The sequence below is a fragment of the Dipodomys spectabilis genome, unplaced genomic scaffold (assembly GCF_019054845.1).
Source record: "Dipodomys spectabilis isolate Male_0828 unplaced genomic scaffold, ASM1905484v1 ptg000085l, whole genome shotgun sequence".
In the NCBI taxonomy this organism is placed as follows: Eukaryota; Metazoa; Chordata; class Mammalia; order Rodentia; family Heteromyidae; genus Dipodomys; species Dipodomys spectabilis.
This window is the reverse complement of record NW_024870762.1, coordinates 3,109,344-3,249,832: the sequence shown is the minus strand read 5'-3', so window position 1 is coordinate 3,249,832 and position 140,489 is coordinate 3,109,344. Positions and strand designations below refer to the sequence as shown.

The 140,489-nt window shown below is 49.7% G+C and overlaps 4 protein-coding genes across 8 annotated transcripts in view; all 4 read left to right on the top strand.

Annotated features, from left to right (window-relative positions):
- Positions 1-33,909: 33,909 nt before the first annotated feature.
- On the top strand, positions 33,910-67,577 carry Scube3 (signal peptide, CUB domain and EGF like domain containing 3). Of its 2 annotated transcripts, XM_042684159.1 has the most exons (23): positions 33,910-33,994; positions 44,519-44,641; positions 46,159-46,284; positions 49,194-49,328; positions 50,343-50,468; positions 50,665-50,781; positions 53,009-53,056; positions 54,943-55,059; positions 56,856-56,978; positions 57,410-57,526; positions 58,637-58,762; positions 59,051-59,167; positions 59,299-59,403; positions 59,653-59,769; positions 60,176-60,334; positions 60,777-60,992; positions 61,339-61,500; positions 61,708-61,875; positions 62,984-63,145; positions 63,560-63,757; positions 64,223-64,375; positions 64,483-64,562; positions 67,251-67,577. In XM_042684159.1, exons 1-23 carry the CDS (start codon positions 33,910-33,912, stop codon positions 67,398-67,400), a joined length of 3,030 nt encoding a protein of 1,009 aa, XP_042540093.1. In that variant the 3' UTR covers positions 67,401-67,577. The 2 variants fall into 2 exon arrangements, with proteins under 2 accessions (XP_042540093.1, XP_042540094.1); XM_042684160.1 differs by lacking the exon at positions 53,009-53,056.
- Positions 67,578-74,368: 6,791 nt separating this feature from the next.
- Positions 74,369-110,551, top strand: Znf76 (zinc finger protein 76). Of its 3 annotated transcripts, none has more exons than XM_042684283.1 (14): positions 74,369-74,674; positions 94,361-94,528; positions 97,855-97,935; positions 98,048-98,125; positions 100,228-100,343; positions 103,234-103,350; positions 103,601-103,676; positions 104,160-104,285; positions 104,400-104,579; positions 105,297-105,530; positions 105,613-105,776; positions 106,375-106,539; positions 108,885-108,998; positions 109,722-110,551. In XM_042684283.1, the coding sequence occupies exons 2-14, from the start codon at positions 94,456-94,458 to the stop codon at positions 109,824-109,826; spliced, it is 1,629 nt and encodes a 542-aa protein (XP_042540217.1). In that variant the 5' UTR covers positions 74,369-74,674; positions 94,361-94,455; the 3' UTR covers positions 109,827-110,551. The 3 variants fall into 3 exon arrangements, with proteins under 3 accessions (XP_042540217.1, XP_042540216.1, XP_042540215.1); XM_042684282.1 differs by having other exon boundaries at positions 100,228-100,397; XM_042684281.1 differs by having other exon boundaries at positions 100,228-100,427.
- Positions 110,552-112,117: 1,566 nt separating this feature from the next.
- On the top strand, positions 112,118-135,128 carry Def6 (DEF6 guanine nucleotide exchange factor). The gene is made up of 11 exons (XM_042684264.1): positions 112,118-112,272; positions 122,935-123,075; positions 123,562-123,747; positions 125,482-125,718; positions 125,793-125,939; positions 129,281-129,389; positions 129,543-129,841; positions 131,127-131,293; positions 131,410-131,608; positions 134,260-134,350; positions 134,535-135,128. The coding sequence occupies exons 1-11, from the start codon at positions 112,177-112,179 to the stop codon at positions 134,756-134,758; spliced, it is 1,896 nt and encodes a 631-aa protein (XP_042540198.1). The 5' UTR covers positions 112,118-112,176; the 3' UTR covers positions 134,759-135,128.
- A 5,269-nt stretch (positions 135,129-140,397) lies between these two features.
- The window catches only part of Ppard (peroxisome proliferator activated receptor delta), a 58,645-nt gene continuing 58,553 nt past the window's right edge, over positions 140,398-140,489 (top strand). For both annotated transcript variants that reach the window (XM_042684305.1, XM_042684304.1), the window contains exon 1: positions 140,398-140,489. This exon is cut by the window's right edge and continues 35 nt beyond it. The gene's annotated coding sequence lies outside the window, so the exon portion shown is untranslated.

Here is a 140,489-nt window from a genome sequence, read left to right as displayed (position 1 = left end):
ACGTCGGTAGCTTTGCCCTCTAACTCCCCATTCTCTGCACGTATATACTATGGAAGCAAGCATGCAGGGAGGAAGAATCAGCTCCGAGAATTTTCCAAAAGGGAATATACCCAGATTCATAGCACCTAGGTTGGGGAACAGAATGTGTCCCTCGAACCCCCAGTGCCTTTGCAATAGTGTCACCAGCCGCCCGCGCCCGGCCATGACTGCAGGAGTTGGCCTGTCAGAACCGGACAGCCCATAACTGGACTCGTGGGAAGTCTTCCTCTGCGTCTGACTCCTTTCACTCCGTAGCAGGTCTGTTGCACGTGTCTGGCTGTTGTTTTCTCACTCCTGGAGCTATTCTAGATGACATGGGCACTGCCATTCTGCTCTAGGACTGTAGGGGTTCTCCTTCTTGTTGGCAGTTAGCACAAGAACGCTGCAAAGAATGAACTCCTCTCTCCTCACCCCCCACCCCCCATATTCATGTTCTACAGCCTCCCCCTCCCCCCCAGTGCTAGGGCTTGAACTCAGGGCCTGGGCGCTGCCCCTGAGCTTCTTTTGCTCAAGGCTAGCACTTTGCCACTTGAGCCACAGCGCCACTTCCAGCTTCTGTTTATGTGGTACCAGGGCTTCCTGCATGCTAAGCAAGCACTGTACGGCTAAGCCACATCCCCAGCCCCCTCAGCCTTCTTTCTGGGGGAAAAATATTGTGGAAATGCATATAGAGCATATAAAATATGCCATTTTAACTGTGTGTGTGTGTGTGTGTGTGTGTGTCTTTTTCAGTCACTGCTGGTGCTCTATGCCTTAGCCACACCTCCACTTGTGACTTTTTTTCCCCCATCCGTTGTGGGGCCTGAACTCTGGGCCTGGACGCTGTCCCTCAGCTCTTCAGCTCAAGGCTAGCGCTCTACCACTTGAAGTACAGCACCATTTCTGGTTCTTGTGGTTTATTGGAGATAAGAGTTTCATGGACTTTCTTGCCGGGGCTGGCTTTGGACTGCGATCCTCAGATCTCAGCCTCCTGAGCAGCTAGGATTACAGGCATGAGCCACAGAGCCTAGCTCCATGAGACTTTTATCTCCAATAAACCACCAGAAAACTGGAAGTGGCGCTGTGGCTCAAATGATAGAGCGCTAGCTTTGAGCTGAGGGATAGCGCCCGGGCCCAGAATTCAGGACCCATGACTGACAGAAGAAGAAGAAGAGGAGGAGGAGGAGGAGGAGGAGGAGGAGGAAGAAGCAGCAGCAGCAGCAGCTGAGGCCATGGCCCAAATGGTGACCTTTTGACCCCAATCAGGTTTTCTTTCCATCCCTGCTGCATTTGGGCGCAGCTATGGTCACCTGGCAAGTCTGATTTTGGTTTATGACCTAGTTCTTGCTTTTCGTTCCAGGTAGAAAAATCTTTCCCTTGGAGCTACTAACCCCGGACTTAGACTTTCTAGAATCGCATATTTTTTTTCTCTCTTTCCTGGCAAACAGCCCAGGACTAGGGAACAAGAACGCCTTCTCCACCCCCTCACTTAACCTTGAAACTTCGTGCATGGTTCAGGAGGGCGCTTCATTCTGTTTTAAGCCAGAAGTTCTGGCGCACATCTGCCCCACCTGCCACCCGGTCTCTTGCGCGGCTCAAGGCCCGACAACATTTCTGTTTCCCTTTTAGTACAAATATCAGAAACTCGTTTGGTACAAAAGCCAGAAACTCCCCCAAGCACCAGTAATCCTAACCACAGGGAAGCGGAGATAGGGGGATCACAGTTCAAAGCCAGCCAACCCGGGCAGAAAACTCTGTGAGACTCCTATCTCCAATTAAGCCACCCAAAAGCCAGACGTGGAGCTGTGGCTCAAGTGGTAGAGCGCTATCTTTAGCTCAAGGACAGCACCCAAACCCTGTGTTCAAGCCCCAGGTATGGCATAAGGAAAAAAAACAACGTTCAAGGGAGAGAATTACTAGATGCCCTAACCATAAGCTGCAAGCAGATCATTTGTTTTAGATCGCTCTACACCCAGGCTGGTTCCTGAGGGAGGAAACTCAGAACAGGGTCCCGTGTGCACTCATGTGTGCCTGTGGACCGGTATTCACGACTGTTTGCACAAGTTCCTAAAAGCATGCATGAAAATACAGAAGGGCTCATTCCCCGGGCACGCCGCGTGGGGCGCTGTGGAACGGTGGGAAGGAACAAGGAGAAAAAGAAAAGAATGCTAAAAGTGTGTGTTGGGACCAAACGCATCCATGTGTGCGGCTTCCAGAAAACGTGTGGGCAGGGCTAGGATGGGCATTTGCCAGGGGGCGGCGGCGGCAGCCATGGCAGGACTGAACCACCCACAGGCCAGGTCTGAGGCCTCCAGGCAGAGTCTGAGTCCTCGCCTGCGGGAGGGACTTGGAGCCTCCTCAAAGGCGTATTGTGGGCCCAGGAGGCTGGTGCCGCCCCACAGGGGACCAGAAGCTGCGTGGCTGATGTCTGCGGGTGCTGGGGACTCAAGGCCTATGAGCAGATCCTGGCACTTGGTGCTCGTGGCTGCCTTCCTGGCCTAGCCCGGTGCCTGGCTGGCACGTTGCAGGGTAGGGGTTGTAGCGCTCCGTTCAGCACACACATGGTAGGTGCCTTTCACTACAATTTCTATGGCAAGACAGACAAAGAGGACATTTGGGGCCTTTTCTCTATGTCCCCAAATAAAAACTAAATGAGGTTCTGGGGTGTGTGTGTGTGTGTGTGTGTGTGCACGCGCGCGCACATGTGCGTGCACCAGTCCTGAGGCTTGAACTTGGGGCCTGGGCGCTGTCCTTGTGCTCTATCTAGCTCAAGGTTAGTGCTCTACCTCTTTGAGCCACAGCTCCACTTCTTGTTTTTGGGTGGTTCATTGGCGATAAGGAAAAGTCTGACTTTTTCTTCCCAGGCTGGCCTTGAACTGTCATCTCCCCATCTCTGCTTCCCCAATAGCTAAGATTACAGGCGTGAGCCGTCGGTGTTGGGCTCAGAGAGAACTTTATTTTGTTATAAACAAAAGTGTGATGAAGTCCTTGACTGCATGGTCACCCCTCTCTACAATGCCTTAATAAATAACAATGAAATTCTATTTTTAAAAAAATCTTTGGGCTGGGAAGGTGGCTCAGTGGTAGAGTGCTTGCCTAGCATGCATGAAGCCCTAGGTTCAATTCCTCAGTACCACATAAACAGAAAAAGCCAGAAGTGGCACTGTGGCTCAAGTGGTAGAGTGCTAGCCTTGAACAACAAAAAAATCTCAGGGACAGTGCCACACCCTGAGTTCAAGCCCCAAGACTGGCAAAAAAAATCCTTGACACACATGTACCCATGCTTAGAAGTTGGGTTTCTGGACAAAACTATCCTAGGCTAAGTATTAGAAGTTACTGCTGATTGTTTGGGGGTTTTTCCCCCCCTCTTTGTCAGTATTGGGGATTGAACTCAGGGCCTGGGCACTGTCCCTGAGCTTTTTCTTGCTCAAGGCTGGTGCTCTACCTCTTGAGCCACACCTCCACTTCCGGCTTGAGGCTGACTAATTGGCAATTTGTCTCCCCAGCAGATCCCAGGCTCCTGAAGAGTTGGCAATGCAGGCGTGAGCCACCAGCACTCACCGTGTTTGCAGGCCCCACCGTCCGCCTCTCCCCACGGTGAGTGAGGCTGCCTTTCTCCATGGGATTTTTGCCCTGGGCTGACGCAGCCCCGCCCCAAGTCTTCGTCTTGCTTCCAGCGGCCCTTCTCTGACCCCTTAATGAGCGTGCGCTTAGCTGCGTCCACTTCGTGCCTTTCTGGCTTTGGTGTTCCAGGAACCACATCCCCTCCGGACACACGCTTCCGTGCTTTAAGCGCAGAAATTCCTGTCCTTATGAAGACTGGAGAAGGAGGTTCCTGGAGGTGATGGGTTGGTGGAGTTCGTGGAGAATTCCCTCATGTGTCACAGTCAATGAGCTTCACACGCTGTGACCATTCGCAGATAGGTGGCATGATCAAACCGCAACAACTAGGAGAATCGCGTGGAGTGAGGGCAGGGCGTGACTTGGGGGCTGCTCCCAGCTGTGTGCTGTGGGGTAAATTACCTAACCCTGCTGGGCCTTTTGGTGCTGCTGGTGAAACAGGAAGAATGGATTGGGCTGATTCCGGAGTCGCTGAGAAGCTTGTTGTGGTTTCTGGAGAGGCGGGGGGTGGGGGGTGGGGTGCAGTAGGTGATCAGTTAAATGGTATCACTTGTGACATGGATGGTTTGGGCCTTGCTGCCACGGGCCTCGGGGTTTCAGAGGCCCGAGGGTGGCTTGATCTCCCTCCACGCTGCAGCGATGGGGAGGAAGTTAAGTGTTTAAATGTGCTTTGTCGCCGTGCTGACACTGACAGAGACCAGGATTTCACCACCTCCACACAAGTCATATTTTGGACCAATAGTTGTTCGCTAAGTTGTGCTAGAACATTGTCATCAACCTCTACCACTGAATATCACACACACACACACACACACACACACACACACACGCATTATAACAAGAACATCTCCACACCTGTCCACTGTGAGGACCACTGATTGATATGAAGCCTCTGGAAAAATTTCCTGTGGACTTACACAGGCAGGAGCGGCTCCTGAGCCCCTACTCCCTCTCCAAGGAGCACCCCCATTCCTCAGTTCGCAGGATTCCCAGGCAGGGCCTAAAGGGCAGCCAGAGGGAGGAGGGGAGAAAGAAGATAGATGTCTGCAGCACAGACCAAAGGCCCTCAGTGGCCCCTCAAGGTGGGCGGGGCCAGGCCGCTGTCAGAGGTGCGGGAGGGAGGGAGTGATAGAAGGAGGGAGGGAGTGATAGAAGGAGGATCGCGGTCCTGCTTTTTTTTCCCTACCCGCCGCTGTTCTTCCCTTTGCCCACCAGCCGCAGTGGTCTCTCCCAAGTCTTGGTTTTCACTCAGCCTCTCTGTGCCTGGCTGGAGAATCTGAATGTCTAGCCCTGCCTCCCCTGTTGGTTTACAGCATGCTCAAGCGCCTTACTTGGCTCCCTGTCTTTCTTTCTGATTTCATTCAGCAAAGAGGGGCGATGTTAACAAGACTTGCTAGTTGCTTTCCAGTGTCCATCAAGAGCTGGGAAGGTGCTCAGCTAAGAATCTCCACTCTCAGGTCTGCCTGGCAGCTTGGTGGAGCCACGCCATTACATTTTGGCTAAGGAGACACAAAGAGAAAAGTGATGGAGGATTGCTAGGAGGAGTTGTGGGTCTTTTTTGTCCTTTTGTCATTCCGTCTCTCTTCCTGGAATTCAGATGTAATGGGTGGAACTTCAGTTGCTGTTTTAGGGAATGAGGAGCATTTGGAGATGCTACAGCAGAAAGATGAGAAGGATTCAAATGGCATTGAAGCCCTGTCACTAGCCCTGAAAGCTACAGACTTTACTAAAGCCACTGGATTAGGCCTTGTTTTTAGCAAATACCATTCTTACTTTATTTTTTTGGTGGCCCTGGGGTTTGAACTCACGGCCTCACGTTTTCTCGACTTGCTTGCTTCTTGCTCACTCAGCTGGCATTCTACCACTTAAGCCTTGCCTCCAGGCTAGCTTTTTGCTTACAGGTTATTTTGAAAGTCTCATAAACCTCCCCACCCAGGATGGCCTCAAACTTCAATCCTCCAGATCTCAGCCTCCTAAGTAGCTAGGAATTCAGGGGTAAGCCACTAGCACCCAGCACAAACCCAATTCCTAAGGTGAGGTGGTCAGCCTCCTGCCCTCTCCCAAACCCATTTGTGTGCCAGGCTCTACTGTCCCCCTAATACTTTTGAAGTGTCCTTGCTGTATCTCTCACCGTGTTTCCCGTCAGCCTACCACCTCCCGCATTAAGTAGCTCACCCACGCACCTGTCTTTTCCTCTGTGTCATTCATTCTCCGTATGGTACGTAACCTGAGGACGCGCAGATTCGGGAGACGTGTGGAGATGCCCAGCCAGACGGGCGACACTGCTGGGGAAAGCCCAGGAGGCTTTTACTGGTTTTACTGGTTAAGACATTTAGCTTGAGTGTCTGTGCCTGACAAATAATAAGCCCTCACAATATACCTGCGAATACCAGGTACAGTGATGCTTGCCTATAATCCCAGCACTCCAGAAACTGAAGCAGGAGGATGCGATTATAAGTTGGAAGCCTGGACTGAGTTCCTGTCTCAAAGAAACAGAAAACAAACAAAAAAATGTAAGGGGAGTAATTAACTGATTGACTGACTAATGTCACATGTGCACACACACACACACACACACACACACACACACACACACACACACACACACACACACATGATGTCCAAGCTCTGGGCACTGGGGCTCACGCCTATAATCCCAGCTACTCAGGAGGCTGAGATCTGAGGATCATGGCTCAAAGCAGGCCTAAGCAGGAAAGTCTGAGACTCTTTATCTCCAATAAACTACCCCTCATCCCCCCCCCCCAAAAAAAGCTGGAAGTGGAGCGCTAGCCTTGAGCAGAAAAACGCAGGGACAGCACCCAGGTCCTGAGTTCAAGCCCCATGACCAGACCAGACTAGCGTGCGTGCACACACACACACACACACCCCAAAAAAAGACATCTGTGTTCACTAGCCCCTCCTCGGAGCCCGGCCCTGCAGGAGACGCAGGCTACAAAGCAAACCCTCAAGAGCTTGCTGTTGACTCGAGCCGTGTCACTTAGAAGAAGGACAAAATACGCCTGTGGTCAGCCCCCTCCCAGGCTGGCCACGGGAATGAACTGCGCCCTTGTTCACCTGCACGGAGCCGCAGGCCGGGGCGCACGGAGGTGGGAAAATGCCTGCGATCTGACACCACCTAGGCAAACAGAATGACGAGCGAGCGGCAGCCCCAGGAGCCGGGAATTAATAGCCCTGCCGAGGCTCCGGGGCTCCGGAGACAAGTTATTTTAAGCCCAGAAATGTCATTTCCACCCACAGAGGTTGCCCTGGCTGCGTGCTCTGGACCCTCTTCAACCCCGGTGTTCTGGCAGCTTCCCTGGCCTGACCTCCCAGCGGTGGACCACGGGCTGCAGCCAACCTGTCGTCACTGCTCCAGGGCAGGGGCGGCCCAGCCTCTCCCAGATCCTCACCTCTGCTCAGGCATGGACAGGCTGGCTGGATGCAGCAGCCCACACAGAGGTGCCAGCACCAGCACCACCCCACCCCAGCAGGGCAGGGCTGAGGGTGGAGGGGAGAAGGGAAGATCAGGGTCTGGTCCACCAGAAATGGTTCTGCTGTGTGACCTCAGAGCATGTGCTTGCCCTCTCGGGGCTCCCACTTCCTTTCCTGGGAAATGAGATCATCTTCTTCTTGCTCAGTGCCTGACACAGGAGACCAGAGAAAGGAATGTCTTTCGAATCCTTTGGAAGAAAGGCAACTTAGAAATCCAGGCATTGAGCCGGGCAGCAGTGGCTCATACCTGTAATCCTAGCTACTCAGGAGGCTGAGATCGGAGGATCGTGGTTCAAAACCAGCCTGGGTAGGAAAGTCCATGAGACTCTTATCTCCAATGAGCCACCAGGAAACCGGAATTGGTGCTGTGGCTCCAAGTGGTACAGCATTAGTCTTGAGCAAAAGAGCTCTGGGACAGCCTCCAGGCCCTGAGTTCAAGCTTCTTGAAGTTGAGGCCCAGCCAGGGGAGAGCACAGGGCTGCTGAGGGAGTTTTTTGGTTTTTTGTTTTTTTCTTTTTTTTTTGGGTCCGGTTGTGGGGCCTGAACTCTGGGCCTGGGCGTTGTCCCTCAGCTCTTCAGCTCAAGACTAGTGCTCTACCACTTGAGCCACAGTGCCACTTGCGGCTTTTTTCTTATGTGGTGCTGAGGAATCGAACCCAGGGCCTCGAGCATGCAAGGCAAGTGCTCTACCACTGAGCCACCTTCCCAGCCCTACTGAGGGAGTTTTTAAGAGAGGGCATCATGAAATATAGGAGAACCCCCAGCCTGAAGACCCCCAAGACCTCACTATTCAACCCATCCACTGCCCCCACCAAGGGGTAAAGGGAGCAAGCAAGGGTCTGGAAATGGAGCCTCGCAGGCCTTGGACTCTCCCAAGCTTTTGCCCTTGTCATGTCTTAAGAACTTGCTAGAAAGTCATGAGGAATTTTCCTCATTTCGTTTTATTTATTTATTTATTTTGAGACAGTGTCACTATGTAACCCTGACTGCCCTTGAACTCCTAATCCTCTTGCTTTCCTTTCCTGAGTGCTGGAATTACAAGCATGCGCTACACTATCTGGCTTCATTTGGTTTACTTTTTTTTTTAATTGAAGTTTTCCAGGCACACCAAAAAGCATGTGTCAGTCAGAATAGTCTAGATTATTCTGCAAGAACAAACAAATCCAGTGTCTCAATAGCTTAACACACACACATACACACACACACACACACACACACACACACACCTGCTCTTGCTGCTTCTTCTGCTTCTGCTTCTTCTTTTTGTCAGTTGTTGGGATTGAACTCGGGCCTGGGCACTGTCTCTGAGCCTCTTTGTGCTCAAGGCTAGAACTCTACCACTTGAGCCACAGAGCCACTTCCAGTTTTTGAGTGGTTAATTGGAGATAAGTCTCATGGGGGGGCTGGGAAGGTGGCTCAGTGGTAGAGGCATACATGAGGCCCTGGGTTTGATTCCTCAGCACCAATGTAAGCAGAAAAAGCCGGATGTGGAGCTGTGGCTCAAGTAGTAGAACACTTGCTTTCAGCTGAAGAGCTGAAGAGGCCCAGGCCCAGAGTTCAGGCCCCATGACTGACCCAAAAAAAAGCCCGAAAATCTCAGGGGGACTTTTCTGCCTGGGCTGTCTTCAAACGGTGATCCTCAGATCTCAGCCTCCTGAGTTGCTAGGATCACAGGCGTGTGTCACCGGCGCCTGGCTCAGTTCTTGCTTCTTGCTGCTTCCTTGCTTCCCTTAGACATCAGCCACCATCCTGAACAGAGTCACAAGCAAAAGAGAGACATAGAGGATCTCGAAGATGCAAGTGAAGGCTTCAGCTCACAACTCATAGACTTGAACTCATTACACACACACACACACACACACACTCACACACACACACACTCAACCAGGAAGTACTATGTTACTGTGTACTTAGGCAGGGAAGGCCTCGCGGAGTGCTTGGTGAGAAACAATGAGGCATTCCAGCCCCACCACCAATGTGCTATTTATCACCCCTGTGTTTCTCTTTGCCCTACGACCTGTCCACCTCCATTTCCCATGAATATCGTTGTGCGAGTGTTAAAGATGCCATGGGCGGCAGCGTGCTGCGTACAGTCACCTGCAAGATTTGGGTTTACTATGTTTTGGACAGCCATCCATGTCAAGACCCAGCTCCAGCACACAAAACATAAAACAATAAGAATGATAACAATAGGAAAAGACCCATGAAGGCATGGTTGTATGATGTCACATTCCACCATCTCTGGATCAACTTCCTAATTAGTCTACATCGTCAGCTTCCCTTGCTCTGTGTCATTGAGTGGGGGACATCTCTCCCAGGGCCAATGAAGAAAATTAGGCATCAGGTGTGGTGGCTCAAACCTGTATTCCCAGTTACTTGGGAAATAAAGAAGGAGGATCATGGTTCAAGCCCAACTAGGGCAAAAAGAAATTCAAAAGGCTCCATCTCAACCAATGGCTGGTGCTTGCAGTAGCATGTGCTTGTCTTGGCGCTGGGGAGCAAGCCCATTGGCTGGGTGTGGCAGTGGTGTACGCCCACCAGGGTCATCTGCAGGAGGAGCTTGTGGGAGGAGGGTAGCACAAGCCAGGCATAAAGCAAGAATGTAAGCAGTGGGAAAGGGGGCTGGAGGTGTGGCTTGACTGGCAGATTCCCTGCCTGGCAAGTGCAAGGCCCTGAGTTCAATTCCCACTACTACAAAAAAAAATGACAAAAGGGAATCAAGTAACATTTATGGAAGCCCAGCTACACCAGGCACACAACCAGAAGCTAAGATATTGATGAGGGTTAGAATTTTGTCCAAAAAAAAAAAAAAAGAATTTTGTCCAAATCCCAAATTCCCCCACAGGTTACCGCTACCAGTTCATGCCAAGACAAAGAAGGCAGAGGCAAACTTGGCTATGGTTAGGGCCAGGACCCAAGGTCTGAAGCAGGAAGCCTGCGTGGCAGGGTGCATTGACTCGTAGCTTCTAGAAGACTCAGAGCAGCAGCGGAGTCACAGCAGAGTGCGCAGCCCTCTGGTGCAGAGTCAGGTGCCCTGAGCCACTGAACAGAACGAGCAAGTTGGGTACAGGGCCAGGGATCTGAGACTTCTATACCAATGTCATTGCTTAAGGAGACAGGACAAGCCATCAGCGCATGCCTGTAGCTCCTGATACAGCTTTACCCTGTAACTTAATCCACAAGAGCACATGGAAGCCAGGAATCGGCAGGACAGGGCTTTGGACTCTACTAGTGGGATTATTTTTGTTTTGTTTTATTTTGGGATAGGTTGTCGTTATCATAGTCTGAGCTGGCCTCAAGTCCACAATCCTCCTGCCCCCGCTCCTCCCAGAGCGCTGGGATTACAGGCAGGCACCATCTAAAAACTTTTTAGAAACAAGTCAAGGTACAATTCATATGTAATAAATGCAGCCATTTCAATTATCGTTTGGTGAGTTCAGTAAATGCACACACTTGTGTAAACACCCCCACAATCAACATCGCGGATGTGAATAGCAGTACTCTTTGTGTGTGTGGGATCCCAGGGCCCTGGCCCCTGCAAAGTGAGCGCGGATCCTAACACAGCGTGGGGCTGGAGCACCCCGTCAGCCACAGAGGGCCAGAGAGAGGCAGGCCAGGCCAGGCCCAGAAAGATCTGCTTGTCCCAAAATACTTCACCAGCCTAAAATGCCACTGTGAGTCACTCCTTTGGTTTAAAACATGAGCTGTTCCCTCCAGAATAGCCTTATTAAAATGCGCAGAAATGACTAAGAGACAACCTTTGAGGTACGCGGTGAGCCAGCTCCCGCATGGATGTGCTGCCTGCAGGATCGGTGATTCACAGAGGACAGAGCTGATCCCAGAGCGAGAACCAGAAATAGACTCCGCCACTGCCTGTGTCCTCCCTTTCTCCTTCCCCCTGCTCAGAGTGATTCCCTTCCTTAAGGACATCTTGACTTTCAAGTGCCAAGGCCCCCTCCATCTCTGAGGCTCTTTTACTTGTTGAGAATTCCGTGACCAGCCCCAAACAAGACCCAGAACCAATAGCTATTAATTGAACAACTGCTTGTACAAGACATGATGAAGGCTGGTGCATGCAACAAAAGCCAGGGCCTCTGTCCTTGTCTAGCTGGGTCAGCTAATGGTGTCAGAATGTGCCTGAAATCCCAGGAGAAACAGAAAACACACACTCAGAATCAAAAGCAACAGATCCTACCAAGGGCTACAGCAATCCAAGGGAACTCCCAGGAGGTTAGGTAGGACAGAAACACACCCTGAGAGGTATGCTGAAACTCAAGCTGGGAGAAAGGTATGGTTAAAGTCCCGGGAGGTAGGAAAAGACAGTGTGCTAACCTAACAGGAGGAATGATGTAAGAAGGAATAAAAAGAGATGATGTAGGCTGAGCGCCAGTGGTTCACCTCTGTAATCCTGGCTACTGAGGAGGCTGAAATCTGAGGATCACGGTTCAAAGCCAGCCTGGGCAGGAAAGTCCATGAGATTCTTTTTTTTTTTTTGGAGGGGGGTGGTCTTGGGCTTGAACTTTGGGCCTGGGCACTGTCCATCAGCTCTTCAGCTCAAGGCTAGCACTCTACTACTTAAGCCACAATGCCACTTCTGGTTTTCTGGTGGTTAATTGGAGACAAGAGTCTCACAGACTTTCCTGTCCAGTCTGGCTTTGAACCGTGATCCTCAGATCTCAGCCTCCTGAGTAGTTTAGGATTATAGGCGTGAGCCACTGGCACCCCGAAATGAGATTCTCAACTCCAATAAACTACTCAGAAAAAGCCAGAAGTGGCGCTGTGGTTCAAATGGTAGAGTGCTAGCCTTGAGCAAATTAGCTCAAGGCCAGCACCCAGACCCTGAGTTCATGTCCCACCACCAACCAAAAACCCCCCAAAAACAACAAAAATTGGATGATGTTGGAGAGCTCTCCATGGAGACTGGGGAGAGGCAAAGGAGACACAGCAGTAGGAAGGGCAGAGGGGCCTCGGGGGTTGCCTGGGCCCTAGAGGTCGACTAGATATGCAGAGGGTATTGGAGGTGCAGATTTCTCTCCCACTGCCAGAGTGTGCTTCAAACCACCAGGCCCAGGGCCCCAAGAATGCTCCTTCCCCGCCCCCCCCACCGCCTCCATCCCCTCAGGCGCTATGCACTGGAGAAAGACGGGAAAACCCACAAAAATCTTCCAAATAAGACAAATATGTTGCAGAGACAAAAGCCGGGCTGGGTGGGATGAGGTTTCCGCTGCTCCCCGATGGGGCAGAACCATCAAAAGTGGCTTGTGGCTGCAGAAAAATGCACCATGATGTCTCAGCTGCTCCCCAAAAGACAGTCCAGGCTTGGGGGTTCCCATGAAAATGGAGTTGGGGAGCCAGGGGGAGGGGTGCTGTCACTGACCACTGGCTTCTGGGAACAGGGGTGCCTCTTTGGGGTATTGAGGGGCTTACAAGGAGGGGGGTGGGCAGCATGGGTGGGAGGGAGGTGCTCTGCAGCCGCTCTGAACCCCACAAGAGCCATGGGGATCCAGTGGTTTCTCCAATGGAAGGGGTGGTAGGAGGTCCAGAGGAGGACTTCTCCCCAGCTGGGTCCCCCAGTATCCCTGCTTCAGCTCCTCCAGCCCCCCAGCCCCCTGGGGTTCTCATTCAATTTCTGCTCCAGTTCCACGCCTGTTAACGGCCATTGTTCCGCAGAGAGAGACAGAAATGTTTTCAGTTTAGCATCCATTGTCTCGGACTTTCTCTCCGTGGGCCCAGGGCTGGGGATGCGAGGCCTCCCTTCTCAGGGCAGCCCCGGGCTGGGAGAGCTCACACTTGGCCTGGATGAGGGGATGGGAGAGTCTGTCCATCTGTCCATCTGTCTGTCTGTGAGGGCCATACACAGGGATGGCTCCCTGCTCCCACCTGAGGCCAGCGCTGGAAGAAGACTGCACTGCCAGCCCTGTGCGGGCCCATCTGCCTCCTGCCCCCTCTCCCCTGCCCCAGCCCCTCCCCTTTGCACGCCAGCTTCCCCTGCTGCAGGTGAGTGCGTAGATTCCTCTCTCCGGCCTCAGTTGCCTCCTCTGGGAAATTAAAGAGTTCCCAGACTGCTGTGGTTTGGAGGTTCCCTCCAGGGTGACAGCAAGAATGGGGGGGGGGGACTTTCACAGGGGTACCGGGCCACCAGGGCTCCATCTTCATACCCGGTCAGTGCCACTATGGCCAGGAAATGGACTCCTGCAGGAAGGGCGCCTTCAGCCCCACTAGGCTGTCTCTGCTCCTCACTGACACAAACCTCTGCGGGACCTTCGCCAGCCCGCGGCGTTCTCCAGAGCAGCAGAAAATGGCTCTTCTTGACTCCAGACCTACAGCCAAACAGCTTAGTCACACCCGCAGCCTTTTCGCCCCGCCAAGACACAGGACTGGCCTAGAGTAAAAGGTGGGCAGAGGTGATCTGAGCAAAAGGTGCCGCCCCTCACATCCGGACTTCCTTCTCGCTTATTTGTGGCCTATTATCATTACTAAGTCACTCAGAGTCTGTTTCAAAAGCCATCCACCTAGCCGGGCACCGGTGGCTCACGTCCATAATCCTAGCTACCCTGACGCTGAGATCTGAGGATGGAGGTTCATAGCCAGCCCAGGCAGGAGAGTCATGAGATTCTTATCTCCAATTAACCACCAAAAAAGCTGCAAGTGGGAGTGTGTGGTGCAAATGGTACAACACTGGCCTTGAGCAATAAAAGCTAAGCCTGTGCAAGCCCCTACACACACACACACACACACACACACACACACACACACACACACACAGAGCCATCCACAATAAACAGAAGGGCAATGGTTCACACGCATGGAGAGCTGCTTGTGAAATCACATTGTGATCCGGGAGCTCCTTCGGGGAGGTGACAGGCCAGGCATGGTTGGTCATTGGTAGGCTGAGACCTGGGCGGCCTCACCTAAGATAAGACCCTGGACACAGATGACCTCCTTCCAGGAATTACCTGCATTTAGAAATGCCTCAGTGGTGGCAGGAATTCCAAGCACTGGGACCCCAGGTGGCGGGAGAGGCACCACCCCCAAGTGACCAAGTGTGCGCCTCCAGTCCAGCAAGGCCCCTACAGTGCGCATCAAGTGGGTGGCCAGCCCTCAGGAGTCCCCTGGGTGATGAGGGACAGAGGTGGGTGAACAGGTGCCTGCGCTCATAGAATGACCCTAGGAAGTCCATAATGACATAGAAGACAGAAAAAGAAAGTGTAGGAGTTGGAGGCGTGGCTCCGTTGGTAGAGTTTTAGCCAGTAAGCAAAAGTGTCAGGCACTGAGTTCAAGTCCCGATCTCAGATCTAAAAAAGAGAAAGAGTATAATTGGTGAGGTGGGACCAGGGACTAAGCGAGGCTTGGAACAGGAGGACAGCTGCTGTGGAATATGGACAGTGAGGACAGGTAGGACAGGAATGGGAGAGTGACAGTCTTCTACCTAGAGGCCGCTCAGGCAGAACAGTTCATGGCTCAGGGGACTGAATAGAGGCACGGGACACTGGCCTGTCATAGTTGGAGGCCAACCCTGAACCAGAGCCAATGTCTACAATATGATAGAAATATGCTTTGCGGTGCCAGTGGCTCACACCTATAATCCTAGCTATGCAGGAGACTGAGACCTGAGGATCGATGTTGAAAGCTAGCCAGGACAGGCAAGTCTGGGAGAACCTTATGTCCAATTAACCAACCAAAAAGCCAGGAGTGGAGATGTGGCTCAAATGGTAGAGCACCGGCTCTTAGCAAAGAAGCTAAGGGATAACACCTAGGCCTGGAGTTTGCACTTGTGCATGTTCATGCGTGCACATGCGCACGCACACAGACACACACACACACACATAACTATGCTTTATGAGGACTTCTAGGCCTTAGGTATTTTCTGTGCATTCTATTGTTTGAGCTTCAAACAATCCCAGAGGCAGATTTTGTTACCTACAGTTTATTGTCAGCCAAGTTGAGCACGGAACCTGCGTAAGAAAGTGGCTGGTACCAAGCCAGCCTCGTAGCAATTCTGCAAGGTGACAGCCCCACATCCTCTTCCTCCCGAGGAGAACTCTGCAAGCACCAAAGAGCATCCTTGTGATGTCCTGCCCAGGCAGTTTCTCTGTGGCTTGTCAGTGTTCAGGCAGCAAGGGAGAAGGCTGTTCCCTCCAGCCCCAGCTTGCTTATGTCAAGAGGAGGAAAGACTTCCAGCTTCTTCACAACAGCCAAGTTTTTCTATTAGTTCCCTTATGACTTTTGCTTTTATTTTATTTATTTATTTTTGGTGATGGTGGGGCCTGAACTCAGGGCCTGGGCACTGTCCCTGAGCCTCTTTGTGCTCAAGGCTAGCACTCTAGCACTTGGGCCACAGCGCCACTTCCAGTTTTTGAGTGGCTAATTGCACATAAAAGTCTCCTGCTTGGGCTGGCTTTGAACTGTGATCCTCAGATCTTAGCCTTCTCAGTAGCTAGGATGACAGGTGTGAGCCACCAGTACCCAGCTTTATTCTCTTTTTTGAGATAGGGTATGTAGCCTATTTGCTATGTAGCCCAGGCTGGCCTTGAACTGAAGATTGCCCTGCCTCAGCCTCCTGAATATTGGGACTACAGGGTGCACACATCAGGCTCAACATGACTTCTATCCACTTGTCCTATCGACTTATGAGGTATGTCTGTCACAGCGTTTACCCACAGACATAGAATCGTTCATTTCTCTTTGATTTCTATTTGTGTTTTCTTTGTGTATTTTGAAGCCAGGTTGTTAGGTACATAAAGGATCATAGAAATTATTTCTCTTTGGGGGCTGGGAAGGTGGCTCAGTGGCAGAGTGCTTGCCTTGCATGCATGAGGTCCTGGGTTCGATTCCTCAGCACCACATAAGCAGAAAAAGCTGGAAGTGGCACTGTGGCTCAAGTGGTAGAGCGCTAGCCTTGAGCTGAAGAGCTGAGGGACAGCGCCTAGGTCCAGAGTTCAGATCCCACGTTCATCAAAAAAAAAAAGAAAAAGAAAAAAAGAAATTATTTCTCTTTGGAAGATTGTAATTCTGGCTAGTATTTCTCCTCCTTTGTTTCTTTAAATGTATTTTGCCTTTAAAGGATTCCATCTCATTTTGTCTAATAGTAATAGATCTGCCTTATTTTTGATATCATTTGCTTGGTACATTTCCCCATCAATTAATATTTAAGATGTTGTTCTTCCATTTCAGTACATCTGTATAAACAATTTATAGCAGCTAAAGTTCCCTTTAATAAGGAATTGTTTTTTCTTTTCTCATGGGTTTTTCCCCTCCAACATAAAAATTTTGTAGCAAACTCAAAGAACAGCATAGCAATACTATCTAAATGACTATAACATGTTAAATTAATCATTTTAAATTTGAAAAAAAAGATTGGCAGTACTGGGGTTGAACTCAAGACCTATGCTTGATAGACAGGTGCTCTACTGCTTGAACCACATTGCCAGCCCTTTTATTGGTTGGGGGGAATCAAACTCAGGACCTTGTACATGTGTGGCAAGCATCCTACCACCGAGCCACAGCCCAGTCCCTTTCTTTTTATGTGTTAGCCTTATTTTCTGTGTCCTCTTCAGGTTGTTTTCTACTTCCTCTCTCTTTCTGCTTCTTGTTAGAGTAAGTTTTCTCTGCCCACCAGGCCTTCCTTTTAAATTCACTCTAAGGATCTGCATGTTGATTTTTCACTTCCCCACCTATTGTCATATAGAAAATCATATTTAGAGTGAGAGAGAGACAGGGTCTCACTACACAGCCAAAGATAACCTCAAAGTTCATATTTTCCTATCTCCCACCTCAAAAGTGCTGCGTTACCTGGCTTGACGTGTGACTCTTTAACCTGTGATTTAGAGATAGCCCGGAACATTGTCTTCCTTAGCAAGCATTAACTTCCCTTCTCCTCCCCCTACTTCTGAGATCATCTGGGTAGCTTATGGTTCCAAATTGTTGCTTTTCAAATGTTTACATTATGCTTCAATCATTATTAAGAACTCACTGGAAGTTTTACTGGTTTCTTTGTTCCCCCACAGTTTTGGCATCCCACGTCTTCCTCTTTCTTGAATTCACTATTATTTCATCGAAGTTTCTCCTCTAGGAATTCTCTTAAGCACTGAGGGTGGCAAACTTTCTCTTTGTGAAACCAAAAAATGTCTTGATTTTTCCCCTCCCACTTGAATATTTCATTTCCCATCAGGACTTTGGAGATAATGTTCCATTGTCCTTTAACATCTAATCTGATGCCAGTTTACTATTATTTTATTGATGACTTGCCTTTTGTTTTTCCTCTCCGGAAACTTCTAGGCTTTTCCACCCCTCCATCCCCTCTCAACCGCTTTATCTTTGTTCTGAAATGTTATTATCGAATGTGTAGGTTCCTGGAATGGCCAATCTAATGATTAATTAGATTAATTAATTAGATTAATTAGATTAATTAATTAAAAAGATTAATTAATTAATCTTTCTTCAGTAAACTAGGAACTTTTCTTTTGTTATTTCTTTCTTTATTTCCTTTTTCCCCTATGCTTTGAAGTTCTATCCTTCTGTAACGCCTGTGCCACAAATGTCTCTTCATTTCTATTTTCTTTTTCAATTTCTTATCTTCTTATTCTCTTTACTGTGTTTCGGAGGCTGCCTCATAACCAGATCAACAAATCCATCTCAGGTCATCAACTGAATTCAAAACTCAAATTTCTAGAACCTTGGGTTGTTTCTTTGGGGTTGATTTCATTTTTTATGTATCTTGGAAATAATCATTATACTCCACCTAAACTGCTTTTGTTGCCATCTATATATTATACTTATTTCTTTGAGTATTGATTCCTCAGTGCCATAGTTTATAGTTATGCTATCCAATAGAGTAACAACTGGCTAATTAAATATAAATTCATTATTATAATGTAAAACGGGTGCCAAGGGCTCACACCTGTAATCCTAGCTACTCAGGAAGTGGAGCTTCAAGGATCCAGGTTCGAAGCTAGCCAAGGCAGATAAGTCCAAGAGACTTTCATCTTCAATAAAGCAGCAAAAAGCCAGAAGTGGAGCTGTGGCTTAAGTGGTAGAGTGCCAGCCTTGAATTAAAAAGCTAAGCAAGAGCAAGAGGCCTTGAGCTGAAACCCCAGTACCAGCACACACACAAAACATCTTTGCAATGCAATGAAATTAAATTAAAAGTTTAGTTGTAATAGCCACATTTCTAGTGCTCACTAGCCATACAAGCTGTGTATTCAAACACAGAACGTCATCATAGAATGAATGTCCTGTAGATTCGTGTTAGCTTAGCAGCTCTTCCTATTGTGTTTTTTTTTCCTTTTTTTTTTTTTTAATCAGTCATGGGGCTTGGACTCTGGATGGACCCTATCCCTCAGCTCTTCAGCTCAAGGCGTGCACTCTACCACTTGAGCCACAGCACCACTTCTGGTTTTCTAGTGATTTATTTGGAGATAACAGTCTCATGGACTTTCCTACCTGGGCTGGCTTTGAACCACAATCCTCAGATCTCAGCCTCCTGGGATTACAGGCATAAGCCACCTGTGTCCATCTTTTTTCCAGTGACATTTGATTCTGCTCATCCTCATTGCAGTGTTCTGTGTCTCTGGTGATGGAGAATGGGGAGGGCCGAGCTGCTCCCCTGGCTGGCTCCCCAGCCCCCCTCTTGGAATGCCTGTAGCTTAGGAGTATTGCTCAGTTCTAGCTCCAACACCTCCAGGCATGTCATGGTGGCCAGCTGCTGAGAACATGTGTTGGGATACCCCCCAAAGCCCCCCACAGGAAGGGAGCATCTCCAATGTGTTTGAGTCTGTGGTTTCAGCCGTGGAAACCCCAAACCATTTCCCCTCCACAGCCATCTTCTCCTTCACCTGCACTTTCCCACTTGTGCTTCTTTAGAGCTGTGATGCTGTTTCATCTTAACCTCTCAGGCAGCCAGGTGCAGATGGTTCACCATTGTCCTCTCATACCATAGCTGATTATTCCCATCAATTCTCTGTCATGTTGTGGTCTGAGGCAGGAGAAAGGGTCTCCTGCCAGCTTGACCCCACAGCTTCAGCAATGCCTCTGTGAAAAGCATCACTTAGTTCCAGGTAGACACATTTCACAACCAATGATGAAACACTTGCTGAATACTCAAAGCCGGACTGGTGTTGGGGCTGGCTGAGGTACCATTTCCCTAGGCTCACCTGAGAGCCCATGGTTCCCAGTCTTGGGGGCTTTGGATGCACAGCACAGCTTAGGGACCAGCCTACGAAATGGGAGGAGTGGGAGAGACTCAAGTATTCAAGATGGCAGGCTTGTTTGTAGCCAAGGCCCAAATCCCCAGGGTTTCTAAGGGCCGGGTCATTCTGTGAATGACCAGGGTGCTGGCTGGCTGTGGAGATGGGAGTGGGGAAGTATCTGAGGGACTTTTTTAGGATTGAAGGAAGATGAGAAATTGCAAAATCCACTGGGGACAAGAAAGATACAATGAGTGCCATTGAATGGCGCTGTAAGATGGCCAGAGGCCTCTCCCTCCCACAGCAATATCAATTCTGCAAACGCCAGAGATCAAAATGGAGCCAGAAAAATTCCCCCACCTAGAGGTTGTTGGATTCTTTTTTTTTTTTTTTAACTTTTAATTGCTATCCTTCTGAGGGGGCCCCACTTGAGCTTTGAGGAGATATATTTACTGGTTAGATTCGCAGTAATGATTATTATTGTTTCTGTGCAGAAGAATGCACTCATTGTCTCCTGTGAGCTCAGAGTGCTGCATAAACATAACCTCATTTCTCCTCAGATTGGGCAGGTATTGTTAACTCTGTTTTTTCAAAGAAGGACGCGGAGGTTCATTGCGGTCCAGCGCCTTGAGCAAGGCCACACATCGAGAGAGGAAGGCAGGGTGGAGCAGACCTCATGCCTCATCCATTTGAGTCCCAGGACTCTTTTGCACTGGTCTTGGCTCCTGTGTTTGTCTGGTCAGTGCCTTCACTTCCCTGGTAGTCACAGAGTTGATTCAAGGCACCCAAGGAGATCAGAGCAGTCAAAGTAACCAACCGAAGACACCAGGGAGCTGGGCACCCAGGGCTCATGCCTGTAATCCCTGCTACTCAGGCAGCTGAGAGCTGAGGATCTCAGTTGGAAGCCAGCCCAGGCAGACAAATCAAAGAGATTCTTATCTCCAATTATCCAAGCAAAAAGCTAGAAGTCGATGTGTGGCTCAGGTGATAGAGCCACAACCCTGAACAAAAACGTCAAATGAGAGTACAAGGCCCTCAGTTCAAGCCCTAGTGCCAACACACACACATGCACACACACACACACACACACACACACACTCACACACACACACACACACACACACACACACACACACACACACACACAATCAGAGGAGGAATTGGTTCTGGTTCTAGGAGTGTCCATCTGTCTTCCTTTCTACTGCTTCTACAATTTGGGAGACTCTGGCACTTTCCCCCTAATTCTACCCAGACCGAACAGCATATACATGCCAGCCTGCTCCTTCTGCCCCCCACAGTGTGTGCTACTTGTTCAGCACAGCACTTTTTAGCCATGGTGTCATTCTTTTGGCCTTTGCTTTGGCCATTCCCTTAACCTTGTCCCCAAACACTTCTTTTTTTGGGAGGGGGGGTCCGGTCGTGGGGCCTAAACTCTGGGCCTGGGCGCTGTCCCTCAGCTCTTCAGCTCTAGGCTAGAGCTCTACCACTTGAGCCACAGCGCCACTTTTGGCTTTTTTTCTTTTTTGCTTTGAAGAATCGAACCCAGGGCCTCATGCATGCAAGGCAAGCGCTCTACCACTGAGCCACCTTCCCAGCCCCCCAAACACTTCTTGTCCTCCACTCCATCTCCCCAAGAAATCTGCTCTTGACTTTGCAGAGCTGCCCTCTCCCTTCCTGGCCCTCCCAGCTCTGACCAGCCCACCCATCGCTGCTCATCCACAGGGAAATCTGGGGACACAAAGGGAAGCCGGCTAGACATGCCCCTGGCTCCCATGCGTTTGCATTCTAAAGTAAATCATCATTCAGCAAATCAAATATTTACAAGTTGTCCTGAGAGCTTGAAAAGGCCTCCAATAAGTGCCAAAGAAACCAAGCCTTCTCCGGCAGATCCTCCATTCTGTATGTGGGAGACAGAGCTCAGTGGTAGAATACATGCCTAGCGTGCACAAGGCCTCGGGTTCAATGCCCAGCATTCACAAGAAAATAAAACAACAGGGCTGGGAAGGTGGCTCAGTGGTAGAGCGCTTGCCTCGCATGCATGAGGCCCTGGGTTTGATTCCTCAGCACCACATAAGCAGAAAAAGGCAGAAGTGGTGCTGTGGCTCAAGTGGTAGAGTGCTAGCCTTGAGCTGAAGAGCTGAGGGACAGCGCCCAGGCCCAGAGATCAGGCCCCATGACCAACCAGAAAGAAAGAAAGGAAAGGAAAAGAAAAGAAAAGAAAAAGAAAACAACACATAATCAGAGTACAGACCCTCAATCTACCCATACCTGCACCTTCTTCCACAACATGGCTGGGTAGTGAAAGCGAGGCTGGTGAACAAGAACAGACAGGCACAGGATCGCGCTAGCGAAGGAGACAGTACATCTCGCAGGGCCTTGAAGGCCACATCTAGCGGATATGGCAAGCTCAGAGCAATGGGAAGGACTTCTTTGCTGGGGAGCGGGGTGCATGGGGGGGAGGAGGCAGTACTGGCACTGGAACTCGGGGCTGTGTACTTGCTGGGAAGCGCTCTATCACTTGAGCCACACCTCCAGCTACATTGTCAGGTTTTAACCAGAAAGTGACACACAATCTGACTTATACTTCACCACCTAGATTCTCCACAGGGCTTAATGGGGAAGAGATGGGGGTATAATGTTGCTTTCTCCTTCCCTGGGGACATTCGGCAGTGCCTGGTGACGTTTCTAGTGGTCACAACCGAATGGCGGGGGTCGGGGTGGAGTGGGGTGTCCTCTCTTGAGAACAGGAATGCTGTTATACACTCTAAACACACATGGCAGCTCCCAAACAAATGTCAATACTGGGATGAGCACCGGTGGCTCACGCGTGTCATCCTAGCTATTCAGGAGGCTGAGATCTGAGGATCCCAGTTCAAAGCCAGTCCAGGCAGAAAAGTCCATGAGATTCTTATCTCCAGTGAACCAGCAAAAAAGCAGAAGTGGATCTGTGGCTCAAGTATTAAGAGTGCCAGACTTGAGCAAAGAAGCCAAGGGAAAACTTAAGGCTCTACACACACACACACACACACACACACACACACACACACACACACACACACGTGTGCACGCGCGCGTGCCAGCAGCACTGAGGTTCTGGAACCAGCCCTAAGGTGACTGGCTGTTGTGCGTGGGAGAGATGTGTGATCATCAAGCTGTTGCTTCAGCCTCCTTGGAACCTCTCTCCATGGGCCCCCAACTTTCTCCTCTCGGGTCTGGGGTGTCTTGCTCTGGTAGCTAGTTGACCGCTGGCCAGTCCAACTCCTTCTCCAAGAAGCTCCCTTCTTGCAACAGTGCTGTGGACCAGAAGTTGGGTTTGGTTGGGTCGGGCTGGTCGAGCAGGCGCAAGACCTTCTGGGCATCCCTGTCCAAGGCTATCTGTTCCGGGAGGGATGATGGGGGCCTACAGAGCTCAGTGCCGTGTATCCTGGACGGCCATAGTCACAGCCAGCTCCACTCCTGCCGGCTGCTGCCAGCTCGGCTTCTCCCCCATGCCAGGCCCGCACCCGGCCACGAGGATCTCAGCACCAAAGGCATGTTATGCCCTGCACTTCCAGCGAGTTTATGAGTATTTACATCAGCATGTAAACCTATCATTTACGGCCTGGGCATGTAAATCAACACAGAGCTAAAGGGCTTCCCTCCTGTTTCCCCCACACACTTGAGGTTGATTTAGGAGAGTCTCGATTGAGCTATGTGACAGGGGGAGGGCTGGGAATGAGGAAATGTCTCCAAGGCACCCATCTGCTTAGGGGTAGGGCTGGCCAAACAGAGAGTAGGGGGGTTGGGGGAAGTTGGTCTTCTGGGCCGTGTCTTCTACTACCCTTTGGGGTACGGGTAGTGATGTTATGGAAATTTTGAAGAAAGCTCTAGAAAACTTCACTCTGGCAACTTGAACATGGGTCAGCAGAAGGGTGGGGTGGGGCAAAAGTTTGTAAACAATTTTGTAGACGATTCCCAGATCTTCTCAAAGCCTAGGTATACAGATACCACATGCTAAATCATACCAGCATGTACATGTTCATTTTAATGGACACCATTCCATCCAGTGGGTTCAAGCACATGCTGAAGCAAATAGGAAAGCATCTCATATAACTTCTGGCTTCCTTGCTAGCCTCTATATAAAACTAGGGCTAGTGGTAGGGAAAGAATAGAGGGAAGAAAGGCAACAGGAGCTAGTTCTAGGCTAATTTGGAACCAAAGGCTGTCTGAGACTCCTGCCAATGGGACTCATTGAGACCTGGGTACCAGATATTTCTTGTCAGCCCAGAGCATCTGATCTTGTTAATGGGTCAATAAAAATTAGGGGGGGACAAAGGCCAAGCCCTGGCAGCTCTTCTGTGAAAGGGAGCAAACTCATAAAGAGCTGTAACTGAGCAAACCAAGGCCTCATTGCCTTTCATTAACTTTAATAGCCCTGGTTAGGTTGTCTTCCAAGGGCTGTGGGCCGCTAGGGAGAAACCCAGCCTGTCCTCACTCGGACTCCCCAGTGCTCCCCAGTGTGAGCCGGGAAGTGGCTGCTCTTGCTACCCCCAGAGGCTGCCTAACCCAGCACCACATCCTGGCTCTCCAGGCAATGAGCCTAGTCCTCCAGGACTAATTCATTCCTGCCAGAGTGGGGAAAGACAGGGACAGGGAGCCTCCAGCAAATCATCTGCAGGCTCCGGCAGGCCACCTGGCCCTGGAGCGCTCACATAGAGGCCCCTCCTGGGGACAGCAAAAGTCCAGCCCCAAGCCCAACCGGGGGACCATTGTCAATGCCTACCACACCCCTCTCCCCCTCCTCCTCTACCCCAGACAGGGTCAATGCCAGCAAGGCAGAAAACAAACAAACAGGGCCAGCAGAAAACACATCACCAAACAAACCCGCCTTACATTGTCCTCTGTGGTCGTACAGGGCTTGGAGCCAGAGGCCGCTGGCTTGGAAAAGCCTGGAAGAGAGGAACAGTGCCTTGTATGCCTTGTATTCGGCCCCTGAACAGAGCCTCCCTGCCTCCTCCTTTTCCCCCTTCTCCTTCTCCACCTCTCCTTTCCCTCTACCCATTATTTCTGTCCGGATCACATCTCCTCATGCTCCTTCCCCCCTTCCTTCCCTTGTCCATGATGAAACTCATTCACTGAAAATCAACACATTCTAGATGCATGCAAGGTTCAGAAAATCAGTGGTTCCTAACTTGCTTCCTTTCCACCTTCCTTCCTTCTCTCCCCCTTTCCTTCCTTCCTTTTTAAGCCATCCAACCTCATTTCACTTTTCAGAGCTTTTCCCACCCCTCTCAGTACAAATCTCTTCCAGGCCCCAGTGGCTCATGCCTGTAATCCCAGCTACTCTCCAAGAGGACTGAGGATTGTGGTTCAAAGCCAACTTGGACAGAAAAGTCTATGAGACTTGTATCTATAATTAACCAGAAAAAAAAAAAAAAGCCAGAAGTGAAGGTATGTCTCAGGTGGTAGAGTACTAGCGTACTAGCTTTGAGTGAAAACGCTAAGGGACAGTGCCCAGGCCTGAGTTCAAGCCCCAGTATGGGCTCATAAGTAAATAAATAGTGATCTGTTTTTTTGGACCAACTCTCTGGAGACACCGCACACGCTGCAAGCCCTAGTTCCTGCCACCTGCCCAGCCTGCACTTCTTCCCCAACTCTGTGTATGGAAATTCAGTGGGTTTTCAAGCACAGCTTTAAACCCAGTCCTCTTTCATGGGTCCATGCCTCCAGATGGAATTAATCTGTCTCCTTTATACTCTTATTTTGTGTTGCCATCTCCATATTTGTATACTCACCACATATCCTGCTTTATATTCTAATTATTTTTAATGCAAATTTCTCTCCATGTTATAAGCTTGAATGGAGAAACCGTGCCATCTTTGAATCCCTACATCCCTTAAATCCCTGGCACACTGTAAGGGAACAAGTCGATGTCAAACATTAGAAATTGGATCTATGGTTATGGAGAAACACACCACCAATTCTGCATCTCAGCTTTGCCAATGAGAGTGTATTTGGTTTTATCAAAAATGAATATGTAAATTTGTTTGCGGTTCTGTGCCTGGAAGTGGCTCCCAGAGGTCTAATCAAGGACTTCACCTGAGGCTGAGGATGGTATGTTAGATGGTGGCACCTACTGGTGAAGGATGGAACTGCAGCTTGGGTCAAACTAGGAGAGGCAGATTTCGCAGTGAATTCAAGCACAGGGGATGTGCAGAGGACTAGAGTAAGTTCCTCTCCATCCTCAGGAGCCCTCATGTCTGAGTTAGGGTCTGTGTCTCTGAAGAGATGGTTCTCCAGCCCACTGCAGTTTCCTACAGACTGAATTCTCCTAGTAAGGAGAAACCAAGAGACCTCAGCCTGACGATGATGATGCCCCCCCTTAGTTTTGCCAAGTCAGATGGATGAAGAGAGGTGGCATGACACTCTGAGCAGAGTGTCATGACCCACTGCTAGCCCTGGGAGCCAGAGAAAGTGGGGGTGGGGGAACAGAGGATGAAGAGTTCTAGGCCAGCCTGGTCAACATAGAGAATTCAAGGCCAGCCTAGGGCTAAATATAGAGAGCATGTCCAACAATGAATGAGTGAATGAATGAAAACAACCTCTAGCAAGAAAAAGAGAGGCAAAAATTTGTAGATATCAGAGGCTGGGAATGTGGCTGAATTATAGAGTGCTTGCCTAGCATGGGTTTGCTTCCTCAGTACCACATAAACAGAACAAGCCAGAAGTGGTGCTGGGACTCAAGTGGTAGAGTGCTAGCCTTGTGCAAAAGAAGTTCAGAGACAGTGCCCAGGTCATGAGTTCAAGCCCCAGGACTGCCAAAAAAATATTTGTAGCTATTGGTGCCAGCCCCTGACTGGCAAACAGCCCTTCTTCTTCGGGGCTTTCAGTATCTTCAGGCCTAAGGGAGCCTCTCTGAAAATCTAATAAAACAATGGGTACTAAGGCTTTGTTTTACAGCAATTCGCTTTAGGGGCTACTTGAAGCTGCTTCATTAATAACTTGAGTTTTGTCCAGTACCTCCACCCTGCCTTCCTTTAATTCTAATACCAATGGGAATGGTGTTGGCAGGTGGAGAGATCCTAGCAGCCATTCCCTCTGGGAAGGGGAGACAGTTTTAAAGAAACTCTGCTCTCAGCCAAGTGAAGGCACTCATGGGGAGTGTACACTAGCCCCTCCTCTGCCATTGAGAACATGATTGTTAAGGCTTTCTCTTGGCAACTAAAGTTTCAACAGTCAAAAGCTTAATCCTGCCATCCTCTCTAATGAGGGATATTTGTATTTGGGACCAAAGGACATAAGGCTTATCTCAAAGGGGTGACTAATGATGAAGATTTAAGCATCAGTAAGAGAGATCTGTGGGGCTGGGAAGGTGGCTCAGTGGTAGAGTGCTTGCCTCGCATGCATGAGGGCCTGGGTTCAATTCCTTAGCACCACATAAGCAGAAAAAAGCCAGAAGTGGCTGTGTGGTTCATGTGGTAGGGTACTAGGCTTGAGCTGAAGAGCTGAAGGACAGTGCCCAGGCCCAGAGTTCAGCCCCCATGAACAACAACAGCAACAACAAAAGTGATCTTTGATGAGGTAGTGAAGATTTTTTTTTTGGGGGGGGGGATTAGGGGGTAGTCATGGGGCTTGAATTCAAGGCCTGGGCACTGTCCCTGAGCTCTTTTTGCCCAAGGCTAGAGCTCTACCACTTTGAGCCACAGTGCCACTTCTGGTTTTTGAGTAGTTAATTGGAGATAAGAGTTCTATGGGGACTTTTCTACCAGGGCTGGTTTCAAACCAAGATCTTCAGATTTCAGCCTCCTGAGTAACTGGGATTATAGGTGTTGAGTTGGTGAGCACCAGGTTGGTAATGGAGAATTCCCTGGGGACTTTAAAGAGTTCCCACTCTGGGTTCTCCCGAGTGGTTCTGCCTTCTAAGCGATCAGATGGGAGATGCTGATGGGCCTCTTTCTGTCCCCTTTGGCCCCAGGGCCTCTGGCACTCAGGCTAGTTCTTGTCCAGTCTCCAATTCTTCATAACTTTGTGGGAGATCTACAGCTGTGGCTTGGAAGCGGCTAATTCATCTTTGTCTTCCAGAATCTGGCTTTTCACTAGAGTCCCCCTGCATCTCCCAGAAGCCCCTGCATCTCCCAGAAGCCCCTGCATCTCCCCGGTCTACTTAACATTAGGTGTCTACACTGCCCTTCCAGTCAACACCTTCTGCTGCCCTCTCTGTCCTTCAGGAAATCCCCAGGCCTCCTCAGGCTAGTGGGAAACAGAGACAAGCTCAAAACCTCCTCTTTCGGGTTCCTATGAGTCATTCCTTCCTTCATTCCTTCAGCCATTCAACAAATGTTCACTGGGCACTGCTATGTACCAGGCATATGCTTGGGGTGGAAGATTCAGCATTGCCCACAAAGGTTTTGTCCATCGATGGGAGGTAAACAGACCTGGTACAATAGGTCAGGACCGCCATTGGGGGTAGATTTCAAGTACCACTGAGACCCAGCCTGCTGGCACAGTACAATGACTGTAGATGAGGTGCCATTGACACAGTATCTCAAAAGGGAGAAGCAGTTTACTGGCTGCCAAGTTTATGCCGTGGGCAGGCATGGGGAAGCAAAGTCTGGAAAGACATATGAAATGCCACTGGAGAGAAAGGTTCAGGAATGACACATAGGGCCACAAACTCCATGCTAAGGAGTTAGCCCTTCATGCTGATCAGGCAATGGTTACAGGAGACATTCAAAGGCCTGGACAGTGCCAGCAGTGATAGGACCAAATGTACAGAATGAGAGCTAAAAGGAAAGTAGACTTAGGGCCATGGAGATGGGGGTGCTTGCTGGAGTCACAAGGTCCCCCTGGTGCTCTGAGCTGCGCTCTGGTGGACTCACCCCAAGTCATCAGTAGCAATCCTCCCACAACCTGCAGGCTGGACTGTTAGCCTTCATTGTCTAGGGAAGGAAGTCGATGCATGGCAAGGGGAAAAAAAACGGCTGCAGCTTCTCCCATGAATGGGGCAGGGATTTCATCTTGGGAGTGTCTGGCTGTCCACACCGCCAATATCTTTCCCAGCACCCTGAGTGTCCCTTGGGGAACGTCCCTAGGGAGGTCCTCCTGCAGAAGGCAAAGTGAAGCTATCCAGCCTGGGCGTCGCGTCCCTCCAGCTCGCCACTGGCCAGGGGAGGGAGAGCCTGCGGGAAGAAAGAGCCCGGAAAAGGGAACGAAAATTTTTCAAAGGTTTCAGATGACACGGAGAGGTCAAGCTAGACTCGGACAGGCGGGCGGGGGAAGAATGTGGGGACAGGGAAGTTGCTGGAAAGGTTGGGGAAGGGTGTTGGCGGGAACCTGAGCCACAGGGCCCTGGAGCTGATGGGTGAACGGGAGGCTGTGGGAGGGGGTGGATGGAGCCTGGGGCCCAGGAGGATCATGGGGGCTGTCACAAATCTGTAGATTGACACATGGCCAAAAGGAGGGGACCCCTCTTCCAACCATGGAGGGGGTACCAAGGGGTGGAGGATACCAAGTGGAGGCCAGAAGTCTTCTGGTTTCTCAGTGACCCAGAGTAAGAGGCCCGGGGTTGGCGGACTTTGGGAAAGCTCCGCTTGGGAGAGCAGCTGTGCCAAAGCAGCAGGGCACAGGCTCTGGGCAGACTGGAGGCGCACCTTGCCACGCGCAGGAGTCTGGCACGCCATGTCGGTGCTGGGGCCAACTGGCAGATTGGAGATTTCTTTATTCCGTCAGGGAAGCAGCTGGGGAGCAGGTGAAGAGGACGCGGTGTCGCCGTGGACAGGAAGGGTCCCTCTTCTAGAGAGCATGGGACAATGTGTGGCAGTGTGTAAGACAAGTACCACAAGCTGCTTGAGGAAGGGAGGAAGAGGAGGAGGAAGAACTGGCAGGGTCCAGGCAAGCAGCTCTGAAGAAGTAATCCAAGTTGCTCAGGAGGCTGAAGATCTTGGTTTGAAGCCAGCCTGGGCAGACAAATCCAAGAGACTCTTACATCCAATTAACCATCAAAAGCCTGCAGTGGAGGTGTGGCTCAAATGGTGGAGTGCCAGTCTTTAGTAAAAAGGCCAAGTGAGAGTACCAGGCCTTGAGTTCAAGCCCCAGTACCAACACACACACACACACACACACACACACACACACACACACACACACACACACAGAATCAGAGGTGACAAGGATGACGTTTCCAGCTTTGCTTTTAGTGTGACCTTGGGCATGTCATGTGACCAACTGTCAGCTGACAAGGGTGCTAGCTGAAGTCTTCCAGAGCAAGTACTACCCTCTGTGTGAAGGTGCTGGTACTGGGTAGCTTGTGGATTCAGAGGCTGAAAAAGGAGAAGAGGCAGCCTATATGCTTGAGAGTCAGGCCTGCCACCAGTCCTGGCTTTGTCCTTTTGTAGTCTGTCATCCTAGGCTAATTAATCTCCCTGAGCCTCCATGTTCCCATCAATAAAATGGAGCCCACAAGTCCTGCCTCCAGTCCTATGCTGGCAAGCCTGACACGGTGTGTCCAGGTAAAAGGCCTTTGGTAAGTAGCAGCTATGAGCCTCAAAGTGTGTCTCAGTGTGTGTGTGAGCCTTCTTAAGGAGGAGCTGCAAGTGAGCGGGAAGGGAAAGCTTACCACCCCCACCCCCACCACACACACACACACACACACACACACACACCCCCAAACCCCTGCACTGTCTGCTTGGCAGGTGAATTTCCTTCAGACTCTCCATAATGTGGAGGCCTGTCCACAAAGGTAATATGCTGGAATGCATGGAATCTTCGGCAGCCTCACAGTAGGAATGTGTGACGGACAGGACCTGTTTGCAGTGGTGAGAAGCAAGCCCGCATGGCTTGCTTGACACCCAGCAACATCAAAGTCTGGCCTGGGCCATGGCTGCCTCTTCCCAGGCTATGATACCTTGACCGTCACACACTGCAGTCTTTGTTCCTTCAGAGAAGCAGCACGGGTAACAATGACCCCCACCCCAATCTCTTGAATGCCTGCTATGGGCCCAGTGTTTTCCATACTTTATCTCGCTTAAGTCACATCCTAAGTTTGTGATGCTTTTGTCAGATGGGAAGAGGAATCACACTAAGGTTGAGAAGTTTCCTAGAAGTTACACAAGGAGGAAGGAACTGGACTGAGACTCATCTCTACCACACAGTTGTTTAACTCTAGCGCCCATATAGTTAGATGTTGATGGAGACCTCACTTTGGAGATCTTGTGACCGTAGCCATTTTCCAGATGAGGCAGTTGAAAAGTGAAATAACTCATCAGGAATAGATAAGTGGCTGGGAAATCGTAGGGCCTGACATTGACCTTGAGGTATTCTAATCCAGCTCATCCCTGCTACCCAATAAACTATACTGCTTGTCAAGGTATGATCAAGGCAGAGGCAGGAGGATCAAAAAGTCCAAGGCCACAGCCAAGCACCAGCGGCTCTCGCCTGTAATCCTAGCTACTCAAGAGGGAGAACCCTGGAAGATATCCATAGAGAAGTCTCCAAGATTCCCATCTCCAAAATAACCAGCAAAAAAGCTGGGCTGGAGGTATGGCTCACGTGGTAGAGCACCAGCCAAGCAAGCAAATAAAAGGCCCCGAGTTCAATTGCTCTTGAATGTTCAAGGCTCAGAGAACACTGGACACTTGGTCCTGCTGATTGTGCTATGTCATAAGCTGTGTTATCTCAGTATTCCTTTCGTATCATCTTTAATTAGTCTCAGGGTAAGTCCGCAAGCCCCTGAACATGGTGTACAGGACAATGTGTCCAGTGCTCCAGTTTATAGTGATATAGCCTTTGCTTCTCTCACAGCGTACAAAAGGCTGGAAAGGGCTGGGAGAAGGCTCTAGCCAGACTGTGCAGGTGAAGTGGGATGGGTCGGAGAGGAACTCACCTGGTTCCGAAGGAGGAGGACACTAAAGGGAACCAGAGGGGAAGGGCTCCTCCCGTTGGGGTATAGTGGCTGAGGGAGCCTCCCACCCAGCAAGCTAGGGCAACAGCCACTTGCGGGGACCAGGGAATCACAACCCGGCTGGAGAGAAGATACCAGAACACCCACCGCTGCCCTACAGATGGGTGGAGTTTTTGTCCTCACTCTCAGCACCCAGAAGAGAAACAGAGAACATTCTCCTCTCCACTTTGGGACCTCCTTAGTTTCTCTGTCTCTCTGTCTGTCCCTCTTATCTCTGACCCTCCCTCCCTCCCTCCCTCCCTCCCTCCCTCCCTCCCTCCTCCTCTCCCCTCGTGCCCCAGGTAGATCATAGGCACTGTCTGGCAACCTTCAATTCTTTTCTTCTTTTTTTTCCCCCATTTAAAACTGCTGTCTTGTTTGGGGCAAAAAGGATGGCAGGTTTGCACTTGTCCTCCAGCCCTCCGCATAATTGGTGGCAGTAGGCAAAGCGGCCGCAGGGGAGGGGTTTGCCCCTGGAATGAAGAAGGGAGGGAGTCTCAGAATGACAGGGCCCTTGGAGATCACGTGACCCAACCTTTCTGTGGCCTCCACACCATTCCCATGACCTGCGCGCTGGCCTCCCCACCGGCACCTCCCACCCCCACCCGGGGCCTCCGCCTCCTCCCCCAGGGCTTCCTAAGGGCACTGGCCCCCTTTCCAACGCCGACTAAAGCCACCCTGTTGTTTTCTAGATGAGGAAACTGAGGCTTATTGAGATGGAACTTCCCAAAAGTAATCTTTGTCCCAGGATAAGGAACCCCAAACCTCGGTCTGTTTCTGTCTTCCTATTGCGCCCCCCCCCACCCCGCCGTCCACCCCCATCCCCACCCTTCCAGTCCCTAGAATAGGAAGGTGCGAGCCCTCCCCGGAGGCGGAGGGCGTCCTCTGCGAAGCCCACCCCCACCCCAGTCACGCCGGCTGCCAAGGTCAAGGGTCTGAGCGCCGAGTGGTCTTGGGGGAGCTCTGGCTCGCTGCCCCTTCCTCCTGGGTACCCGGGGCGGCGGTGGGTTCTAACGGTCTCCGGGTCTCCGTCCCGCAGGAGCGCGGCTCTGGGACCTGGTGCCTTGTTGTCTGACCCTAGCCGCACAGCCCTCTCAACACACCTTTCCCCTTGGAGAAGACGCAGAGCCCGTGCACGTTGGGGGGTGGCGTGGGGGTCCCGTCGGCAGTTTGCCTCTTTTACTTTGAGGGGCTGGGCCGCCGCTCGCAGCGCCGGGCAGGCCTGGGGGAGGGCGCGGCGCGCTCTTTGTGTCCCGGGCGGCGGGCGTGGGCAGGGCGGAGGGGTGGCGTTCGCGCCCGTGCGCCACAGGTAGCGAGCGTGTCACCGGGGACTCACGGCCAGCGCCCGGGGCGGCCCTGGAGCGGGCGGTGTGTGCGTGCGTGCGTGCGTGTGCGTGAGTGCATGTGCGTGCTACTTTCTTCCTGGCCGGGCAAGTGGATTCAGACCCAGGTCGGGGAGTAGATCCACCGAGGGCGAGGGGGGGAGGTGGTAACAAGGAGGGAGGCCGTCAATGGCCTGGAGCTAGAAATGCCATCTAAGGTTTCGAGGTGCCATGTGGCCGCGTGACGGGCCGTGTCAGTGGGCAAGCCGGGCGCCCGGCGCCCTCGTCGGCTGCAGCCGACACCTCGCGCGCCCTCTTTGTCTCCCAGCGTCTAGAGGTGCGCGCGTCCGGAGACCCCGGGGGGGGGGGCGCACACCCTCGCTCCCCGGGGGGCGCAGCCGGGCTCCCCCGCGCGCTCTCTCGGGAGAGAGAGGCCCGAGCCCGAGCCGGGTGCTGTTTGGTCTGGAGCGGAGCGGGGCTTGCATTGATCCATTGATTGCGCGCAGGCTGTGCCTGACCCCGGTGCTCCCGGGAAGCCGTCTCCATGGAGACCGGGCCCGCGCCCCCGGCGCGGATTGTAAATTCCTGCCGGCGGCGGCCCGGCAGCCGGGGAGGGGGCCGCGCGCCCGGGCGCAGGGGGGCGGCTGCCAAGCCCAGGCCCCAATTGAAAAAGAGAGAGAGAGAGAGAAGAGAGAGAGGAGAAGAGAGAGGAGAGAGGAGAGGAGAGGAGAGAGAGAGAGAGGGGAGAAAGGGGGGCACGGAAAAAGGAGGTGGTGGAGAAGGAGGGGGAGGAGGAAGAAACGAAAAGGAGCGAGGAGAGGAGGAGAAAGAGGAGGAGGAGGAGGAGGAGGAGGAGGAGAAAGGCGAAGAAAAAGAGCCGGAGCCGGGAGCCCGGAGCGGGCGGGGGACCCGGAGAAAGGGCGTTCCTGGCGGCGTCTCCCCTCCTCTTTCTCAGGTCCCTCGCCGGGCTCCGGCGCGGCTCCCTGCGGGCGGGCGAAGCTGGGAGCAGGGTGGGATTAGACGGAGCAGCCCCGCCGCCGCCAGCCGAGCCGAGCTTGGAGAGGAAGGCCGGGTGGGGTGGGGGGGGTCCACGGGGTTCCCCTCCGTCAGCCGCTCCGGGCGCCCCTCGCCTGGGTCTCCGCCCTCCATCTCCCCCGACGTCGGGCCGGGAGGAGCCGGCAGCAGCGGGAGCCTCCCGCCTCGGGCGCCCCGCGATCGCTCGGCGCCCCGCGACTGCAGCCCTCCACCGCCCCCCCCCCCCGGGCCTCCGGCCGGCCCCGGCGGGGCGCCCTCCCCTCCCCCTCCGGCGCGCAGGGGCCCCGGCCCGCTTCCGCCCTCCGGGGGCTCCGCAGCCATGGGCTCGGGGCGCGTGTCCGGGCTCTGCCTGCTCGTCCTGCTGGTTCACGCCCGCGCCGCCCAGCACGGCAAAGCAGCGCAAGGTAAGCCTGGAAAAGAGGGGCGCGGGGCGGGTGAGGGGCGCGGGCCGGGGCGCGATCTCCCCCCATACAGGGGCAGGGCAGGTGCCGGGCAGGGCTGCGGCGCTCTCCGAGTGCCCGACACCGGCGAAAAGCTGGAGGAGCCACGGGTAGCTGGGGCCGGGGGTGTGTGTGTGGGGGGGGGAGATGAGTGGAAAGTTCTGGGGGGGCGGTGGGCACCTCCCAATTCTGCCAGACTTCACTGCCGCCCCCCCTCCACACCCCCACCCCAGCATCTTCTACGAGACTTCTCGTCCTCCCGAGTCAGAATCTCCTCTTCTCCCACACCGTGCCAGAAACTTCAGTCTGTGGCCTGGGGAAGGAGAACTTTTCAGTCTTCGCCCTCCCCTCCCCTCCCCTCCTCCCCGCCCCGCCGGCACAGTCAGAGGATTTGAAGTTGCTATCTTATCAGTGGGGGGGAAAAATGTTCAAGAAAAATAGGATCTTTGGTGGAAAATCCAGCTCTGTCTCGGTAGGGATGGTAGGGGGTTGAAGAGGAGAATTCTTGTGACTGGCTTGTGGCAAGAATGTCCTGTTTCTGCTCCCCCCCTTTTTTTTTTGGAGGGAGAGGGGAACCTCTTTCGTCCAGCATGGCTTTCGTTTCTTATCATAATATTTATTTATTAAGGCCTCGGGGTTTCCAATTCCATTTAAATCCAGGTCAGAGTGGTATTAAAATAACAAAGTAAAATTCCAGGCTGGGGAGCTCTGACAGATCCCTCTAGGAATTAGCGAGACTTCGAGGCCCTCCTCCTACTCCAGTCCCGGACCCAGCCCAAAGCCCATGGCTTGTCCAGTCGCAGGGCTGTGCTGGCAGAATTCGTGCTGGCATCCCTGAGTTCTCTGGGGACAGATAACCCTCTCCCCATTGTGTCCTCACCCAGAAGAGATTTATATGGACAGAAAGAAAACTGCTCCTGGCAAGCTTTTCGCCTATTGTCCCTGGGGCTCCTGAAGCTAAGCTAGCCGGGGTGAGGCGGTGGCTGGGCCAGAAAGAAAGTTGAACTTGGGAGTTGGGAAAGCTTGATTAGTCTGGCAGTCAGGTCTTGGTGTCCCCTCTCTCCTAAAACACTGGCTTTTCAACTAACCCTTTTTACCCCTCCTTTAACCTGCCTGGTAACAGAACCAAACACGGGAGACCCACAGCTGTCAAAGACCAGACCCCAGCCTCATCCTCTCTCTACCTCAAACAGCCTCTGCTCCAGGTCTGGTTCCAGACAGTTCACCCTCCCTCCCCTCCCCCCCCACCCCCACCCCACCCCCACCCTGGGAGCAGCCCCTCTCCTCACTGTGGATTTGCTTGTGTTTTCATAAACAAAGCTGGCTTTTGTAGTGCCTGCTGACTTGCTCATAACATGGAATTAGCTGGGGAGTTTAGTCTGAAGGAAGGAACAGATTTCATGCAGTAATCTAGAGACAAGATAAGGGCCTCTTTCAAGTTGGAGCCAGTGTCTGTAGTGGTCTAGAGAGACTGGGAGTAGGGGCGAGTGGCTGGGGGCTAAAGGAGAAGCAGTGTATCAAAGGGGCCCTAAGGGCAGATGGAGACCCCCTAAAAGGGAAGGTATCATCAAGCAAAGCTCTGGAGCTGAAGATCAGCCCATATTCCAGGGATAAAAGAAGTCAGAATCTCTTCAGGTTACTCCAGGACACCCTCTTTCACTGGATACCTTACTGGGTGCTGGGTGGGGGGTAGCTGCTGGATGGGGGCTGTCCCCAAGGAACTTACCCACTAATAGAGTTGCTCTCTGCCTGTCTCGCCACCGGGACACACCTGTTCTGACTGGGCTTGCAAGAACCTACCTGCTTGCTTACTGCCTGCCTTCTTTGCTTTTCTTCCTTCCTTTTTTCTTTTTTCCTTCCCTCCCTCCTTCCCTCCCTTCCTCCCTCTCTCCCTCCCTTTCTTCCTTCCTTTTTTTTCCTTTTTTTCTTTCTTCTTACTCCCTCCTGCTGCTTTCCTTTCCCTTTCTTTCTCCCTTCCCCTTCCTTCCCTCTATTCCTTCCCTCCCTCCTTTCCTATTTTCCCTTCCTTCCTGTTCCTGAGTCTAGCTTGGCACAGAGTGGAACCTCTCATTGACCCTGCCATTCAGGAAATCTATAAACTCCCATTTACCAGAGGTTGCTTAACTAATCCACACGCTTGCTGAATTAGAGAGAGGTCTTTGGCCCAAGCTTGCAAGCAGATGCTGTAGGACGGATGGGCAGCCCTGCCAACTTACAGCGTGCTGTGGGCTTCCAGGACACCTCTCTTGCCCTTCAATATATCTTCCAGGTATCATCAGTGCCAGGAGGTGTGCTAAAGGCCACATGCTTTTAAACCATGCTCTACAAGTCTTTAACATAAAAATACCTTTGAAGAGAGTTACTCTAGCTCTGGGGAAGTCTATGTTGCTGGCCTTTTTTTTTTTTTAACTAGAAAAGCCAAAAGTCATGTGGAATGAGATAGTGGGTAGGGACAAGGATGTGAGCTGTAGGTGTGAGGGAATGTGTGTGTGTGTGTGTGTGTGTGTGTGAACATAGCTGGGTGGCTGCATCTGCTGTAACTTAGTCATTACTGACATGAATGCTGAGTGTGTACGAGTGGGCGTGTCAGCTAGTGGGACTGGATGGGGAGTGAGTGAGCTTGAGGGTACATGGTTTTGAGTGTTTTTCAAGTGCCTGTCTGTGTATCTTAAAGTAGACAGACAGGATAACCAAGATAATTGTTAACTTAAAAGCATTAATTTGCTTTGCTTTTTTTTTTTTTAAGGTGGGGGCAGCGGTGGTTCAGGAGAGCTAATCCTGGCTGGGGGCTCAGGTTACAGCTGAATGAAAAAGGCTCCCAGCCTCCAGGGAAACTCTGCCTCAGGGCAGACGCTGCGGGAGCCAGCTCGGCCCCTTTTCGTTTTACCTGGTTGTTTTCTCTCCTCATTAGGGATAGAGTTGTGCTCAAGTCATATATTTACTGGTTCCAAGTAACACCATTCCTGGGGCTGAGAGTGTTCATCTGGCAGCAAACAGTGTCTCTCTGTCTCAGCGCGTCTCTCCGGGTCTCTGTCTGGGTGTTTGTGTCTCTCTCTCCCCCACCCCTCTTCCTCTTTAATGTGGCTGTTTCCTCTCCTCCCTGCTTCCCTGGGCTCCTGTGGCCAGCTCTTACAGTGAGGGGACTGTTCCTCCTAGCCCCTCCCTCCAAAATATGAAATGAAAACCATAACCGTGGCAGCCGGTGAGGGGTGGCTCCGTGGGTAGCCAGCTATGGCCTGTATCCCATCCGGGCCATACAGGAGAGGGGGGGGGCGGGTGGAGAGGAGGCGAGGGAGAGGGAAGGGGAGGGGGGAGGAGATATACCCCACTCTTGGATTCTGATCTTTAATTAGCACCCCCCCCCCCAGCCCCATCCCTACCTTTCTTTTTTTTCCAGAAGGGTAGAGGGAGGAGGGGACTACTCAGAAATTCCTCAGGAATCCTTTTGACCTCTTCTTCTCTGGGTGACTGGCTCAGGTGGTCGGGGAAAGAAAGCCTGGGGCCCTGAGCGAAGAAACTTTTCCACCCTCACTTCTCACCCCTTAAGTGTGTGCAGGGTGGGGTGAGAGGGAGGGGTCTGGAAGACCATGGGGCCACACTGGCTGCAGGTAGAGCTAGGAGAAAGTTATCAGCAAGCTGCAGACTTGTTTTCTAGAACCTTTTGGAATCCGAGAGCATGAGAACTGGTTTGAGTCATGAGCAGCCAGGACCTGTTGTAAAAGGAGCTGGTCCTGGTGTGAATTTGGGAATGTGAGGTGTGCGTGTGCATGACTCAGTGTGTGTGTGTGTGTGTGTGTGTGTGTGTGTACGCCTGTGCTTGCGTGGTGCTCCGGTGAGAGGAAAAAGGAAGTCGGGTAATATGCGTTTTGTTTTCATTGGAGGAGTAAAGTAGAGAAGTGGAATGGCTTGGTCCAGCGCCTTAAGTTGAGGACGGGGGATGGGAATGGATGGCTTTGACCCTCTAGAAAAGATGGAGGTGGAGGATCGGCTGCCTGATCCCACCCCAGTCCCCGCTCCCAGCTCCTGTGTCCCGATGTGGGCCTCCTTGGCCATCCCATGCCTCCAGCACATGACCACTTACAAGAAAGAGTCCCTGTCAGGGCTGGAAACTGCAGAGCTGCTGGGAGGCTGGCACTGCCTGCAAGAGGCCCAGACCTGGGGACAGCTTCTGCAGGAGTCTGGGAGCAGGAAGCCTGCTGGCCTTGGGGAGAAGGGGAAAAAGTCAGTCCAGGGTTCCTGGGAGGCATGACTAGCTATTCCCCTGAGCTAAGAGGGGACATGATTCCTTCTCTGTCTGTAGACTGGCCACACGCCTCTTCCCAGGCCCACACCCTGCCTGACTCTGGTGGTGCTGGGGACCCTGATGCCAGGGGCTTGGACAAATATAGAATCTGAGCATTGGGGCCTCCGAGGAAATTCTCTTCCTCACTTGCAAAACCAGTAGGGCCCCCTTCCTGCTGGAGAGCTCCAGTCCTGTAGCCAGGCTATGCTGGTTACTCTCCGCCTGACCCTGCTCCACTTCTTCCTGCTTGGGTTTATGGCACTTGGTTACTTTTCTTCCCAGGGCCCCAAGTACCTGATAGTTCTGTGTCCTTATGTGGGCATTTGCCCCTGGAAAGAGCCACAGGAGAACCTGCGGTGCTTGTCTTTGTCATTGTCCACCCAACCAATTGGGAGGTTAAGCTGAACTGCCCCACCGCCTGGGGCTCCACCTCACCCTCTCCCCTTTTCCATCAGGGCTTGCTTTGGGGGTAGAAATTGGATGGTATGGTTTACTTGCTGCACAGACAGGATGATGACACCCTAAATAGGGCACTGGGACCCTTGGCTCACCTATGGTTTTTCCCTGCGGCTGGAAACCATAACCCTAGAGAGCTGTGGGGTTTGGATTTCAAGCCTGGTGCCAGGAGCTGGCCAGGACTGGCCACTGACAGCGATGAGCTGATGGAGGGACCTGGGCCAGGGCTGCCGGGCTGAAGAGTGATGCAGGATGAAGACACAGACTTAAGGAATGCCTGGTTAAGGGTGGAGTGTGAGGGTATGTGGGCACTGGCAGGGGGAGGAGGGGCTCGAAGGAGGGGCACTTAAAGGGTTGAGCCTGGGGAGCAGGTTTACAGAGAGTACGTCTTTACAAGTTTCTAATTATATTTATTTGGAGCTTTCCTCTGGCGGTTTGAAGCTGTTAACAGCAGGAACCGGTGTCCCTTGTGTTTGTTTTTGTTTCTAACCAGCTGCTCGGCCCCAGTGTAGTGAATCCAAGGGCAGGCGACACCTGCGCACTACCGCCCCACCCACCCCTTCCCTCTTACAACCGTGCGAGTCTTGACTCCCTGCCTGGTCCTGCACCCCGCTTCTGCTTCCCTCTTCTGATGCCCAGATGTTCTGCCTCTGTCTGTTCTAGAAGATAGTGGGTAGTGTAGTTGGAAGACCTGGGTTCTGGCTTCATGCTGGCGATTTGTTCTTTCCTGAGATACCCTCACTCAGCTTCAGTTTTCTCATCTGTCTAATAAGAGATGCCCCTCCCTCCCCCATGAGGATTGAAGCGCCTGAGACTCATTGTCCCCAGCATTCCATCACATAGATCCCATAAGTATGGCCTTTGAGTTTCCTGGGACTGCCCGTCACAGGGAGCAGTTTGTGGGATCAGGGGAGAGTGGAGAAGCTTCATCTCTGAGGGAACAAACAGGGAGAAAGGATGCTCCCATCCACTCACCCATCCATCTGCTTTGCAGATACTTCCAAAGTGCCTTTGATGGATTATTTGTCTTGTTCACGACAGTGCTTGGCATGTTCTAGGTGTTCAGTAGTGTTTGTTTGAATGGCTGGATGCATGTGCAAAACTCCATTCCCTTCAGAAATTCAGAAGCTGTAGCCCTGAGGAGTGTACAGCATTGAGTTCAGCATGAAGCAAGCATCCAGTAGGATCCTGGGGAGACTAATGGAGAGGACCAACAGCCTAACCCGTTTGCAGAGCCCTTACTGTATGCCCGGGCACCCTGAGGAGCCGAGCACCTGGGTGTGAGCTCTCAATGCTCATGGCAGCCCCACAGGGAGAATGCTGTGATTCATATTCTAGGAGAGCACATAAGCGCGAGTCTAGACCAGGACCACACAGACTTGGGCAGGCCTGCTGTTTGAACTGCTACTATGTCACTGCAGGACTTTTAAACCATGCTGTCAGGTGGCTAGCCCCAGATTTCTTCCCCATTGGGGCAGGTAAATCATCCACATTCCCTGAGCTGGAGAAGGAAGATAGACAGCAGCTCTGCCTCCCCTTGAAGGTCCCCTTGTGGTGTGGCTGAGGGGGCCCAGAGACATTTTCAGACCTTCCCAGGCATTCCAGTGTTCAGCCAGAGTTGAGACCACCAGTCTAAGCCAATCCATAGCTAGCAGTGCTGACTGCTTTGCCGGCTAGTGAAGGGTTGTGCGCTGGAAGAACGGGCTGAGTGCTCCGCCGAGGCTGCCCAGTCCTCCGCAGAGGCTGCTGGGCGCGTGCGTGCTGTGGGGAGCCGTGAGGACAAATTCTGGCTTGGCGATGGTGAGAGGGAGCGCTTGGAAGAATGAGCTGGCAACGGGGAGAGATGTTGGGGATAATTTAGAGTCTTGTTTCACAGTTCTCTGCCTTAGGCCTGTTTTGTTTCAAAAGCTTTCAACCAAACAGTTGAAAGGTCCCTCCTCGACTCTCGTGCCCAGCCAAGTGAGGAAAGCGGAGCCCATTACACGAGAGAGCTTCAAAGGATTCGCAGAGCAACTCAGCAGGAGTTGCAAATAAGTGGAAGCAACTGAGTTGGCCAGGATCAGGAACTTGCCAGAAATGGTTCACTGGGAAAGCTTTAGGGAAGATAAATGTGTATGTGAGGCAGGGGGTGTTTCTGTTGCCAGTACTGGGGCTTGAACTCAGGGCCTAGGCACTGTCCTTTAGTTTTTCACTCGAGGCTCGTGCTCTACCACTTGAAATACAGCTCTCCTTCAGCTTTTTGATGGTTCATTAGAAATAAGAGCCTCACGGACTTTTCCTACCTGGGCTGGCTTTGAATCACAATCCTCAGATCTCAGCCTCCTGAGTAGCTAGGATTTCAGGCGTGAGCCACTAGCACCTGGCTGGGAAGACAGTTTTGAGCCAGATTTGGAGAGAGGCTGGAAGGAGAGGAGTATGTGAGTCCAGTGTGAGTGTGAAGAACACGTGTGTGTGTGTGTACATGTGTGTGTACACATGTGTGGGGAGAAGAATGGTGAGGTATTCCAGAGAGAATGGGATTAGGGTGGGGGGAGAAAATCTTCCTAAGCACTCAGCTGGAAAGGGCTAAGTCTGCAGGCAGGGTGATGAGGGAGACAGGTAGGACATCGGGGAAGACTGCAAAAGCCCTGGGCTGAAGGGTCTGAGGTCTCCAGCTTTGCTGGGTGCTGCTTCACGGGCCCCTGTAGTACAGGGAGCGTTGACTGGGAGGAAGAGGGAAGAACTGGGAGCCCAGGGAACCTTGATGCAGGCCCTAGTGAAGCATCCGCAGATTCGAGGGGCTTCTGTGTAAATCTCGATGCCTCTGGGCCTTGCCAAGGCTACCCTCTACTTAGAAGTAGAGCAGTGCTGTTCACCGATTGTCCTGTCCACCAACATAGCCACTGGCCACATGTGTCTATGGAGCATTAGGCCTATGGCTGGTTGTGAACTGAGGAGCTGTGTTTTAAGTTAAAATTTTAAATAGTTACCTGTGGCTGGTGGCTGGTGTCTGTTGCGGTGAATGGGTCCGTGCTCCAGCTTCATCGTCAGAGCTGGCCGTTTCATAGTATCCATCCCAGGCTTTCTGCATCTGGGACCTGCTGTCTATCTCTTGTCTCCTTTATTAGGCAGTTGACACAAGTTAATCTCATCAACTGCTCACACCTCCTATAGAGAGGTACCGTCATCCTCATTTTAAAGGAGAGGAGCTGGGCATGGAGGCACAAGAGTGTAATCGAGCTACTAAAGAGACACAGGAGGAGGATCAAAGCCTGAGACCAGCCCTAGGCAGAAGCATAAAATCCTGCCTGAGAAGTAAGGGCGTGGCTCATTCTGGAGCACCTGCCTAGCCAACACGAGGCCTGAGATCCAAAACGTAAATAAAAATTAAAAATGAAGGGAAGGAGATTAAAAGAGAAGAAAGGCTTCCCTAGAGAGTGGTAAAGCTGGAGTTTTAGCTGGGAGTGAGTTTTTAATCAGTGCAATCTCATATTAAAGAATAGCCGGTTTAAGCCAGGCGCCGGTGGCTCATACCTGCAATCCTAGCTACTCAGCAGGCTGAGATCTGAGGATCACGGTTCAAAGCCAGCTCGGGCAGGAAACTCTGTGAGACTCTTATCTCCAATAAACTACTCAGAAAAAGCTGGAAGTGGTGCTCTGGCTCAAGTGGTAGAGTGCTAGCCTTGCATATAGAGAGCTCAGGGATAAAGCCCAGGCCTAAGTTCAAGTCCCAGGATTGGGAGGGGGGGGGGGAGAATCAAATACCTACCCAGGCAAGCCCCAGTGTTCAAGCTCCAGTACCATCACATACACACACCCACGCCCATGTAAATATGTACATACACATATGCGTACACAGTTATGTATGTGTGTATATATATGTATTTAGTACCTTAAGGATTTGGATTTATTCAGTCTAGCATAAGGCCTGGGAATCTACATTTTAAGAAAGCCCCACCAATTTTACAGCCCACAGACCTCAGTTGGAAGTCAGAGTGGCTTGGTTTCTAAGCCTATGTCTGTTACAGGCGGGATGCTACTTGCGCAGTCCTTGATTTCCTCATCCACTTGTAGAAACAGATCTTCCTCACACCTTCCCGGGTCACGCAGGTTCTTAACCCTGGTTACACAGCAGTGTTACCCGGAAGCTTCAGGGAAAAAAAATACTGAATGCAACGCGAGGCTCCAGCCCAGGCTGGCTGGCCAGAATGTGGGGACTTGGGCATCCCTGGGGGAAGCAGTCTCTGATATGCAGCCAGGGTTGGGGATACCCTTACCTTATCTCTGAGGCCCAGGGCAGACTTCACATCTTGTCCATACCTGTTAACTTGTCTCTCCTTTTGGCTGGGCGGAGTCACCTGGAGTCACCCCCAATATGTCTTTCACAAACTCCGTTTCAAATGAGCAAAACATTCTTCTTTATTCACTTCAGCTTCACAGGAACCATACTTTTGCCCTAGAGTTCAGAATCTTTGGCTCAAAGACGCTTTCCTAGGACCTTTTTTAACTAGCCTCACTCTCATGCCAGGTCTGGGGAGGACTCTTTCTTTGGTGTAGCCGTGGGTCCCACAGAAGCTGAGGTGGTGGAGGGCTGGGCTTGCATGCTCAGCTGAGGCAGAGAGGGCTGCACTTAGCATGCTGGGCTTCAGGTGGCTGGTGCTCACTCCTGCGAGGTCCTACTCCCTCTACAGCTGTTGGCAGCTCAGGGATCAAGGAAAATCCGGGGTCGAACTTTATTCCTACATGTTAAATTGAGATCCCTTTGTACAACTACTTAAAGATCATAATGATGATGTTAACAATAAAAAGAACTTTGTTCCTCTAAAATTTCTGGGTGCCAGGGTGGCAGATAAAGGGGCAGGCCTTGTTTTTGTTTATTTGTTCTTCTGAGATAATCTTAATAGGTAGCTCAGGCTGACCTCAACACTGGAGATCCTCCTGCCTCAGATTCCTGAGTGCTGGATTACAGACATTCGCCATTGTGCCCTATAGCAACAGGCCTGTTCTAAAGCAGAATTCTGAGGCAAATGAGGAGCCCAGTAATGCCAATCTCCCTTTCTTCATTCTTTAATTACCAGTGACCATTAGACACTTCTACCTTCTGAAGGTCACTACCCCCATGCCACTTCTTCCTCTTCTTCCTCCTCTTCCTCCTCCTCCTGGTGGTGGTCATGGGGCTTGAACTCAAACTTGGGCTCTATCCCTGAGCGATTTTGCTCAAGACTAGTGCTCTACCACTTTGAGCCACAGCTCCACTTCTCATTTTTGAGTGGTTAATTGGGGAGTTTTCTGCCCGAGCTGGCTTCGAACTGTGATCCTCAGATCACTCCTGAGTAGCTAGGGTTACAGTTGTGAGCCACCTGCTGCTGGCTAAATCTGCTCCTGAGGAAGTAAACCAATTCACACTAGGTTGATGGTTTCTAATCATGTTAAGTATGTTAGCCAGTCCTGAGGGGTTTTGTTTGTTTTGAAGTCAGGGGAGTGCTCCAAATGACAGTTTAGTTGTCACTTGGGATTAGGCATGCGTGAGGACAGTGGGGGTTCTTTCTGAATTCCTGAAATTACAGTCTGCTCTCTGGGAAAAAGCAAAGGGCTGTGGGAGGAGGCTGGCTCTGTTTAGAGAAGAGAGTATTTTACCCACCTTCAAGCCCCACCCCCATGAGGACAGGGAGGAGGTGGCTAAGGTGGTAGGCTGCTAAAGGCCTGAGTCCAAATCCCCAGCATGGTGGGTAGGAAGGGGAGATTTATGTACCCCATTCTGCCTCTGTCAGATGTGGATGAGTGTGTGGAGGGGACTGACCACTGCCACATTGATGCCATCTGCCAGAACACTCCGCGGTCCTACAAGTGCATCTGCAAGTCCGGCTACACGGGAGATGGCAAGCACTGCAAAGGTGAGGTGGGCAGGGGGGCAGGGGCAGAGCAGGGGCACCACTGCCACAGCCTTGTGCTCACCATACTACAGGACCCTAAAGCCTGCAACCCCCTCTGGCCAAGGGTGTGGAGGAAAGGGTCTGCATCTTCTCCTAGAAAGCACGGAGTTCTAATTCACACCAGAGCAAATCCACCATTGAGGCCCTGGTGGAATAGTACACAGCCATGCAGCTGGCTGGGGTGAGCTGAAGCCTTTACCATTAGATAGAGACAGACAGTGTGCCCTAGGGGAAATGCCCCTGCACTTGCGCGCGCGCGCGCACACACACACACACTCATCCTTCTTTCCCTGATCATTAAAGCAATACACACTAATGTAGCCTTGGGATATTATTTAAAAATTATGGAGTATCGGTGGGACTTCAGTGGATATATTTGCTAATTCCTGCTGGCATTGCTTGGTGTCTGGGGAGAGAGGAACTGGTTCCAAAAGGTTATCAGAATTAGAGAATACCTAAGTCCTTGATACAAAATGGCATAGTTTTTGGATATTATTTACATAATCCTCCTGTAGACTTTAAATCATCTCTAGATTATTTACATTACCTAGGTTATAGAAATATCTGGCATACTGTATTGTTTAGGGAATAATGACAAAAAATCTGTACATGTTCAGTAGAGACATAATCTCTAATTTGAATTTTTTTTTTTTTGGTCAGTCATGGGGCTTGAACTCTGGGCCTGGCACTGTCCTTCAGCTCTGCAGCTCAAGGCTAGTGCTCTACCACTTGAGCTACAGCACCACTTCCAGTTTTCTGATGGTTTACTGGAGATATAGAGTCTCACAGTCTTTCCTGCCCGGGCTGGCTTTGAACCACAGTTCTCAGATCTCAGCCTCCTGAGTAGCTAGGATTACAGGCGTGAGCCACTAGTGCCCAGCTCTGAATATTTTCAACTCATGGTTAAGTGAATCCGTATGGAGACCATGGATACAGACAGCTAACCTGGCAGGAACCGTAACAAAGGTTTTACCTTTTGACTGAGATTTCATTTTACCCTTTGGGACTCATTCAAAGGAAATTGAGCTGGACTCCAGTAGTTCATATCTGTAATCCTGGCTACTCAGGAGGCTGAGATCTGAGGATTATGGTTTGAAGCGAGCCCAAGCAGGGACAGTTAGTGAGACTCTTATTTCCAATTAATCTCTATCACTTGAGCTGTGGCTCAAGTGGTAGAGCACTACCTTTGAGCAAAACAAAAAAAAGGCTGAGATAATGCCCAGGCCCTGAATTCAAGCCCCAAGACTGGTACCAAAATCACAAATAAAAAATCCCCAGCAAAATGGCTTATAGACTATGAAGGTAATTGTACACACACACACACACACACACACACACACACACACACACACACACACACACACACACACACACACACACACACACACATTTTTTAAAGCAGCCACAAGGCTGAGCCCAGGGGCCAACAGCAAGGTACACTGGTGGGCTTAGCTGTCTCCACTTCTTGTTGCCCACAGATGTGGATGAGTGTGAACGAGAGGACAACGCAGGCTGTGTGCATGACTGTGTCAACATCCCTGGGAACTACCGCTGCACCTGCTATGATGGGTTCCACCTGGCGCACGATGGACACAACTGCCTAGGTGAGCGAGGGGGCAGCACTGCTGAACGGGTGTCTTGTTGGGCAGCACTGCTGAACGGGTGTCTTGTTGGGCAGCACTGCTGAACGGGTGTCTTGTTGGGCAGCACTGCTGAACCGGTGTCTTGTTGGGCAGCACTGCTGAACGGGTGTCTTGTTGGGCAGTACTGCTGAACGGGTATCTTGTTGGGAAGGAGCTGGCTTCAGCATTTCCCAGACAAGAAGGAGAAGTGTTCAAAAAGTATTCCTCCAAGAGAACAAGGTCTGGCTGGTGAGGACACCCCTATATCTGGAAAAAGACACCAGGAGAGATGCTGCTAGAAGTACCACAGGGCAAGGGCCAGGAGAGGAGAAGAGTAGGTTTGGCCTTATTGGGTAATGCAGGGTGGGAATCTGACTTGGTTCCCGATAGATCTTGATTCTGCCACTTGCTGCCTGTGCAGCCTTGGGTGAGTGAGCTAGTCTTTAGGACTCTCAGCTTCTCTGTCTCTGAAGTGGACGTGGTAATAACCTGCTCAAAGGCTGATGGGTAGAGCATCTCAAGAGGTGTGAAGAGCCCTGTAAAATGCTCGGCATCTGACAGATGTGATCAACAGGAATGGCGAGGATAAGGATGAGAGGCTTCCCTGGCTCTTACAGGCTGGTTTCCTCCCAGCTCTTCCTGTGTTCTCCACTCTCACCTTCTCCACACTCCTGTGGCTTTAGGCTGACCTGATCTCCTTTGTCCTGGCACCTGGATCTGATGTACGGCATCTCTAGGGGACTGAACTCCCTCACCTTTGGTCTCTGTCATTTTGGAAGATTACTACAATCAATTAAATTCTTCCCCAAGCAGAGTATCTGGAGCCCATAGCAGAAAAGGGTTTGAGATTTGAACCGTCTCTCAAACTCTCTCTGGTGTCAAAATAGAAACAGGACACTGGAAGCATAGAACAGAAAATGAAGAGACGCCAGAAGCAGAGATGCCTCAAATCAGCCTGGGCCCCACCCAACCTCACTAAAGCAGATTGATGACTTGTCCAAGGCCCTGCTTACCCAGGAACCTCCTGAATACCCAGCAGCTTCTAAGCGCCACACCCATCCTGGGACTCAGGCCTCCAGTCCCTCCTGGTCCCTTCCCAGCATGGCCATCTCCCCTGCTACTTCAGCCCCTCCCCTCCCTAGTCACCCCAAGGGGACTCTTGTGAGACTCTTTCAGGAAGAGAAGCTGGGGCACTGGAATAGGACAGGGAGTACTCACAGAACTGGGAACATCAGCATTGAGTTCTTTAGTTTCCTTTGACCTTTGGAAACACCGGATTTCTCATCAGATCCCATGTTTTCAGGAGAAGCAGCAAGAGGGAAAGAGAAGGAATCAGTATGGAAAGGAGCAGGTCAGAGGTCTTTCTTGACCACCTTGAAAAAGCTGTGTATGCTGTAAGCCTCAATTTCCCCATGGAGACCTGGAAGAAAGAACTTGGCTAGAATATCATAGCCTGTACAAGGTTGGAACAGAAGGAAGAAAAATAGAATGTAGGGTGAGATAGAGTAGGAATAGAGGGCTGGGGTGTAGCAAGTGATAGGTAGAAACAAAGACTCCACATGGAAAACACACTCTGCAGCTTTTCTAACAGGTACACTTCTTAGGGAAGAGCCAACTAGATCTGAATCCCTTCTGTCCTTGGCCAGAAAAGGAAGACCGGGTTCTAGGCTTCAGCAAGGAGGATGGGGAGAGAGGGTAGATGAGGCCCTCAGAGCCCAGATTCTCACTGCTCCTTTGGCCTCCAGTCTTTCCTGCCTTCTGGGTCAAGTCAAACAGAGGAACTGTGGATGTGGGAGGGAAGGAGCTGGCATGGAGACGGAATCAAAGTGTTGAAGTGGGAGCCCCAGGATGAGCTTGGCTGTGGGACTTGGGGAATGGTGATTTCTGGGACCTCTTTACCCTCTGCCATCTAGGGTGTAGTCTGGCAGCTCTCTCTCCCCCCTCCTCTCTGCCAAAACGGCCAGACTTTGTTTTGTTAAACCAAAAATAGGAGAAAAGCTAAGCAATATGGCAGCAAGCCAAGGCATGGGGAGGAGGGGAAGGGTAGAGCTATAGCCTGTCCACAGAAACAGTCCCTGTCCCAAGAGGAGACATCATGGGGTGAGACTCAGCTGCCATCCTCTGTGCTCTTTCCTATAACCTCAGCACCATGGCCATAGCTCTAATGACAGGGCCATATCCTGGCTGCTCATTGTAACCAGCCACTACCTCCCCCCCCCCCCCACGCTTACCTCTTCCCAATAGATGTGACCCCAATCATCCTCTTGCCCTGGTTCCTTCCCCGATCTCTGCCCTCAGACCCAGTTTCTACCCTGAGGGCCAGGAAGGCAAGTCATCACCAAATGTCTCCTGAGGTCTACTGCTTCGTTCCCAGCTCTGGCCTGTTCACACTTAGGAATATTAGCTGACGATCGAGTGAGAACTGCCTAGCCAAGCTGGGAATGTGACTTAGTGGTAGAGTGCTTGCCTAGCATGTATGAAGCCCTGGGTTTGATTCCTCAGTCCCATATACACAGAAAAAGCCAGACGTAGCGCTGCTGTGGCTCAAGTGGTAGAGTGCTAGCCTCGAGCACAAACAGGCTCAGGGACAGTGCCCAGGCCCTGGGTTCAAGCCCTAAGATTGGCAAAAAGAAAGGAAAGGGAAGGAAGGAAGGAAGGAAGGAAGGAGAGAGAGAAAGAAAGAAGGAAAGAAAGAAAGAAAGGAAGGAAGGAAGGAAGGAAGGAAGGAAAGAAAGAAAGAAAGAAAGGAAAGAAAAGAAAGAAGGAAGGAAGGAGAGAGAGAAAAAAAGAAAGAAAGAGAACACTGCCTAGTCTAAGGCGGGACTTAGGTGGAGGGGGAGTTGAGTTGGTGACTACACCCCATGGACCCACCAATCACTTGTCTTGCGCAGATGTGGATGAGTGTGCGGAAGGCAATGGCGGCTGTCAGCAGAGTTGTGTCAACATGATGGGCAGCTACGAGTGTCACTGCCGGGAGGGCTTCTTCCTCAGCGACAACCAGCACACCTGCATCCAGCGGCCCGAAGGTCAGCCCGTCCCCCACTCCCCTGCCCTTCCCGAACTCTGCCACCTCCTCCTTGTCCAGCCCACAACTCTGAAACCCCAAGGCCTCCCTGGACAGAGAAACATCTGGTGAAATTGGTTTGGGATGGGGGCTGTAGGGGTTAGAGCTACTTTGGGGTGTTCTCTAGCACAGCCCTGAGACTCCCACTTCTGTGAAAGAGTTCACCCAAGTATCCTCTGTGACCTGGACCAAGAAGGCCGGGTGGAAGAGTTGGGGTATTTGTTGTCTGTTTCTGTGGCTCAGCATATGCTCAGCATGCTGCCCTAGTGTGTGGCCAGAACTAAACAGTGTTTGTGGCATCATGATTATCTGTACCAATGACTTCTTCCTCACAGTGTGGATTTGATGGCTGTTTCTCTTCCCAGGCTTGAGTGTAAGCCCTTTGAGAGAAGAGATCATGGGCTGGGAATGTGGCTCAGTGGTAGAGTGCTTGCCTAGCATGCAAGAAAGCCCTGGGTTCAATTCCTTAGCACCACATAAGCAGAAAAAGGCAGAAGTGGTGCTGTGGCTCAAGTGGTAGAGTGCTAGCCTTGAGAAAAAGAAGCCCAGGGACAGTGCCTAGGCCCTGAGTTCAAGCCCCAGGTCTGGCAAAAAAAAAAAAAAAAAAAATGCCAAGAGAGAAGAGAATCATTTCTTAGATGTTTCTAGATCTTTCCTTATTCCCAAATTCCTAGCATAGTGCTGGACAAGTCTTAGACACAGTGTGGGCTGTTGGAAAGATAGGGAACCCATGTTCTTTCAGGTGGCTATTAGCACTCATGAAGCCATCACGCAAAATAGCACGGCACCCTGCTTCCTGGCACTCAGCTCTGTGGGCCAGACTGGAAGCCTGGGATGGGCAGATGGGAAAAGATATGCCCTTCTCTGGGTTGCAACCTTGCCACCTCCTCCACTCCTCCCCATTTCCCAGGTCTCCTCTTTGTTCTAATCCATCTAGGCCTCCAGGGTACAAACAGCATCTTCTCTTCCCTTTTAGAAGGAATGAACTGCATGAACAAGAACCATGGCTGCGCCCACATTTGCCGCGAGACCCCCAAGGGGGGTATTGCCTGTGAATGCCGCCCTGGCTTCGAGCTCACCAAGAACCAAAGGGACTGTAAATGTGAGACATTGGGATGGGGGGGGGGAGGGTGGAGAGGCACAAGGGAGAGAGGAGGGGCCTGGGCGGCAAGGGGATGGCGCTGGGAGGAAATGGGGTGTGGGGGAGCTGTCTAGGAAAGAGGGCCCCATTTCCAGTTGTGGAGCCCCGTGAGGCCCAGGAGAAGCGAGCTAACAGGCCTCCTGCCCTCTCTGTGCAGTGACCTGCAACTATGGCAATGGTGGCTGCCAGCACACGTGTGATGACACGGAGCAGGGCCCCCGCTGCGGCTGCCATGTCAAGTTTGTCCTCCATACCGACGGGAAGACATGCATCGGTGGGTGAGGTCAGGGGAGAACTCAGGCTACCTTGTGATGGGGCTGGGGGGTGGGGCGGGCCCCAGGGAACTGTGGGGAATGAGGAATCCTCCCTCCCATTGCGGGCCCCAGAGGACTTGTGAGGGAATGAAGGCCCAGACAATGCCAGCTCTATGAGGAGCAACGAGACTGAAGGACATACTTGCCCTTCTTCCTCCTTGACCAGCCCGTGCCTTCCTCCACCTGCCCCGGGAGCCTTACCACACCCTCTTCCTCCCAGGAGGCCATTACCAAACTGGGAATATGATGAGCAAAGGTGCTGGCTGACCAAAGCTGAGGGAAATAAGGCAGGGGAGAGCTGGAGAAATCAGCTGATGAGGCCCTGGTTGGATGGTAGTGGGAGCTGTACCTGTCAGGACTATGTGCAGGATCCAGTGCTCTTTCCTAGAACACCCAGTGTTCTAGGAAAGAAGTGTGTGTGTGGGGGGGGGGGGATGGTCCTAGCTCCATGTGTCTCCTCTATGCTTTCCCTCCTCACTTCCGCCCCACTCCACCCCATTTCCTTCTCCCTCTGCCTCAGCTCCACCTGTAGCCTGCCCACTGCCTCACCTACTAGCTAGACCTTTTATTCCTAGGCCTTAACTCTCCCCACTAGCTACCCTAGATGAGCATAATTCCTTACAGTTAGTTCTTAATTCCCTCAGTCTTTAGGTCTTGAGTGCTGAAAAGATCCTGGAGCCATTTAGAGAACATAGGGAGAGCTATGGCTGGGGGTGAGGCTGGATCTTGGGCCAGGCAGGGGTGCGCTTGCTCCGTGGGCACAGGGTGTGCATGCAGGGCCATCCATCTGGTGGGCTTTACTGGCTGAGAAAGGAGAACTGTGGGCACAATCCTCTCTGAATTCCTGTGTGTCAGAGATGTGGCATTCAGCTTAAGAACCAACCCCCCCTACACACACATACACACACACATATTCAGAGATCTGTCACCTTCACTGAAGATATTAGGATGGGGGACAGATAAGTACTCTTACAAGATCCCCTTAGGCATCTGTTACAGAGACATGCTTCCATAATTGAGAAACCTGCATACCTTCCCTCTCTGCTCCTCAGAGACCTCAAAACATGTTTAGATCTTCATGTTGTCTTCTTGGGCTGGGCTGGTTGTTCTAGCTCCTTTCATTCTTTCCTCACAGGTCTAATTCTGCTTTCAGGCTCCCACCACCCCTTGGACGGTTAGATGTCCCTAGAGTCTTCTCCTCCACCCCTCAATATGCATGCAGCTGGAGTGGTAGTTATGGCTCTAATCCTAGCACTTGGGAGGCTAAAGTGGGAGGAAAAAGAGTTTGAGGACAGTCTTCCCCATTAAAAGACTCTCCTCTAATAAAAAAGAAAAGAGTCAGACAGCGGTAGCTCATGCTTGTAATCCTAGCTATTCAGGAGGCTGAGGTCTGAAGATTATGGTTGGAAGGCAGAGTAGGCAGGAAAGTCTATGAGACTTTTATCTACATGGTTTAAGTGGTAGAGTGTTAACCTTGAGCAAAAGTGCTCAAGGATAGCACCCAGGCCCTGAGTTTAATAAGCCCCAAGACCAGTACCAAAAAAAAAAAAAAAAAAGAAGCTGCATGTGATCTTTCCCAAAGAAAGCTGGAGGCCTACAGGTCAGAGGCCTAGATTCCTCTCTGGTTTCTTTCTGTTCAGACATGGATGCTTGACCTCTTCTCTGAGACCCCTTGGGCCCACCATGGCAAGTGATGCAGAGAGAGCGAGCGAGGGTGCTCTAGTACTTAGCGCTATGTCCTTTCCTGCTTCCTCCCTTGGCTCTGATAGCATGCGGTTCATATGCCCTACATCTCGTTCTCCCCAGCCTTGGTAGAAGGTCTCCGTTGTCTGCGCCCATGAGAACGCTCAGCTTCAGTGGCGAGGCTGAGCGGGCAGTGTGGGGAACTGAAAAGCTGGGCACCCTTTGAGATCTGGCTGTTCCTAAGACTTGCCTTGCAGGCCAGCTTTGCCCTTGGCATGCTGGGTGGTGTTGAGCCCACAATTGCCTGTCTCTGAGACTCAGTTTCTCAGGTTTTCAGTCACTGGGGGGAAGCTTGGCTTCTTTGGGGACTTCAGGTAGGAGTGTCATGAGGGTTCCAGGGCTCAAGGTATGGGGCTAGGGGTGTGTGCCTGCCGGGTGGAGGAGGCCTCGGGGAGGGAAGGCACCTGCCCAGCATCTAAACAGCTTTTTTACAATGTCAAACAGGGGAAAGGCGGCTAGAGCAGCACACCCCCCCTCAGGCCGTTTCTAATGGTAAATATGTCTGCTCTCCGCTTGCTCTCACTGGCTTGCTAGGGGAAGGGCTAACCGCTGGGGCTCCCACTAACTGCATGCCCGTCTGAGCCCAGCCCCACTGAGCCTGTCTGCCAGCAGAGCCTCCCCCACCCCCACCCCTGGCAGCCCAGGCACTAGGCCTATCTGGTGATAGCTGGCCTGGGAGCCTTTGTGTTGTCCTGCTCTTCCTCTTCTCTCCCTTTCCTTCCACTTCTGCTCGCTTCTCATCCAGCACCACCTTCTGATATCCCAGGCTCTTCCTAGCCATCTGTCCCAGCTTGCCGCCACCACACAGTCTACGACCCAGCCAGGTCCCTCTTCCCCTCCGTGCCCACTGTGCCACGGAGACGAGGGTGTGGTAGGATGAGATGCCATCCTCTCCAAGGGCCATCTTTCTTGGGTTCTTCCATTCATCAACTCACAATCAGCATCGCCCATCATGCTCCACCCCCTTCCTGGTTACGAGGGTGGCATTGGAGTTCAGGCAGACCAGTGTGTGGTATCGAGGGACGGCTGGTGCACACAAAGCAGGGGCAGCTTATGGTTTTCAGCCTGAGATCAGAGAGCTGCCCCACCCTGCTGCCCTGTCCAGCCTCGCCCATGGTCTCCCTGCTCTTCAGGCTCTTAGGTCAGAGCACTCTTGGGGGAGGAAGCTGGGCTTCTGGAACCTGAACTCAGGTTCCTTGGGGTCCTGAGAACCTCTGAGAGAGACTAAGAGGAAGAGGAGGGGCAGTCCCGCGGGGGTTGTGGACCTGGAGCTGAGCATTTGAGGGCCCAGGATGTTACCTGGGACCCGCAGCAGCGCAAGGCATGCCGTCCCAGTGGTGACAAGGAAGGAGGGCTGAGCATCAGGAACTTTCCTCATTCGTTTCCTGATACTGGGAGCTGCTATCCAAGGCTTCTTTTGGAGGCCTTGGAGTCTCTAATGGGAGAATTCTAGACACCCCCACAATAGGTCCACAGTGTCTCATGTCAGGGTCTTGAAGTGGTAGGTTTTGTTTTTGTTGCCCCTTGCGGCTCCCTGGCTGCTGGTTAAGGCTGCTTTTCTCTGGCTCGGCTAAGGGAAACCCAGCAGCTGATGGGGAGCATGAAAAGAGACCTCACTGCACTAAGACAGTTGTGTCTTGCTTTTCCTACCCTTCCTGGTCTGGATTCTTCTCCTTTGGCCTCTCCCCTCCTCTGTGCAAAGGAAAGGAACACAGCAAGGAGCCAGCCTCTCTCCAGGTGGAGCTAACAGCGGGCTGGGAGGAGTTCAGAGGGGAAGGCCTTAGTATTTGTCTTCTCCTGTAGGCTGGGAGGGCAGTCCCGGAGCTGGGATCTTTCGTTAGCAAGCTGGTCAGGGAGCCAGGGGAGCCAAATGGATGAGCGTCCTTCGACCGTCCTGGGGACCTCCAAACTCCCTCTGGCTGACCCACCCACAGGAAGAGTGTCCCACCATGACCCCAGCTACCCCACCCCCCCTGAGCTGGTGGGACAGGGAGGAGGACACCCCTGCCTGTCCCCTCTGATCCCTGGTGACCAGAAGCCCCCTGTACTTAGCTCCCATGGTTCCCTGCTTCCCCCTCCCCCGCCCTGAGCACATTCCTGCCTGACAGCCCTGGCTTGTACCTGCCTCACTGCTGTCCACCTTGTTCCAATCAAGCAGGGGGCAGGGCAGCGGGCTGCTTGGCTGCACTGGTGAGGGGCTGGGGGCTGGGAGCCTCAGCTTCACGCTGCTGCTGCTGCTGCTGCTGCTGCCACCGCCGCTGGAGCACAGGGCGGCCGCAGAGGCCTTCCCTCAGGACCCCTGTGGCCTCCACACCTTGAGGCTCAGATTCTTCTAAGTGAGTAACCCCCATCCCACCCTCTACCTCTGTCCTCCACAGAGACCTGTGCTGTCAACAATGGAGGCTGCGACAGTAAATGCCACGACGCAGCCACGGGCGTCCACTGTAGCTGCCCTGTGGGCTTCATGCTACAGCCAGACCGCAAGACCTGCAAAGGTAAGGGCTCCAAGGGGGAGGGAGCATGGACAACCCCCAGTAAGGGGCTAAAGCTGGGTCCAGAGATGGGGTCGTTAGGAATGGAACCACACCTCCTCCATCCCTGTAACAAGAGCCTAGGACGAGGCCAAGGGGTATCTGGTGTCCCATGCTAGTTCATGGGGCTCAAAGGCGCCTTCTGCCCCTCCTCTCTGTTGCGTCTCTACTCTCCTCCCTGGCTCCCTGGGTGGGGGAAGAGGGTTGCCCCAGCCTTCTTAGTCAAAGAATATATCCTTCACGTTAGTCCCACATTTGTTGGGAGGATACTTGAGTCCCCCAGCTTTTTGGGGGGTGGGGGGGTGGGGAGAGGAATTGTCAGTCATGGGGCTTGAACGCAGGGCCTAGGCACTGTCCTGGAGCTTTTCTGTTCAAGGCTAGTGCTCTACCACTTTGAGCCACAGCTCCACTTCCAGTTTTCTGGTGATTCATTGGAACTAAGAGTTTTACGGACTTTCCTGCCCAAGCTGGCTTCAACCTGTGATCCTCAGATCTCAGCCTCCTGAGTAGTGAGGATTACAGGCGTGAGCCACCTTAACTCTTTCCTCAGACCTTCCCAGTGGGCTCCCAGAAATGACCTCCCTTTATAAAGGCTGTCCAGGCCCCGGGAGAAAAGGACAATAGTCAGGTGCATGGCTACAGGGTTCGGATCCCGGCTCTGCCTCTTCCTAGTTCTGTGACCCTGAGCCACTCGTGTCCTGCCATTGTGTCTTCGTTTCCCTATCGTGTTCGCCTTGCCTTGCTGCAATGAGTGTTTTATGTACAAAGTCCTCAGGGGAGAGCTTGGCACTTGCATGTATATTTGTCGTGACAGTAATACAGAGTTGTCCATTCTACTTCTTTTCATCAGCCAGGTCTGAGGGCACAGGGAGGAGAAAAAGAGAGGGTTGCCATATTGAAAATAGTGATTCATGGGGCCCGTCCCCTAGTCACAAGGAGCTGGGGCTCCTTTGTGTCTTTTGGCCCAACAGCTGTGGGAGGAGGGGAGGGGCTGGGGCAGCAGGTCAGCCAGCCTGAGGAGGAGGGGGAGGAGGAGGAACGAGGTTTCCTGCTGGGAAGGACTGTTGACAGGTATGCCAGGAGTGACAGGCAGGGCTGCCCTCCCTGCCCCTCCCCTCCAGGAGGGGTGAGTAGCCTGGGTCCTGTCTGCCACCAGCTCCAGGAACTTGACCTCAGGAAGGAAGCTGCTCCCACCCCCCACCCCTTCCCTCTCTAGTGCTGAAAGCTGCCTCAGGCCTGAGTCTCTCCAGACTTCCCCCTGTCCAGCCCCCTGCCTGGCCCCTGCCTCCCCCATCAGCTACCCAGCCTTACCGCCTCTCCTGGAAGTCCTCCCTGCCTGGCCCTGTGCCTGACTCCTCCTCCCTGAAGGCTGCCCCTTTGCGGTGAGTCCTTTGGACTTTCCACCTCTCCTTAGCCCACTACTCAGCATTCTTGATTGGACCTTTGGCACAGGGGTAGGGGACAGGAAGGAGATAGTCCTTCTTGGGCCTAGCCATCAGCTGGAGAGCCTGCCCTGTGGAGCAAATGCCCACCTGTTCACACTGCAGAGGGTTCCCTGGTGGCCTTTGGTCTGGCTCCTGGACCCATCCTTCCCGAAGGAAGGATGTTACTAATTGCCCTGAACAAGGACAATCCAGAGTCAGGAGAGTGGCAGAGGGGCCCCAGGAGGGGGTAGACAAGGACACTCCTTGCTTTTCTGTGTCCCTGGAAGGAAGGGATCTACCAACTTCATTCTATTCTCTTCTGCCCTGCTTCCCCAGACATAGACGAGTGCCGGCTGAACAACGGGGGCTGCGACCATCTTTGCCGCAATACAGTGGGCAGCTTCGAATGCAGCTGCAAGAAGGGCTACAAGCTGCTCATCAATGAGAGGAACTGCCAGGGTAAGCAGACCTGGGCCACCATGTTGAAAGGCCCGGGAGAGGTTCTTCCCCAGATAGCTTCAAGTCAGCCAGAGGCCACAGCCTGAGAAACTCAGTAGATGCTGTTTATAGAGTCTCCAGAGGCAGCAGCGCCATGCTGCAGATTGCAGACAGTCCCGCTTCTTTCTGGCGGGCCAGCTACACACTGGCACACACTGCATGATGAGGGCTGGGGCACAGATTTCTCTCTGGTCGATACCCTGGGCCCAATGTGGCCTGCCCAACTACACAGATCCAAGGACTCCAAATAGAATGGGCACAGGTTGGCACTGCTCAGTCATCCATCTGTGACCGGGTCATGAGTGGGAGGAGTCAACTTCAGGGGTGCCTCGCCTACACATGGGTCCAGTGACCCAAAACAGCTTCAGTAACTTACATCCTATCTCTTGCAGATATAGATGAGTGCTCCTTTGATCGAACCTGTGACCACATTTGTGTCAACACGCCAGGAAGCTTCCAGTGTCTCTGCCATCGTGGCTACCTGCTATATGGTGTCACCCACTGTGGTGGTAAGCTAACAAGCTAGCACCCCTCTCCCCAGTCACCTCAGCCTTTCTTACCTCCTTACCCTCCAGCTGACTGAGACCCCATGTTATTGGCTTATGGCTGTGGGCAATCCCTGGCTGCACATGCCCTGTCTGTATCTGCCATGATGAAATGAAAGGAGTTTAGGCAGCCTTGAAGACCAGTTTTGGAGAACAGCATCCCGTCTCCAAACAGCCTGTCTTCTGCCCCATGACTCACCCCAAACTCCCATCCTCAGCTCACCAACAGCCCCACCAGTAGGGAGAAGTGAGAGACTTTAAAAGGCTAGTCAGTGTGGACCCTAATCCGTGAATCTTCTGACTGAGGATAGAGATAGGGGAGGAAGTTTGAGTTCCTCTCAGGCCACAAAACGCTGAATTTTTGTTGTTGTTTTAAGAATATTTTCGGCCGGGCGCTGGTGGGTCATGCCTATAATCCTAGCGACTCAGGAGGCTGTGATCTAGAGGATCGCAGTTCAAAGCCAACCCAGAAAGCCCACGAGACTCTTATCTCCAATTAACTCCCAGAAAATCCTAAGTGGTGCTGCGTCTTAAAGTGATAGGATGCTAGCCTTGAATGTGAAAGCTCAGGGACAGCACCTAAGGCCCTGAGTTCAAGCCCCCACCAACAAAAAAAAAGGAGTATTTGAGTGTGAGGGAAGATGTGATATTGTCCAAAAAGAATATTTAACATGAGATTTACCCTCTTAACATTTGTTTTGCCTGTCCTGGGACTTGAACTCAGGGCCTGGGCACTGTCCCCGAGTTTCTTTTGCTCAAGGATAGCACTCGACCACTTGAGCCACAGCACTACTTCTGGCTTTTTCTATTTATGTGGTACTGAGGAATTGAACCCAGGCTTTCATGCATGCTAGGCAAGCACTCTACCACTGAGCCATATTCCCAGCCCCCTCTTAACAAAACTTTAAGTGTAAGTATAAGGTATTGTTAACCATAAGGAGATCTTTAGAATGTGCTCCTCTTGCATGACCCAGGATGCCTGGAACTCTAACCAAAGGTTCTGGTTCCCTGCCGATACCCTGACTTCTCCTTCCCAAGCACCACAGTTGATTGTCTTCCTGCCCCTTCCCCCAGATGTGGACGAGTGCAGCATCAACCGAGGAGGCTGCCGCTTTGGTTGCATCAACACCCCTGGCAGCTACCAGTGTACCTGTCCAGCCGGCCAGGGCCGCCTGCACTGGAATGGCAAAGATTGTACAGGTGCGCACCGCCCTCTGCTGGCAGGATGTGGCACCGAAATTTCAGAAGAGGGGTGTAGTCTTAGAGAGCCGAGTACCAGCTAGGATATGGGGTTGGGGGAAATGGTTGAAAAAATGTAATTATCTGTGTTAAGATGCACAGTTTCTGGTGAATAATCCCTTCGTCAGTCTCCATGGCGTAACTGTAGCTCTGCATGTAGCTGATTCTCTTCCACCAGATTCACCAACTGAGGGAGAGGGTGGGAAAGGGATGCGTGCCACCCTCGTCAGGCCTCTCTCCCCCTCCTAGAGCCAGTGAAGTGTCAGGGAAACCCTGGAGCCTCAAAGGCCATGCTCAGCTGCAATCGATCTGGCAAGAAGGACACCTGTGCCCTGACCTGCCCCTCTCGGGCCCGGTTTTTGCCAGGTACTGGGAGGAGGGGATTGAGGGGGTTGGGACCGAAGGGAGAAAATGGCAGTGCCTCTGTTCCCTTGAGATTCCTCCTGCCAGTGGGACTTCAGGGGCAGCTCAGAGTTGTGATAGGCTCCTTTTCTCAGAGTCTGAGAATGGCTTCACAGTGAGCTGTGGCACCCCGAGTCCTAAGGCTGCCCCAGCCCGAGCCGGCCACCCCGGGAATAGCACCAGTTCCAGCCACTGCCATGGTGAGCACTAGCACAGACCACTCTGACCTCTTCTGCCGACCTCTTTCTCTCCGCTCGTCTCCCAGCCTTGCCTTGTCCCTGGGTCTCCGACATTGCTCTCATTCTGCAGCCTCGCTGCCTCTAACATCATCATCTCACCTTCAGGCTACGCCTCTGCTTTAGTGCCCAGCTTTGCAACACCTTCCACAGCAGCCCCCATCCCAGGGGCCCCCTTCCCGACACCATGCTGAGCTTCTGCCATCCCTCTAGAGGCTGCAGCCCTGTCGGTTAAACAGCGGGCCTCCTTCAAGATCAAGGATGCCAAGTGCCGTTTACACCTGCGAAACAAAGGCAAACCGGAGGAGGCCAGCAGAGTCCCAGGGCCAGGTCTGCACTGGGGACCTCACCCTGACGGGCTGTCCAACTACCAAACCCTCACCCCCCCCTCCCCCGCCCCGGGCCCCCTGCTTAGTGAGATCTCATTTAGAACACTCCTCCCCACCCTGCAGCATCTTGCACTGTGCGCAGAGCAGGTGGAAGCAGTTGTAGACAGAGGGCCCAAAGAAGTCCCAAGCTATTTCCCTCCAACTAGTCTCCCAGACTCAGGGAACCCTGAGAGTTGCATTCAGAGGTCAGGGGAGGCCTGTCTGGATTGAGGAGAGGAAGTGAGGAAGAACTTCCCCTATCCCTGGGACGGGGGGGGGGGGGGGGGGGGGGGGCGGGGGGGGGCGGGGGGGGGCAGAGATGGAAGGGGAGATCCCAGATGCCCTGGCTAACGAGGCCTCTCCCCCAGGTGGCGCCCCCTGCTCTGACTGCCAGGTTACTTTCATCCATCTCAAGTGTGACTCCTCTCGGAAGGGCAAGGGCCGGAGGGCTCGGACCCCTCCAGGCAAGGAGGTCACCCGACTCACCCTGGAACTGGAGGCAGAAGTGAGAGCTGAAGAAACCACAGGTAGAACTTGGGTGGAGGGCTGCAGGGGAGGGTAGAAGTGGGGAAAACCACAGGCCTCAACAGCCAAAGGAAGGGCCAGGGCCTTACACTAGGGGCAGACCCTGTGTCAACACTGGCCCTCTTACCATGCCCCTCCCAGTCTCCACCTTTGCTTTCTTGCCCACCCGCTCATGCCAGTCTTCTTTTTGTCAGTCATGGGACTTGGCGCTGTCCCTGAGCTCTTCAACTCAAGGCAAGCCTGCTACCACTTGAGCCACAGAGCCATTTCCGGTTTTCTGGTGGTTCATTGGAGATGAGTCTCACAGACTTTCCTGCCCAGGCTGGCTTTGAACTGCGATCCTCAGATCTCAGCCTCCTGAGTAGCTAGGAGGACAGGCGTGAGCCACCGGCACCCGGCTCATGCCAGGCTTTCTTTCCAACTCATACTATGACCCACCACTAGCCAGCTGCGGGTTGCCCTGCCTCCGCCAGCGGATGGAACGGCGACTGAAAGGATCCCTGAAGATGCTCAGAAAGTCCATCAACCAGGACCGCTTCCTGCTGCGCCTGGCTGGCCTTGACTACGAACTAGCCCACAAGCCCAGCCTGGCAGCCGGAGAGCGCGCAGAGCCAGGGGAGGCCTGCAGGCCCGGGCAGCACCGCGCTGGGGCCAAGTGTGGTAAGGCAGCTTTGTGGAGGAGCAGGGGAGTAGGAAAGGCCCAAAGTAGGGGCCTCCCATCATGGGAGAGAGCAGGACCCTTCCTTCGTGTCTCCAGTGCAATTCTCAAATTATGAGGCAGCCAAGACCCTTCTACCCATTGTCCACCTTTCCTTGGTCCCAGGCTGAACTCATGAGATACCAGGCAGGGCCAGCACATAGACTTGACCTATTTCTCAAAGCACAATTCTGTTCATTCCCTAACGAGAGGAAATCTCCCGAATCTGAGGGAGCGGGAAGGGGAGTCCTAGGCCTGGGGGGCGGGAAATGGGGGGGTGGGTGGCTAGCGCGGCCGACTCTCCCTCAGTCAGCTGCCCGCAGGGAACGTATTACCACGGCCAGACGGAGCAGTGTGTGCCATGCCCAGCGGGCACCTTCCAGGAGAGAGAAGGGCAGCTCTCCTGCGACCTTTGCCCTGGGAGTGATGCCCACGGGCCTCTTGGAGCCACCAACATCACCACGTGTGCAGGTGCCAGGGGAACAAATGATGCAGAGTGGGTTAGGGCGGGCACTGGGGCGCCCATGGGCACGGGATTTCCCCCAGGGCAGGCCCAAGCTCCAGGCCACTCACCTAGTTGACATCCTATTTGTATGCTCTGTCCCTCAAGACTGGGTGACCCCATGGGGGGTGACTCAGGACCATCCCATCAGAGTTGGGCCCTTGGTTTCATTGCAGGTCAGTGCCCACCTGGCCAACACTCTGCAGATGGGTTCAAGCCCTGCCAGCCATGTCCACGGGGCACCTACCAACCTGAAGCAGGCCGGACCCTGTGTTTCCCATGTGGGGGTGGCCTCACCACCAAGCATGAGGGGGCTGTCTCCTTCCAAGACTGTGATACCAAAGGTGAGTGAGGTAGTCATCCTGCTAGGGGACTCCCTGACCCCAGCTGCTACCAGATAGTCTTTTTTTTTTTTTTTGTCAGTCGTGGAGCTTGAACTCTGGGCCTGGGCGCTGTCCCTCAGCTCTTCAGCTCAAGGCGAGCTCTCTACCACTTGAGCTACAGCGCCACTTCCGGTTTTCTGGCAGTTTATTGGAGATAGGAGTCTCACGGTCTCTCCTGCCTGGGCTGGCTTTGAACCGCGATCCTCAGATCTCAGCCTCCTGAGTAGCTAGGATTACAGGCGTGAGCCACCAGCGCCCAGCCTACCAGATAGTCTTGAGACACCCCCTCCCTCCCAGGCCCTGCCATGCAAGCAAGAGCACAGTGACATCGCCCCTCTACCCCTCCAAAAAAAGAAAACCATCCAGGTCCTGAGAATGTTATCCCACCATCCTTTCCAGACCATGAAGGGCCCATCTGCCCGAGCAAGCACACCAGCCTACTCCTAAAAGCCATCCTGGCCATCCCTCAGGCCAAGCCTGGGGATAAAAATGCTTAGCCTCCAGGTGCCAGTGGCTCACACTTGTAATCCTAGCTATTCAGGAGGCTGAGATCTGAGGATTGCAATTTGAAGCTAGCTGGGGCAGCAAAGTTCATGAAAGCCTTATCTCCAATAAACTACCAAAAAGCCAGAAGTGGCACTGTGGCTCAAGTGATAGAATGCTAGCTTTGAACAAAAGAAGCTCAGGAACAGAGCCCAGGCCCTGAGTTCAAGCTCTAGAACTGGGACCAAAACAACAACAAAAAGAAAAGCAAAAACACCTTAGCAGCCACTGTCTCCTCTGCTTTGGAGAGCTGTGATATATACCCCTGCATACCACAAGTGAGTTCCTAGATAGATTAGGCATCATGTCTAGTATCTAAAAGGAAAGAATTGGTGTTGGAGCCAACCACTCTAGAAAGCTTTGCTGAGCTTAAATTCTGACAAGAAGGATTGGAACTCTGGGGGGGAAAAAAAAACTTAGGCGCTTTTAATTTATTTGATGAGCCATCCTGCCATCCTGCCTATCCATCCCATGCCCCAGAGTGCCTCCCTGCCCTCCTCACCTCCTATTGTCCACTTGCCTGCAGTCCAGTGCTCTCCAGGGCACTACTACAACACCAGCATCCATCGGTGTATCCGTTGTGCCATGGGCTCCTACCAGCCAGACTTCCGTCAGAACTTCTGCACTCGCTGTCCTGGAAATACAAGCACTGACTTTGATGGATCTACCAGCGTGGCCCAGTGCAAGAGTATGTGGCGGTCTGAGCTGTGGAACAGGGGGTAGGGACCTGGGACCTATGGACATGGAAAGGAAGGAGTGGCAAACCAACAGGAAACAGGGCTGGTAGGTGGATAGACACAAAAGCCCCGCCTCTCCCCAACCTACTTGCTCTCTAGGTCAGTTGCTGGGTTGAGCCTTGTAGCCTCCATTCCCTGGAGATGGGTAACAGGGAGGAAGAGCTAAGTAGAGCAAGAAGGAACAGGTACTTAAAGGGCAGGCAGGAAGGTAAACTCAGAATGTGGAGAGTGGACAATGAACTGGGCTAGTGGCTGCCCATGTGTCTGAACCTCCTCCACTTCAGAACTCTTCCATTTTCTTCAATCTAGTTCCCCCACTGACTTGCCTTCTCTTTCTTGCTCTATCCACTGGGGCTTGGCTGCAGATCGCCAGTGTGGTGGGGAGCTAGGTGAGTTCACTGGCTATATCGAGTCTCCCAACTACCCGGGCAACTACCCAGCCGGCGTGGAGTGCATCTGGAACATCAACCCCCCACCCAAGCGCAAGATTCTTATCGTGGTACCCGAGATCTTCCTGCCATCTGAGGACGAGTGTGGGGACGTCCTCGTCATGAGAAAGAACTGTGGGTGGCTGCAGAGCTGGGCCAGGGAAGGGCAGTCGGAATCTGGTTGGGAGAGAGTGAGTTTGGTACAGGAAGAGCTGGGGCCTCAAAGTCAGGGACTCACGGGAGAGAGATGGTGAGGGACGCTTTAGGGAGAGAAGGGCACGCGAGCAGAAGGGAATGAATGGCAGGGTTCAGTGGAGAGGAGGAGAGAGGAAAGCCAGCGCTGCAACCCAATGCCATCAGTGTGTGACTTTCTAATCCTAGCTCTATTTGCCATTCTGCTCATTTAAAATGTCAGAGTTCATACACTGTGTGAGTACTTGGCTATCAGTAGTGGAAGGAACCCAGGAGACCATGGGAGAGGGGTTGGGGGGGGGGTGTTGGGGTATATGTACATATTTGGGTGGAGATTTCACCCATATCCACAGCAGGGCTTGGTTAACCTGGCCTGCTGCTCTGCTGATCAGCTGCTTCCCTTGCCAGCCTCCCCATCCTCCATCACCACATATGAGACCTGCCAGACCTATGAGCGGCCCATCGCCTTCACTGCCCGTTCCCGGAAACTCTGGATTAACTTTAAGACGAGTGAGGCCAACAGTGCCCGTGGCTTCCAGATCCCTTATGTGACCTATGACGGTGAGCAGGGGCAGGAGAGGGGAGGTGGATGTGGGAAGGGAGGCTTGGGGTCTCGGGAGAGGAGTAGGGGAGCAGGTAGAGCCCCCACAACCATGGTGCCTTTGCAGAGGACTATGAGCAGCTGGTAGAAGACATTGTGCGGGATGGCCGGCTCTATGCCTCTGAAAACCACCAGGAGATCTTAAAGGCAAGTAAATATTAACAGTGAAGGCTATGTTGATATTAATAATGTGAAGTCACAATGCTCAGGTAACGTGCAGAGTGCCAAGATGAGTATATATATTGTGTGTGTGTGTGTGTGTGTGTGTGTGTGTGTGTGTGTGTGTGTGTGTGTGTGTGTGTGTGTGTGTGTGTGTGTGTGTGTGTGTGTGTGTGTGTGTGTGTGTGTGTGTGTGTGCCAGCTCTGGGGCTTAGACTCAGAACCTGGGCACTGTCCTTGTGCTTTTTTGCTCAGAGCTCTGCCATTTGAGCCACAGGTGTACATCCGGGCTTTTGGTAGTTTATTGAAGATACGAATCTCATGGAATTTCCTGCCCAGGCTAGCTTTGAACTGTGATCCCCAGATCTCAGCCTTCTGAGTAGCTGGCATTACAGGCCTGAGCTGCCAGCACCCAGCAAAACTACAGTCTTAACTTTATAGCTATTCTTCATATGTTATTGCTGGATACAAGAGTTGTTTTTATTATTAATAACAATATTATCAAAATAAAAGTGTGATGACAAAAATCACTTGGAACTTAAAGACTTCAAGGAACATATACTTTGCAAATGCTTTTTTCAAATTAAATGAATCTGGGTGCCATGGCGCAAACCTGTGATCGCAGCTATTCAGGAGGCAGAGGTGGCAGCATCATTTAAGTCCAGGAGCAACACAGACTGGTATGAAACAAAAAATCAAATATGTCATAGTACTGCAGTTTGTGAAGAAGTGCAGTCCCATACCCAGCCTCCTTGTGCAGGAATGCAGTGGAAGGAGCCTGGAACCTGGCCAGCTTTGCATGTCTCGGGGCATGTCATGGACAGGTCAGGACAGGCTATAAGAAAAGACCTGAGTGAGCGGCTAGGAATGTGGCTTAGTGGTAGAGTGCTTGCTTAGCATGCATGAAACCCTGGGTTTGGTTCCTTAGTGCCACAGAAAAGGCTGGAAATGGCGCTGTGGCTCAAGTGGTAGAGTGCTAACCTTGAGCAAACAAAGCTCAGGGACAGTGTCCAGGCCCTGAGTTCAAGCTCCAGGGCTGGGAAAGGAAGGAAGGAAGGAAAAAGGAAAGGAAGGGAAAGGAAAGGAAAGAGCTGAGTAAAGTCAAGGGGAGTTAAGGAGGAATATTCCAAGCTAAGGGCCATGACACAGTTAAGAACCTCAAGAAGGCCAGGATGGCACTTCAGAGCAAGAAAGAGTAGAGAGAAAAACAAATGACACATAGTCCTCCAATGTGCCATGCAAGAGGCTCAGCTTTTACTCTGAATGATAACAGAAATCAGAGGGGTTGAGGATATAACTCAGTGGTAAAGTGAAGGGGTGTAGCAAGGAGATTCAATCCTCAGCACCAGAGAGTACAAATGAAAATAAAGGATATGGGTTCCAGCAGCTCACACCTGTAATCCTAGCTACTTAGGAAGCTGAGATCTGAGGATCATGGTTCAAAGCCAACTTGGGCAGGAATAAATAAACGTCTAAGAAAAAGCTGAAAGTTGGAAGTGGCGCTGTAGCTCAAGTGGTAAAGTGCTTGCCTTGAGCTGAAGAATTGAGGGACAGCACCCAGGCCCAGAGTTCAAGCCCCACAACTGACAAAAAAAAAAAAAAAAAAAAGCTGAAAGTGGCACTGTGGCTCAAGTGGCAGGGCACTAGCTTTGAGTACAAAGAGGTTTAGAGACAGCACCCAGGCCCAGAGTTCAAACCCCAGGACTGGCAGAGAGACAGAGACAGAAACAGAGAGAAAGAGAGAGAGAGAATAAGCCAGGTGCCGGTGGCTCACAATCCTAGCTAGTCAGGAGGCTGAGATCTGAGAATCATGATTCAAAGCCAGCCCAGCAGGAGTGTTCATCAGACTCTTATTTCCATTTAAACACAAAAAGCCGGAAGTGTTGTATGGCTCACAGGGTAGAGCACTAGCTTTGATCAAAGGAGCTCAGGAGTAGTGCCTAGCTCTTGAGTTTGAGCCCTAGTACTACTCTCCCCCCTTCCTCGCCCCCCCTGCAAAAATAAATAAATAAATAAATTGTATCCAGTTGTGAAGGCACATGCCTATAATCCCAGCTACTTGAGAAGCTGAAGTGTTGAGATAAATTAACCCCAGGAGTTCAGGACTAGCCTGGACCACATGACAGAACCTTGACTTGGAAAAAAAAAATTAAAAAAGAAAGAAGGGCAGGAAGGAGCCAAAGAAAGGAAAGGAGGAAGGGAGAGAGCAGAAAAAGCGTTTCAAGTAGGAAAAGAGTGAACTAATTAACCACCCCAAGAGTCACTCTGGCTATTGCAGGGAGTACAGTCTAAGAGAGCAAGGAGGCCAGTTAGGAGGCTGGCAATGGTCCAAGTGAGAGATGATGACAGCTTGGCCCAGGGTGGCAACTGTGGAGATGCCGACAGAGGCCAGACCGGGGTTATATTATAACTGTAGAGTCAACAGATTCGTTGTAGTTGTGGGTGAGAAAGAAGAGTCAAGGATGGCTCCACAGATTGGGGGCTTAAGCAGTAGAAGGCTGGAGCTACCAGTGGGATTCTAAGAGCAGAGGGTGGGGCTGGTGGTCCAGAGCTGCCTCTGCATAGGTTTGGTGTGCTATGCCCAGAGACACAGAGAGGGGCTGCTGGGTGGAGGCTGGTGTTCCTGTTTCCCATCCATGACTCGGAGCTGACACTACTGCCTGCCACCCTCTGCAGGACAAGAAGCTAATCAAGGCCTTCTTTGAGGTGCTGGCCCATCCCCAGAACTACTTCAAGTACACAGAGAAACACAAGGAGATGTTGCCAAAATCCTTCATCAAGCTTCTCCGGTCCAAAGTTTCCAGCTTCCTGAGGCCCTACAAATAGTGCCCACAGCCCAAGGACTCAGGTTTTGGAGTCCCCAGACTCCTCAGCCCTCAGAGCTGGCAGCCCCCAACCTTAGACAAGGAACTCTCTCCTCTCTTTGGAGGAAAACTATCACTACACAGACCAGGCACTCTCCCTTTTTGTCTTTCTCACTTCCTTCTCTCTTCCTCCCTTACTCTCTCCCTCTTCTTTCTTCCTCTCTCTCTCTCTCCCTCCCACCCCCTCTCTTTCTCCTTCTCCCCCCTCTGCCCCCACACTGGTCTTCTAGGGAATGGGGATGGGTAAAAAGGGCTTCTTGCCATAAAGGGTTGTGCCTTGCCAGTCAGGAGGCAGAACATCCCCTACTGCGCTTCCCAGGGTTTTTGCCAAAGAAGCCTTTAACTGGCTTAATGCCAGCACGTCTGCAGGGCACACAGTTTGAGCCCTGGGCTGTCCACATAGCTGGCTTTCTTGTCTATACAGCTCCTCACTTTGTTCTGCTGCATGTCTGTCTGCCTGGGATTTACTCCACAAGGGTTTACAAATGGCCCACGCCCCTGGGCTGATGGACACTGGCCGAATGAGGACTTGCAGGACATTACCATGTACGCCAGTGCCCTGCTATAGCTCCAGAGAGAAAGACTACAGCTCTGCCAGACAGAAAGCAGCTTTTAAATCATTGCCCAAAAGAATAAAGAAAGAAAAAAGGAAAGATAAAGCAAGAAAGAAAGAAAGAAAGAAAGGAAGGAAGGAAGAAAGAAAGGAAGGAAGGAAAAGGAAGAAGAGAAAAGAAGGAAGGAACATATTATCTAAAGGGTTAGACTACAGAACAATTGGAAGCCAGCCTCCAACACTAATAGCTTTTCTTGTCTTCCCTGCCCAGCCAAGCCCTCATCCCACCTGAGTGCTCCCTGGGGGAGCCTATTCCCCTTACTTAAATGTTGTCCTTAAAGAAACCTGGCTATTGCTTGGCCCCAGCCTGGACCTTGCCCCACAGCTGTCTTTCCCTTGTAGCTCCATGTGGCCTGTGGGTTCCACCAAAGAAGACCCCACTCTGCAGCCGGCCTGGAGCTGCCTACCTCTGGCCTTGGGCAGTGGGCAGCAAGAGGAGTATGTGTGCACTTGGCGAGCCTCCTGCCCACCCTGTCCACATCTAATAAGTGCAATCATTTTGAGTCTTTCTGTGTTGTCTAGAGGGAGGGTTTTTGTTTTCTGGGTTTTTTTTTGTTTGTTTGTTTGTTTCTTTTTCCTTCTTAGAACAACCCTATTTATAGCTGCCCAAGAAAGAAGAGGTGATAGGAATGGAAGAATATCCATTTTGAATCTCATGAACCTTGAGTGCTGGAGCATCTCATCTCTGACCCACCAGTGGCCACCTCCTGTGCTAGCACCCTCAACTGGGCTAACCTGGGGCTATAGCTCAGAGGTATCTGCTATGTAGACAGTAATTCTGGAGACCCGATGGAACAGAAAAGAAAGGGACTGTTTGCTAAACCAATCCTGCTTCCCTATGCCACTCCAGGACTTCAGCATGACCCTTGAGATTGTACGGGCAGGTAGGATTGGTCAGTGACTCTATTGCAAGGAGGGGAACCTCATGTCGTCCTGCTTTGATCGTGATTTCCTGGTGTGCTCACGGAAGAGGACCAGGCCAAATGCCCAGGGACAGGCCAACTCAGGTTCCCAGGCCAGACAAAGCAGTATGTAGTAACTAAGAACAGGGTGGCTACCCAGGCATGAAGCTGGTGCTGTGCCTGGCACTTGTCACTTCCCACTTAGAGTTCACTTCAAGCCTGTCTCTTGAAGGAAGAAGAATCAAGTCAATGCTCAAACTTAGATCCTGCACACTCTACCTTGAATCCAACTGCTGCCTGTAGAATCCTTTTCCATTTGCTCCTTGTAGTTCTCCCAAAGCTGTGGTCCTAGTCAAAGGCTATTGATGATTCCACAGGGCCAGTTAACTGTCCCAGGCTACTGCTCCCCAGGAGAATTGACAGGAAATAAACGGGCCCCTCTCCCCTTCCTCCAATCAGAAACATTCACTGGCTAAAACACAGGCCTTAGTGATAGGCAGCCAATGGCAGAGTTCCATTTCTTGACATGTTAGTTGGGAGTGGAGATCTTCTGTCTTTGTCTCCCCTGGTACTCATTGCAAAGATGTTAAATGGCTACATCCAAGCTGGGGAAATGGTCATTTAGTATAGATGGCTGCACTTTTCAAAAAGCACCATGAAAACTGAATTAACTTTGACCATCCTAATTCTACTAGAAGCATTTTTGTTCCTCTTTCCCTACCATTTTGCTTCTCTCGTGGAAAGCCAAACTGAGGCTGTGTCCCAATGTATGCTTTTAGAGTTTGGCTTCTCTTTTCTCCCTCTTTTTTTCCTGTCATACACCATACATACACATAAAAATATATATTCTTCAGTCATTTATGCCATGGCTTGTGGAAAGGGTAGATTACTAGGTTCTTAACTGATATCAAGACAGACCTAGATGAGTAGATGGAAGATTTGCTCTCGTCCAACAAGTATAATTTAGATGATCCAAGTTGGGCATTAAGAATCCAGGCACAGCTGCTGCTGAACCTAAAGAGGAAACTGGTCCTAGGCATCAGACTAGAGGATAAGTGGACTGGATGAGGAGTCAACACTCAGGGACTCTAGGCTTCACAGACAGATGAAAAAGATATTTCCACTGGGAAGTGAGGGGAGTGGGAAGATGGTGTAAATAGGAATCCTTCATGAGCTAACCCAGGGGCCTTCCTGCAGGATTGGGTGCTTGTAGGGTCATGAGACTGTGGGGCCTCATTGTACAAAACCTGTCCTGATTGAGTCTGAGCATGGGAAGCTATTTCCATGAGGGCTCCAAGCGTCAAGTGAATTGGAAAGTGATCCAAGTGTTTTGGAAAGGCACTTATATCCTCTGAAGCACTGCAACATCGGTAATTCTCCACCTCTCCCTCTGTATGATCAGGCCAAGCCCATCCCTAAACCTGAGGGAATTCTCAGTCGGGAGAAAACTGTCCAGAGCCCAGACTTGAGCTGCCCACCCCAGGCCTAGAGATCCCCAAAGGCTGAACACTGAACTGTGACTGCTCAGATTCCTCCCAGGATTTGGTCAATTTGTGGTGATGGAAATGCAAATTTCAGTAATACAATCCTGATCTTTGGCCCTAATGAAACTTTTTTTTTTTAATCTGAGAAGTGTTCTCCATATGCATGTTTGAGTTAACTGGAATGAGTTAGGAGGTCATTATGTCAGGATGTCAAAAAAAAAAAAAAAAAAAAAAACATGGAGCATGCAAACATATGCATCTGCTGCTTAACTACATTCTGACAGTCTCAAACTAAGGGAACAAGACAGTGTGACTGACCATAGGCAGAAACAAACTGCCTGTTTCTTTAGCACGAAAAAAAGTGAAAGGAAACACCTTTAAACTTGACCTTTCCCAAAGGTAGTACAGGCTGTCCTTGGGCCATTATTCGGACTAGGAATCATGTTGGAAAAAATATAACAAGAGGGACAGAAGTCCTGTTCTGTTATCAGCAGATATCTAGATGGCACAGAACTACTGTGCAAGTTGAACTGAAATTTCAGAGAATCATGTGGAAGGCTTATTTTCTAACAGAGAAAAAATTGTGTTTATATCTGCCCTCCACTTCTGCCAATATAGCAAGCATCTCTTTACACAATCAACAGTAAACAACAAATGATGCAGTTCCTAGAGTATTTTGCACTTGGGGAAAAATATGTATCTGAACTTGTAAAAACGCAATGTTTGGATTTTGTATTGTCTTTTTTATTATTATTATTATTAAAATACTAAATGAAACTCTTCTGCCTGCCATCTTTTTCCTCTCCCAGTAGCTTATCCTAGAACTGTAAACAGAGGAGCAAGTGTCTTCTGACTTCCAGCTACGACTTAACTTTTTTCTTTTTAGGTTCATCTTATTTCTGATTTTAGAACTTAAAAGGCATGTGTGTGTGTGTGTAATTTTTATTTTTTTTCATGGGTATTACTGGGGTTTGAACTCAGAGCCTTACCCTCTTGCTTAGCTATTTGCTCAAGGCTGGCACTCTACTACTTGAGCTACAGCTTTGCTTCCAGCTTTTGGCTGGTTAGTTGGAGATAAGAGACTCAGCTTTATAGTCTCTACAAAGTATTTAAAATGAAAAATTCATGTGTGAACTTGGGGAAAATAAGGGATATACAGCTCCTCAGAATCTCATTAGACTCATGACTTCAGACAATGGGAGAGGGATGAGCCAACTAATTATGATCTGCAGGGATTTTATTTATTTATTTAGCCAGTCCTGGACTCAAACTCCGCACCTGGGCACTGTTCCTGAGTTCCTTTTTGCTCAAGGCTAGTGCTCTACCACTTGAGCCACAGTGCTACTTCTGGCTTTTTCTGTGATTAATTAGAGAAAATAGTTTTACATGCTTTCCTGCCCAGGCTAGCTTCAAACTGAGATTCTCAGATATCAGTCTCCTGAGTAACTAAGCTTACAGGGGTGAGCCACTGGTGCCCAGCTGCAGGAATGTTTTACTATGGACAAAGGTGGTGGTGGAAGGTTGAAGGGACAAACTTAGGTACACTGGGTCCCATTTCCTTCTGTACAATTCATGCTGTGAGATAAAGCTACTTCATCCTTTACTGTTGTCTATTAAAAAAATCATTTGTCAAACTTCCACCAAAAAGGAACTGAAAGAGCACCATAGTGATCAGATTGTTTGTTTTTGTGCTGAGGTCTTTAAGGATTATTAACCATGAGAATGAGCCATCAACTGCCACTAAGCCTGTAAACCGAGAAACTGATGAGAACTTCCAGTTCCAGCTCCACCCCTACAAATGCTGTGCCAAAACAGATAAGATCAGAACAGTAAGGTGTAAGATTGGGGAGAGGGGCCAGGGTGTTCTAGTTAAGCTTGTCAGACAAAAGAATAGGATCCGTACCTCCAAACCCCCAAAGGCATCTTAAACTGCTCTAGGCCTCAAGTCCAGTATATTGTCAATGTTGCTAATTTATTCCCTTCAACACTTATTTTTAATGCAGTGGGAATAAGGGGTATAATCCCAGCACTCAAGAGGCTGAGGCAGGAGGATTGGGAGTTGAAGGCTAACCTAGGCTACATATACCATACGCATTATATATAATATATAGTTGATCACATATCAAGAAAAAAATTTTTTTCAGTTGTGGGGCCTGAACTCAGGACCTGGGCACTGTCCCTCAGCTCTTCAGCTCAAGGCTAGCGCTATACTACTTGAGCCACAATGCCACTTCTGGTTTTCTGGTCGTTTATTGGAGATAAAAGTCTCACAGACTTTCCTGCCCAGGTTGGCTTTGAACTGTGATCCTCAGATCTCAGCCTCCTGAGTACCTAGGATTACAGGCATGAGCCACCAGTGCCCAGCAAGAAAAATATTTTTATTAAGCTAAATGTGTTAGGTTTGGGGAGGAGGGATATATATATATATATATATACACATACACACACACATATAAAATGAGTCAAAAAATTTTTGTATGTGTCAGTCCTGGGGCTTTAACTCAGGGTCTTGGCACTGTCCCTTAGCTTTTTTGCACTTCCACTTGAGCCATAGCTCCACTTTTGGCTTTTTTGGTGGTTAAAATGGAGATACATCTCAGGAGAACTTTCTGCTGGGCTGGCTTCAAATGTCAGTCCTTGGATCTCAGCATCCTGAGAAGCTAGATTACAGGCATGAGCCACCATGAGTCAATGTTTGAAGGGACAGAGAAGCACAGTTTCTTACCACATTCCTCCCCATGTATCTAAAACCAGTTGTCTCTTACCAAGGCAGTTCTTCACCTGTTTTTTGTTTGTTTGTTTGCTCTCTTTCTCTCCTCTCTCTCCTCTCCTCATCTCTCCCCCTCTCCAGCTTTCCTCCTCTCTCCTCCCTCCCTCTCGGTCTGTCTGTCTCTCTCTCTTCCCCCCCCCTCTAACCCAGTGTTTGTTTTTGAGATGGAGACTTGCTCTGCAGCCTATGCTGACCTCAAACTCTTGATACTCCTGTCTCTGCTTCCTAAGTACTGGGATATAGGCATGTACACCCCCCAACCCTTCCTTATTTATGTAGTTAGGTGCATTGTATTTATGTTCGTAGAATAGGTGTAGGCATGTGTGTATTTTTTTTTTTTTTGGTCTGGTCATAGGGCCTGAACTCTGGGCCTGGGCGCTGTCCCTCAGCTCTTCAGCTTAAGGCTAGTGCTGTACCACTTGGGCCACAGCACTACTTCCAGTTTTCTGAGTGGTTTATTGGAGATAAGGGTCTCACGGACTTTCCTGTCCGGGCTGGCTTTGAACCACGATCCTCAGATCTCAGCCTCCTGAGTAGCTAGGATGACAGGCGTGAGCCACCGGCGCCCGGCGCATGTATTGTATTTTTAAGGACAGCTCACTTTTCGTTTTCTCAGGTTCCTGGAAATGGCTCCCACCCCCCATTGCAGCCCCTCTGCGCTTAGTTTTGTTCTCCCTGTTCCCAGCCAACCAAGGGGAGCAGCGGTTTTGCGGGCATCAAAGCAGGAAAGCTGCTCAAAGTCCTTTTCAATAACCTGCAATTGCTTCCTCAGAGGGTTAGCTCCAAGGTCAGTAGGCAGTGCCCGCGGACCGCGCCCTTTAAAGGGCCTCCAGACCCAGCCGGCCAGCTCGGGGCGTGGGGTGAACCCCCCGGAGATGCTGCTTTCCTCATAACCTGCGTGTGGTCAGACTCCTGAAGCTCACCTACTCGGGAGCAGGAGGGTGTCGCCAGGCCTGTGGGACCGCCCTGCCCCGGCCTCGGGCCTCAGGAGAACGGAGCCGGGGAGCCTGCCAGGTAGCGGTCCCGGTTGCTGTAGTGACTGTGGTGGGCGCGGCGCCCGGGCGCCGACCCGGCGTCGTGACGTCATCGCGCCCTCCCCGGGCGCTCGGCCTCGCGGGCCTGCGTCACGCCGGCGGGGGGCGGGGGAGCGGGGTTCGGCGGGGTTCGGTTCAGAGCCCGGCTACCGGGGCTCTGAGGGGCCCCGGAACCGGGATAAGGAGGCCCGTCCTCTGCGGCGAAGGGAGGGCGGGGTGGAGCGTGCCCGGTACTTTCCATACGGGTTCCGGGGCGCGGTAGAGGCGCACCGAGAGCGGAGGAAAGCGCGGCGGCCCTGGAACCTGGATATCGCGCGAGGCAAGCCGCGCGCGGGCGGGCGGGCTATGGCGCAGGCGGGTTGCGGGGCCGGCGCTGGTGGCGGGGCCCGGTGCATGGCGGTCTGTCGGCGGAGTCGCCCTCGGGGGCTGTCAGGTTGGTGGCTGCGGGAAGAATGGGTCCACCGTGCTCCAGGCGGGAGGCTGGGCGGGCGCAGGGCCCAGGGAAGGCCCCGAGCCCGTCGTGCCCACCCTCCTCCGGCCCTAGCCCCGCGGCCCGGCCACTGGACGGCGGCCGGGCCTCCCCCCCACCCCCGTCCCTGCCTCTCAACCTCCCCCCCTTGCGATTCTTACAGGTCTGCCAAACCCCACCCCGTGACCGCGCCCGCTTCCACCTATGTGACCCCACTTCCCACCCCCTGACCCCAAACCGCACCAGGTGACCCACAATTCAGTAACTGCTAACCCCGCTCAGGGACCCGCCAACCCAGAGACCCCTGCCCCCTCAGTTCGAATACAGTGACTCACTCGGCTCTAAGATCCCTACATCCCTCCTCAGTGACCCCCAAACTGTCCCAGGTTCCTCACAAAGTTAGTGACTTCTCAAACCTCTTCTGCCAACTCACAAGCCATACTCCAATAGTTTTCCTAATCAGTCGTCTACATAACTCATGTTTTTTGCCCTGTAACCTTATAATCCTCAACCCCATGTTGTAGTTTTGTCCTACAAACGCCCCACAATCATCCCTTTCTACCCTTACCCCAGCCCTTCAGAGTCAATCAGCACATGTATTAGTACTGACCCACACCGCACCGTGCTGGTGCTGAGGACGATATTGAGATAAATATGAAGTCGCAGTAACTAGAGACATAAAAAATTCTGGGTTTTGTTGTTCCAGGTTCGAGTTTAGAGAGCCTGCCACTGTTGTGCTTTGGAAACCCTGAGGGAAAGGCCCTTTCTTACCCTGGATTTCAGTTTCTCATCGATATTGTGATATGGTTGGGTTAGATTTCAAGAGTTGCCTTCCATCTGAAACTTTGCAGTTCTCAGTCAAGATAATGATCACAGTCTTGTTTCTATCCCACCCTGAGAAGCTTAGTCTTGTAACCACATGTCAGGGTCTACTTGCTTAATAACTCTTCTCCCCTCATTCCCATGATCCCTATACTCAATACTCATTCCCCTTGCTCAGGCCATCAGTTGCCTTGGTAAAGCAATATAGCTGACAGTTTTAGCTTAGGGCATTGAGGTCATAAATCTAAGTCCCAGCCTAACCTAAGTCTAGCCCTTCAGCTATGAGACTTTTGGCATTACAATTTAGCTTAGTCTCCACTTCTGCTAAGGGAAGATGATAGTGATGCCTGGGGTAACACACCCAACCCCACTCCTGGCACACAAGGAACCTTTATAGCAGCTGTTTTTACTAAGGACCCCCCCACACACACCCACACACACTGAGGATGGGGGTGGGGCTTCACTATCCTGAGTGCTAGGGACTTACAGACAGTAAACTATGTGGCCTAAACCAGCCACTCCTAACATCTTAGAACTCCAATCTTCGCATCTTGGCTGAGGCCTCTTTTTTTTTTTTTTTTTAACACTGCTATGATACTGCTTTAATGATGATTAGCACACTAAGCATCTCTTATAGAGCAAACAAGTTTTACCTTTCAAAAAGCCCAAAAGGTAATGTTATACCCACCATCATTTTCTCTCCCCTCCCCCCCACTTTTGGGGGAGGATTGGTTTTAAATGAATGAACTTGAAAAATCACACGGCTAACAGAGCTAGGATTTGAACTCACAGGCTCCAAAAATCCCACCTCACTATCTCCCTTACCTGAATCTCCTTTACCTGAATTACCTGGTTTTCTGCATCAACCTCGGCCCCAGGTTCCTTATTTTCTAATCATTGTTAAGCTCAATACCAACTCATTCCAAGACACAAATACCCTGGGATGGGTGCTTTCTATGTACCCTTTATCTCATTGGTTGGTGTTTTTCTCACCCTACTGTTCATGTCTTTTTGCCCCTTAATTCCCTGGGGCCTCTGTACTTTAAATGAGAGGGAAGATACCTTTTTCCTCCCAACTCATAGTTAAGGCTTCTATAACAAAAGACAAATCAAGAGAAAGCACATAAATGTATTTGATATAACTTTTATGTGACATGAGAGCCTGCAGTAAGGAAATGAAGATCTGAAGAAAAGGTTAATAAACCTGTGTCTTTTTCTGCTAGATTTGGTGGTGAGTGGATAGTTGAGAAGTGCTGTGGGACCAACTGTGTGATCTAATGATAGCAGTTTCCCAAACTGGGGGAAACTGATTGTTCAGCTTCTCTGTGACCTCTTGTCTTTAAAAATAAAGATGTTCAGGGCTGGGGATATAGCTTAGTGGTAGAGTGCTTGCCTAGCATGCATGAAGCTCTGAGTTCAATTCCCTCAGTACCACATACACAGAAAAAGCCAGAAGTGGCACTGTGGCTCAAGTGGCCAAGTGCTAGCCTTGAGCAACAGAAGCTCAGGGACAGTGCCTAGGCCCTGAGTTCAAGCCCCAGGACTGGCTCTAAAAAAAAAAGTCCTTTGGGCATAGGGAGAGTACCCGGCACATGACGGGTCTTATAATCCGCTTCATGGAAAAGGGAGAAAGATGAGAATGACTTATACACTGCTGTCATTTTTCTCAAATTGCCATGTTTTGGGGTAGCTTGTCTTTGTGTGTGTGTGTGTGCGCGCACGCACGCACAAGTAAGTGTGTGTTCACATGCACACATATGCGCATAGGCACTATCTCAAGGTTTTTTTTGCTCAAGGCTAGTGTTCTACCATTTGAGCCACAGTTCTACTTCCAGCTTTTTTGGGGGGAGAGGGTAGTTAATTGGAGATCAGAGTCCCATCATGGACTTTCCTGGCCTGGCTTCAAACAGTGATCCTCAGATCTCAGCCTCCCAAAAAGCTAGTATTATAGATGTGATCCATTGGTGCCCAGGTGGGGGAGCATGCCTTGAACGAGTTAACCTAAAAAACCTGTCTATATCCTTTGCCCAGACATTCTTGGAGCACCCAGACCTCACCCCATAATCTCACCTAAAATGTCTGCAGCCTCCCAGACACTTTACCTCCAATCCTCTGATCCATGTAGGTCTCTTATGCCTCTCCCCCAGGAATCTATGTATCCATATTCTGTAAGACCATCTGTCCCACTGTGTATGGGGTTTGAACTCAGAGCCTTGAGTTTGCTAGACAGGCACTCTGTCTACACTTGAGCTACACCACAGCCCTTTTCAAGTAGGATCTCATTTTTGCTCTGGCAACTTGGAGTACAGTCCACTTACCTATTAGCTCCTGCTTAGCTGGAGCTTAGCTGCAAGTCACCACATGAACATTTACCTTGAAATGGGGTCTCCAGTATATCTTCTGGACACTATTGGCCTTTCTTGTTTATTAGCCTCATCCTGGGATCCTCCCAATTGATCTTTGTTTAGTGACCTTATGTGCTCAGTTTCAATGAAATGAATCCCTTCTATCTCAACATGAACTCCATCCACAATAACCTATGCATTCCCATTCTATGGTCTTGCCCCCAGACCCCTGGCCACAAACATCATCTCATGGTGTTTCCTTCATTTTCATCATGAGTTTTTAAGCCAAAATTGTCTTTCACCTTCCTTCTCCAGCTTTCTCACAATATCTTCTTTCTCCTTCCCTCTTTTCTCACCATCAGCATCTCTCCAATCTTTGTAACTGATTGCAAAGCAAATCCCTTCCCACGCTGCCCCTGAGCTCTCCTGTGCACCTAGTTAGAGGGGCATGTGAATGACCCTGCTGTTCTCAGACCTTCTCCCATCGACTAGTAGACTCATTAGCCATTTTGGTTTATCCAAAGACCTGCATCTTTTCTGGGAACTTGTGATAGTTTCTGATAATAAATCACTGTGATCTCTGTTTTTAGGCTATTAGGGAGAATGTTTTTTCCTATTTATGAAGGTACTTGCTGTCTGTACCCTTAGGGTAAGAATGCTTTGAGTGTCAGCATTAGACCGAAGGTTTTCCAAGCTTTTGGCAGGACTTTTGCTCTCCAATCTGCCCCTCCTGCTGGAAACTGAATGGTGGGTTAAAAATATGACATTAAAAAATCTTCAACTTGGCTGGGAATGTGGCTTAGTGGGAGAGTGTTTGCCTAGCATGCATGAAGCTCTGGGTTCTACTCCTCAGTATCACATTAAAAAAAAAAAAAAAAAGCTGGAAGTGGTGCTGTGGCTCGTGGTAGAGTGCTAGCCTTGAGCACAGAGAGGCTCAGTGACAGTGCCCAGGCCTTGAGTTCAAGCTCCAGGACTGGCAAAAAATAAAAATTAAAAATCTTCAACTGCCAGGCACAAGTGATTTACACCTATAATCCTAGCTACTCAGGAGATTGAGATCTGAGGATCATGGTTTGAAGCCAGTTCATCAGGAAAGTCCATGAGACTCTTTCTGCAATGAATTAACAAAAGAGCCAGAAGCAGAGCCGTGGCTCAAGTGGTAGAACACTAGCCTTGAGCAAAAGAAGCTCAGAGACAGAGCCTAGGCCCCGAGTTCAAGACCCAGGACCAACACACACACACACACACACACACACACACACACACACACACACACCCAAAAGGCTGTTCTGTGGATCACCAACTTCCCAGTCTCTGAAAACGTTAACTATACAAGTACAGCATAGAAGGAAACTTCATTTAGGGAAGGGGTGTGTACCATGGATCTATAAACTGGGTAGACTTAAAAAGGAGATTTGACTCTGGACTGGTTTTATCTTTCTTAGAGTACAGTACATATTCTGCCTTATACTTTAGTTATTTGTGTATTTTTCTCTTTCCAACCATCCTTATTACTTCCCTGAGAGCCCAGTTGCAAGGTTTCCTTTATTTTCTGCTTTTTTTTTTTTTTTTTTTGGCCCTGGGGTTTGAACTCAGGGCCTGGGCAATGTCCCTGTGTCTGAGCTGTTTTGCTCAAGGCTACTGCTCTACCACTTTTGAGTCACAACTTCACTTCTGGATAAGAATCTCGGACTTTCCTGCCTGGCCTGGATTTGAACTGCAATCCTCAGATCTCAGCCTCCTAAGTAGCTAGGATTACAAGTATGAATCATCAGTGTCTGGCTATCTTCTGCCATTTTAATCCTTCTCATATTTAGAATATGAAGAGAATCAGTAAATACTTACTGGATTGGGTTAATTCAACTCAGAAATTCTGGGTCACATACAAACAAGTAAAAAAACAGTTCATGTCTGTACTTATCTCTGAGCATGATAATTGATAACTCCCTTGATTTAGACAGTCTTGGTTTTTCAGTCATTGTTCTTGTGAAGGAATGAGTAAAAATGGTAGGTCAAAGTCTGTCCTGTATAGACCTGTTCTCAAGAAAAACAGCTAAGTGAAATATATTTAGTGAGAGGCAGAGAGGATCACAGAGTAGGGGAAACAAATTGGCAAAATGTTGAAAATTGTTGGGTCCATGAAACTCGATATACTATACATTTTATTTATTTAGTTATTTATTTTGGTGCTGGTCCGGGTGCTTGAATTCAATACCTAGGCACTCTCTCTGAACTTCTTTTCCTCAAAGCTACCACTCTACCACTTAAGCCACAGTTCCATTTCTGGCTTTTTGTTAGTTTATTGAAGATAAGAGTCTCACAGACCTTACTACTTAAGCTAGCTTCAAACTGACCTCAGATCTCATCCTCCTGAGCTCCTAGGCTTATTAGGCATAAGCCACAGCACCTGGTTCAGTATACTACTCTTTCTGCTTTTGTATATGTTGAAAATCCATAATAACAAACTTGAGGGTGAAGTAGCTTGATGAACAAGTGGAAATTTAGCTCTATTCCTTGAAAACATCTCAAAGTAAATGAACTGCTGTTACTACATCAGGACTATTATCTAAGTTAAATAGTATATTTATTCCTAACCTGTGACCTCTTCTGTTTGTGAGATACCAGTAGGCTAAATTTAAAAATTAGTACTCAGCAGAATTCTGTACCTGGTGGCTTAAGAATTGTAATATCCTAGCAACATGCATTTGTTGCCCTGGGGTTTCTTGCTTCCTAGTACTGGTTTGGTTTCTGATGGAAAATAGATGGACTAGACTTGAGAAGGTGAGACAGTAAGGGTGAATCAGGACCTCCCAAGGGATGGGAAGAGCCCACAGCTTAACTAGGCTCTCCACTGACTGGCCTAAGCTTTTAGCTTATTGACAGATTCCAAAGGTGTGAATGTTCAGTCCTTCACAGATCCATTCACTCATTTCTAGAAGTATTTGGAGAATGTTCTGTATCATATACTTTTCTAGGCACCAAAGATAAAGCATTGATCTCATCTATTGGGAAGTGGATGAAGGAGAACAGACAAAATAAACAAGTAAAATGTATACTGAGACAATTAAGTGGAGAAGAGATGCCAAGATTCCAGGTGTTGTGATGTTAAATAGCATGTTCAAGGACCATCTCACTAAAAAGATAACATTTGAGCAAAGACTTGAAAGAAATTAGAGGTGAGCCAAGGATATATATTATATCAGGGGAAGTTTATTCCATTCTGGGTAAACAGCAAGTTTAAAGGCCCCAAGGCAGGAGTGTGTTTGTTGTGTTAAACATGAGGAAGCCAGCTGGAATGGCTGTGGGGGAGTAAGAGAGGAGATACAGCTGGTGATCGTTCAGTGGGAGTAGATTGAGGGCAGACCATAGGTCTTGGGGGCCACTGGCTTTTATTGTGAATTGTGATGTGCATTTATCCATTAGAGGATTCTGAACAAGTAAGTGACATGTCTGACTTAGGTTCTCCTTCTGGCTTCTGTGTTGAGAATAGGCTGTAATAGGGCAAGAGTAGAGGAGAAACTGATGTGGAGGTGTAAAGCAGTGGTCCAGATGAGAGAAGTTGGTGTCTTGAATCCAAAATAAAGCTGTAGAAGAGTGGATAGTTCAATACTGATCCACTGATGAACTGAATATAACAAGTAAAGATGTTGAGGATGGCTCCTCATTTTTGGCCTGAGCAAATTAAGGGTGGAACCCATTTTACTAGAATGGAGTGTTCAGAGTACGGCAGGTTGTGAGAAGAGGGAAATACAGAGCACTTTTGAATATGTTATTGGTAAACAGCTGGATATACAAGTCTACACTGGGTAACAGATGAGAGGGTTCAGTGTCAGGCTGCCCTCTGTTAGTAGGTGTCTGTGAGCTTTTGGGACTCTTCCAGCAGCACTGACTGCCTCTTCAACTGCATTTACCACTTTTGGCTAGAAATGAGCTGTCTTTCTAAGCTGATCACACTGTAAGAGTTGAACTAGGTGCTTAGGGGCAATCTGTCTGTGTACTCTGAACGTTTTGGAAACTGTTTAATACTACATGAGGTAGTAAAATTGGTGGTAAGATTCTTTCCTTCCTTTATTCACTAAGGTAATACCCAGGGCATGTCTGCCATATGCTGGTGCTGTGCCACCCAAGCTTATAATGACAGAGACAATCTACCCCTGGAGCACGACAAATGACCCCTGCTCCCTGGTGAGCTTCACTGGCAAATGCATAGGAACCACGGGGCTAAAATCTGAGATTGGTATGATGTTAGTCAGGTAAAGCTTTTCTTGACATTGGTCTGGGAGGAAACCATGAATGTAGCTGTGGGAGTAGGGGGAGATAATATTTCAGGTCAGCAAAGGTCCACCAGCTGAGGCTAGGAGAGAGTTCACATGGTGATGTTGGGAAGAGCTGGGAGAGCTCAGTTCCTTCCCCACTTCCTCTTTTACTCAGCATTTACTCTCTTTCTAGAACCTTTTCTTAAGGAACTGGTAGTTTTATAATAGATGAAATCTGCTCTTATTCAATTAGATCTAATTAATAGTAATTGGAACTGAATTAGGATTCAAATATGAGCTAAACTGCTCAGTTAGCGATGTGACCAATGGCATAATCATTTGGAATCTACATACCCATTCTTTGTTAGGTGCTAATTAAGCTGAAAGGCATGCTCTCCAGGAACTTAAATTATAATCAGTGTGACAGGAAGTAAGAGTGTGCTATATCCCACTGAAAAGAGCCAAGTGTTGAAGAAAACACATACTGTGGCAATGGAATCCTTTAGCTGCATCTGGAAGCTGTCCTCCCTTAGCTGTTTATCCCTGTGTCACTTAGATGTCAGTGTTAATTCAGTAATGACTCATCAGCTGCAGGGATCCATCCCAAGACCCCAGGTAGATGCCTGAATCGCTGCATAGCATCAAATCGTATATATATATATATATATATATATATATATGCCTGAATCACTACATAGTATCAAATCATATATATATATATACACTATATATATATATATATGTATACATATATATTCCTATACATATATCCACAAATGTAATGCTTTTTCTTCTTTAAAAAATTTTTTTTGGGTCATACTTAGGTCTGAACTCAAGGCCTTGCACTTGTTAGGCAGGTACTCTGTCACTTGAGCCACGCCTCCAGTCCTTCTCCTCTTAATTCAGTACTTACTAGACCTTGGCCCTAACTTCTATAAGTTTTAGGCAAACAAACATGAATTTTCTTCTCAGCTTTATAGATGGAAACTTTAACAACCTCAGCATACAATTCTCTGTCTTATCAAGAATTTCATTTTCTGTGTCAACATGTGAAGAGCTTCCTTGTTTATATCTACATCTTGTGGAGTATTGAAAGGCTTTATTTTGTTTTCATTCTTTTGCTGTTATTACACAGGTTGTATCATCAATAATCTTGGATATATACCATTTTTCACACATGTGTCTACCTGTAGACTAGATGTGAAGTTGTTGGATCAGATGGTATGTACTGCATTAATTTTGCTTGATAGTGCCCAACTTCTCTCCAGAGTGTCCCAGTGTGGTCTCCCAACAGTTCATGATTATGTTTCTCACAACCCCCTAGACATTGCTTGGAGTTAAGAATGTAACAGGGCTGGAAATGTGGCTTAGTGACAGAGTGCTTGCCTAGCATGCATGAAGCCCTGAGTTTGATTCCTCAGTAACACATAAACAGAAAAAGCCGGAAGTGGTGCTCTGACTCAAGTGGTAGAGTGCTAGCCTTGAGTAAAAGAAACTCAGGGACAGTGCATAGGCCCTGAGTTCAAGCGCCAGGACTGGCCAAAAAAAAAAAAAAAGTAACAGTTTCTCTGGAGATCAATATAAGAAAGTGAATCATGTGGTCCTGCTGCTACTTTCTTCCATAAGACAAAACATTTCAAGAATATTTTGAACTATCATTAAAAAACCAAATGTCCACCTCAGGTGGACATCCCTAGAGGGAGAAGTTCCCTGAATCAGTATTTACAGTGGCATGAATTGAATAGGAAGCAGTATTTTTCATTGCAGGAACTAGGAGAGATGAAGGAGGCAATGAGGAAGGCTGTGGCAAAGGTAAAGGAAAAGCCTAAGAGGGGAGGGACTGGCAATCAAGCCCTAGGTTTATCACAGAACTGCCTTGCAGTTCAATGCTAGCATCTTTGCTTTAACCATTTTTAAAAAATTGTACTGTTTTTTTTTTTGTTTTTGTTTTTGGTCAGTCGTGGGGCTTGAACTCTGGGCCTGGGTGCTGTCCCTGAGCTCTTCAGCTCAAGGTGAATACTCTACCACTTGAGCCACAGAATCACTTCTGGTTATCTGAGTGGTTGATTGGAGATAAGAGTCTCAAGGACTTTCCTGCGCAGCTGGCTTTGAACCATGATCTTCAGATCTCAGCCTTCTGAGTAGGAAGGATTACAGGCGTGAGCCCCCGGCGCCACTGCTTTTAGCACAACATTCATTTCTGTTTGGCCTCTTCTGGCCTTGTCCACTTAGAATTGATGTTCATTCAGGTATTACCCGGATGAATGTTAACCGTATGTATTTTTTCACTTATAATTAATTTGTTAACCCCCTGTGACTCTAGATGTTCTTCATGGTTCTTGTCTGAAACATTTTTTCATTTTGTAGCTAACTCTTGTTTTTTTGTTTTTGTACACTGTTTTGTGGGATAAATTATGAGGACAGGGTTGCTGACTCTTCAGTTTTTCCCATTGGGGATTAAGCATTGACTGTTCTCTTAGGAACCCAGAGCAACCTCCAGTGCGGTCATCAGCAAGGCACATTGGTGTCTGTCTCCCCTCTTGCCAGCCTCAGGTGTTAGTTGTTTTTTTTTTTTTTAATTAACTGTTTCTTAAGTGGTTTTAAATTTACAGAAAAAAACTGAGCAGGGCTGGGAAGGTGGCTCAGTGGTAGAGTGCTTGCCTAGCATTCATGAGGCCCTGGGTTCAATTCCTTAGCACCACATAAGCAGAAAAGGCCAGGAGTGGCACTGTGGCTCAAGTGGTAGAGCACTACCCTTGAGCTGAAGAGCTGAAGAATAGTGCTCAGGCCTAGAGTTCAGGTACCAGGACTAGCCAAAAAAAAAAAAAAAAAGAGCAGAAGTTCCATACCCCTTTATTATTAACACCTGGTATTGGTAAACACTAATATGGATAACTAATATGTATACCCTAATGTGTACCCTAATATGGATGCACTATTAGTAACTGTCTATAGTTTACATTAGAGCTTCTTCTGTGTTGTATATTCTATGTGTTCACCCTATAAAGTGTCACCTGTTCCACTAATTGATCTTTTTATTGGCTGTATAGTTTTGCTTTTTCCAGAATGTTGTACGGTTGGAATCATGTTGTATATACTCTTTTCCAACTCAACTCTTTTATTTAGCAATATGAGTTTAAGTTTCCTCCATATTATTTTTCATGGCTTAATAGCTCATTTTCTTATTGCTGAGTAAGTATTCCACGTAAAAATGTACCATAGTTTGTTTATTGAAGGATATCTTAGTTGCTACTACTTTTTGGCAGACATGGATTAAACTGCTCAAGCATTTATATTCAGGTTTTTCTGTGGACATAAGTTTTCAGCTCAATGGGGTAAATAGCAAGGAGTATGATTGCTGGATCATATGGTAGAAGTATGTTTCACGTTGTAAGTAACTGCCAAACTGTCTTCCAAAGTGGCTGTTCCACTTTTTTATTCCCCACCAGCAGTGAGTGAGAGTTCCTGTCATTCCACATCCTTTGCCAGCCTTTGACGTCAGTATTCCAGATTTTTATCATCCTAACAGCTACATAGTGCAGTTTTCTAATGACCCAATGTTGATTATCTTTTCATGTGTTTGTTTTTCATATGGATATCTTATTTGGTGATATGTCTTCTAATTTTTTGCCCATTTTAAATTGGGTCCTGACAGCGTGTACCTGTCTCCCATCCTTGCCAGCTTTGACTGATGGAGTTTATACTTTAATTTTTTTGTGTGTGTGCTGGTACTAGGGCTTGAACTCAGGCCTGTGCACTGACCTTTAGTTTTTTCCCCTCCAGGATAGTGTTTCACCACTTGGGCCACAGCTCCATTCTGGATTTTGCTATTTAACTGGAGATAAGTCTTCAAGCCAGGCGCTGGTGGCTTCCCCTTTAATCCTAGCTACTCAGGAGGCTGAGATCTGAGGATCATGGTTCAAAGCCAGCCCCGGCAGGAAAGTCTGTGAGACTCTTATCTCAATAAATCACTCAGAAAACCAGAAGTGGTGCTGTGGCTCAAGTGGTAGAGCACTTGCTTTGAGCTGAAGAGCTCAGTAACAGTGCCCAGGTGCAGTGCCCACAACTGATTTAAAAAAAAAACAAAAAGAGTCTTCAAAGCTGGATCCTCCATCTTAGCCTCCTGACTAGTTAGGGTTAGGCATGAGCCCCCAGTACCTGACTTATACTTTGATTTCTGATAATTTGAGAAATATATCATTGTGATTATTTTCTTGTTAATTACTGAGAAAGAGCCTTTTTATTAATTTATTGTTATTATAGAGGTGACGTACAGAGAGATTACAATTACATGAGTCAGTGTCTTCTGTTCTTTCATTCTCTCCCAGACCCTCCTTCCTATCTCCACCCATGAGTTGTGTAGGTCATATAGTTCATTTTCATCAATGTCCAGTGAGCTCTACTGCTGCACTTTTTCACCCTTTTTCCCTCAAGTTCTGTACCCTCCCCCAACCCTTCTGAAGATGTACACTTGAATACACCATACATAAGATAAACAAGACAAAATAATCAAAAACAGAATAATCAAAAAATGGGAATAGTTTGGCTTCTTCTTTCCTTGTGTGAATTCCTTTTATGTCCTCCACTTGCCTTATTGTTCTGGCTAGGAATTCCAGAACGATATTGATGAGGAGTAGAGAGAGTGACCATCCTTGCCTTGTTCCTGATTTTAGGAGAAATGATTTTAATTTTCCCCATTCAGTATGATGTTGGCTGCTGGTCATATATAGCCTTTGTTATTTTAAGGAATGAGAATGAACCTTTTTTTAAATAGCTTATTAACTGTGGTTTTCAGTAGTGTGGATTCATATTGTAGTCTTACTTGGCCTGTGGGAATTTGGTATTGTTCTTGGAGGCATGTACATGTCTATGTTTTTAACATATTTTGTGGTGTGTATTTTTTTTGTTGTTGTTGGTCATGGGGCTTGAACTATGGACCTGGGCGCTGTCCCTCAGCTCTTCAGCTCAAGGCTAGCACTCTACCACTTGAGCCACACACCACTTCCAGTGTTCTGGTGATTTATTGGAGATGAGTGTCTCCTGCCTGGGCTGGCTTTGAACTGCCATCCTCAGATCTCAGCCTTCTGAGTAGTTAGGATTACAGGTGTGAGCCACCAGTGCCCGGCTTTTTTAATATATTCATGGATTTTTAAAATATTTTCTCAATTATTAACTAGTTTTTTTTTTATTTATTTATTTTGGTGCTGGTCCTGGGGCTTGAACTTAGGGGACTAGGCACTGTCCCTCAGCTTTAATGTTCAAGGCTAGTGTTCTACCACTTTGAGCCAGAGCTCCACTTCTGACAGGTTTTTTTTTTTTTGGTTGTTGTTTTTTATTTTGTTTTGTGTGTGTCTGATTAATTGGAGATAAGACTGTCATGGTCTTCCCTGCCAAGAATGGCTTCGAACTGTGATTCTCAGATCTCAGCCTCCTAGTAGCGTGGATTACAACCATGAGCCACCAGTGCCTGGCTATTAATTTGTTTTTTAACCAGCTCTTCCTTTCATTTGTTATTTATTTTCCTTCAAAAGTCCAAAATCACTCCACATCCTGGTTAGGATGTTGGTTTTATTCCATTTTGATGATAAAAATTTGACCTTTTTATCCCAAGGTGATGTTTTAAATAAGCCCATGCTGATGGGAGATTTCATTTTCAAGCAGCCCTGCTTGACTAGTGGTGGCCACAGAATGGAATGAAATCCTAATTTGCTTGTTGCTATAAATATCCTTAGGATATTCCTTCCAATATGTCTTGGTTCTGGGATTCCTCTCTCTTCTCTTTCTCTCTCTCTCCCTCTCTCTCTCTCTTTCCCTCTCTCTCTTCCCCCCCCCCACACACACATTAAGTAAATGTAGGTTGGAAAAGCAGCCATGATTGCTGTGTTGGATGTTTACAAACTGAGATGTTAAAGTCCACTTAAATCTGTAACTGCAGTTTTTTTTTTAAGTTACATGTTTTAGTTTAAATGAAAATCTGAAGTAATTAGAGCTCTGTATTTTTATTATCCGTTTGGAATTGGAAATAATCTACTTTGCCTAAATTACTCCCTTTTCTGTGAGTAATTCACATCTATAAAGTTGCAGTAGCCAAATAGGAACCATACTAAAAGCAATCTGAGCTTTTAAGATCAGTGTATCTTTTACAAAGAAATATTTAGCTGATGTTTTAAATTTGTATCATGTTAATGCAAGTTTCTGTTACTAATTTCCTGTTTTTTCTTCAGTGTTTAGAAGCCTACAGAACTAAGCTCATTTCACTTGGGTTTTTGTTTGCATTGAAGTCTTTTTTTGTAATAACAAATACTCAATCATTTTACTGCAGTTCTCTGAAACCTGGTTCTAATTTGTTCGCCACTTGTCCCCATCAGCCTTTATCCCTCCCAACCTAATCTTTCTTTGTCATTTGAGAGGTTTTCTACATTTGCAACTGAAGTCTTTCTTTCTTCCTTCCTTCCCTCCTTCCTTCCCTCCTTCCTTCCCTCCTTCCTTCCTTTCCTCCTTCCCTCCTTCCTTCCTTCCTTCCTTCCCTCCCTCCCTCCCTCCCTCCCTCCCTCCCTCCTTCCTTCCTTCCTTCCTTCCTTCCTTCCTTTCTTTCTTTCTTTCTTTTTTTCCAGTCGTGGGGCTTGAACTCAGAGCCTTGGCTGTTCCTGAGCTCTTTTATTCAAGGCTAGTGTTCTACCACTTTGAACTTCAGCTCTTCTCTGGCTTTCTGGTGGTTTATTGGAGATAAGAGTCTCACAGACTTTCCTATCTGGGCTGGCTTTGAACTGTGATCCTCTAGGTATTAGCCTTCTGAGTAGCTAGGCTTATAGGCAGGAGCCACTGGCACCTGGCATAAAGTCTTTCTTTTCTAGTTGAAGTTGCATATTCTCCTCTGCTCAAGCAAATGTTTTATTTTTTTAAAGACAGTTGCCCTCTCGGCTGGCTGAGACAGAGTACAAGAAGCCTTGTTCAAGTGTCCAGGGAGTTCTGGTTGGCATAGGTGATGGAATAGTGAACAGGTGCCTGTAGGCAGCACAGTGCAGCGTGAACATGACCAGATTATATGTGAACTGTGGCAAAGTGGAAAAACATAAGTACTAGGGCTGCTCTTCAGTTTCCTTGCTTCTACATCTCCTTTTTCTGTTTTGAACAGATAGTTTAAGCACATCTTGTTTCATAAGATCTAATTTTTTTAAATATTACTTCTAATAATTATAATTTATGTTTCACAGTAGGAAACATTGATACATTATGAAGCCATAAACTTATTTTCTGCCTTAGAGTAACAGTAGGTAATTTCATTTTTAAAATGCATCAAATAAAACTGGGGTTGCTGTTTTTCCTGGGTGAGGAGCGCTCCCCTTTTGTTCAGCCTTTTGTCAATTGGTTTCACACCACTTTCCCCTTCACCCAGCCCTTACCTACCCTGTGTTCAGCTCAGGTCATGGAAAAGCTGGTAAGCCTGGTACCTCGTAGGAGAAAACAGTAGCAGCTTCCCTCCTCGTCTGTCCTTTTTAGAGAGCTAAGGGAGTCTAAAATGTCCAATGCAGGTAGGAACTGCTCAGACAGCTGTCTAGGCCTCAACAAACAAGCCTGTGCCTGGCCACTGTTGTTAGATTCAGAATGAGCCATTCTTAAAGAAGGGCCTGAGAGTTGATGTCTTACAGAGATTAAAAGTAAACAGCAACCAGTCAAGAGGAAAATTGACATCTAACTCATCTTCTCTAATCTGTTCAACTCTGTACTTAGACTCTGTACTAAGACTCTGCTAAGATTTGATGATATATGCCAGTAATCTCAGCTATTCAGGAGGCGGAAGCAGGAGAATCACAAGTTTGAGACCAGCCTAGACTACATAGCCAGACTCCATCTGTTGGGGGGGAGGGGTGCGAGAGGGGGGAAGTGAGAGAGAGAATAACAGTGGCATACAGCCCTTGCAGTCATGGAACATCCCCTTAACACCCTCCTGTCATGCACTGTTGGAAGTTAAGGAGATTCAAGGGTAATAGTGGGTTGATTAAGGTTTGACTTATGGGTCCTAATGAAGAAAAGTGAGTTGGGACTATTTAGCTTAGATTGAGATCTAGAGGGGTGGGGACTTATTTTCTTTGAGCCTAAAAGAAAGGTGATTTGGGGGCTGGGAAGGTGGCTCAATGGTAGAGCGCTTGCCTTGTATGTATGATGATGCCCTGGGTTCAATTCTTCAGCACCACATAAGCAGACAGCTGGAAGTGGCACTATGGCTCAAGTGGTAGAGCGCTAGCCTTGAGCTGAAGAGCTGAGGGACAGCGCCCAGGTTCAGAGTTCAGGACCCACAACTGACCAAAAAGAAAAAAAGTGGTTTGGGGGAGTATGGCTGCCATTTTTTTTCCCTCTTGTATTGTAGGCAGGCCAAGAAGAACCAGAAATTATATGAGTAGGATGGAAATTAGTCCACATATATTTAGTGTTTTGACTGCTGACTGTGTAGGTGCTCTAGATATAGAGAAGTCCAGACTTGGGCCAGCCAGCCTGGTACTGAATCCTGGTTTCTGTGCTTGGTAGCTTTGGGACCTTGACATACTGCTTTTCCTCTAAGCCTTAGTAATCTCATCTGTAAAATGGGGATTACATACCCACTCCTCCTGGGCTTCTTTTTTTTGTATGTCCTGGCTTGAACTCTGTCCCTGGCCATGCCCCTGAACTTTTATTCTCAAGGTTGGTAGTCTACCACTTGAGCCACAGCTCCAGTTTCAGCTTTTTGGTAGAGATAAGAATCTCATAGGCTTTACTGCCCAAGTTGGCTTGGAACTGTGATTTTCAGATCTCAGCTTCCTGAGTAACTAGAATTACCGGCATCTGGCTTTATATGAAATTTTTTAAAAAAGAGTTAATACAGGTAAAGTGGCTTGAACAGTGGCTTATATTGTGATAGAGTTAGCTCGCTCAGTGGAGAGGATCATAGGGTCAACTGGGCCACCACTTCATTTACAGATAAGGAAACAGGCATAAGAGACAAATAAGAAAATCAAGATGAAACCTCTAGTCTAGAGCTGTTGCCACGCTTCTTGCTATGTTTTACAAGTACATGTTACGTCAACATTTCCTTTATGAGGAAATGAGCAAAGCTCATAGCTTCCTTTCCCTCTTTCTCAGAGCCAGTATTTCCTAAGTACATCATCAATGTGCCAGCACCGTGCTAAATACCAATACATATGACCTAATTTAATCTTTATAGCCACCTGGGAAGTAGGTGCCACTGTTGTTCCCCAAGATGTGGCACCTGAGGCTCAGAAAGTTTCACTTGCTTGCCCAAGGCAACAGCTTGCAAGATACAGCCTGGAGGATTAAAGCACAGCCTGACTCCAGAGCCTGTGCTCTTAACCACACTACTGATTTTCCTTGCAAAGTTTCCATGGGATGTAGACATGCTAAATAAAGCCCACCTTTATTACCTACCACGTGGCTGCAAGAGCCACTTGGCCCAGCTTAAGGCTTGGAGTCATTTCCTACCTTTACAACTGAGTCTCTCATATGGTCCTTATTTCCAACACAGTGTGGTTACACTAAAACCAACTACAAAAAAGACTCTCCCTGATCAAGACAATGAAAGCTGAGTGCCAGAGAGAGACCAAGAGAAGTAAGGACCAGAGCTTTTGTGCAACAGGGACCATTGGGGACTATCAGAGATCTGAGAGAAGTCAGGTCAAGTGTCAGACTTCCCACCTTTACTGGTAGCTGCTTACCTTTCATTTCTGTGAGATTCTATTATAGCTTCGGACTCCCCTCTTCAGAAAAAGATGTAAGCTCACATACCCCCCAGAAAAGCATTTGGGGGGGTTGACTTCAGGGTTCATGATCTCACAGTTCAAGAGCCACTGAACTGGTGAGCACCAGTGGCCCATGCCTATAATCCTAGCTAATCAGGAGGCTGACAGCTGAGAATTGTGTTTAGAGCCAGCCTGGGGAGACAGATCCATGAGACTCTCATCTCCAAACAACCAGTAAAAAGCTGGAACTAGAGATGTGGCTCAGCTGGTCTTGAATTCATTCCCTGGTAGAGAATTTCATAGCATACTTCGGATAAAATGTCTTGTGTTCAAATCCTTGTCTCATACTAGTTATGCAGCAAGTTACTTGATGTCTTGTGGCTTAACTATAAAATAGGGAACTGGGTGCTGGTGGCTCATGCCTGTAATCCTAACTACTGAAGAGGCTGAGCTCTGAGGATCATGGTTCAAAGCCAGCTGGGCAGGAAAGTCCATGAGACTCTTATCTTCAGTTAACTGCCAGGAAACCAGAAGTGGGTGCTTGTGGCTCAAAGTGATGGAACACTAGCCCTGAGTGAAAAAGCTCAGGTCAGTGACCAGGCCCTGAGTTCAAGCCCCACAACTGACAAATAAATAAAATATGGAAAGTAAAGGTATAGGATTGCTGCTAACATGTAATTTGCCTAATACATGCTTAATTCTTCAGAGCATTAACTACCAGAAGTAGTAATATTGCTCCTTGGAGCTTTGTTCATTCAGTAAATGTTTATGGACAGAGTGAATGAATAATCCCAATTGAGATGCCAAGCCTTAGATAGAACATCCAACAGATGGGCTGTAGTAATGCCAGCATATTGATCTGTTCAACCCTGAGGGTGCCAAAGCCCCAGCTGGTTTCTTGTGGTTCAAGCAGCAGCATCTGCTATGTAGCATACAAATATGCACTCCATACAAATAAGATGTCAGCCGGGAGGTCATAGGGATCAGGTAGGCAGTCCAGAGTCCATGTCCAGAAGTCTGTGGATGGAGGCAAAAAAAGGAATCTGGTGGTACTGGCTTGAACTCAGGGTATGGGCTCTGTCCATTAATTAATTAATTAATTGCTCAAAGCAGGCTCTCTACCATTTGAGCTACTTTTGGCCCTTTTTTTCTCTTTTGCCAGTCCTGGGTCTTTAACTAAGGGCCTGGGCACTGTCCCTGAGCTTCTTTGCTCAAGGCTAGCACTCTACTGCTTGTGCCAAAACGCCACTTCCAGCTTTTTCTGTTTATGTGGTGCTGAGGAGGCAAACCCAGGGTTTCATGAATGCTAGGCAAGCACTCTACCACTAAGCCACATTCCCAAACTTACTTTTGGCTTTTTGATGGTTAATTGGAACTTTACTGCCCAGGCTGGTTTCAAACCTCAGTCTTAGCCTCCTGAGTAGCTAGAATTACATTCATGAGTCACCAATACCCAGCAAAAGAAAATTTAACAAGTTGACTGAGAACAGAGGTTATGAGCTTTCTTGTAGGCTTCATGAGTGTGGAGGTCTAAAGCTGGAGGAGGCTTCATGCTACTGGAGGTACCCGAGAACCCAATGAGTCACTCTGGGAGGATCTGTGGACAGCCCCCAGGACTATATGCTGGAGAAACCAGGAACAGACTGGAGTCTGAAGTCCTGCTGAGGCAATAAAGATGAAGCAGATAGTATAAGTCAGGAGTAAGTTTTTCAGGGTGTGAGTGCTAGGAAGAGGTAGTATCCAGGCTTCAGGAACCATAACAGGACCCAGCTTACCTGCCAGGTGAACTCTGCAGCATGAGAGGAAGTTATCAGAGACTTTATGAGGGAAGTACATTTAGGTTTATACTGTTTTCTAAAAGTCACTTTCAAAGCCAGGTAGAAACAGACAAGAATTTATCCAAGAACATAGGAGACTCTGATAGTTGAAGAATGAGAAGTGACAGTTGCCTGAAATTGGTAGATGACTTGTAAGGGAAAAGGACTGAAAGATGACACCACTGCTTCTGGGTGGATGGAGGTGCCTGTCATTCTTGGGACAGAGATATTGGGAAAGTAGAACAATTCTGGGGAGCAGGGAGACATTGTATATTCCATTTGTGTTACATGGGATGTTCCCTGAGAATGGCAAGCAATGGCAGTGGTAGATGGGGCTGGGAACAGGAGATATGGGGTCAGCAGAGAGGACCAGCAGCATGTTTGGCTGTCTGTCTCTAATCAGGCTTCCTTGTGAGGGGAGCAAATTTAAAAGTGAGATTTGATCAATGAATTCTTCTTTTACAATTAATTTGATTGGCATACTTCTGTGCTCATCTTTTAAAATTTCTAACTATATATAATATAATATATATATATATATATATCCTCAATACTTCATAAAAACTAACATAGTTCTCTATTTTGAAGAATATGCCTTTGTGTTCTTAGCTGGCCTCATTAACTGCACGCACAAGGAGGAAGCTGTGTAACTTTTTATGTGACACTCCATTTTCCTCAGATTTGTGACCCAGAAGGAAATCTCGACATCAGCTGTGGCTCTCAGTGCTGGCCAGAAGCCAACTTCATGTCTGAGTGCATGAACAGCAGTTTGCCATGGAGAGCTTGGGGCTGCAGACGGTGACCCTCAGTGATGGGACGACTGCCTATGTCCAGCAAGCTGTCAAAGGTGAGGATTTCCAGGGGATCCTGGAAAATCAAAATCCTACCCCTCAGCCTCTGAAGTGTCTCCCTTGTGCATGAGAACCCTGCATGGTACTTGATGAAAAGGGAACTCTAAAATAAAATGCCAGGCTGGGAAGTTGGCTCAGTGGTAGAGTGCTTGCCTCACATGCATGAGGCCCTGGGTTCAATTCCTCGGTACCACATAAGCAGAAAAAAAGCCAGAGGTAGTGCTGTGGCTCAAGTGGTAGGGCACGAGCCTTGAGTGCTGAGGGACAGCGCCCAGGCCCAGAGTTCAGCCCCCATGACAGACAAAAATAAATAAATAAATAAAAATAAAATAAAATGCCATCCAGGAAAACTAGAAAAGCAGACTACCCTAGACAAGACCTCTCAACAGCTCAATTCCTTCCATGCATTGAGTAGTTCATAAATATATCTGGAGTGGACGAACACGGTACTAGTTGTGGCTTCCTGCTTTTCAGATATTCTCTGACTAGTTTCTCAGTGCTTCATCTTAATTCAAGCATGTTTATGTACTCAGACGATGTTTTGAGTATCTACCTACATAAGATATTCCTCTAGGTTCAGAATGGGGACCCGCACAGAGAGCTCATGCTTTTAAGTTTCAGGTACCCATGGATGCCAGAAATAAACATATGGGGTGCACAATTAAATTTGAATTGCAGACAAAGTACAATTTATATTGCAGATAAAGAAACAACAACAGGTAAACAGTAGGTATGTCCCAAAAATGGCATGGGATACACAGGTATAAAATACAATTAAATCCTGAAAAAAAAATTCAAATAATAAACTTAAATACCCTATCCCTTATCCAAGATGCTTGCAACTGATTATATTTCAGATTTGGAAGACTTAGATTTCAGAGCATTTCAGACTTGAGGCTTTGAGATTTAAGATGCTTAACCTGTACTAAAAGCAATTTGTCATTTATATGAAATTCAGATTTACCTGGGAATCTTGCATTTTATCTAGCAACTCGACCTCCACCTCAAGGACCTTCAAATCAAGATAGGGGTAGGAGAGTTAGAAAAGGGTGTTGTTGAGAGCTGGGCCTACAAACAAGGACACTCCTTTTTAATATTTCGTTCCTGCCTGCCTCTCTCTCCCTCTCTTCCCCCTTTCTCCCTTCTTCACTTCTTCTCTTCCTCCCTTCTTCATTCTCTCCCTCCCTCCTTCCCTCCTTCCTTATGTTGGTCCAGGGGTTGGAACTCAGGGCCTAAGCACTGTCTCTTAGCTTTTTGTTCAAGGATGGTGCTCTACCATTTAAGACACAATGCCACTTCTGGGATATTGGTGGTTAATTAGAGATAAGAGGCTCATAGACTCTCCTGACCAGGCTGGCTTCAAACCTTGATACTCAGAGCTCAGCCTCCTGAGTAGCTAGACATGAGTCACCACTGCCCATCCCTCCCTCCCTCCTTCCCTCCCTTCCTCCCTTCCCTCCCTTCCTCCTTCCTTCCTTCCTTCCTGTTTTGGAGCTAACATACGTCTGTAACACAAGGAGGTTTCATTGTGATATGTACGTACATGCACACAGTGTCCTTTGAACAAATTTAGTACCTCCACTATGTGTCCATTGCTCTTCTCCTCCTCCCCCCACCCTCTTTCAAACAGCATTTGGTGGGTTTCATTATGCTATATTCATATAAAGACTCATCCTTTCTTACCTGCATTCTCAGGCATGGCTAATGGTATTCCTGTCTTCCCTGGACAACACTGGGCAAAAGCTGCCTCATTCTTACTCTTTTTTAAATTTTATTTTATTGTAAAGATGCTATACAGAGAGATTACAGTTACATGAGTAATGAGTACATTTCTTGTCAAGCATTGTTGCCCCCTCCTCATTCTTACTCTGAATTTGGCCTTTTCAGGGTTCTATGAGCATCATTATCTTTCTGACCACATCGCCATTGCAGCATTGCCCTCCTTCAATCAAATGCATTTCCAAAGTAAATTTCTATTCTGAGTTTACAAATGAGGTGTTTATTGATTTCATTTTAAATTGTCTGTTTCCCAATAATAATTAATCTTTTAATTTCATTAGTGAGCTCTTTCCATATTTGTGGGGGACTTCTGGAAAGTTCTTGTCATGAGCTGATTGTATTGTTTTATTCTTTTTTTTTTCCTTGTCGGTCATAGGGCTTGACTCTGGGCCCAGGCACTGTCCCTCAGCTCTTCAGCTTAAGGCTAGTGCTCTACCACTTGAGCCACGGCACCACTTCCAGTTTTCTGAGTGGTTTATTGGAGATAAGAAAGTCTCACAGAGCTGGGCGGCCGGTGGCTCATGCCTGTAATCCTAGCCATTCAGGAGGCTGAGATCTGAGGGTCCAGGTTCAAAGCCAGCCTGGGCAGGAAAGTCCGTGAAACTCTTATCTCCAATAAACCACTCAGAAAAACTCTTAAGTGGCCCTGTAGCTCAAGCGTAGAGCACTAGCCTTGAGCTAAAGAGCTGAGGGACAGCGCTCAGGCCAGAGTTCAAACCCCACGACTGACCAAAAAAAAAAAAAAAAAAAAAAGAGTCTCATGGACTTTTGTGCTGGGGCTGGCTTTGAACCATGATCCTCAGATCTCAGCCTCCTGAGTTGTTAGGATTACAGGCGTGAGCTACCGGCGCCTGGCTTTGAGAATAGCTTTTCTCTAAAACATTTCAGAAACTGAAGCCCTCAGATTTTCCAGCACAGGTCTTGCATACTGCCACAGTGAGAGAGAAGGGAATATTTTGGTTTCATTAGTTGGTGTTATATCTGAATTTCTGCCCTTTTGGTTCTTTTTTGATTTAGGGCATTGTTTTCCACTGGATTGAGTCTAAGCGCAACTTGATGCTAAGTTGAAGTTTGCTGGGCATGAGTAGAATAATAAGGAAGTAATGAACAGGAAAGGGATCTGTTGAAGTAGAAGTTTCCTGCATGGCAGGATTTCTTTGCTCTCAGTTCCATTAGGCCTGGATCTAGGAGGAAGGAAGCCAAAGAGCAGCAAATGTTATCTGTGCTTAGACCATAGGCTAGTGGCCTCTACTAAAAACAAGCAGGTCGGGGCTGGGAAGGTGGCTCAGTGGTAGAGCTCTTGCCTTGCATGCATGAGGCCCTGGGTTCGATTCCTCAGCACCACATAAGCAAAAAGAAAAAAGCCGGAAGTGGCGCTGTGGCTCAAGTGGTAGAGCACTAGCCTTGAGCTGAAGAGCTGAGGGACAGCGCCCAGGCCCAGAGTTCAGGCTCCATGACGGGACCCAAAAAACAAACAAACAAGCAGGTGTCTCTTAGTGCTCTTTGGGGGCTGGCCCATTTCTGTCTGCTTCTATCTCCATAGGAGAGAAGCTGCTTGAAGGACAAGTGATCCAGCTGGAGGATGGAACTACTGCATACATTCACCAGGTGACCATACAGAAAGGTGAGGGTACTCCAGCACTCTCCTGTCATGGGAGGTGCACCTAGCAGCCCCCACGGAGGACCCTTCCATGGCACTGAGTTCCAGAGAAAGGCTGGCATTGCTCTTGTTACAGAATCTCTCTCCTTTGAGGATGGACAGCCTGTGCAACTGGAAGATGGCAGCGTGGCCTATATACACCGCACACCCAAAGGTAAGGTCAGAGTCATCAGAGATGACAGAGAAGAAGAGAACACAGCACTGGCAGTGCACTGGTATACTCCATCATGGGTGCCACCATCCCCAAGGCACATGCTTACTCACCTGTACAGAAGCCTTGCCTACCTTCCCTGGAACAGACCCTGGGAGCAGTTTCCTATACCTCTAAGGAGGTGGGGGTCCATATTGGCCTCCATGGTGGCTTTGGCTGCAGCATAGCTACAAAGTCTTAGGGCTTTAAATATAACCTGAGATGTCACCTAAGACCAAGAGAAATAATTTTTGTTGTTGTTGTTGGTCATTGGGCTTGAACTCTGGGCTTGGGCACTGTCCCTGCGCTCTTCAGCTCAAGACGAGCGTTCTACCACTTGAGCCACAGTGTCACTTCTGGTTTTCTAGTGGTTTATTGGCAATAAGAGTCTCACGGACTTTCCTGCCTGGGCTGGCTTTGAAACGTGATCCTCAGATCTCAGCTTCCTGAGTAGCTGGGATTACAGGCGTGAGCCACCAATGCCCAGCTCAGAAGAAAGAAATTCAAGAATGAATCTCCTGCTAGGCACCAGTGGCTCACTCACACCTGTTATCCTAGCTACCCAAGAGTCTGAAATCCAACAGTCATGTTTTGAAGCTAGTCTGAGCAGAAAAGTCCATCAACCTCCATCTGCAAAATAACCAGCCCTAAAGCAGTCCTAGCGGTACAGCACAGTCAGCAAGTGGTAGCTGAGCAAGCAAATCAAGTAGGCTAAGTGAACATGAAATACTGAGTTCAGACCCCTGTACTGGGCTGGGAAGGTGGCTCAGTGGTAGAGCGCTTGCCTTGCATGCCTGAGGCCCTGGGTTCGATTCGTCAGCACCACATAAGCAAAAAGAAAAAAGCCGGAAGTGGTGCTATGGCTCAAGTGGTAGAGCGCTAGCCTTGAGCTGAAGAGCTGAGGGACAGCGCCCAGGCCCAAAGTTCAGGCCCACGACTGGACCAAAAAGAAAAAAGAAACAAACCCCTGTACTGAAAAAAAATAAAAAAGTTTTTAATATACTATTGAATAACAATTTAGTCCTACAGATAGCTTCTTGGTTTTTTTTGTTGTTTTTTTCCTTGTTGGTGGTAGGGCTTGAATTCTAGGCCTGGGCGCTGTCCCTGAGCTCAAGGCTACTGCTCCACCACTTTCAGCCACAGAGCCACTTCTGTTTTTCTGTTAGTTAATTGGAGATAAGAGTTTCACAGACTTTCCTGCCCAGGCTGGCTTTGAACTGCAATCCTCAGATCTCAGCCTCATGAGTAGCTAGGATTACAGGTGTGAGCCACCGGCACCCGGGGCTTATAGGTAGATTCTTGGATAACTGCTACACATCAAGAATTTTGGTTCAGAGCATACTACAGAGAACAAACACAGGCCCACAGTCTAGTTGGGGAAGAAGAGTGAAGTAAGCCATCCCTGACATAACCTAGTTCTGAGGTTTTAAACTGGTTTCAAACTCTCAGGGAGAGCTTCTCTGAGGAGGTGCTGCTAGATCTGAGAGCTGAAGGGTAGATGGACTTAGGTGACGTAGCTAGGGATAGAGGGACCAGCCAGACAGGACCAGCCTATGCTGACATGGAGCTGATGGGGAAAGAAAGCATGGCACATTGAAGGAACTGCTGGGACTAGAAGACTTGGAGAAAAGATTGAGGGGGTAGAAGGAGGCTGAAATAAAAAAATAACAGGGTCAGAGTGCTCTGGCCTTGTCAGGATAGAGGTTTGGGTCTTTATATCCTAAGGGAAGCATTTAGACTATTTAGGAAGCTGGGTGACCTATGCATCTTGTGAAAGTCCCTATGGGTGTTACTTGGAAGAGCTAAGAAGGGGTGAGGGGCAAATGATCAGGAAGTCATTGAGATTGTCTTAAGCCAAGATGATGATGGCCTCCTATCAATTTCTCAAAGAAGTTGCAACTCCCAATCAGTGGCCAAGGTCATCATAGGAGAGGCCTTCCCAGAAGGAGAGCCAGCAAAAGGGGTGAGAGCCAGGCAAATTCAAAATCATTTCCAAGTTAAAGCCAGAGTCCTAGATGGATTGCTTCTTCTTGTGTGGCATGGGCTAACCATTGTGTTCCCTGCAGAGGGCTATGACCCCAGCGCCCTGGAAGCTGTCCAGCTGGAAGATGGCTCCACTGCCTATATTCACCACCCTGTCACTGTGCCATCAGACAGCACTATCCTGGCCGTGCAGACAGAGGTGGGCTTGGAGGACCTGGCCACAGAGGATGATGAGGGCTTCAGCACAGACACGGTAGTAGCCCTGGAGCAGTATGCAAGCAAAGTGAGCATGCAGAGCCTACCGCTGCCCATCAGTCAGGACGGTAGGGCTTCTTTGCCCTGCCAGAGTGTCCTTACCAAAGACAAGTACTGTCCTGTGCTTGGGCCACTCCCTTGGCTCCTCCACCCCAGCTCCCTGACTTGTGTCTCACATGTCCTTGTTGAAAGTGCACAGCAGAGCCTGGCCAGGGCTACTCACAGCTGTTGACACTTATCCTTGTTTATGCTGTCTTGGCAGAAGAAAGGCTGTAGGAACAGCAGCACCAATGTGATGGGAAGTTAGGCCCAGCCTCACTTTGGCAGCTGTATTAAGCTTCTGTGTTCTTTGGGAAAGCCCCTGCCAATGTCTTTTATTAATTTTCTTATCCACTGAAGTCAAATGTTCTTATATTTGTTGCTTCTCTCTGACTCATTTAGTCATTTGGAAAAATAATTCAGTAGGCAGAGAACTGGGCATGTGTAACAGAGTAGCTAAGATTCTTAGAGCATGAGACCCACAGTATCTCCACTGGAAAGGAGAATGGTTCCAGGTCTCCGCTAAGCTATAGTCCTGCCTGAGTGAGGACAGGAGCAGAGAGACCCAGCAGCTTTCCAAATCAAAGTAATCCACCCTGGGCTGGCTGGCCTGTAGAGCTTCAGAGTGGATGGATGTGGCAGAGCTTACCCAAAGTTAGGCAGTTCCTTTTATAAAGCAGGAGTGAATATATGGTAGAGAAAAAGAAGAAATCTTTGTGTCTTTTCAAAATGAAGCATAGGGCCCAATGCCAGTGGCTCATGCCTATTACCCTAGTTATGCAGGAGGCTGAAATTGGGATCATAACTCCAGGCCAGCCTGGGCAAAAAGCTCATGAGATTTCAATGGAAAGGAAGTGTAAATAGTAGGATTGAGGTCCAGGCCAGGCTGGGCAAAAAGCAAGAACCTGTTTTACAAATAACCAGAGCCAAAAGGGCTGGGGGTATAGCTCAAGTGGTAGAGCACCTGCATAGCAAGTATGAAGCCCTGAGTTTAAACCCTTGTGCCACTGGGGGGAAAAAAGTGCATGAAACGTTATGCAGCAGGCCAGTTTGGATTATGCCCACTCCTGCCCCTGTTCCCTGAGGAATTATAGAGACCAACTTCTGACAGGAAGAGAACTGGACTTTACTTAAATCATGATCTCTAGTTGGGTGTAATGGCCCACACTTATATAATAACACACAAGAGGCTGAGTTAGAGAGATAATGAATTCACTGCTAGCCTGAGCTACATAGCTAGGCCCTGTCTTAGAAAAATAAAGAGACGAATCACAAGCTCTGAGATCTGTGCTGGCCCTGCCACAGCCTAGTCCAGCCTTGGCTGAGCCACTCCCTCCCAGGCCTGAGCTGTTCTGTGGGAGCAGACTGGAGGAGCTGAAATTGCTTCTGGCCACAATGACTTTTTTTTTTTTTTTTGTCAGTTCTGGGGCTTGAACTCAAGGCCTAGGTGCTGTCCCTGAGCTTCTTTTGCTCAAGGTTCTACCACTTGAGCCACAGTGCCACTGCCAACTTTTTTTTTTTTTTTGGGTCCGGTCGTGGGCCTGAACTCTGGGCCTGGGCGCTGTCCCTCAGCTCTTCAGCTCAAGGCTAGCGCTCTACCACTTGAGCCACAGCGCCACTTCCAGCTTTTTTTCTACTTATGTGGTGCTGAGGAATCGAACCCAGGACCTCATGCATGCAAGGCAAGCACTCTACCACTGAGCCACCTTCCCAGCCCCTACTTCCAACTTGTTCTGAGTAGTTTATTGGAGATAAAGAGTCCCACAGACTTTTCTGCCCCAGCTGGCTGTGAACCATGATCCTCAGATCTTAGCTCCTAAGCAGCTAGGATTAGTTGTGAGCCACCAGCACCCAGCCCACAACGACCTCTTGATTTCCTCGATTACCTTGGGAACTGGGAGACATTGGAATGTAATATGAGTGTCTGTGGGTCAGCCTGTACTGCCACCTGTAACCCTCCCTCTCCCACCAGCTGCTTCAGTGTCTGAAATTTTGCCAGCTGCTTGAGCCCCTGACTCAGAGCCTGAGTGAATGGACCTTAGCCTTTTACTCTCACTATTACTTCCAGAACTGTTTCAGAAGCTTCTAGAGAGAACACTGTGATCCCATAGCACCCAAGAAACACTGATTAAGGGAGTCCTCCCAGTACCTTGCCTAGAAAAGCTAGAGTAGGAAGGGCTCCCTGGGGCCAGAGGTTCTAGGAGTGTCACCTCCAGTGTTGTCTTCAGGAAAGAAGACTGAAGAATCTCTCCATTCTCCGGACCCTGTGGTAGAACTGAGCCTTCTCGTTTTCACACTTCTGGCTGTGGGCACCTTACTCTGGGTCCTTGGCCTGCTAGACAGATGCTATGACCCATCCCCATAGCCCTCTCACTCCTCATGAGCACAGTCTCCCACTAGAAGGAAGGGACCCAGCTGACAGAGGATAGTTGTGTCAAGAACCGCCTCCTAGGTACATGTGGGGTTTGAGGTACTCACCTTGGTGCCCATCTAGACCACTCTGCTCCCCCGTGACCTTGTACTCTAGGAGATAGCCTTTCTTCAATAGGCATCAAAGTCCCTATGGCATTTAGTCCTCCCCCTAATCAGAAGTGGCACATGGACGTGCCAACCCTGATTCTCCAAATGCCTGAATGTCTGCTCCCAGCCTGTCTGCCTATGTCTCTGTCCCAGAGGTTCCTGACCATCTCCCCTGTTTATTGGGTCTTAGGCTGCCATCTGAACCTTGTATCCTATCTCTCCTCTTTCTTCAATGGGGAAAATACATCTAAGAACCCCAGGATTTTTTCCTTCAGGTTCTACATGACAACCAGGCTCCCCACAATGGCAAAGGGCAGCAAGTTGGAGACAGAGCATTCCGCTGTGGCTACAAGGGCTGTGGGCGTCTCTATACCACTGCCCACCACTTGAAGGTAAGATGGCTGGCAGGAAGCTCTCAGGTCTGCCCTCTTCTGGCCAAGCTGTTTCTCCCTTCTGCTTTCCTTGGGCCGGCTCCTGCAATCAAAGTTGTGCCTCACCTGCTGGAGGGAAGAGAAACTTCAGCACCAGAGGCTGTGACTCATGCACATTGTAGGACAGAAGACAGTCCGGGGCCCTAAAGGAGAAGGAAAGAGCCCAGCTCAGACCCTTGTTCCTCTGAATTCTGATTGTTTGTTCCCACAGGTGCATGAACGAGCACACACAGGTGACCGGCCATACAGGTGTGATTTCCCCAGCTGTGGAAAGGCCTTTGCCACAGGTAACCTACCTGGAAGGAAACTCAGTATGGACAGCTTCTAATTGAGGGCAGAGGCTTCTAGATTCACGTGAGGGCCCTCTAGGAAGGAGAAACAGCTGTAAAGTACCCTCTCCTGCAGGTGTTCCCTCTGAAGGAACCTCTCCTGTGGAGTGAAAGCTATAGAGGGAGCCAGGATAGAGGTAGAAAGACCCTCTTCTTAGATCTGCTCTGCCAGCTGCCAGCTATAGGCTGCAGGGGGACACTGTATCTCTGGGCTGCCCCTCCAGCCATAGATTCTCCAGGTTCCCTCTCATGCCCACCTTCTGGAGTGCCTCTAAGAGCTGGAAGCAGGCACAGTGGGCTTTTCTACCCAGGCAGGGTGGGACATTGGCTGATCTGAGCCTACAGAGCTTCCCAAACACAGAAGATGGAAAGCCTCCACATGAAGTATGTCACAGAGATCAAGGTTTCTGACAGTTCTCTTCACCCCACCACATGTGACAGGCTATGGGCTGAAGAGCCACGTTCGCACCCATACTGGTGAGAAGCCGTACAAGTGTCCAGAGGAGCTGTGTAGCAAGGCCTTCAAGACCTCGGGAGATCTGCAGAAGCATGTCCGGACCCACACTGGTAGGCTGGGCCCTGCCCGCCTTTCACACCTCCACCTGGAGCCTTGGTGCCATCCCTTCTTGCTCCAGCATGGCTACCCCTTCTGAGCTAGCCCTCGCACCACCATCTGCACAGGTGAACGCCCGTTCCGGTGCCCTTTTGAGGGTTGTGGCCGCTCCTTCACCACGTCTAATATCCGCAAGGTACATGTGCGCACCCACACAGGCGAGCGGCCCTACACATGTCCCGAGCCCCACTGCGGCCGCGGCTTCACCAGTGCCACCAACTACAAGAACCACGTGCGCATCCACACAGGTGGGCCAGCTGGCATGCAAGGACCACCCGCTCTTGACACCCTGCCTCCCTCTATTGTAGGCTTCTGGGTTGAGACACTGTCCCAACTCCTGGGCACTCCAGGCTAGTCTGAGGGTGGGTGTCCCCAGAATCACTTTCACTTGCAGTAAGCACCTCCCCTGTTTCCACCTCAACTCCCTACCACCTGTGTCCCCCGCTCCAAAATCTCCCCCTCCATCTGAGCTCCTGAAAAGAAGCCAGAATTGGGAATGGGGGAAGAAGTGGAGTGAACAACATACTCACCTCCTCACCCCATCCACTCCGCCTGTGACCACTCACCCTCTCCAGGCCACGTCCCCTATTCAGCCTTCTGTGCCCTCTCTCAGTCATATGGCCCCTTTCCCCGTCACACCTGGCATCAGCCTCTGTCCTTCTCCCTTCTGCCTTGTCTGTTCACATTCTCAATCCACCTCAACTTTCCAAGCCCCAGTGACTTCACCCCTTCTCTAAACCATAACCCGGCCTTGATACCTCCCCCATTCTCTCTCAGCTCTTCTCTGGGCTCGGAGATCCCATGCCCATGTCCTGCCTGTCTTCCCCAACTGTCCATTCAGAGTCTCAGGTCTCAGTCCCTCTCCCTCCCTCTGGCTCTCTGCGCCAACCCTGCCCCCCTGCCCCTTCCCCTTAGTTTCCCCCTGCCAGCCCCAGTTCCCACCCCTCACAGCCCAGTGTCCCCAGGGGAGAAGCCATACGTTTGCACGGTGCCAGGCTGCGGGAAGCGTTTCACTGAGTACTCCAGCCTGTACAAGCACCACGTGGTCCACACGCACTGCAAGCCCTACACCTGCAGCACCTGTGGCAAGACCTACCGGCAGACTTCCACTTTGGCCATGCACAAGCGCAGTGCGCACGGAGAGCTGGAGGCCACCGAGGAGAGTGAGCAGGCCCTCTATGAGCAGCAGCAGCTTGAGGGTGAGGGATGGGAGAGGCGGGAGCGGGCCAGGCCTCCCTGTGGCATCTGGTGGCAGGTAGCAGCCTGGTTCTCCTCTCCTAGCCGCCTCTGCAGCTGAGGAAAGCCCACCACCCAAACAAGCCCACATTGCTTACCTTTCGGAGGTGAAGGAAGAGGGTGATGACATCCCAGCCCAAGTGGCCATGGTGACAGAGGAGGATGGGGCCCCCCAGGTGGCTCTGATCACTCAGGATGGCGCCCAGCAGGTACAGCATTGGGGGATGGGTGAGGCAGGCCACTCTGCCTTGGGATCCCCAAGTCCTGATGACCCACCTCCATTTAGATTCCCATTTTAGCTTTGCCCACCTGGGAGCTGAGGCTGAGGAAATCCTGGAACCCAGCCCCTGCCCCTCTCTCCCTCCAGCTGTCTCCCCTCCTGATGTACATTAATCTTTTCCCTCCTGGGGGTCTAGATATGCTTGTCATTTGAATGGGACACTTGGATGTCCTTCTCAAGAAGGGCTGTAGGTACCGGGGCCTGGAAGCTTGCCAGCAGTGCTAGCCAGCATGCTAACCCTCGATGTAACCTGACTTTGTCCACACCCTCACTATCTAGTGCACCTCTGTCTTCTAGAGTTGTCAGGAGGGCAGAATTAGATGGAGACCTCAGAATGCATACAGTAAGCCACTAATAGTGCACCATTTTCTGCAACCTTAACTCTCTTCTGTTTGCCTGTCCCCTAGCCCTGTGCCTCTGTGACCTGAATCTAACCTAGCTTACTGTAAGCAAAGCTTATGATACCCAAAGGGCTTTCAAATAACCCTCCTATGGCAACCAACTCATCTTCTCCCTCCTGTTGGCAGGTCAGCCTATCCCCAGAGGACCTGCAGGCCCTGGGGAATGCCATCAGTGTGGTGACCCAGCACAGCAGCAGCACCCTCACCATCCCCAGCCACGACAGTGACCTGGCCACATCAGGCACGCATACAGTCACCATGGTCAGCGCTGATGGCACCCAGACTCAGCCCGTATGAAGCCTTTCACTTGGGGTTTCTTGTTCTCTCACCTTTCCATGGAGTGGACATTTGTATGAGGCTTGATTAGTCAAGTCTTTACACAGGACAGAGATTGCCCACCAGGAATTGTCTCCTCAGTTTCTCTAGGTCCTCAGAAACTTTCATCTTTTCAAACCTGTAATCTTACCTACTCAGGAGGCTAAGATCTAAAAGATTGCAGTTCAGATCTCTGAGATTCCATCCCTAAAATAAAAAGCAGGGCTGGAGGCATGGCTCAAATGGTGGAACACCAGCCTAGCAAGCACAGAGTCCTGAGTTCAAACCTTTGTACTGCTAGAAGAAGCTTTTGACTAGGGACCAGAGACAGTTTCTACATCTCAGTCTACCCCCATTTGCTTTGCCACCAGAAGCACACTCCTTTTCCAGATTTTAAGATCCATTTTCAACTGAGTGATTAAAATACACTGGACTAGTGCTTATCTAACATGCTTGAAGTCCTGGGTTCAATTCCTCAGTACAACATCAGCAGAAAAAGCCAGAAGTGGCACTGTGGCTCAAGTGGTAGAGTGCTAACCTTGAGTGAAAGAAGCTCAGGGACAGTACCCAGGCCCTGAGTTCAAACCCCAGGACTGGCCAAAAAGAAAGTAATGTAACAGATTCCTTGGAGATCAGTATAAGAAAATGAATCATGTGGCCCTATTACCACCTTCTTCTGTAAGGCAAAACATTTTAAGAATATTTTGTTTTGGGTTTTTTTGTTTTTGTTTTGTTTTGTTGTCGGTCGTGGGGTTTGAACTCTGGGTGCTGTCCCTGTGCTCTTCAGTTCAAGGCAAGCTCTCTACTGCTTGAGCCACAGCGCCACTTCCAGTTTTCTAGTGGTTTATTGGAGATAAGAATCTCACGGAGGCCGGGCGCTGGTGGCTCACGCCTGTAATCCTAGCTACTCAGGAGGCTGAGATCTGAGGATCGCGGTTCAAAGCCAGCCTGGGCAGGAGAGACCGTGAGACTCCTATCTCCAATAAAACCACCAGAAAACCGGAAGTGGCGCTGTAGCTCAAGTGGTAGAGCGCTCGCCTTGAGCTGAAGAGCTGAGGGACAGGGCCCAGGCCCAGAGTTCAAGCCCCACAACCGACAAAAAAAAAAAAAAGAATCTCACAGAGGGGCTGGGAAGGTGGCTCAGTGGTAGAGTGCTTGTCGTGCATGCCTGAGGCCCTGGGTTCCATTCCTCAGCACCACATAAGCAAAAAGCTGGAAGTGGCACTGTGGCTCAAGTGGTAGAGCGCTAGCCCTGAGCTGAAGAGCTGAGGGACAGCGCCCAGGCCCAGAGTTCAGGCCCCACAACTGGACCCAAAAACAAAAAACAAAAAAGAATCTCACGGACTTTTCAGCCCAGGTTGGCCTTGAACCATGATCCTCAGATCTCAGCCTCTGAGTAGCTAGGATTACTAGGTTCATGAGCCCAGCTCAATTTGACTCTTACGTTGAAGAAAACCCAGCCTCATTTAGCTCAGAGCCCTGAGCTAATTAATCTGGCCCGTGATGATTTTATTCACTCCCTTCTAGTTTGCGCCTATATAGATTTTATTTTTTTCTAACTTGGAATGGGGAGAGGGAGAGTGCATAGGTGAGTGGGTATAAGATCTTCCTTCTGGGGCTGGGAAGGTGGCTAGTGGTAGAGTGCTTGCCTTGCATGCCTGAGGCCCTGGGTTCGATTCCCCAGCACCACGTAAGCAAAAAGAAAAAAAAAGCCGGAAGTGGCGCTATGGCTCAAGTGGTAGAGCGCTAGCCTTGAGCTGAAGAGCTAAGGGACAGCGCCCAGGCCCAGAGTTCAAGCCCCATGACCGGACCCAAAAAAAAAAAAAAAAAGATCTTCCTTCTGGGGCTGGGAAGGTGGCTCAGTGGTAGAGCGCTTGCCTTGCATGCCTGAGGCCCTGGGTTCGATTCCTCAGCACCACATAAACAAAAAAAAGCCGGAAGTGGCGCTGTGGCTCAAGTGGTAGAGCACTAGCCTTGAGCTGAAGAGCTGAGGGACAGCGCCCAGGCCCAGAGTTCAGGCCCCACGACCAGCAAAAAAGATTAAAAAAAAGAAAAAAAAAAATCTTCCTTCTACTGGGTGCCAGTGGCTCATGCCTGTAATCCTAGCTACTCAGGAAGCTGAGATCTGAGGATCGTAGTTCAAAGCCAGCCTGGGCAGGGTGAGACTTATCTCCAATAAACTACTAGAAAACCAGAAGTGGTGCGGTGGCTCAAGTGGTAGAGCACTAGTCTTGAGATGAAAAGTGCAGGGAAAGTGCCCAGACCCAGAGTTCAAGCCCTACCACCGACAAGAAAAAAAAAATCTTCCTTCTGGGTTTCAGGTCACAATCATTACCTCTGGGACTGTAGTAGCTGAGGACTCAAGTGTCACATCCCTCTGTCACCAACAGGTGGCGCTGTTGGCTACAGCCAATGGAACGCACATCGCAGTGCAGGTGAGTAGAAGTATGGGAGCAAAGGGGAATCCCTTAAAGAAATGGGGAGGGAGGTGCTGGGAAGGTGGCTCAGTGGTAGAGCGCTTGCCTTGCATGCCTGAGGCCCTGGGTTTGATTCCTCAGCACCACATAAAAAAAAAGCTGGAAGTGGCGCTGTGGCTCAAGTGGTAGAGCACTAGCCTTGAGCTGAAGAGCTGAGGGACAGTGCCCAGGCCCAGAGTTCAGGCCCCACGACCGGACCAAAAAAAAAAGGAGAGGTAGGGCATCTTGAACATAAGGAGATCAATTTCAAAAAGATTCCACCTCAGAAGACAGATGTTTTTCTGCTTGCATCCACATGTCTTGGGCTCTTTCTTGACTAAGGCAGAATGAGGAAGCTCCTTCCAGCCTTCAACGTAACCACAGTCTACCTATAGGCTGATCCCCTCATCTCTTCCTTCATGTTTCTTCACATGGAGAAAGAAGGCTGAAGAAGATACCCATCAAGGTCCTTCCAACCAGCCACTCTTGTGAAAAGCTGGTCTCTCCAACCTGGGGCTAGCCCACCTAGCCTAGTAGGACTCTTTAGTGATGAACTTTTTGTTTATTGGATTCCTGCCAAGTAAAAGCTCAGCATATGGTCCTGGGTAGATGGGGAGAACTCAAAAAGGTAGAGCGCACTTAACCAGAGGATCTAGGAAGAAGGGCCTCACACATTCCTCCTTTTGCACCCCATCTCTGCAGCTAGAGGAGCAGCAGACCTTGGAGGAGGCCATCAGTGTGGCCACTGCTGCCATGCAGCAAGGGGCAGTGGCCCTGGAGACCACCATGTCAGAGAGCGGCTGCTGAGCCTGAGGGCTGGCTCCCACACCATGCTGGCGGAAGTGCTGCGCTCACAGGCAGCCCTGCCTCCAAGGGCCCTGGCTGTGCCTGGCACATGGAAGGTGGCCACGTAGGTGTCTGGAGAGAGAAGGCAGCCCAAAGTTGGCCTCACTGAAGGGGAAGGGCCCCTGCCTGAGGTGAGGGCCAGGCAGCAGACGCTGAGGAAAACCAGCCTGATCACTAGGTAGCACTAGGACCTGCTCTCTCCCTTCTGGAAAACACCCATCCCGCATCTGTCCAGTCCCTCTCTCAGGTGGAGATGGGGGCAATGGGTACTGGCCTCCATGCTGACAGGTCAGGGCCTAACAGGGAAAAGGGCAGATAGCTCTTCAGCCCTGGGCGTTAGGGCAGAGCAGCCCAGCCTTGCCCAGCAATAACACCTCCTGGAGGCAGCCAGGATGTCTGCCACTTGGCACTAGAGATTTCCTGCCACCACAGAATTAATTCCTCAGGGGCCTGTGGCTGGAGCAGAGGTGCCCAGCTCCCCACAACACACCCCAGCTGCTTCCCAATCTCTTTGTGGCAAAAACAGGGAGTGAGTGGCTGTACATAGACTGCTGGGGGTTGGGTTTCATTTGTTTTGTGGTTTGTTTGTTTTTTTAAATTCCATTTTGATATTTTTTTTCCTTCTCTGGGTGGTGGTGGCAAACGGGTGAATGACTATTTAATAAAAGTTCCAAGTTTCCACCTGGTTCTTCCATCCTTTGAACTCTTTGCCCTGGTAGCAGGACATGCTGTTTCCCTGGCACAAAACTTGCCCAACCTCCACGGCCTAGTTGTGGGGCTGGCCTGCCTGGGGTCTGGATGGGAGGCCAATGTATGAGTTGGTGCGAGTAGCTTCCTACCCACACCTGAACTTGGGCTCTAGGGTAACAAGCCAGGGCCAGAGGACAGACCAGACTCTGGCGCAATTCAGGTTTCAGATGGTTGGGCTGGAAGAGCTCTGGGTTTGGCTGCCTTTTGTTGTAGATTGATTTTCTTTTAGCACCTCAGATTGCAAGTTGCCAGAATTTACCAAGGCAGGAGGATCCTTGGTAGAGTGTAGCTCCTCTCCCCACCCCCATTATACACAGTTGCCACAAAAAGGGAAAAGCCCCAGGTCAGAGCAGCCAGGGTTATTGGGGTCCTGGCTCCATTACTTAGCTGTGGAGTGAGGAGCACTGGGTGTCAGGGGCTATACTATGGGACTCCAAAGCCATAGTCTGATCCCACTGAAAAGTGAAGGGGAAGGGAAGGCCAGCCCCACAGCAGCAAGGAGTTCGTGTACTTCGTGGAAAGGAGCTGTGTGTTTTCCCCCAGCTGGATGGAAGCACTATCAGAACTGGAGGTGCCCCTTTCCCTAGCCCTTTCCTGCCCAAGAATGGAGCCCCTCCTCTAGCCTTGGCATCCTCACAGGGTGCCTACAAACTCCCATCTACTCCTTTTTGTTTTATTTTGTTCTTATTTGTTTTTAGTCCCATTTAGTCTTGACCCCAGCCCAGTAGAAGCAGAGGGGCTGGGGCGTGCCCAAGAGACGGGGTGTCTGTTATTCTGAGCAGTACCTCTGCTGTGGGTGGGCCTGGCTATCCTCATAGGCTTCTACTCTAAGGCAACTGAAGCGCTGTGCAGAGGCCTTGAATCCCCAGCCTACTCCTGCTGGGACCCCTGTGCTCTGGGTGCTTTTTAGAACCAGTGACCCCCTCAGGAGGAATGGGGTGCCAGCAAGTCAGATGCCAAGTCTGCTGACCTGGAGCTGTGCCCTGGCCCAGCTCCTCCTCTAGCCTTGTGGCGTCACTTTTGTTTTTTTCCACTTGGGTGGAGCCCCACCACTGAGGCTGTGTCAGGTAGAACTGAAATGCTTCATCCAGAGCCTACTGTGTCCTTAACATCCCGTCTCGGATGTCTCACACCCTGGGACTTGGGCATTTTCCCCCTTCACCAAGAAGAAACGGCTCTGTCAGGTTAAGTAACCCACTTAAGTGGGACCCCATCTGCTGGCTGCAAAGTCAGGATGGCCTTCTTCCCTCAGTGTGCCACCTCTGGTAGCCTGGGAAAGGTGCCAGCAAGCTCAGCAAGGAGGCTTCTAAAAGGCTTCACATACCTGGGACTCCAGGCCCACCAGAGGCTCCAGCTCTGGGCAGTTGGTCCCTGCTCCCTGGCAGGTAGAGGGACTAGTTGAGCACTGTCAGAGCCACAGCCCAGCAGGGGAGTGAGAGCAAGCAGGCAGGTGGAGCTCTTGCTCTGTACCAGGGCCCCTCTGCGGTCTGCAGCCGTTTGCACTTCCTGAAACCGGATCTTGGTGTCGGAGCCGCCCCCAGGCAGGGCAGGCGCCTCAGCCATGGCCCTGCGCAAGGAGCTGCTCAAGTCCATCTGGTACGCCTTCACTGCCTTGGACGTGGAGAAGAGCGGCAAGGTCTCCAAGTCCCAGCTCAAGGTGAGGGGTACTGGGGGTTCCTGGGGGCCTTCACACTCACACTCACCCCACCAATCCCTGCCACCTGGGACTTGGTGGGCACCCTGCCATCCAGCAGCCCTGGCCTGGAGTAGAAAGCTGGTATGGAGTGATTGGACTCAGTGGCTGCTGCTGCCTGTTGCCGCCTGCTACCTGGGGGCCCCAGTGAGGTCTGTACAGAGCTAGTGCCTGAACCTGGCCCCCTGACTGGTGGGTAGAGGTGGCATCCTGGGGTTTTCAAGGCCATGAGCCAAGTTATTTCATAGGCTCCCTATGGGCTCCCCAGTCATGCTTGGGCCTATACCCTACTCCTCCCTGTTGCTGCCTCCTGGCTTTAAAGAAAGACAGTTAGCTAGACTTGTCAGTCACTTCCTCTGGAGCTGAGAGAGGCATAAAGGGCCTCACCCCACTTACAAACCAGGCTGGTAGCTGAGCCTGCATGTGGGACAGAGCTGAGGAGGGAGTGAGGACCAAGGGGCCTGATAGACTGCCACCCAGCTCATCATCCTACACACACACACACACACACACACACACACACTGCCACCCAGCTCATCATCCTACACACACACACACACACACACACACACACACTGCCACCCAGCTCATCATCCTACACACACACACACACACACACACACACACACACACACACACACTGCCACCCAGCTCATCATCCTACACACACACAGACACACACACACACTGCCACCCAGCTCATCATCCTACACACACACACACACACACAGCAGGTTGGGAAACTTACCATAGACCTTGAGACGTGGGGCAGGAAGTAGGTGGAAGCTGTGCACAGGATAGTCCTGTCAGTGGTCCTGAAGTCCATCATCTGGCCATGATAGTGATGGGGAGTTAGTTTCTCTCCATTTCCTCCATCCTTGGCTGGTGCTGCCCTCCCCACCCTCTTTGTGGGGAGGAAGCAAGGTCGTGGACCACTAGAACAGGGAACACTGCGGGAAGGCACAGTGGCAGTCTCCACTCTCTGGGACCTGCTGTAAGGGTTTGTTCACTCACTGTAAATAACTTCACTGAGTGCTCAGTGTGGATGGCAGACACTAGATTCCAGATGTCTCCCCTACCGTCCCACAAAGGGGTAAAACCACAACCTCTACTCTTTTTTTTTTTTTTTTTATCAGTCGTGGGGCTTGAACTCTGGGCTTAGGCACTGTCCCTGAGCTCTTCAGCTCAAGGCTAGCACTCTACCACTTGAGCCACAGCACCATTTCTGGCTTATTCTGTTTATGTGGTAGTGCTGAGGAATTGAACCCAGCACTTCATGCATGCAAAGCAAACACTCTACCACTGAGCCACTTTGAGGTAGGAAAGCTGGGAGGCAAATGGAACACAATAAGCATGCCCTAGCTTGGCCCAACACCCATATTACTGAATTTGCCCCTGTGAGCTTGGATGCCCTACACTGTGAGCATCCAAGGAATAATTTTCTACTTCCCTATAAAGTCTACTGCTGTGCATCCTATTTCAATCGCTTTTTTTGTAGCTTACGTTATCTAGTTGAGTCCTGTGTACAGATGAAGAAAAACAGATCAGATACCAAGGTACAGGAATTTCGGGCCCACACTCAAAACTCCCACTCTGTCTCTTTAATATCTTAGCAGGGCAGTCCTGATGCTCATGCTTCTTGTTTCCAAGGTCTTATTTTCCACCTATTTCCCTGACACCTCCCCAGGCTCTCTCTGTCCCTCAGGTATGGTTCCTCAGTGGTCAGCCATGAGCCAGGAAGGCCTCCTAGCTCATGCCTCTGTGTTTGGGTGACCCCATGCCCACTCCTCCAGCCCTGCAGGTTGAATATTTGTCGGGAGATTCCATGGTGAGCTTGCGCACTGAACTATTTGCTGTCTTGTACCTCTTCACTGCTTGCACAGAGTCTACCCCCTACAACACCTCTGGTTGCACAGGACTCATGGTGGACTTCACAGAAACTTCTCCTCCAGGAACCTGTGCTAACAGCAGGAATGTCAAGAGACAGATGAGGGCTAGGGTGGAAACAGCAGGGTCCCTGCAGTGGAGGGAAGGTGGCCTGTTGTCATCACTCCCTCCCCCCAAGCCTATAACATGGACACTGGAATGGTGGGGTGGGGGGGGAGTAGAGATAGTGGGCAGTGCCAGAAAGGCAGAGAGAAGAAATGGAGAAGTGGTTAGAAGGCAGGGGAAGAGACAGATGAGACAGATACCCCAGCAGGGCCTACTCACTCCCCTGCAGACTGGGGGTAGGGGAAAGGTGTCTTGGAGTTAGCTGCTCTTGCCAAAACGGCTTTTAGCTATGTGTGTCATACCTCTCCCTGCGTTCTTAGTAGAGGGCTGTCTTGGATGTCCTGGGACCCCCAAGATGAGGCCAGAGGAGGAGGAAGTCCTGAGAAAAGCCCAAGGGCTTTGAGGGTGTTTGGGGCAGAAGAGGAAGAGACCAGATGAGCTTTTCCCTCTGAGTCCTTGTAGAAAGTATGACGGCATTTGTCCCGTGGGGTGAGAGCAGTAAAAGTAGACCAACGAAAACCCTTCTGTCCAGAGCAGACTTTTTTTTTTGGTTGTAGGGCTTGAACTCAGCTCAAGGCTAGCACTCTTACCATTTGAGCCACAGCACCACTTCCAGTTTTCTGGTAGTTAATTGGAGTTAAATGTTTCACATATGTTCCTGCTTGGGCTGGCTTTGAACCACAATCCTCAAATCTCAGCCTACTGAATAGACAGGATTACAGGCGTGAGCCACCGGCGCCCGGGCAGAGTGGACTTTTTACACACAAACTTCTTAGGAAGTTTAGGGCTGGTATTTCTCATGGGTTCCCAGAGCCTTCTTTAAGGAACTTAAGGAGTGCCAGCCTGACACATAGTTGTAGAAAGAAACCCCTCAGCCGAGGGTTGGGTCTCCCTCCCTGACTGCCAGGCAGTGACTGATTGCAGATGAGCCCTGAGTGGCTTAGCATGGATCTTGGGAGGTAGCAGGCCTATTACGTCCCCAGGACAGGCTGGGGGGGGAGGTAGTATACAGAGCATGGTCGCCAAGGCTGCCAAGCTTCTGGCTGACCTTAAAGGAGGAGCCCCTCCCCACTGAAAGGCTCTAAGCATCAGGCTTTCCTTCTCTGAGAGGGACAACTACCTGCTCCTTGGCAGAAGGAAAGTTAAGAAACCTGCAGGCTGGCGTCATCAGCTTTGCCTCGACCCCTGTGTGCTCTGAGGTGGTGGGAGGGAGTGGTGTATTCACACATGGAACACTTGATGCAGAATCACATACGACTGGACCTGTGACCCACTGGGTGACCTCCGACGACTCACCCTCCATCACTGACCCTCTAGTTTCCTGTCTATAAAGCACGAAGGTTGAACTGGGGATCACTAAGCCAGCCAGCCATCCCATAAAAGTAACACAAATACTTGCTAGGGGAAGTGGAACACACCTGTAATCCTAGCACCCAGGAGGCAAAGGCAGGAGGAATCAGTGAGACACTATCTCAATAGATGATAGCTAGCCATGATTGTCCCCTCTCCTCTCTTTCCTGGGCCTCTCTCTCTTTTCCTTTGCTGCCCATACCAACCCATAGAGCCCTTTCTTGCTGTCAGTAGGTTACATAGCCCATAAAGAGATTTCCACCTTTGGCAGTAGTTACAAGTGAGTTCCCATGAAAAGGCATTCAGACATTCTGCAAGGACCTCTCAATTCAAGACTGAGCTTACTCATCTTTCCCAGGCCATTGCTCTTTGTGGAGCTGTATCTCCTCCTCATCAGCCATGAGTTCAGGATCTGAAAGCTGGAACTACAGAACCAGTCCTTGCTGACGGTTTATGATCTGCATAGATCTGACACCCACATCTCTCTCCCACAGCCCTGGGGAGTGGGGGAGGGGAATGCTGCTCTCTCCCTGCCTCCAGAGGAAAGAGTGAATAAATTGTACCTCTCAAAAGTCAATGGCTACCCACCCAGAAGTTAGAGGCTGCTACGTAGGTTGGGGAGGCTGTGGACATCCTTTCTGGAAGAGTCCAGATGACAGCTTGTGGAAAATACAGCCACCTGGACCCCACCCCTGGAAACTCTGAGTCAGCAGGTCAGGGCAGGGCGGCCATATTTCAGTTCCCTCAGTTCAGGGTGATTCAGATGCTCAGCCCAGTGACCAGGAGGTGTAGAAAGCAGGAACAGGCTTTGGAACCAGATTTTTGCAAGATGCTTGGCCTCTCTAGTCTTGATTTCCTCATTGGAGGATAATAAGAGTTACTGCCTCTAGGGCTGAGGGTTGGTAGCGATTATCTGCGGCCACTCCTCCACCCTTGTCATTTCCTTTCTAGCACCACCTCCCTTCAACCTGCTCCCCCCAGGCACCGGAAGCCTGCTGCCTCTCTGGAGAGCCCTCAAGTATCTGGAGCCCTTAACTTCCTCCTCCCCTTCTTCTTCCTCCTCCTCCTCCTCCTGATACACACACATATACACACACATACACACACACACACACACACACACACGGATCAGAGCCTCTGCCTTGGGCTTTTATGGTCCAAAGGCAACAACAAGAAAAGGTGTGATTGAGGAAAACTTGCTAAATAGCCTCTGAGATTGGTGCTGGTGAGTAAAACAAGGAAGTTAGCTGCTCAAGCAGCTGCTGCAGGGTGGGTGGGAGAGCACCTCTCCATTCCCCCCCCCCCATCCTGGGGCTCGAACTCTGTCCCTAAGCTCTCTGTGCTCAAGGCTAGTGCTCTACCACTTGAGCCACAGCACCACTTCCAACTTTTTCTGTTTATGTGGTACTAAGGAATGGAACCCGGGCTTCATGCATGCTAGGCAAGCACTCTGCCACTAAAGTCACCTTCCCAGCCCCCCTCCTTTCTTTGTAGACTGAGAAATGGAGCCCAGGGAGCTGAATTTGCTCAGGAGAGTCAGTCCATATCTGTCTGCCTTTTGTAGCTCTTCTATTTCTGCCCAAGAAACATCTGAGTTCATTCCACAGGTAGCTGTTGAACACAGTGGATGCTCAACAGCCCAGTGGGCAGACTCAGTGATAGAGCAGGGAGTGAGAACACTCTCTGACCCCTGTGGGCTGATGGTATAGACAGGGGAGACAGGAGATAAAATGAATTCTAGGGGCTGGGAAGGTGGCTCAGTGGTAGAACACTTGCCTTGCATGCATGAGGCCCTAGGTTCGATTCCTCAGTACCACATAAGCAGAAAAAGTCAGAAGTGGCGCTGTGGCTCAAGTGTCTGTAGAGTGCTAGCCTTGAGCTGAAGAGCTGAGGGACAGTGCCCAGGCCCAGAGTTCTGGCCCCACGACCGGCAAAAAAAAAAAGAATTTAAAAATATTGACTGTGATGGAAGACAATGCAGGACAAGGAGGGAAATCAAGCAGGAACAGCTAGCAGTGTGGAATTTACAGGGAACTAGGTTGTAGATTTAATAAGATGACTAGGAAACCTGCTCTGAGAAAGTGACATCTAAATAAAAGAAGTGGAAAGGAGAGAGAGGAGCAGGTGCCAGCCATGCAGTGACCTGGAAGAAGAATGATCCAGGCCGTAGGAACAGCAGGTTCAAAGGCTCTTAGCAACAGCATCCCTGGCCTGTTTTGTGATCAGCAAGGAGTCCCAAGCGGCTGAAGAGAGTGAGCAGAGAGAGATGAGATCAGAGAAGGTGCAGAGGGCCAGGTGACAGGGCCTGGAAGCCTCTGGACGGACTCCAGCTTTTACCCTGAAAACCACTGAGGCATGAAGTTCAGCTTCAGGAGTCACTTAGAGGACATCCAGCTGTGGAGATGTCATACTGACCTCTGGAGTTGGGTTTGAGGTTAGAGCCTTTACCGTGTCCAAGGAACAAATGAACGCACAACATCTAGACAAGGTACAGCACAAGACTGTGCAATTTAATAACAGGGCAAATTTAATAACAGGGCAAATTACTAACAGTGGATAATGGCCCCCTTTAGTGTTTATCCCTATTGTTTTGATTTTTTTGTCATACAGTAGGTGTGGTGGCACATACCTGTAATCCCAACACTCAGGAAATGAAGACAGGAGGATCTTAAATTGGAGCCCAGCCTAAGCTACAGCAAGAGACCCCCTCTATCTTAAAAGGCAAAATATATATATGTCACAAGGATAATATATACTCCAGAGTAGGTCTTGGACGTGATCCTCCTATTTATACCTCCCAAGTAGCTGGGATAACAAGCATGCACCACCACACCCAACTTGCCAACTATTTGCCTGAACTGGCACTGCATTTTTCCCAACTTCTACCTCCCAAGTTGATGATATTACAGGTGAGAGCCACCAACCACACCCTGCCTGGATTTTTTATTATGAAAGTGAAACATGTTACTGGTTTAAAAAAAAAAAAGCCAAGAGGGCTGGGAATGTGGCTTAGTAGTAGAGTGTTTGCCTAGCATGCATGAAGCCCTAGGTTCGATTCCTCAGTCCACATACACAGAAAAGGCTGGAAGTGGCGCTGTGGCTCAAGTGGTAGAGTGCTAGCCTTGAGCAAACGAAGCTCGGGGACAGTGCACAGTGCTGAGTCCAAGCCCCAGAACTGGCCAAAAAAAAATTCCTAGAGGAGAATGGGATGTTAATGAAGACAAAAGCCCCTCCCTGGAGTGGCTCTGAGGGTCTCCCTGATGGGTGAGGCTTCTCCATGGTTTTCTATGAACAAATGCACGTCAGGTTGAAATACATGAAATTTCTGCTTTAAAAAAAAACAACTATTAAAATAGCAGTGTCTTATGGTTCAATCTAATCCTTGCACACAAACTTACTTGAAAAAATATTTTCATTCTGCAGCTTGTTTTGTTCACATGCTCAACATGTTCACGTTTTGTTCCTGTAGCCTGCAAATATAAATATGATAAAGACAACTCACAACTTTTTAACTTTTGATCCTGAGCATTTGAACCCAGAGCTTCACACATTCTAGACCTTCACTCTACCCCACAGTTGTTGTTAAGTTGTACACTGCACATCACATACTGGGCCCAAGGCTTCACCATGGCGGACTAGGATTTATGGCTGCTGCCCAAATAGTAGATAAGGGTCCTGCAGCTGCCCAGACCTGAAGGCCACCCTAAGGGGCTCCTCATGCCTTCTATGGTGGTAGCCTCCCCAGAGAAGTGCCATCCCAAGGTGGGGGGAGGGGTGGAGGCTGATTATTTACTGCCTTTACTAAACGGGCCTCCTGTTGCCTAGGAAGGGAGCATGCCAAGCTGTGGAGAGGGGAAGGCGTGGACTAAGCTATGGGAAGAAAGCTCATCGGGCTAACATTTGGTTTGTCTCCCATTTTCTCACATGTGCCCAATGCTCAAGTAAACATTCTCGGATCCCTTGAGTTTTTGTTTTTATTTAATTTAGTAGTAGTAGTAGTATTTTGCCAGTCCTGAGGCTTGAACTCAAGAGCCTGGGCACTATCCCTGAGCTGCTTTTTTGCTCAAGGCTAGCACTCTACCACTTGAGCCACAATGACATTTCCAATTTTTTCTGTGTATATAGTAGAGGAAGCTAACCCAGGGCTTCATGCAAGGTAGGCAATCACTCTGCCCTTCAGCCACATTCCCAGCCCCTCCCTTGAGCTTTTGTAGAGTCTGTGAGTGGACATGTCCAGTCAGGGTCATGTCTCTTGTCTGATAGATTCCTGTACTCCAGAAAGATGACCAAAATTCATACTTTACCAGTAGAACACTCCAATCCCCACTTCTGTCTGTGATACTTGATATTAGCCATCGATATTGCCTGCGTTTGTGTCAGCAAGATAGAGAGCAGGACTTCCCAGGTAGGAAGGGACCTAGCATTTGCAGGCTTGCGCAGGCTTGGATCTGGCATTCCCTGTGTATTATCTTGCACCCTCCCCGAGCCCCTCTCCACCACCCGTATTAGCCCCATTTTCTTTCTTTCTTTCTTTCTTTCTTTCTTTCTTTCTTTCTTTCTTTCTTTCTTTCTTTCTTTCTTTCTTTCTTTCTTCCATGCTGGTACTGGGGATTGAACTCAGGGCCTGGGTGCTATTCCTGAGCTCTTTTGCTCAAAGCTAGTGTTTACTACTTGTGCCACAGCTCCATTTGTGGCTTTTTGGGGTTAATTGGAGATAAGTCTCTTCGATGTTCCTGCCTGGGCTGGCTTCAAACCTTGATCCTCAGATCTTAGCCTTCTGAGTAGCTAGAATTACAAATGTGAGTCAATGACACCCAGCTAGCCCCTGCTTCTTAACAACAAAACTGAGTTCAGAGAGGTAAAGGGACATCCCAAGACCCCACAAACAGAAGGTGAAGGTCTCTGGTCTCCATGTCTCCTCCCTGTGCAGTATAGCCCTTTGACTGGAGCTCTGCAGGAAGGGACACTTTGAAAAGAGGCAGCAGATAGGAAGTTGTAAAATTTAGACTAATACCTATCACTTCAGAAGTGGTCAGTGTTTGGCACTATTGTTTTCTTGAGTTGGTCACCTTACACCTCAGTGCTAGGTTTTGAGCCAGTGGCACCCCTTAGAGTGGGGGCTTATACTCTAGAACCTCAGACGCATTAGGGCTTTTCTGGATGTAAATGATAGGAACCAAATTCAAAGAGCTTACTTAAAGGAAGCTAGACACTGGTGGCTCACACCTGTAATCCTTAGAGGCTGAAATCCATAGGATCAAGGTCCAAGGTCAGCCCAGGAATACTTGCTAGACTCCTTTTCAACTAATAACTAGGTATAATGGTGTAGTTGTCATCTCAGCTATAATTGGAAGCCTAAAATAGGTAGGCCTAGGCAGACAATGAGACCTTATCTCAAAACAGCCAGGGCAAAAGAAGGCTGAGATTTGTTTCACGTCTATGACTTGATTAGCAAACTTGAGACCCTGAACTCAAACCCTAGTCCTGCCCTCCTCCCTCAAAAATTCATCTCAGGCCAGGCACCAGTGGCTCACGCCTGTATAATCCTAGCTACTCAGGAGGCTGAGATCTGAGGATCATGGTTCAAAACAAGCCCGGACTGGAAAGTCCCTGAGACTCTTATCTCCAATTAACCAGCAGAAAACTGAAGTGGCGTGCTTGGCTTAAAATGGTGGAGCCCTAGCCTTGAGCTGAATTGCTGAGGGACAACGACGAGGCCCAAAGTACAAGCCCCACGACCAACCAAAAAAAAAAAAAAATCATCTCAAGGTTGAGGCTGGGGATCAGTGGTAGAGTACTTGCATGAGACTGTGGGTCCCATTCCTAGCACATATGCGCGTGTGCGCGCACGCACGCGCACACACACACACACACACACACACACAAGCACCTCCATTCAGTGGCTAGCACTGTATTGTGAGAACCTATTTTTATTCAATTCCACTATCTATGATAAATGCTGGAACAAAATTTCCCCCAAGGCCATTTTTTTCTTTTTTTTTAAGCCAAATCCTCCTTGTTCAAACTTCAACTCCTTTGTTCTGACATCAAGAATTTGTTCAATAAACTTGTTTTCTTCCTATACACCATCTGATCAACAACACTTCTAAATCTTACCGTCTTCGTCTCATCCATATTTGCTTTGTGTGTGTGTCTGTGTGTCTGTGCCAGTCCTAGGGCTTGAACTCAGGGCTTGGCCACTGTCCCTGAACTATTTTTTACTCAAGGTTAGCTCTTTACCACTAAAACCACAGCTCCACTCCTGGCTTTTTTGGTGCTTACTTGGAGATAAAAGTTAAAAAGGCTAAGTGCCCTCAGCTCACGCCTTTGATCCTAGCTACTCTGGTGGCTGAGATCTGAGGATCCTGATACTCTTATCTCCAATTCACCAACAGAAAACAGGAAGTTGACCCTGGGGCTTAAAGTGGTGGAGAAAGCTAGCCTTGAGCAAAATCACTCAGGGATAGCCTGGAGGACAGGAGTTCAAGCCCCAAGCAAAAAAAAAAAAAAAAAAAAGTTTCACAAACTTTTCTGCCTGGGCTGGCTTCCAACTGTGATCCTCAGATCACAGCCTCCGAAGTAGCTAGCATTATAGGCATGAGCCACCAGCACCTGGGTCATTTTACCCAGCCCTACTTTGAGCCATCCCTGCCCTTTCCCTGGGCTTGCACACTGCCCCCTGCAGATAGCTCAGCACAACTTAGGATATGGTAAAGCAGGATTGGAACCCCAAGCCCTTGCAGAATGAGAGCTCTGGGCCAGTCACCAACAGAGCATGAAGTGGTTAGTAGTTCAGCCTCTTGAGCCTGCATCCAGTTCCTCTGTTCATGTGTCCAATGAGAACATGGAAGTGAAGTTCAGCACTTGGTACATAGTCTGTGCATGTTTTTTGGTGGTGGTGGTGGTGGTTGTGGTCGTGGAGCTTGAACTCAGGGCCTGGTCACTGTCTCTAGCTCTTCAGCTCAAGGCCAGAGCTCTACCACTTGAACTACAAGGCCACTTCCGGATTTCTGGTGGTTAATTGGAGATAAGAGTCTTATGGACTTTCCTGCCGTGGCTGGCTTTGAACCATGATCCTCAGATCTCAGCCTCCTGAGTAGCTAGGATTACAGATGTGAGCCACCACCCCTGGCCTATGTGTATGTTTTATTCATTGCACTGAAAGGTGTATGCAGAGAGTTCAGCTGGGATGGGTGAGAGGCGGAGGACAAGCAGGAGGGGGAGCAGTCCTTTGGCCTGCTTTTGGTTGGGGTGCAGGAAGACAAACAGCCACTCTTGTCTCAGGTGCTGTCCCACAACCTATACACGGTCCTACACATCCCCCATGACCCTGTGGCCCTGGAGGAGCACTTCCGAGATGACGACGACGGCCCAGTGTCCAGCCAGGGCTACATGCCCTACCTCAACAAGTACATCCTCGACAAGGTGGGGTCTCACTTGGAGAAGTGCCTTGAACCATCCCTGCCTTTCCATCTCCATTCGTCATCTCCCAGCCTGCAGTCCCCTCCTGTCCCCTCAACTCACCCTCAGCGCCTTTTGTTTCCATTTTAGCCTCACCCTTCCCATGACCTTCCACTCATCTCCCTCCACCTGCCTACTCCTCCCTGCAGCTTCCACCTATAATACCTGCCCAGCTCCTCTTCCTCGTCTTTCCTGGTTCTCTGGGCTATGCACCCCTCATCCCCCCCTCCAGGCGTCCCCTACTTTCTCCTTTGGACTGAAGAGCTAGAGTTTCTCTGTGGCAGATGGCTGTGGTATGCTGGGATCAGCTCAGGGATTCTGCATCGTTAGTTTTGGTCTTGGTAGAATGGGGAACAGAGTTCATGGATGACTCCAAGAAACATAAGCTGGAGCCTTGTGTGGTACAGAGTAGAGATGGGGCAGCTGACTGATTTGTGGGCCTGGTGTCAGGTGGAGGAAGGGGCTTTCGTTAAAGAGCACTTTGATGAGCTGTGCTGGACCCTGACGGCCAAGAAGAACTATCGAGCGGACAGCAATGGGAACAGCATGCTCTCCAATCAGGATGCCTTCCGCCTCTGGTGCCTCTTCAACTTCCTGTCTGAAGACAAGTACCCCCTGATCATGGTTCCTGATGAGGTAAGGGTGACAGCAGACCCAGCCCAGCACAATCACGAAGGCCAGATGGCCTTCTGTACCTTCCCATGACCCTTCTCTTCCTTGTCACCCCTGGCCAGTCCTAACACTGCCCAGTTGTCTCCCCCTACCTAGAACTGCTCATGTTAGACCCAATGTGCCTTTTTGCAGGAGAACAAAAACTGCTTATCTACCCGAGTTCCTCTAGTCCTCTTTGGAGGATAATGATCTGCAAACTTTATAAAATAGCAGTGTAGATGCCTGAGCATTATGAACATTTTACATCAAATAGCAGGCTCTGAGATACGGCAGTCATCTAAGAAGATGCTTTATAAGGAGAAGGGAAACTTTACCAAGACAGGAAGTAAATCTCCAGTTACTCAAGGCGGACAACCAAGTTCAGTCTTGCTTCCAGGTTTTTGTTTGTGTGTGTGTTTGTTTGTTTCCTGGAGAGCCAGGGACCAGAGAATCAGGTGACTGTCTACTCAGCTCAGGATGAAACCAGGACAGCCCAGGCCTGTCCTGCACCCTCCCTCTTTGGCCTGTTTTTCTCGCTTGCCCACTTGGCCTTCTCCTGACCCTTCAGTCCTCTTGGTGGTTGTGGAAGTGCCAGGGTGAATTTAGCAAGTCCTAGCATGCCTAAGTTCTTGTTTATGGGACAGGCAGGAGCCATCTGAGCCCTCAACTGACAGTCCCTCCATTATCCCTACCCCCTAGCTGAGACCCCAGGGTGAAAGTCCTGAAGAGAGTTTCTCAGGAACTGCTGGAGCAGGACAGCGACTTGTATCCCTGTCAGTCAGGCCAAGTGGACTCTCAGAGGCCCAGAGGCCTCTTGCTGCTGTGATCAGCATGCAGTGAGAACATATTGCAGCAGGATACACCCAGCCACCACTTCCTGTTCCTCTGTAATGGGTTTCCTGTCCTTGCCTGCTTTCCCCCTACTCCTCTACTCCCCTTACCTTCCCACAAGGCAATCCCCTTACTTTCCCAGGGTTGGAGGTTAGGGTGGTTTAGAATAAGGACTTGAGTAAAAATCAGGAGATTCAAATAGAGTTCTAGCCACACTCAACTTGCTGTGTGATTTAAAACAAGCCACTCTCCCCTTTGGGTCCTGGTTTATAACATTTAAAATCAAGAGTATTGAATGAGGGAGTCCCTTCTTTCCTTCCTTCCTTCCTTCCTTGCTTGCTTTCTTGCTTTCTTTCCCAGTCCTGGGGCTTGAATTCAGGGCCTGGGCGCTGTCCCTGAGCTTCTTTTGCCCAAGGCTAGTGCTCTACCACTTGAACCACAGCAACTACTTCCAGCTTTTTCTGTGTATGTGGTACTGAGGAATCGAACCCAGGGCTTCATGCATGCTAGGCACGCACTCTACCACTAAGCCGCCTTTCCAGCCCATGAAGGAGTTCTTGTACTACTTCTGACACTGATTGGGATTTGCTGCTTCTGGATGATCCCCAACACTCAGCTCCCACCTTCATACTGCCTTTAGTATAAAATAGGGAGGAATGGGATTAAAGTTAGGGAGCGGGCAAGGATACTTGAGGCAAGGTTGGCGCTCCAGAGTCCCCTCCAAAATGTCTATCCTGGTCCGGTACCTGCCTGCTTTTGAGCTTCTGGCCCTCCCACCCACCTATCCCTGGTCACCTCTACTGAGGATCTGAGAGCCATCTGGAGCGCCCCCTGGTGTTGGTGGTGGAGAACTACCACCTGCTGTATCACCAGACCTTCCTTCTCCAGGTGGAATACCTGCTGAAGAAGGTGCTTAGCAGCATGAGCCTGGAGGTGGGCTTGAGTGAGCTGGAGGAGCTGCTGGCCCAGGAGGCCCAGGCAGCCCAGACCACGGGTGGGCTCAGCGTCTGGCAGTTGCTGGAGCTCTTCAACTCTGGCCGCTGCCTACGGGGCGTGGGACGGGACACCCTCAGCATAGCCATCCATGAGGTCTACCAGGAGCTGATCCAAGACATCCTGAAGCAGGTCAGTCAAGGTGGGAGCTAGGGGAGGACCACCGGGAAGGCGCAGGAGGCCTCTGACTTGACCCTGGCTGTCAGGGCTACCTGTGGAAACGAGGGCACCTGAGGAGGAATTGGGCAGAACGCTGGTTCCAGCTGCAGCCCAGCTGCCTCTGCTATTTTGGGAGTGAAGAGTGCAAGGAGAAAAGAGGAACCATCCCGCTGGATGCTCACTGCTGCGTGGAGGTGAGGGCACCGATGAAGGGGAGGGGAGCTCCTCGGGGTTCAGAGGGTCCCCAAAGTGGTGTGACTATCAGGGATGGGGGAAGAATGGAGGAAAACCACAGTGACATATGTTTCTGCTTAGATTAGTGCAACCAAAAGTATACCTGGGAGCCCCGAAGCCATTCTCCCTGATCCAGTACTTTTTTTGTTGTTGTTTGTTTGGTTGTTTTTTTTTTTTTGTGGGGGGGTCCGGTTGTGGGGCCTGGACGCTGTCCCTCAGCTCTTCAGCTCAAGGCTAGCGCTCTACCACTTGAGCCACAGCGCCACTTTTGGCTTTTTCCTTTTTGCTTATGTGGTGCTGAGGAATGGAACCCAGGGCCTCATGCATGCAAGGCAAGCACTCTACCACTGAGCCACCTTCCCAGCCCTTTTTTTTTTTTTTTTTTTTTGTCTGTTGTGAGCTTGAACTCTGGGCCTGGGCTCTGTCCCTAAGGTCTTCAGCTCAAGGCAAGCACTCTACCACTTGAGCTACAGTGACACTTCCAGTTTTCTGGTGGTTGATTGGAGATAAGAGTCTCATAGACTTTCCTGCCCAGGCTGGTTTTGAACTGCAATCCTCAGATCTCAGCTTGTTGAGTAGCTAGGATTACAGGGGTGAGCCACCAGCGCCCGGCTTAACACTTCTTTTGTGGGTCAAACTCACATCTGTTCTTCATGCATGCTTGGCAAGTACTCTATCAGCCAGCCTGTTGTCAGCATTTAAAAAACTTCAACCTGTCAATCAAATATGGAAGTCATAAATGAATATTGTGGAATTGGCTTGAGGAGATTTCAGATGACATGGCTTATATCTATTTTCGCAGTAAATATTTCTAAAAATGACTTTTAGAAAGTTTTTCTCCTGCTGGGCACAGGTGACTTACACCCATAATCCTAGCCACTCAGGATTATGGTTCAAAGCCAGCCTGGGCAAGAAAGTCTGTGACACTCTTATCTCCAATTAACTACAAAAAAGCTGGAAATGGAACTGTGGATCAAAGTGGTAAAGTGCCAGCCTTGAGCACAAAAGCTGAGGGACAGTGATCAGGACTGGCACACACACACACACACACACACACACACACAGAGAAACACACAAAAAGACCAATTCAGTGGCACTAAATGCATTAAAAATATTATGCTACCATTATTACTTCCCATTTATTTTTTATTACACCAGACAGAAACTGTATCCATTAAGCAACACCACCTCATTTTCCCCCTTTCCTCAGTCCCTGGCTATCTGCACTTTACTGTCTCTATGAATTACCTGTTTTAAGTACCTTAAATAAATGAAGTTATGGGCTGGGAAGGTGGCTCAGTGGTAGAGCGCTTGCCTTGCATGCCTGTAGGTCCTGGGTTCGATTCCTCAGTACCACATAAGCAAAAAGGAAAAAGCCGGGAGTGGCGCTGTGGCTCAAGTAGTAGAGCGCTAGCCTTGAGCTGAAGAGCTGAGGGACAGCGCCCAGGCCCAGAGTTCAGTCCCCACGACCGGACCCCCCCCCAAAAAAAAAAGTGAAGTTATACAATATTTATTCCTCCTTTTCTGTCTGGCTTCTTCTCTTTGTTGATTTGGGGGCTTGAACTCAAGGCCTAGGTGCTGTCTTCAAGCTTTCCAGTTCAAGGCTAGTGCTCTACCACTTTGCACCACAGTTCCACTCCAGTTTTCTGGTAGTTAATTGGTGATAAGAGTCTCATGGACTTTCCTGCCTGGGCTGGCTTTGAACTGTGATCCTCAGATCTCAGTCTCCTGAATAGCTAGGATTACAGGCCTGTGCCACCAGTGCCAGGCTCTGTCTGGCTTCAAGTTTTCAAGATTCATTTAAGTTGTAAAATATGTCAAAATTTCATTGTTATTTTTTGTTTTGTTTCTTTTGTTGTTGTTGTTTGGTTTTTGTTTGTTTTTGCTTGTGCCAGTACTGAGGTTTAAACTCAGGGCCTTGTGCTCTCTGTTAGATTTTTTGCTTAAGGCTAGCACTCTACCACTTGAGACACACTTCCACTTCTGGCTTTTTGCTGATTATTTATAGCTAAGAATCTCTCAAATTTGCCTGCCCAGGCTGGCTTTGGGTTTTATTTTATTTTATTTTTTTGTCGGTAATGGGGCCTGAACTCTGCCTGGGCGCTGTCCCTCAGCTCTTCAGCTCATGGCTAATGCTTTACCACTTGAGCCACAGCCCCACTTCTGGCCTTTTCTGCTTATGTGGTACTGAGGAATCAAACCCAGGGCTTCATGCATGCAAGGCAAGCACTCTACCACTGAGCCACCTTGCCAGCCCTCTGGCTTTGAATCTTGATTCTCAGTTCTCAACTTTCTGAGTAGCTAGCATTATAAGCATGAACCACTGGTGCCTTGCTTCATTGCTTTTCTTTTTCTTTTTTTAATTGACATTAGGTGATTAAATAAATTTCACATATTTCACAGTATTGTGGAGTAGTGATACTTAAAGTCACAAACACATTTTAACCTTCACAAGGCAAATTGTCATTATCATGGCTGGCTTCATTGCTTTTATTTATTTATTTATTTTAATTGTGAAAATACTGTACAGAGGGGTTACAATTACATGGGCAAGATAATGAGTACATTTCTTATCAAGCATTGTAGCCTCCTCCTTTGTTTCCCCTTCCTTCATTGCTTTTTTAAGTTTGAGTAATATTTCATTGTATGGCTCTATCATATTTTACTTATTTGTTGGTGAATGTTTCATTTCCACCTTCTTACTACTGTGATTAATACTGTTACGTACAAGTTTCTTTGTGGCTATGTATTCATTTCTCTTGAGTACACACACACCTTGAAGTGAGATTTCTGGAGCTACTGAATTTTTCTTCAGTGGCTACTTCATTCTCACCATTGGCTCAGAAATATTCTCATCTTTCTCTATTCTTGCCAAGTCTTGTTATTTTACATTTTTAGAAAGTCCCAGGCATGGTAGTGCATGGCTATAATCCTAGCACTTGGGAGGCCTGAGGCAAGTTCTCAAATTCAATGCCAGCCAGGGCAGCATAGCAAAACCTATCTCAAAAAGAAAAAGCATTAACTAAGGCTCCATCCATTGTGGTGAGTGTAGGTACTTACCGAAGTCCAGCCTTGGAAGCATTCAAGCATGGAGAATGTGCCAAGCCGGGTGGAGAGATACCAAGATAGAAATGGCCCCACCCAGCCTTCAAAGTGCAAAGAGTTGTGGGGACACAAGTATCCCATAACCAGAAAGATCATCTTCCCAGCAGATGTGGGGCAGGGGAGAGGCCTTAGCTAGGGGGCCGATCTGGGGCAGAGGTGACCCCCACATCACTGAGGTCAGCCTGCCCTCTCCCAGGTGCTGCCCGACCGCGATGGAAAGCGCTGCATGTTTTGTGTGAAGACAGCCAGCCGCACCTATGAGATGAGCGCCTCCGACACGCGCCAGCGCCAGGAGTGGACGGCTGGTGAGTGCGGCTCACCTGCGGCCTCGCTGGGCTTCAGTCCCTCAGCTATGATCATGCGCTGCCCCGTGGAATCGGGAGAATGGACCCGAGAGACTCCTTAAAGCCCCCTTTGCAGCTGGACTGACCCCTCTTGGTCCCCCCCCCCCCCCGCAGCCATCCAGACAGCGATCAGACTGCAGGCCGAGGGGAAGATGTCGCTGCATAAGGACTTGAAGCAGAAGCGACGGGAGCAGCGGGAGCAGCGGGAGCAGCGCCGGGCAGCCAAGGAGGAGGAGCTGCTAAGGCTGCAGCAGTTGCAGGAGGAGAAGGAGCGGAAGCTGCAGGAGCTGGAGCTGCTGCAGGAGGCACAGCGGCAGGCGGAGCGGCTGCTGCAGGAGGAGGAAGAGCGCCGCCGCTGCCAGCACCAGGAGCTGCAGCAGATGCTGGAGGGCCAGCTGCGGGAGGCTGAGCAGGTGCGGCCTGGCCGGGGGCGGGGCCAGGAAGGGGGCGGAGCCCCGGGGCTGGATACTGTCCTGGGCTGGATACTGTCCTGGGCTGGGCGGGGCCTGTAAAGTAGGCGGACTCCAGGGGCTGGGGGATGCTGTGGGCGTGCCCTGTGGAGTAGGCGGACCTGGGGGGGGGGGGGAGCTGGAGGATGCTGTGGAAGGGGCCTCAGGCTGTGGGGTGGGTGGGCAATGGGCGAGGCCATAGACTGACTGAGCTACATTGGGTGGAACCTGAGGCGTGTTGTGGGCCTGGGAAGAGGGTGGGGTCTATCAGGCTAGGAGTGCACGTTTAGAATGAGGAATGAGTTGAGACCCAGCCAAGAAACTTGAAAGATGAGCATGGCCTGTGCCAAGGGCCATACCCATTCCTGGCTATGGGATGCTGAGATGAGGGACAGTGGGATCAGAGTTGAGTGACAGGTGTAGAATGGGGGCTTAGTTGAGAGACTGTTTTGGGGTGGACCAAGTAGGTGGGATAGTTGGGACAAAGGTTAAGTCTAGACTTGAGCTGAAATTACAGTGGAACCTGTTTGGGTGCTGTAGGATAAGAGGTAGGCGGGACAAGGCATGCAGAGGCAATTAGATCTAGAGATCTGGAGTCTGAGGCACTTGATTCAATCCCAGTTCTGCAGTTTTTGTAGCCCCGTGATTCTGGCCAAATGATTACACCTCTCGATGCTCCCTTCCCATATCAGTAAATGTAGACCCTAGAACTTTGCTCATGGAAAGGATTAAATGAAACACTTGTAAGGTGTTCAACACCTTTCAGTTGTTGTAATAATAATTATAGTCACTGCCTTTCGAGTACCAAGCCATAATGATATGATAACATATAGTCTTTATTAGGGCTGGTACTAGGAAGTGATATTTATTTTTATGTTATTTAATTGTAACATAACATGTTATTTAATAATAATCGGACTTTTGTGTGTGCAGTGCTAGGAATGGAACCTAGGGCCTTGGACCTATTAAGCAAGCATTCTATCACTAAGCGACATCCTTACCCCCTAATTATTAATAAAGCCAGTGCTAGGAAGAAAAGAATTTAAGGTGTCTATTCATTGACCATGATCTGGCTCTGTCAAGCTCTCTGACAGGGGTAAAGCTAAGAAACATGGATATACAGGATTTTCCTGGACCTTACTGCTGGGTAGCTGGCAGAACCCTAAGAAAGGCAGTATAACCCACCCTCCCCATTCCCTACTGCCTTGTTCCCCATTGACCTGGCTCTGTGTTCCCTTCCCCCACACAGGCCCGGGCCTCCATGCAGGCTGAGATGGAGCTAAAGAAGGAAGAGGCTGCCCGGCAGCGGCAGCGCATTGAGGAGCTGGAAGAGATGCAGCAGCGGTTGCAGGAGGCCCTGCAACTGGAGGTGAAGGCCCGGCGAGATGAGGAGGCTGTGCGCCTCGCCCAGACCAGGTAAACTTGAAGAAAGGACCCCGTGCTGTCTTCCCTCACCCCACCCTCATCTGGCTTTTTGCTGAGCACCTGCTAAGTGCCAGGGCACTCGAGGTCACCTAATGGATGCCTGGCAGACTGCTGGAGGAGGAGGAGGAGAAGCTGAAGCAGTTGATGCAGCTGAAGGAGGAGCAGGAGCGCTACATCGAGCGCGCACAGCAGGAGAAGCAGGAGCTGCAGCAGGAGATGGCGTTGCAGAGCCGCTCCCTGCAGCAGGCGCAGCTGCAGCTGGAGGAGGTACGGCAGAACCGGCAGAGGGCTGACGAGGACGTGGAGGTGAGTCTGGGAGCACTTGGAGGCTGGTGGAGCGCATGATATCACATAGGTGCCCCAGTCTAGTGGCCTTCCCTGAAACCCTGGCGCCATGGTCAGCTGACTATGTGTCTTAGGGCAAATGGGCTGAATACTCTGAATTTATAGTCTCTCTTCTGGGAAAGCAAACTGGTAATAAATACCCTCCAAACAAAGAAAAAATAAGAAAATACAGAAGCTGGGTACTGGTGGCCTAGGCCTATACTCTTAACTACTCAGGAGGCTGAGACATGAGGATCACAGTTTGAAGTGAGCCCCAAAAGGAAAATCCTTGACATTCTTATCTCCAATTAAGGACACAAAAACAGCTGTGGCTCAAGTGGTAGAGGGCTAGCCTTAAGCAAAAAAAGTTCAGGGACGGCGTCCAGGCTTCAATACCTGTACCAAAAAAAGAAAAAAAGAAAAGAAGAAAATGGATTATATTTATATTTAATAGGTAGTGGTTCTCTCTTCTAAGCCCCTATCTTGTCCTTGTACTTGGACACCACTTTTTGGAGGCTGACTTCCCATAGATGAGGGTTTGTTGTTGCTGTTTTTGTTTTATGTTTCTGATGTTTTAGGACTAAAAGTGTGACTCAAGTGGTAGAATGTAAGGCCTTGAATTCAAACTTAGGTACAGTTAGAATTTTTGAGGTTTTATTTGGGCACCAGTAGCTCATGCCTGTAATCCTAGCTACTCAGGAGGCTGAGATCTGAGGATTGCAGTTCAAAGCCAGCCCGGGCAGGGAAGTCTATGCGACTCTTATCTCCAGTTAATTACCAGAAAACCAAAAGTGGAGCTGTGGCTCAAGGTGATAGAGTGCTAGCTTTCAGTGAAAAAGCTCAGGGAAAGTGTCCAGGTCTTGAGTTCAAGCCCCACAACTACCAAAAAATAAAAAGAGTTGTTGAAATTTTTATTTTCACTAATACTGAACTAAGGTCCTCGAGCTCACTCTGCTCACTTGCTCGTGGCTGTCATTCTACCATTTGAGCATTGGATCCAACTCAGCTGGTTAATTGGAGATAAAGTCTGGTGGATGTTTTTGTCTGGGCTAGCTTTGAACCACGATCCTCCTGAGTAGCTAGGATGACAGGTATGAGCCACCTGCTCAGCTATATTGATCATTTTATTTCATGTTGCTGGATTTCGTAATCATTGCAAAAAATAACACCACAGAAATATGTAACATAGGAAAGTTTTTCCTATGTCTACCCTCCACCCCCCAGCCTGGCCAATGCTATGTAAATATTGGAGCAGAAGTTCCCACACTGGATCCTGGGGAGATAGGGTATTGTAGTGGTATGTGTGCAGTTCCATCTATGTCTCTGGACATGTCACTTAACATCTTTTAACTTTTTTTCAGTATAGGTTTTTTTGGAGGTTTTTTTTTGTTGTTGTTGTTGATTGTGGGGCTTGCACTATGGGCCTAGGCACTGTCCCTCAGCTCTTCAGCTCAAGGCTAGCACTCTACTACTTGAGCCACAGTGCCACTTCCAACTTTCTGGTGGTTGATTGGAGATAAGAGTCTCATGGACTTTCCTGCCCAGGCTGGCTTTGAGCCGCAGTCCTCAGATCTTACCCTCCTAAGTAGCTAGGATTACAGGCATGAGCCACCGACGCCTGGCTTCAGTATAGGTTTTGAACTCAGGGCCTCACACTTCCTAGGCAAGTGCTTTATCACTTGAGCCATTAGCCCCAGACCTTTTTTGCTTTAGTTATTTTTCAAATAATGTCTTAGATTGAGCAAAAATGCCCAGGGCCAGCCTCAAACTGTGATCTTCCTATCTATGTGTCTCCCTTGTTGCTAGGATTGGAGACATCCATGAACTCCCATACCCTTATATCCAGCTTGTTTGTTGAGATAGGGGTCTTGTTAAGTATTTAGTGCACTAGCCTCAACCTGCAGTCCTTCTGTCTCTGCCCCTGAATACTGGCATATACAACTGGGCCCAACATGTTTATTTTTGACCCTGTGGAGATCCATGAGTCCTTTGAAATTGGAGGCAAACAAAGTTTACATTCACATAGAAAACTTTTTTTGAACATACACGCATTCTCCAGGGAAATGATCAGTAGCTTTGGTCACATCCTGAGAGGCTTTTTTTTGTTGTTGTTGTTTTGTTTTTTTTTGCCAGTCATGGGGCCTGAACTCTGGGTCTGGGCACTGTCCCTCAGCTCTTTAGCTCAAGGCTAGCGCTCTACCACTGAAGCCACAGTGCCACTTCCGGCTTTTTCTGTTTGTGTGGTACTGAGGAATCGAACCCAGGGCCTCATGCTTGCAAGGCATGCACTCTACCACTGAGCCATCTTCCCAGCCCCCTGAGAGGCTTTTAACATGCAAAGAGGGCTGGGAAAGTGGCTCAGTGGTAGAGCACTTGCCTTGCATGCCTGAGGCCCTGGGTTCGATTCCCCAGCACCACATAAGCAAAAAGAAAAAAAGCCAGAAGTGGCGCTGTGGCTCAAGTGGTAGAGTGCTAACCTTGAGCTGAAGAGCTGAGGGACAGCGCCTAGGCCCAGAGTTCAGGCCCCATGACTGGACCCCCCCACCCAAAAAAAAATTAATAACATGCAAAGAATAGAATCCCTGCCATGGACTATAGTTCTGACCCATTCCTCACTGGCTGTGCCCCAACAGGCTGCCCAGAGGAAGTTGCACCAAGCCAGCACTAACGTGAAACACTGGAATGTCCAGATGAACAGGCTCATGCACCCAATTGAGCCTGGAGGTAAGAAGGGGTAGACTTTCCTGAGGGTTGGAAAAGAATACAGGAATACCTCCACATCTCCAGGGCCAGGTAGAACTAAAGGTCACAGATGCTCATCTCCCCGGAGCAGGTCGGTAAGGCCCTCCCTCCTCCCTGTTCCAGTGTGTGTCCTTTCCCCCTTATTTGCCTGTCTTCTCTCTGCCAGATAAGCGGCCTGTCACCAGCAGCTCCTTCACAGGCTTCCAGCCCTCTCTACTTGGCCGCGGGGCCTCATCCCTAAAGCGCCTGACCCGCTGGGGATCCCAGAGCAGTAGGACCCCCTCCCCCAACCGCAGAGAGCAGCACCAGTCCCTCAATGGCCGGGAGGAGACTCCTGCCCCGGCTTCCACCTCTCAGGAAGAGAAATTGGACCCCGCACCAGAAAATTAGCCTCACCTCATCTCTTGTTCTTCCCAACATCATGTCTACCAGAACCTGGCCGCAGCTGGCCACAGCTGGCCTGTGGACAACGCTGACATCTGCTAGGGGAGGGCTCTGAGGTCCTGGTGCCAGGAACTCAGCCCTCCAACCGGAAGCTGATCCAGGATAGAACATGGGTCACCTCTTGTGCCAGCTCCTAGGCCCAGTCCACGGAGGGTACGCACGGGTATGTCGATACTTAAGGCCCTGTGCTTTAGCTCCAAGGACCCAGTGAGCAGGGCTGAGAAAGGCAGTGAACACGCAGACAAGGGCCACCGACCCCAGGCTGCCACCGAGTCATGGAGGACGTACTTCCAAATAAAAAGTGTTGTTGGAAACATATTGGCCCAAGTCTGTCCACCTCCCCTGCCTTCCACTCTCACACTTCCTGGAGACCAGGCACAGGTTTCAGAGGCAGTGGAATTTGCACAATTTGCGCTACTGCCCCCAAAAAGCCCTCTGGTGAAAATTTTTCTTCTGGTTTAAGTGGCTATTGCAAGTCTTAGTAATATGCACCTGATCAGAATAATAAAAATATTATAACCATTGCAGATAAATATGAAACAAATACATCATTACATTGCAAATGCATCTGAATGAAATGAATGAGTTACTTTCTTACTTCATTAATTCATATATCCATACTTGAATATTACCAAAAAGGAAAAAAGAAAAGAAAGGGAAGGAGGGAGGAAGGGAGGGGTAAGCAGGGAAGGAAGGTTCTGAGTTCATCCTCAGCACCAGCACCACAAAAAAAAAAGGAAATGAATAAAAGTGAGGGCAATCTGAAATCCCAGTTCCTCCTACCTAAAGCTTGGCTTTCCTCTAAATTCCCACAGTTCTGAGGGTTTTCAGGTCACTTCCCATCCCCAACTCACACTGGCAGCCTTGTTTCATGATACTCCCCTGCCTCATGCCTGCTATTCTGGCTACTCAGGTAAGAGAAAGGCTGGTTCTTCCCCCAAGTGTGTGTGTGTGTGTGTGTGTGTGACACAAAGACTGGTACAAGGCAGTAGATAGGAGACCTGGCACAGAAACAGATTTGAGAATAGCCAAAAAAAAAAAAGGCCTAATTAATTAGACTTTGGTACCTTATTACATAGAGAGCAAAATGAAGGAGTTACAGGTTAACACCCAACTGGAAGAGACAAGTCTTATTGCTGTGGCAACAGCTAAGCCTGGACAGGGGTGGGATAGGAAAGCATAGAGAGTGAATCTGCTAGGTGTGCTGACAAGCTCCGGGTGGGAGCATGAGAAAGAGGAAGTGAATCTCCCTATAGCTAGAGTCTCGGTCCTCTGTCCTCCAGAGTCTCTGTCCTCTTAGGAAATAAGGTCACTGAGTGAGAGGATATGAGGAAAAAAGCAATATAAAATGACAAGAGCCATGAGCTAGCTCCAAGGGTTGCCACAAGCAGTAAATTAGCTGGGAAACTGCAAGGTATAGCGTAGATGCTCCGTAAGCAGTGTGTGTGTGTGTGTGTGTGTGTGTGTGTGTGTGTGTGTGTGTGTGTACCCACACGCGCGCATGCACATGCCCTAGTACTGGGGCTTGAACTCAGGGGCTGGGCACTATCCTTAGCTTTTTTGCTCAAGATTAGTACTCTACCACTTGAGCCACAGCTCTGCTTCTGGCTTTTTGGTGGTTAATTAGAAGATGAGTCTTGCAGGCTTTCCTGCTCAGACTGGCTTTGAACCATGAACTTCAGATCTCAGCCTCCTGAGTAGCTAGGATTACAGGTATGAACCATCAGCGCCCAGCTAACAACGTGTTTTGGCTAATTAGCACTTGTTCATATGCCAAGAAAGTCCTTATCCCTGTGGAAAGGCAGCACTGTCATTTTCATTGTTCTCGTGTGAAAAGCCAAGTTCAGAGATGCAGAAACACTTGACCAAAGTCAACCCAGTTAGTCAGTGGCAGGGCTGGGCTCTGAACCCAGGCAGTCTGGTGTCAGAGTTCCCTGTTCCTGCCCACCTCTCAGTTTTCTGGTGGTTAACTGGAGATAAAGAGTCTCACAGACTTTCCTGCCCAACTTGGCTTTGAACTATGATCCTGAATTGCTAGGAATACAGGTGTGAGCCATTGGTGCCTGGTTAGTAACTGACATCTTGAGGGACATTTTTAGGGGGCAAGAAAAGCTAATTTCTAGCTTTTTTTGGCTTCAAGTTTCAAAAATAGCTTATCTTTCTTGAAAATGGAGTGACTGTCTTGTGTCTGATTCTCTCCAAGACACTCATAAACTTTGGGAAGACACAGGACAGTACAGCTATTGTGGTTGAGAGTGTAACTCAAGAGGAAGAATACTCGCCTAGCAGAGCTCAGAGTCAAACCCCAGGGCCTCCAAATGAGTGAAGGAAAGAAGGAAAGATTAGAAAAGAAAGGAAGGGGGGCTGGGAAGGTGGTAGAGTGCTTGCCTTGCATGCCTGAGGCCCTGGGTTCGATTCCTCAGCACCACATAAGCAGAAAAAGGCAGAAGTGGTGCTGTGGCTCAAGTGGTAGAGCGCTAGCCTTGAGCTGAAGAGCTGAGGGACAGCGCCCAGGCCCAGAGTTCAGGCCCCATGACCTGCAAAAAAAAAAAAAAAAAAAAAAGAATTCCAGCAGGAGATTGGGAGTGTGGCTCAAGTGATAGAGCCATTGTCTAGCAAACAACAGATCCTGGGGTCAAATCTTAGTACAAAAAAAAAAAAAAAGATGAAACCATCAAAAGCCAAACACAAAAACTCAGTAGGGCAGGAAGGGCATGGTGATTCCTGTCTGTAATACCAACATTCAGGCAGAGGCAGGAGGATTAAGAATGGAAGGCCTGAGCTGGGCACTGGTGGCTCACACCTGTAATCCTAGCTACTCAGGAGGCTGAGATATGAGGATCTTGGTTCAAAGCCAGCCCAAGCAGGAAAGTTAGAGAGATTCTTATCTCTAATAAATTATCCTCAAAAAGCTGGAAGTGGTGCTGTGGCTCAAGTGGTAGAGTACTAGCCTTGAGCTAAAGAAGCTCAGGGACAGCCCCAAGGCCCTGAGTTCAAGCCCCAGTACTGGCAAAAAAAGAAAAAGAATTGAAGGTCTGAAAGGTGGATTTACATTGCTTGCTCTGTATCACATGACTGCTCAGGGCTCCTAGTATCTTAAAGGCTCTGTGCTCACAAATGTTTTATGTGGGAAGAGGTGTAGGCAGTCTCCAGGAAGGTCTGGGTTTCATCTTTAGATTTCTGAACTGTGGTATGGCAATAGTCTGACAGAAGTAGGAGCCCAGAAGCAAAAATACTGAGAATCTAAGTTTCTAGAAATTGGCAGAAATTTTAGGAAAGTTTTGCCTTCTGTAGTCCATTTTTACTACAGTCTCAAAGAATAAGGCAGATGACATCTAAATTACAAATGAATGTACCTTTGTTTCAAAATGTAGGAGAAAAAAAGAGAAGCATAAAGGAGACCACTAGAGTTCTACCATACAGAAAGCTCCCTGTACTGGTGGTTTACACCCGTAATCCTAGTACTCAGGAGGCTGAAAGCTCAGGATCATGGCTCGTAGTCAGCTCAGGTAGGAAAATTGGTGAAACTCATCTCCAATCAACTACCAAAAAATCTGGGAGTGGAGCTTAAGAGGTAAAACACTAGCGAGGCACCGGTGGCTCACGCCTGTAATCCTAGCTACTCAGGAGGCTGAGATCTAAGGATCACGGTTCAAAGCCAGCCCCAGCAGGAAAGTCCGTGAAACTCTTATCTCCAATAAACTACCAGAAAACCGGAAGTGGCCCTGTAGCTCAAGTGGTAGAGCGCTAGCCTTGAGCTGAAGAGCACAGGGACAGCAGTCAGGCCCAGAGTTCAAGCCCCACAACCGACCAAAAAAAAAAAAGAGGTAAAACACTAGCCTTAAGCAAGAAGCTGAGGGACAGAGCCAAGGCCTTGAGTTCAAGCCCTAGGGGACCAGCATTAGAGAACAAAGCCAACTTCTTCTAGACACTCTCCTTGCTTCTAGGTATCTTCTTTTTCCTTTTTCTTTTTTCTTTTTTGGTGGTACTGGGATTTGGATTTATAGGAATTTATAGGAAGGTGCTCTACCACTTGAACCATACCCTCAGTCCTTTTTGCTTATTTTTTTATGTGTCTGATGGCTTTGTCCAGGGTTAACTTCAGACTATGATCTTCCTATATACAATCTCTCTTGTAGCTGGGATTACATTTATGTACTGTCTTGACAGCTTATTGAGATGGAGTTTCACTAACTTTTTCACTCAGGCCTGGTCTCAAATCATGTTCTTCCAGATTTCTACCTCCTAAGTAGCTGGGACCTTCTTAAAGTATTTTAAGGGGCAGCTTGCTAGCAAGTACAAGGCTCTAGTACAAACCCTAGTACCATTAACAAAATAGTAACACTAATAATAATAAGCCAGGCACTGGTGGCTCACACCTGTTTTCCTAGCTACTCAGGAGGCTGAGATCTAAGGATCATGGTTCAAAGCCAGCTTGGGCAAGAAAGTCCTTGAGACTCTTATCTCCAAATAACTGGAGAATACCGGAAGTGGCGCTGTGGCTCAAGTGGTAGAATGCTCATCTTGAGCTGAAGAGCTAAGGGATAGTGCGGAGGCCCAGAGTTCAAGCCCCACAACACACACACACACACACACACACACACACACACACACACACAGAACAACAACAAAAACCCCACAAAACAAAACAATAATAATGTCATCTTGAGGGGCAGATTGGGATAACAGATCCCTTCTAGGTCTTAAAGACTGGGTTAAGAGTGAGAACACGAGTGTCAGTAGCTCACACTTACAATTTTAGCTTCTCTGGAGACTGAGAGTTGAAGGATGGAAGTTGGGGGCCAGATCAAGAGAAAAGTTCAGGAGATCTTATCTTGAAAAAAAAAATCAGCAACAAGTTGATGGTGAAGGTATGGCTCAAGTAGAATGACAGCCTAGCAAGTTCTAGGCCTTCAGTTTAAACTCCAGTACTGCCCCCAACAAAAAATGCAAAAACAGCTCCAGAATTGTCTGCAATAGTAGGAGATGACACTTCCTACTCAGGAGAACAAATGCATTAGATGAAAAGATAGGAAGACTGGTGAGAAGTCCAAGACTGTAAGTTTCAAGTTGCAGACATCTCCTGCCCGGGGAAAGCCCTGTTTTGAAAACTTGAGGGTGCCAGGTCTTCAGGCATCTACCACGGGATTACAAATCGGGAGAATTGCTTCTTATGGTAAGTTACACACCTTCTCTGAGCCTGTGTTTCTTCATTGGAAACAAGAGGCGGTCGTCATAGATGACCTCTATGTTCCCTCCCAGCTTTTTAATTTCCTTTGATGAGACTGGCTGGACTTGTTTGACTAGGGGGGGTGGGCGGGGCTCGCAGAGGCTCCTCCCTCAGCTGCTGCTCCCGCATCGGACACCAGAGGGCGATGCAGGCGGGTTGTGGTGTGTGTGGAGGGGTGGGACGGAGAAACAGCGTGCGATGGGCGGAGTTTCGTGTTGGGGAGGGTGGGGTGGAAATCTTCAGACGCCTCGGTGATTGGTCGCTGCCGGGCGGAAGGGGGCGCGGAGGAGGTGGGCCGAGGCGTGAGGCGTGACGTCACGGGGGCGGGCGGGCAGGGGGGCGGGGCCTGGCCGCGGAAGCTGTGACGCCGGCGCGGCCGCCGCGGAGCTGGGGATTAATGGGAAAAGTTTTGGCAGGAGGTGGAGGATTCTGCCGTGGAGGTTGCGG

Coding starts and splice junctions, on each gene's coding strand:
- Scube3 (XM_042684159.1), top strand. CDS start 33,910: ATGGGCTCGGGGCGCGTGTCCGGGCTCTGCCTGCTCGTCCTGCTGGTT. Junction 49,329..50,342: donor CTGCATCCAGCGGCCCGAAG/GTCAGCCCGTCC, acceptor CTTCCCTTTTAG/AAGGAATGAACTGCATGAAC. Junction 59,770..60,175: donor CAGCAGAGTCCCAGGGCCAG/GTCTGCACTGGG, acceptor CCTCTCCCCCAG/GTGGCGCCCCCTGCTCTGAC.
- Znf76 (XM_042684281.1), top strand. CDS start 94,456: ATGGAGAGCTTGGGGCTGCAGACGGTGACCCTCAGTGATGGGACGACT. Junction 103,351..103,600: donor CCACTGCCCACCACTTGAAG/GTAAGATGGCTG, acceptor TTGTTCCCACAG/GTGCATGAACGAGCACACAC. Junction 108,999..109,721: donor GAACGCACATCGCAGTGCAG/GTGAGTAGAAGT, acceptor CCATCTCTGCAG/CTAGAGGAGCAGCAGACCTT.
- Def6 (XM_042684264.1), top strand. CDS start 112,177: ATGGCCCTGCGCAAGGAGCTGCTCAAGTCCATCTGGTACGCCTTCACT. Junction 123,076..123,561: donor ACAAGTACATCCTCGACAAG/GTGGGGTCTCAC, acceptor GCCTGGTGTCAG/GTGGAGGAAGGGGCTTTCGT. Junction 131,294..131,409: donor GTGCGCCTCGCCCAGACCAG/GTAAACTTGAAG, acceptor GATGCCTGGCAG/ACTGCTGGAGGAGGAGGAGG.